The 136,026-nt window shown below is 46.0% G+C and overlaps 1 protein-coding gene across 1 annotated transcript; it reads right to left on the bottom strand.

Moving 5' to 3' along the window:
• Positions 1–17,996: 17,996 nt before the first annotated feature.
• On the bottom strand, positions 17,997–99,506 carry LOC142297308 (uncharacterized). Its single transcript, XM_075341547.1, has 21 exons — positions 98,981–99,506; positions 98,699–98,856; positions 94,114–94,145; positions 93,888–93,914; positions 79,847–79,888; positions 74,525–74,578; positions 69,111–69,149; positions 64,976–65,014; positions 62,430–62,468; positions 58,700–58,747; positions 45,190–45,228; positions 36,918–36,965; positions 36,386–36,421; positions 34,511–34,564; positions 33,100–33,147; positions 31,249–31,323; positions 29,405–29,479; positions 27,939–27,977; positions 25,911–25,949; positions 25,588–25,633; positions 17,997–18,389 (listed from the first exon to the last, which is right to left on the bottom strand). The coding sequence occupies exons 1-20, from the start codon at positions 99,504–99,506 to the stop codon at positions 25,591–25,593; spliced, it is 1,500 nt and encodes a 499-aa protein (XP_075197662.1). The 3' UTR covers positions 17,997–18,389; positions 25,588–25,590.
• Positions 99,507–136,026: the final 36,520 nt, after the last annotated feature.

Raw genomic sequence — 136,026 nt, 5'->3', positions numbered from 1 at the left:
CTGTTTTTTCGCTGGATCCGTCGCATCAGTTATTTTGCCAGATTGTGCCTGATGCAAAAAAACTGATGTGTGAAAGCAGCCTAAAGGCTACTTTACACGCTGCGATATCTGTCCCAAATCGCTGCCCGTGCCGCACAACATCGCGCAGACCCGTCACACATACTTACCTGCCCGGCGACGTCGCTGTGACTGGCAAACCGCCTCCTTTCTAAGGGGGCGGTCTGTGCGGCGTCACAGCGACGTCACTGAGTGGATGCCCAATAGAAGCGGAGGGGCGGAGATGAGTGTCCGGAACATCCCGCCCACCTCCTTTCTTCCTCATAGCGGCCGGGAGGCAGGTAAGGAGAGGTTCCTCGTTCCTGCGGCGTCACACATAGCGATGTGTGCTGCTGCAGGAGCGACGAACTACATCATTACTGCTGCAGTAACGATAATCAAGAATGGACCCCCATGTCACCGATGAGCGATTTTGCACGTTTTTGCAATGATGCAAAATCGCTCATCGGTGTCACACGCATCAACATCGCTAATTCGGCCGGATGTGCGTCACAAATTCCGTGACCCCAACGACTCCGCATTAGCGATGTCGCAGCGTGTAAAGCCCCCTTTAGTGATGATATCAGGGATTTTCTACCATCATACAAAGTAGGTTAAAGCAGCATGCAAATATTTAACATATGGTTTTCATGACTCAAATGCATCTGTCTTATTTCAGGTTCACTTTAAAATAGTTGCACTATTAATGGAATTTATCACTGCCATCTGTGTTTATAGTATATACTGCCAACAGGTGAAGTTTTTACATTGTTTTCATTTTTTTCTATCTTGCTTCATCTAAATCAACCACATTCCCAGGAAGTGTTCAAGATTTGTACTGGAATGCAAAAGTTGGTAAAATTTCACTAACGCTAACAGAGATCAGAGATGTTCAAGGGATCATTTTATAGTTAATTATGTGGTTAATTTTAATAATAGCCACATAGAATATTATAGACAGATACCAAAAGCACCACAGCTAGAATTTACATATTTTGGTCATCTAGGGGTGAAGGATATTAAAGGGAACCTGTCAGGTGCAATATACACCCAGAACCACAAGCAATTCTGGGTGTATATTGCTAATCCCTGCCTAACCGTCCCTGTATACACCAGCATAGATAAAGAGATCTTTAAAAAAAGTATTTCAAAAGATCTTTTATCTTATGCTAATGAGCGAGGGGACTAGTCCCCTGGGTATTATATCCCCCAACTAGTCACCCCAAACATGGCTGTCAAGGCAAAGTCGGCGGCAATCATCTTTCTTTTTAACGAAAAACCCAGTAGCTACAAGAGAGGAGGAAGGATGAATGTTGTGAACTTTGAGTAACATATTCTTTAATGTCTGTACATTCAGGACCCGATAAAATTATACAGTCGAGCTTTTAGCATTAGAGACAAAATTGATAGCACAGTCATAGGGATGATGGGGAGATAATATCTCTGTCTCTTTAGCCGTGAGCTTATCTTGGCTGGGTATCAAAATACGAGAGACCCCATGTGTTGGGGTTTTTTTGTCTTTTTGTTGTTTTTTTTAATTATTTAAATAAATTGTCCACAAGAAAACCACAAACATACAAGTGTCAGCTTTCCTTATTCCTCCTTAGTTCAGCTTTGTGTCCTTGCATGGATATCACTGGAATATGTGAACACTTAAGAAGGAAAGGCAAATCCAGCAAGGAGCATAGAAAACGATGACCGGAATTGACAGGATAAAATCTCCATTTAATTTCTTTATTTAAAAAAAATCCTTGACAGTTGAAGCTGTCAAACACATCTAGTAGACCCATGAATGTGTTGAAAAATAGATGTCCGTCAACACGTTTCGGCTAGATGGTAGCCTTAATCATGACATATCAGAAACGTACATAAAAGCGCTCCATATATAGTTGCACCAGTCCAAACAAATTAGTCCATTTTCTTTTCCAGTGTCAGTCTTGATTGAAATTTTCCAATCAGGTGCCAAAAGCTGATAAGGTTAATTCCTCGATCTCCAGTTCATTTTTTCTGCTCCTTGGGATTGTATTCCAGCGTGTCATCTGAAATCTTATTCCCCCTTAGTTTGGCTTCATGTCCTTGCATGAATGTGTCAAAAAATAGATAAATCCGACGACACGTTTCGGGTAGATGCTAGCCTTAATCATGACATTGCAACCCTAAATCGTGTATGGTACTTGGGATTGATGTCATCTATGGTGGCATTAAAGTGGTAAAGTAAAAAAATCAGAGGGATATGTGAAGCCTTGGACTATTCGGGTCGTCACAGGGTTCTGCACAATCTGCCCTCCCCGTGCAGTAGTCAACCCCCCCATGGTTCTGGGTCTCTAACCTGCAGTACTGCCTCAACCAGCATTCACAAATCCTAGATACATCTTGCATCACACCTGTCAGGCACACCAGTGGGCTGCTTAAGCAGGAATAGGTCTGCCCACCTAGGGGTCAGACAGGGAGGTGGGAGGTGTCAGTTGAGTCGAGTAGTAACCCTCGAGCTGTGAGGAGCTCTGAGGAAGCTGGGAGTTGTAGTTCCCAGGGGAGTCGGACCCCCGGTCGCAGGGGATTGAGGCTAGGTGCCTGGAACCCATCAAGGAGGATGGTCAGCAGCCTGGTCCTATCACCAGTCCGGGACCGAAGGCACGTCGGGGTACATAGACCCTAAGTTGGGCAGAAGCTTCAGGTGACCTGGCAATTAACCTGCGGAGGACAGGGTCTTTATGGACTGTTCCCACGAAGCTCAGAGATCGGAGGCACTAGCGCAACGAGGGGGATAGGGCTTTCCTAGCAGGTGGCCCACTGAAATCCCAAGCGTAAGCTCCTGAGAGCAGGCTCCTTTACTTAGCCACAGTGGGGAGCGGGGCCCGGAAAGCTCCAAGCTACCGGGCCACAACGGACAATCTAAATTGTGTGCCAGGAGGCAGGTCACGGACCACCAGGCAGTGCTGCAGGGGACGGGCAGTGGACGAGCTCCCCTCAGGAGACAGCGGCAGTTAGAGACTTGGTTTACCCTGTTGTCAGCGTCTGCTTCATTGCTGAGTGAGTACCCAGTTAACCCCTGCGACCAGCAAGCCTGCGCTCCCCCCTGCATCCCAGAGCACCATCCAGAGTCTCGGGGCCTTCCCCTACCTGTGGAGGGTAACGTCATCTTGCTGTCCCACTCCATCATCCCAGATACTCCCAACGGCAGCGGCGGTACTACCAATTACCGTACATCACGGGTGGCGTCACAAACTATATACCAATCCCCTGTAAATAATCCCCCATCACATTTGAGTGTGGCCCCTTGCCCCTGGGTCCGGAGACCCTCGAGCCACGAGTAATCATCACCTCCGGATCCGAGCGGTTCGACCGCTGCAGGGGCGGCATAGATACAAAATGGATTGTTGCACTGGGAACTATTGTCCAGATGGGTTACGGGAGGCATTGAGCTTTGCCTCTTTTTGTAATCTTCTTTATTTTTTTATTATATTGTGCATTTATAATTTTAATTTTTCTCATTAATCACTTTCTTTCCCACAGTTCCTGTTCTTAACTATCTACTGGTTTAGGATGAATGAAAAATAATTCCTTATCACAGCAGCTATACCGTATATTCCTAACGGAAATGAAACCACGTAAAGAAATATGCCGTGTGTTAATACATTCATCACTTATGATATATCATAATGCTAATATTTGTATTTTTTATTTTTTTTTTTATTTTCAATTTTGCTAATTAATGATGTATATATTTTCTGGATTATGTACCGTAACTTGTATTTATTTCTGTATAAGTATAGAATTTCAATGGACTGCTAATTACAATTTTCTACGCACTGGCACTTTAAATATGGCTCTGTGTTATCAATCAGTCACTACAATATGTATGTGCTGCAATATAATTGATAATGCTCTATACACATTTGCCGTATAGGTATGGTGCAAATCGTAAAGAGACCGTGATTTTCACCATATGCAACCATGCTATAGCATTGATGTATATAGCACAAGCGATCAGATTACCACAGCTTCGAGTAATTTAAAGGGACTATTAAGAACAGTAAAAAGTAAAAATAAAATTTTCAAAAATCTGAAAAAAAAAAAATAAAAAACCCAATAAAAGGTCAAACACCCCCCTTTTAAAATAAAGATAATAAAAATATATATAAAAAATGCACATATGTGGTATCACCGCATTCAGAGAACTCCAATCTATCACTATATCAAAATAAATAACTGGATCAGTAAACACTGTAAACAAAGTTAAAAAAATAAATAAAAAAATGCCAAAATTAAGGGGTTTTTGGTCGCTGCAATACCACAAAAATGCTTTAACAAGCATTCAAAATATAATATCTATCCCAAAATAGTATCAAAAACGTTGTCACGCCCCACAAAAAATAAGCCATCACACACCTTCATCCACCGAAAATTGGATACGTTACGGGTCTTTGAAAATGGCGTCACATGCCTCAAAATTATGGGAGGCAAACTTTTGATTTTTTTTTTCACCACTAAAATAATAAAAAAAAACCCTGGACATTTGATATCACCGTAATCGTACTGATGAGGAGAATCATATTGCAAGGTCATATTTATCACAAAATGTACACTGTAATGTACACTGTAAAAACGACAACGTTCACTATATTTGTGGCGCCCCTGACCTGAGACTGTCCTTCCCAAGGTTGTTCCTTCCCGGTGAAAGACCTGGTTAGTTTCCTGCCAGCGTTGAGAAACATGTGATGGTGTCTCCGCAGGCTTTCTTGTTTTGAATATTTCCCAGAGGGCATTAAAGAAATAGGCTGGTTTGCCCTAGACCTGGTACCATGCCCGAAGAGCTCCAGCTACAGCCCTGCAGCTTCCACCCAGTCCCTAAGGTCATCACCACAGCCAGCTCAGCAAGTACAGCCAGCTCAGCAAGTACAGCGACTACAGTAAATCTGAATTGCTCCAGAACCAAGTTCCAGGTTTCAGCACATTGGAGCGCCAAACCCTGGTTCAGAAAGACGCAGTTCTGTTTGATTCCAGTAAAGAAAAGTAAAGACAAGTTTACGAGTTAAAGCAACGTTGAAGTTCAAGAATATGCGAACTGGCTGTAGCCACAAACTCTCGCAGTGTGAATAGTTGACCCAGCGATACCAAACCAGAGCATACCTGTTTATGGGGCCTGGCTCTGCACCACCAGGAAGCAAGCCTGTGAGGGCGCTTTCTGTCCAGAAGCCAAGGGAGCACACCTGTTTATGGGGCCTGGCTCGCTATCATGCGGAAGCGGGTTTGCCTGTTTATGGGGCCTACCTTTAACCACCAAACTCAGAAAAGAAGATGAGAGGGTTTTGGGTGGGTTAACGGACTTGTGGGTGGAGGGTGGTGAAAAATGATACCTGGAATGTTTTACAGTGTTTTAAATGTGTTTATGTGAGCTGTTGTATTAAAAAGAAAAAAAAAAGTTATTGTCTTTGCAGCCCGAGGACGTGCTGATGATAACTAAGGGGGAATGTGGCGCCCCTGACCTGGTCAGGCACCACTGAGTATTGCACCCATGCTGGGTCAGTACAAAACAGGTAATCCTGATGGCTGAGTAAGGTGTGAACACACAGGCACCCTTTGACCAGAACCCACACACACATTAGAGGGGACTCCTGGGGAGACCCAGGGAGGGGGCGTAGCCCTCGCATCTCAGATAGTGTGGTGCTGTAGTGGAGCTGGGAGGAGAGTTGTGCAGTCGCAGTCAGAGGAGAAGGAGGTGAGCAGCTGTGTCCGAAGTGTGGGGCTGAAGAGCGAAACACTGTCGGACCCTGAACGTGCAGTGGTTGGTGACGGAGGAGAACACTGCCACACGGTTGCTTTGAAAGACATCAGAATAGAGAGAGAAGTACGGAGTCGAGTACGGGAACTCCTGGCAGTGAAAGCACATATGGGGTACAGGTCCCTAGAGCCAGACATCCATTTAATGGTCTGATGAATCCTGCCGGTGAGGTGGACAACACGTCCCACACCAACCAACACAGAACGCGCAGCATCAACAGCAATGAGGGGGCCCATAAGGACTATCGAGCCTGGAGCCATCTTATCCTTGGTCCACGCTGTCAGCAAACGGGTCAGAAAAGGGAGAACGGCAGTTGCGACTTCCCTGGACGCATCCCACAATACACTTCAAGTCAGGGGTGATCCGAAACAAGGGTGCAGGAAGGCGAGTCAGCAGTCATCCTTATCTCAGCCTGAGGGATACCTGGTTCCACCTGGTCTACCATAGCATCGCCGGGTCGACTCACAACTACCAACTGAAAGTGAGTAAAAACCCTGAAAGACATTGCTGTTTGTGTGTGAGTTCTTCTGCGACCTGAGGTACTACACAGTTACACCAGAGACCCTGGGGCCAGCCTCACTGTGGGGAGGCCATAACACCAGACTGCATTTACCATCAGCCCCGGGCGCTCTCTAAACTGCAGTGGCGGTCACCCCCTGACCGCAAAACCAAGAGTGGCATCACAAATCCCATTGAAGTTAACCTGACTTACCTGTGGCCAGAAGATTTCCAACCTGTGAAGACCCTGAGGCGACCTGCAGGTAACGAGGGCTTCACATTTTATCCAGGGTTTTCGTGTCGATTTTGCTGCTGTTTCTGTTGTCTGACCGCCTGGGGTGACCATCCGCATAACTGCCCTTATGCTCCGGTTGCTCTTCGGCGTCTGTGGTTGCATCTGCGAGTGTCTGGGAGTCATGGTGATGCATACTCGCTGACACACAGGCGCAGAACACATGGTCAAGGTTGTGTCATGGGGTGATAGACGTGTGTGCGCACGCATCATACCTCCCCGCCGGGTGAATGAAGATGGTGGGTTTTACATATTCAGCTTCAGGACTATGTGAGGCAGACGGATAGGATATGTCACCTTACTTATCTTTCTCCCTCTTGAAGTGGACCATTTAAACACTCTGTGAAAGGTACGTTGGGGATCCCCCTGCCCCTCTATGGTGGACATCAGGCCCAGACTGGCCATAGGGCAATTCTGGCAAATGCAAGATGGGCCGGTCCCTGTAGTGTGTCGGTGCCTGTAGTGGGCCGCTCTATCTGCAGTCACCGCCGCTCTGCTCAGCAGTGTGCAAGCCAGTGCACACACTAGCTACAGCAGGACCAAGAGCCAGCATGCTGCACTGTGCCGGCCCTGCTGTGTGATGGTGTGCCCAGCATGCACACACTGCCGAGGAGCACGGCGGTGCGCGATACCGGTGACCGCAGCTTCCGCCTTACTATTCAATTGTATTTCCGCCTCTCAGACGTAAATAGATTTGAACAGTGTGTAGTACCATGACTGGGCTCCGCCCCCGACGTGCAGCAACGTAATGAGATCAGCACCTTGCTGACGTCATCACAGTGCTGCGGGAGCCACAGACACATCAGGCAGTGGTAAGCGCTCCATAGAGGAGCTGAAGATGACAGGTTTAATTAATGGGGACAAGTGGGGAGAAGATGAGGGCACATAATGGGGGAACATTTGTGAAGGAACACAGCTTTGCGACAGGCAGAGGGGGAGTACCGTATTCCAAGGTAGGGCAGGCGGGCGGGTGTGTGTGGTGATGGGGGGTGCATTGTAGTGTGTGTGTGTGTGTGTGTGTGTGTGCGTGTGTGTGGTGATGGGGGGTGCATTGTATTTGTGTGTGTGTGTGTGTGTGTGTGTGGTGACGGGGGTGCATTGTATTTGTGCGTGTGGATGTGGTCATGGGGGTTGTATTGTATTTGTGTGTGTGGTGATGGGGGTGCATTGTATTTGTATTTGTGTGTGTGTGTGTGTGTGGTGATGGGGGGTGCATTGTATTTGTGTGTGTGTGGTGATGGGGGGTGCATTGCATTTGTGTGTTTGGTGATGGGGGGTGCATTGTATTTGTGTGTGTGTGGTCATGGGCAGTGCATTGTATTTGTGTGTGTGTGGTGTTGGAGGTGCATTGTATTGTGTGTGTGTGTGTGTGTGTGTGTGTGTGGTGATGGGGGTGCATTGTATTGTGTGCGTGTGTGGTGATGGGGCTGCATTGTATTGTGTGTGTGTGTGTGTGTGTGTGTGTGGTGATGTTTGTGTGTGGTGATGGGCGGTGCATTTCATTGTGTGTGTGGTGATGGGGGGTGCATTGTATTGTGTGTGTGTGCTGTGATGGGGGTGCATTGTATTGTGTGTGTGAGTGGTGATGGGGGGTGCATTGTATTGTGTGTGTGTGTGTGTGTGTGTGTGTGTGTGTGTGTGGAGGAGATGATGGGGTACATTGTATTGTGCGTGTGTGCGGGGGTTACAAAAGAGCAGTTTGGGGGAATATTTTGGAGAGGTGCAATATGGGGGGATATTATGGAGAGAGGCAGTATGGGGGTATGTTATAAAGAGAGCAGTGTGGAGGGGACATTATGGAGAGAAGCCGTGTATGGGAACATTATTGAAAGAGGCAGTGTGGAGGTATATTAAGGAGAGAAGCAGTGTGGGAGGTATTTTGGATAAGGGCAGTGTGGGGGGATATTTTGTGAAGGAAGCACAGCAATTATTTACTCAGGAGCACAGCATTGGAGATATTTATGGGGCAGTATAATGATACTTATATTTTTAAAGGTGCTGTGTGGTGAAGTGCTGCTGAAGAATAGAGGGAGGGCTTCTGAGACGAGCAGTGGGCACGAAACCTCATCAAGGCGTCTGTACTGCGTGGAGACAAAGGGATGGGAACGACTCAGAAGATGTCACCTACAGAAGTACCTGGATGTAAATGATTATTTGTGATATTGCCTGCGTCTTATCAGTATTGTGGCTCCTGTATGGTCCGAATTTTGATAACAACAACTCCCAGCATCTCCTTACCATTGTTAAGCACAAGCTGGGAGTTGTAGATTCCGGCATCTTCCGAGCCTTCCCATTGATTTGCATTGTAAAATACAGAACGTTTTCCTAAAAACACCAGAAGAATGGAGCGGTCACTTCTTTTAATCACTTGGTGGTTTTAGAAACCTGAAGTGGGTAAAAGATGCTCAAAAGCCTGAACCTGTCCACAGCAAGTAGATGCATATGGTCATTCGAGGATTTTTCATAGTAGTTTCAATAGTGGGATCTGCCCCACCAAAAATGTCATTGCATAGTCTCTAAAGCTTGCTTTACACCTTTCAATTTCGCATACAATATTGTATGCGATGTGACCAGCCCCCATCGTATGTGCGGCACGTTCAATTTTTTGACCGTGCCGCACAATCGATTAAAAGCTGTCACACGTACTTACCCGTTCATATGACCTTGCTGTGGGCGGCAAACATCCACTTCCTGGAGTGGGAGGGGCATTCGGCGTCACAGCGACGTCACGCGGCAGCCAGCCAATAGAAGCGGAGGGGCGGAGATGAGCGGGACGTAAACATCCCGCCCACCTCCTTCCTTCCGCATTGTCGGCGGGAGCCACGAACGGAGGAAAGCTGAGGTTCAATGTTCCCGGGGTGTCACACACTGCGATGTGTGTTGCCTCGGGAACATTGCACAACCGCGCGTTCAATCTTTGAGAAATGAACGACGTGCATGCGATGAACGGATTTTCGTTCAATCGCAATTGCACGGAGGTTTTACACGCTACAATCATACTTACGATGCTGGATGTGCGTCACTTATGACGTGACCCCGCCGACACATTGTAAGATTTATTGTAGCGTGTAAAGCGCCCTTAAGTGGTTATGTGTCCAAAATTATCACCAGTGAAAACAACAGCTTCCCTGATCACCTATCTGTAGAATAGGTCATCAATATTGGTTCTGGGGGATGTGATTTTGTATCCCTGTCAATCAGCTATGTGACCGCAGCATTATATGGAGAGCACCATTCTCTTCATTATCTTCGAGACCCAGCTCTGTAGGGAAAATAGCGGCTTCACCAGGTCCTGCTACTAAGAGCAATAAATAGGCCTGAGCTGTAATACTGGTGTAATAACCTGCAGGTAACAAGATACGCAAGGACTGCACGGAACCACGGGGGTTAATCAATGCAAATTTAATAACATATTGCACAACACAGGTGGAGGAATAGTGCGGGAAAGGAGGGAGAGAAAAGCGGGAATGTGCACAGCAGTAGATATAATGTAATATACATACAACCACTTTGAATAGCTTGTCAAGGGTGGGAAGCCTCAGATTGTACTCCCAAAAGCAAAACACAAAAATCCTTATTAAGCAAAAAAAAACGCAGGGTCCTTGTTACCTTACTTGTATAACACAGTGCAGAGTCTTTTCCTATCTGTCCCTAACTAAAAGTAGTGTGCACACTTAACTGCAGGTTTCAGCGTGGGGTACCTCGTCACCGTTGGGGCCCGTATTCCGCCGGCAGACACCTGTAAAGTTCAGTCTTTGTCCCGTCTCTGTAATTTGCCCGTGCTGTCTGTCTCCTCGCTCCACATCCAGCCTTTCTTGGATCTGTGTCTTGGGGAGATGTCACGCAACACTCAGGTACTTGGACCTTGTTCAGCAGGGCAGAATGCGGCCTTGCCTTCTTCAGCACATCCGAACACACACACCTCAGCATAAACAGCTACCAAACAAAACTAGCTCCTCCTCACATCCTGTTCAGGACTGTACCAAGTAAATCAAGCAGCAGGAGTTTGTGCCCGCTGTTCTTTGTTTTGACAGCAGGTGGCAGCATAACAAGGAAAAGTTCACAGTCTTCTAACCTATACAGTTAGGTCCAGAAATATTTGGACAGTGACACAATTTTCGCGAGTTGGGCTCTGCATGCCACCACATTGGATTTGAAATGAAACCTCTACAACAGAATTCAAGTGAAGATTGTAACGTTTAATTTGAAGGTTTGAACAAAAATATCTGATAGAAATTGTAGGAATTGTACACATTTCTTTACAAACACTCCACATTTTAGGAGGTCAAAAGTAATTGGACAAATAAACCAAACCCAAACAAAATATTTTTATTTTCAATATTTTGTTGCGAATCCTTTGGAGGCAATCACTGCCTTAAGTCTGGAACCCATGGACATCACCAAACGCTGGGTTTCCTCCTTCTTAATGCTTTGCCAGGCCTTTACAGCCGCAGCCTTCAGGTCTTGCTTGTTTGTGGGTCTTTCCGTCTTAAGTCTGGATTTGAGCAAGTGAAATGCATGCTCAATTGGGTTAAGATCTGGTGATTGACTTGGCCATTGCAGAATGTTCCACTTTTTTGCACTCGTGAACTCCTGGGTAGCTTTGGCTGTATGCTTGGGGTCATTGTCCATCTGTACTATGAAGCGCCGTCCGATCAACTTTGCGGCATTTGGCTGAATCTGGGCTGAAAGTATATCCCGGTACACTTCAGAATTCATCCGGCTACTCTTGTCTGCTGTTATGTCACCAATAAACACAAGTGACCCAGTGCCATTGAAAGCCATGCATGCCCATGCCATCACGTTGCCTCCACCATGTTTTACAGAGGATGTGGTGTGCCTTGGATCATGTGCCGTTCCCTTTCTTCTCCAAACTTTTTTCTTCCCATCATTCTGGTACAGGTTGATCTTTGTCTCATCTGCCCATAGAATACTTTTCCAGAACTGAGCTGGCTTCATGAGGTGTTTTTCAGCAAATTTAACTCTGGCCTGGCTATTTTTGGAATTGATGAATGGTTTGCATCTAGATGTGAACCCTTTGTATTTATTTTCATGGAGTCTTCTCTTTACTGTTGACTTAGAGACAGATACACCTACTTCACTGAGAGTGTTCTGGACTTCAGTTGATGTTGTGAACGGGTTCTTCTTCACCAAAGAAAGTATGCGGCGATCATCCACCACTGTTGTCATCCGTGGACATCCAGGCCTTTTTGAGTTCCCAAGCTCACCAGTCAATTCCTTTTTTCTCAGAATGTACCCGACTGTTGATTTTGCTACTCCAAGCATGTCTGCTATCTCTCTGATGGAGTTTTTCTTTTTTCTCAGCCTCAGGATGTTCTGCTTCACCTCAATTGAGAGTTCCTTAGACCGCATGTTGTCTGGTCACAGCAACAGCTTCCAAATGCAAAACCACACACCTGTAATCAACCCCAGACCTTTTAACTACTTCATTGATTACATGATAACGAGAAAGACGCCTTCAGAGTTAATTGCAGCCCTTAGAGTCCCTTGTCCAATTACTTTTGGTCCCTTGAAAAAGAGGAGGCTATGCATTACAGAGCTATGATTCCTAAACCCTTTCTCCGATTTGGATGTGAAAACTCTCATATTGCAGCTGGGAGTGTGCACTTTCAGCCCATATTATATATATAATTGTATTTCTGAACATGTTTTTGTAAACAGCTAAAATAACAAAACTTGTGTCACTGTCCAAATATTTCTGGACCTAACTGTATATGTAAATGTTAACAGGTCTTACACTGGACGCAGCCGTGACTGCATGTTATATGGTCGTGTTACACAATCTACAAGTGCACAAAGATACTATAGATTCATCATGCGACAAGTGGGCCTGTGTACCTTCAAATGCCAGGGCTGAATTTTAGTCCCAGTCCGGCCCTGGTGGACATTGTCAGACTCCTGTGAGTGCTGCCGAAACTGGTATGATTTCTCTCATTTTCAGGCCTGTGTCTTAAGGAATAATAAGCCGCGGACATGAATCTCCTATATTAATGCTTTTAAATTTTCCCGCCTTAATGCTGCTACTAAAACCTATCAGCTCCTAGCCTAATCAACATATTTCACCATGTATGGCTTCATCAGGAGAATAAGGCTACAATAATTCCCCTAATATGGTGAAACATATTGGGAAGGCTAGGAGCTGATTAATATAGGAGATACAGATCTACGGCCTATTATTCCTTAAGAGACATTATGAATAATGTCTCCCTATTGCTGTGGTTTTAATGTTAAGTGTTAGGCGGGCTTTGCACGTTGCGACATCGGTAACAATGTGTTACCGATGCTGCAGCGATAGTCCTGCCCTCGTCACACGTGCGATATCTAGTGAAAGCTGCCGTAGCGATTATTATAGCTACGGCAGCTTCACACGCACATACCTGCCGTGCGACATCCCTCTGGCCGGTGACCCGCCTCCTTCCTTAGGGGGGATGGTCGTGCTGCGTCACAGCGACGTCACACGGCAGGCGGCCAATTGAAGCGGAGGGGCGGAGATGAGCAGGATGTAAACATCCCGCCCACCTCCGTCCTTCTCATTGCAGCCGGGACGCAGGTAAGGTGATGTTCCTCGCTCCTGCGGCTTCACACACAGCGATGTGTGCTGCCGCAGGAGCGAGGAACAACATCGTACCTGTCGCACCATCGGCATTATGGAAATGTCGGAGGCTGCAGCGATGATACGATAACGACGCTTTTGCGCTCGTTCATCGTATCAAAAAGGTTTTACACGTTGCGATATCGACTGTGACGCCGGATGTGCGTCACTTTCGATTTGACCCCATCGACATTGCACGTGCAATGTCGCAACGTGCAAAGCCGCCCTTAGGCATTAAAAATGACAAAATTTAAGAAAGATAATAAATGTTAAGTTTTAAAGGTTTTGAGTTAGGGTACCTCTAATTGTGCAAATTTGGTGCTGAAATTTTACACCATATTCCTACACCGAATCTACATTTCTTGGCAAAAAAAAAATCGCTTCACTACTGCATCATACCACAGTATTTTGAGAAGGCTAGCGCAACTGTACAAAATGAAATAGAGCCCTTGCATATAAAGTAACTACCGTATGTGTTTTGGGGGTTAATAAAGTGGTGAAACAGGTAGTTTTTTTCTAATTTTATTTCAAATAAAGGATTTTTTCAGTGTTTTTGTTATTTCTTGTCACTTCCAGATTAGTATTGGTCTCATAGACATCTCCCATTACTAATCTAGGGTTAGTGGCAGCTGTAAACTGTGATTAATCCCTTATTACCCCGATTTCAACTGCATGAGGGTAATCGGGAAGAGCCGGGTAAAGTGCCGGGATTGTCACATCTAATGAATGTGGCAATCCTGGTTGGCTGCAGGCTGCTATTTTAAGGATGGGGAGAGGCCAATAAGCACAGGTCTCCCCAGCCTAAGAATACTATCCCCCAGCTGTCGGGCTTTAGCATGGCTGGGTATCAAAATTAGGGGGTCCGCATGCCATTTTTTAAATAATTTAAAAAAAGCCGCATGCGGTTCCTCCTATTTTGATACACAGCCCAGATAAGTATACGGTTTGAGGCTGCCACCTGTAGTTGTGGCTTTATCTGTGCTGGTATCAATAGATGGGGAACTCTACGAAAATTGTTTTATTTAGTTTATGCCACGATAGACCTACCCAGCATCTGTGATTCCAACCAACCACAGACGGCATCTGGGGGCGGGGTAAGAGTGCAGTGAATCAGAGACACCGGTGACCAGAGAGAGCAGTGACTACGCATTAGGGATAATTATAAATATAAATATATATATATTATAAATATAGTGCTGCAGCCGTGGGGAGACTCAGTAAGTATGTGCTGCTTTAAACTTTTCACTTCCTTTTTTTTTACAGTGGCCAATCACAGCCACGCCAATACTTGACATAGCTGTGATGGGCTGTGAGAGGATGGTCTTTGCCATCCAAACATTTACCGATCCTTGGTAAGATTGCCGACTTTTGCGGTAAATGACCAGATGTCCAATCTCGATCCAGCCAAAGATCATACAATTTTAACATTTTCCGATCTCTGCCAATTAGGATCGCTCATTTCTAATCAGTACTTCACTGTAGGTTAAATCAACTTCCATTAAATAATTCAAAGGCAAAGAGTGAGCTATAAATTAAAAGTTATTTTGTAATAATACTACAACCCTTAAAATGGGGAATTGCACAAATAAAAATAGACAAACAACATATATTTGACACGCCCCACCAGGGCCTGGGGGCACTCGGAACCGTGCTGTTCCTGGAGGATGTTGACACACCCCAGGGCTTTGGGGTACTCTGTTCCGGGCAGTATATTTACTGGGACAGTTCGCTGGGTGTCCGTTGCCCAGTTCCGTGACCCTGGGGGTCGCTTAAAAGGGGTTATGTACATGGGAATGATAATAAAGTTTTTTGTTGTGACGCCACTTGCGGGTTGCGGCTATTTAGATAGAGCCACTGCTGCACAGTCTCTCGCGGCTGGGGCTGATGTTGATGGCAGCCTGGATGTGGGGTCCTCCGCAAGTAGGGCCAGGCCCCAGGGGATAGATGTTGGTGTTTGTTGATAATACAGGGTGCGGAAAGAATGTAGGCCACACAAGGGATTGCAGTGTAACTGATTCTTTTACTCACAGCGTTGTTGTTGCTGGCAACCCGATGGAGGATGGTCCTCACCACTGGTCCCCTTAGTTCCAGTGCCAGTGTGGTGACTTGGTGGCTTTCTTCCCCTGCAGCTGTCTCTGGTTGGTGGGTCCCCATGGATTGGAGCGTCTTGGAGTCCCCTCCTGATTGTCTCTCAGTCTTAGTCCGTACGGCAGGTAACTTGAACCCTGTTGGGCCAGATCTCTGTCTCATTCCCAGGTTCTCCCGTCGTTACTGTGCCCTGAACATTTAGGTCAGTGAGGTCCTGGATGGTGCCCTCACCATGCATATTTTATCAGCTCTGCCTGGAGCGTTTTCCTGACCTAGCGCTCTGCACCTCGCCGGTGCTATGGTTCCGAGAGTGCTCCACCGTACTGCTTCGGCAACCACATGCCTGAGCCTGACAGGTCAATTCTACACTCTCCCATCAGTACTGTTACGTCCGTCTCCTTTCACTTCCACATACTGACTGTCTGACCCCCCCTCTCTGGTTTTCGTCTAGTGGACTGGATCGGTTCCACCCTAGGTGGCCATCCATTGGGTCCAACCCTAACCCGTCACCAGTTTTGGGGGGAGAAAACAGGGATTGTATAAATGTTTTGGTGTTACCGGCATTGGTCTTCTGGGTTCCTGGGGGTAGGCCCTGCATCTTTGACTGGATGCAGTACCTTGTAGCTCCTGATGGCTCAGGGGCGCTACAATGTCACGGCGGCGGGGCCCGATTCTGTGACCCTGGCGGTGTCTTTTGTAAAAGAAGTGGGGAATACAGGGGATGAGTCGTGACACCACCCATAGTATGCGACCAGATATGAGCCGCTTCTGCGATTCAGTTTCACCGGGGGTCGGTGGTGATGCAGCACCAAAGGTGGTTCAGCTCTCCACGGGTAGAGCTTAACCCCAGGGCAGGTAAATAGGTGATAGAGTCTATGGTGTTGAGATGAAATGGCTGGGTGCGTGGCCGGAGGCGCAGGCAATCACTGGGCAACGCAGGAATGCAGTCACAAGTTTTTTTTACTCACAGTTAATAGTTCCAGGTTACCATGACTAGTCAGATGCTGCCCTCGGAGTGCTGGGTCCTGCTGTGATGGGCCCCATCCAATACCCGAATAGTTCGGAGGCACAACCCGCTGCAACCTGGTGCTCCCTTTTGTGTTCCTTCTCTGATCGTCTTCCTGCGCTGGCCTCTTCCGCCTGCCCTGCACCTCACACACAGTGCTCTGAGCCTGTGTCTGCGGATCCTTTTGATGGGTGGCTTTCCTGCCTTGACCCTTGGTCCTTTGTGGTCACCTTTTCAGCGGGTTATGTGCTTGGTGGCTTCAGTACTTGAAGTAACCTCAGCCTCTGGTTTACTAGCTGAGCCTGGTGGTTCTCCACTAGTCTACGGACCGGTTCCCCGTTGCAGCAAAGTGCCTCCACACCAGTATACTGGCTGTGGATGCGAGCCCATGGGTGGATGGCTCACTTCCCGTAGCTCTGAGACTCTTTCTTTCCTGATCCTGGGACGAGCTTTTCCAGCACCAGACCCCAGGACCTCTCTCCTCCACTTCCTGACTCACTAACATTCTACAGTCTGCTCCCACTAACTAAACCCCACCTCCAGACTGGCTTTGGGACCATGCTTTCCCTAAGGTGCAACTCACCCTAACCACAGTCTAATGCAGTGTTGCTAAATTAAGAGTGTGTGTCTGTGTATGTGTGCAACGACCTGTGGCCTCCTCCTTACCCGAGAATGGGATACCACACGTCTGGCTGAGGTGCAGTATCCCTGTGGTGACTGGACCCTCAGGGGCGCCACATATTCAATTCCCATCTCAAAAATTAAAGGAGATACAAAGAGGACAGACAATGGTCTAGTATGACGAAATGGAAGTCACAGTAGTGAAATTTGCTTACAAGATCATTGATCTGAACATATGCCAGTAACAACAGTCAATTTAAATACTATCCATAGTGAAAAAAGGGAAGCAATCTCACTCATCACATAGGTACCAGGATGTTACTTCACTTCTCAAATTCAGATCCACCGGATAATATGGTCAAATGATTTGCACCAAGGAGTCCACGATGTCCTAAGTGGCCCTCTTTTTCACTGGCTCTGGCATCCCACAAAGATCTCCAGCCCTATCATGGGCAGTCCACAGCTTAATCCCAATTCATATCCAACTCTAGACTATCCACCTCCCAATGCATTTCTTCTCTTCACTTCAGAGAGTGATCAGGGGAAATATGCATTTTCCTTACATCATATTCAGCTGCTGACTGAAGGATCAAACAAACCCTCTTTACCAGCATCTGGCCCTGGGCTTTTGTGCGGCTGGGAGTCACATCTGTAAGTCGGCCAGAGATTGGCGGCCGTTCTGCTGTTGATAGGGGGCTGCATGTGTAGTGACCCAGACAAGATGCTACTAGAATATCCCCCGATGGGCCATGTGTTTTTCTATAATGTTGGACATAATATGTACCTTCTGAAGCCTTGCTCTGAGAGTTGTAGCATTTCTAATCCTACAGTGACCTCTGCTGGCCTTTCTCAAAACTACCTTTGCCTTTTAAGGTAAAAGGAAGTGACGCAGCAGTGGGGAAATTTCCGGGTTCTTTCTGACAGGAAAAATAAGAACGATGTCTGGAGTAGGACTGAGTTTGGTGGGAGAAGTGTATGAACGCTGGAGTCGGTGGGCCTACTTTCAGTCACTGCTATCCTCTGTTGACTGTGTCTGGTAAGGAGAATGAAACTCTCTGTGGAAAGGAAAAACCCAGGCTGCCATTTATTCTAAATCAAGGTAGGTAGGTATTCCTGCTAGACGTTGCAGGACATGCACCACAGATGGGTGCAGTTCTCAAACTAGTTGTGGATCTGGCCTGGGCCTGTGGTGGTGCCACGCCATGCAGGTCGCCGGGCTTGCGTTCATCTGGAAGAAGACGGAAGAAAATTGCTACAGATGACGACCAAGGTGCAGTGACTAAGGCGGTTGATCGTCGATGTCGGTGGTTTGTTCATCTGAAAATCCCCTCTGATGGTGCCCAGAGTTCAGAGTCCAGCGGAGAGGAAGGAGCTATGTCAGCAGGAATGTTGGCGGATGAACAGCACCTTGAAGACTCCGTTGCGGCTGGTCCGAGTAACCATCCAAGGCAGCCTGGTGAAGAGATGTTGATTGTTAATAAATTTAATTATCGGGGGGGTTGGTAATGTTTCGGGGGTTGGTAGTTTCAGGGTAGCTTCAGGGGTGGTCAGGGCCCAGGCGGTGGCGGGTCAGATTTATGGGGTCAGTTGGAGGTGATAAAGGGTTTAACAGTGGAATGATCATTGTCCGGTGAGGGTATGTCTCTTGTGGGATTTGGGGCCAAGCGTGGAACTGGGTGTAGCAGTTGCGCAGAATAGGGTAGAGGTTGAATGTCAGAGTGGCGCGGCGGAGATTGTGGAGGAAAAAAATGTGGGCGACAAGGAAAAGGAAAAAGAGGATGAGGTGGTACATTTGGATGATAGAGCTGTGGCGCCCTGGACAAGCCAGGTCGTCACAGGTACTGCAACAATACACCCCACACCCCGGTTAGGCACACCAGTCACACACAAATCCTTGTTGCCTCCCTCCAGGGGCTGATGTCCACACCAGGTGGGGTGGAGCAAGGCGGTTGTCCCCACCCACTGAGGAGTTCACAGTCCTGGAGGCGGGAAAGGAAGTCAGTTAAGCTCGGGAAGAGCTAGAGAGTAGTTCAGAGAGTGAAAGCGTGAGGAGTAAAGGAGTAGAGGAGCAGTCTGACCGTGTCCGGGTACGTGGCCCGGGCACATACAGCAAGATTGGCAGACGGTGGTGGCAGTCTGCAGGAGAGGCTGATTGATGCGGAACCGTAGGACCGGGGTTGGGCGGTGGCCCGCCAGTACCAAACCGGGGAGCGAAGAGAAGCCAGCACCATTCGACAGGGCCTACGGACCCCGACCAGGCTTGGAGTCGCCGTTAAACCGGTCAAATCCGTTAGCGACGGGAACCTCCGGGGGTTTCCCAGCAGCAAAGACCCGATTGAAGGAAACCGTCCAAACCGTGAAGGGAAATACAGTCACCGCCAAGGCTACAATTCCCAGGGCCAGAGCCTGCGGGCAAAAGGAGCTCCTCCGGCGCCTATCAAAGCTGGGGAGCGGGTTACCGGTGGGAAGTCATCGGGGCCGAAAAAACACTACAGGTACAGGGAAAGGCAGCCACCGCCAACCTACCGGGAGTGACCACTGCAGCCGGCTGCGGGACCCGTCCATCCAGCCGTTTGTTTTACCAGAGACTCCGTGTACGTTATTGGCTGAGTGAGTACCACCGTGCCGTCTGGCACCGCGCTGCCCCCGCGACCCTGCACCTCACCAAACCCTACCATCCACATTCCAATCACCTAACCGGGCCCCGGGACCACCCAAAACCCCCCTACCCACGGAGGGGAGAGAAACATCTCGGCTGCTCCCTGTCATTGCTTCCGGGATCCCCGTCCAGAGCAGCGGTGGTGTCCAAAAATCACCACAAACCGTGGGTGGCGTCACGGACCGACTTCCCAAACCCCAAAAACTATCCCCTTTCACTCACGGGCGAGGAGCGCCGCTCGAGTCCCCAGATCCGGTCCACCGCTCGAGCCACCGAGTAGCGAGCAGCAAGCAGCAGGCTGCAGCAGCGCCGGACCCGAGCGCCAGCGAGAGCGCAGCAGCGACAGCTCCCTCCCCGCCCGCGACAACTTGGCGTTACGAACAGGATCTTACCGATCTACCGCCTGGTAGAAGTGCGCCTTGTATCCCGCCGGAGGTGTCCAGCCGAAAAATCTCAGAATCCGCCATCTTGGGCGCGAAAAGTTCCCCGCTCGAGCGTCTTCCCGAGCAGTGGAGGCGCGAAAGCCGAAGCTTCGCCCCTGAAGAGGAGGTGCTGAGAAGAAACCAAGGGGGTGGATGGAGTCCGGCCGCATGTAGACCGCGGCTATAAAAGCAGGGACGCCAGGACTCTGCGGCCATCTTTGGGTTCCTGGAAAATACCGCTACCAACATGACCGCCCCGTCCAGCTGCGCGGAGACTACGGAGCCGGTGCCTGGAACAGCGGCATGGCTCCGGGCCCGAACAGCGGGGATCTGCTGGCGCTACCGAAATCAGATATGTCTTCTGATGGAGCAGTGGACCGCGGAGGTGGAGGAGGTAGCAGCGGTCGCCCGGGTGTACGGGATGGAGGCCATGATGGAGGAGCTGGTGAGTGACCCACACCCCTGTGTCCCTGAGGGACCGGCCGCTGCGGCTGAGGGACCCGGTCTGCCCCTGTCCCCCATACTGCCTCCGTCTTCCCTGCCCGCGCGCCCCGCCGCTGCTGGTCCGTCTGGCTTGCACCCCCTTGTAGCGGTAGCCGAAAGAGTGGCGAGCCCTGGGACTGCGGCAGCTGGCGGCAACCCGCCTGGCGCAGAAACGGATGATAGTGACTCTTGGCCTGACACGGAACCTGTTTCGGAGGAAGAGGGAGTTGTTGGCTTGCACGCCATGGAGGCCACCTATATTCCAAGGAGCGGAAACAACGGATATCGGGCGGCCCTTCCCCGCCGCGCCTGTCATGCGCTGGAGGGATTGATAACCGTGTTTTTCCACCCGGGACCGGAGGAGGAGCAAGAGAGCGAGCAGTGAGCCAGCGGTCCCTCCGCTGCAAGTTGTCCCCGTTGGAACCACCAGTACCGTTGTTAAGTGAGTAAATGAAGTAATCAACCGAACTGTAACCTGATTAGCAACCGTGATTGAACCGGCCGTTGCCGGCAAGTTGTCCGTGAAGGGACCCTTTGCACCGTTGGCGTAAGGAACTACTTACGGACACGCCCGAGAACTTGCAGGGCAACCACAAACTTGTGGCATGTAAATAATTTCTGGCCTTTATTCCGTGGCCGCCTCCGGAGAGGCTGTTTTGGAGGATGGGCCTGGAGGAAAGGGATGGCCCAGGCCCGCCACTACCGTAACCGGTGGCGATCCTCCGGGGGTCAGGAGTCCCCCATGGACGTGGGTCCCCTATAAGAGACCGTACCCGCTCGGGCAGACTGGTGATGGACTGGGGCAAGGGGGGTGCCCACTTCTTAGGGGCAGCATCAGGGCCAGGTTGTTTGGGCGGGGGGAGAGCGGAAGCCGTGTATTGTTGATAAGAGTGTACCGTTAGTAACGTTAAAGAAAGTGCCTCCTGTTAAGGGAAGTTTCATGATAAAAATGCTTATGTTTGATGTTTTACCTGTTTCTACCTCTTTTTACAGTTACAAAATAAAGCCGGTGATGGACGGGCAGCCCGCAAACGGTCTGCAATTAACCAAGGGGGAATGTGGCGCCCTGGACAAGCCAGGTCTTCACAGGTACTGCAACAACACACCCCACACCCCGGTTAGGCACACCAGTCACACACAAATCCTTGTTGCCTCCCTCCAGGGGCTGATGTCCACACCAGGTGGGGTGGAGCCAGGCGGTTGGCCCCACCCACTGAGGAGTTCACAGTCCTGGAGGCGGGAAAGGAAGTCAGTTAAGCTCGGGCAGAGCTAGAGAGTAGTTCAGAGAGTGAAAGCGTGAGGAGTAAAGGAGTAGAGGAGCAGTCTGACCATGTCCGGGTACGTGGCCCGGGCACATACAGCAAGGTTGGCAGATGGTGGTGGCCGTCTGCAGGAGAGGCTGATCGACGCGGAACCGCAGGACCGGGGTCGGGCGGTGGCCCGCCGGTACCGAATCGGGGAGCGAAGAGAAGCCAGCACCATTCGGCAGGGCCTACGGACCCCGACCAGGCTTGGAGTCGCCGTTAAACCGGTCAAATCCGTTAGCGACGGGAACCTCCGGGGTTTCCCAGCAATAAAGACCCGATTGAAGGCAACCGTCCAAACCGTGAAGGCAAATACAGTCACCGCCAAGGCTACAATTCCCAGGGCCAGAGCCTGCGGGCAAAAGGAGCTCCTCCAGCGCCTATCAAAGCTGGGGACCGGGTTACCGGTGGGAAGCCATCGGGGCCGAAAAAACACTACAGGTGCAGGGAAAGGCAGCCACCGCCAACCTACCGGGAGTGACCACTGCAGCCGGCTGCGGGACCCATCCATCCAGCTGTTTGTTTTACCAGAGACTCCGTGTACGTTATTGGCTGAGTGAGTACCACCAAGCCGTCTGGCACCGCGCTGCCCCCGCAACCCTGCACCTCACCAAACCCTACCATCCACATTCCAATCACCTCACCGGGCCCCGGGACCACCCAAAACCCCCCTACCCACGGAGGGGAGAGAAACATCTCGGCTGCTCCCTGTCATCGCTCCCGGGATCCCCGTCCAGAGCAGCGGTGGTTCCCAACCTCACCACAAACCGTGGGTGGCGTCACGGACCGACTTCCCAAACCCCAAAAACTATCCCCTTTCACTCACGGGCGAGGAGCGCCGCTCGAGTCCACGGATCTGGACCACCGCTCGAGCCACCGAGCAGCGAGCAGCAAGCAGCAGGCTGCAGCAGCGCCGGACCCGAGCGCCAACGAGAGCGCAGCAGCGACGGCTCCCTCCCCGCCCGTGACAGAGCCAGTAGTAAAGTTTATATGTGCTTTGAAGGCCCGTTTGGGGCGCATCTAAAAGAAAATGTAAGGGATAAAATTTGGAAAGGGGAGTATGTGTAAATTATTTCATTGCTGCCCTTGGAAAATTTTAACTTGGACAAGGTGAAATCTACCGATCCTAAGAAGGAAAAGGACAAGGATGAGAAGTGCAGGTATAAGTTAATTCTGGAGACGTTTACCAATTGGCTACAGGCTTTTGCAATTTAAGCACGTGCCATTGGGGGAAAAAGAGCCTGAGTATTGTTCAGCTCTTTTTGGCTATATGGATACTATAGGGAAGGCGCACAGGGTTTATGGCGGTTTAGCATGGTTGTGGCATGATGAGCAGTTTCGTCCGAAGAAATCTCTGTGGTCAGGGATGCGTTGGGATCACAAAGATATCTCGCTGTGGGTGCATTTTATGGTAGCTCTGGCACAGTCCTTTCAGGAAGCGGGTCATTGGCAGTTCATAAAAAAGGTTTATGTTGAGTTCAGTGAGGGACATTGTAAATTTGGGGCCTCGTGTAAATGTGTACATAAGTGATCCAACTGTGACGGGCAGTCATAGCCTTTCCAAGTGTTTTAAGAGGGCAAGGGGAAGTCAGGCGATGGGGCTGGGAAGAGGGAGGACGCCAGTGAAGGTTGTGGTAATGATGCCGTATTGAAATAGATACCCGGATGCCAAGGAGGGAGAAGTTTTGCGCCAGTGTTTTTTTGAGGGCTTCCGGATCCCCTTTGATCCAGGTGCCCCTGTTTATCATCCAGGTAATTTGAAATTGTCTGGGGAACTGCCCGGTGTGGTGTCGGAGAAGCTTCGCAAGGAAGTGGTATGGGCAGGATCATCGGTCCATTCAAGGACCCTCCGTATCCTAAATTGAGGACTTCTCCACTGGGGGTTGTTCTTAAGCATGAGCCTAAAGCCTGCTTTACACGCTGCAATATATCTTACAATGTGTCGGTGGCGTCACGTCGTAAGTGACGCACATCTGGCATCGTAAGGTACATTGCAGTGTGTGACAGGTACGTGCGATTGAACGTTAAAACGTTCATCGCATACATATCGTACTTTTCTCTAGAATTGCACGTCAGATTGTTCATCGTACCCAGGGTAGCACACATCGCAGTGTGTGACACCCCGGGAACGATGAACAGATCTTACCTGCGTCCTGGGGGTCCCGGCCCACAATGCGGAAGGAAGGAGGTGGGCGGGATGTTTATATCCCGCTCATCTCCGCCCCTCCGCTTCTATTGGCCGGCTGCCGCATGACGTCGATGTAACGCCGAACGTCCCTCCCACTCCAGGAAGTGGACGTTCGCCTCCCACATCGAGGTCAAATGGACAGGTAAGTACGTGTGACGGGGGTTAATCGTTTGTGCGGCACATTCAACAAATTGAACGTGCCACACATACGATGGGGGCGTAGCAAATCGCATACGATATCGTATGCGAAATTGCAACGTGTAAAGCAGGCTTAACAAGTTTTGATTGAAACCTCATATCGGCCATGTGTTATGTATCATTTGATAAGGCCTTGTATCAAGTAAGGGCAGCAGGCAAGGGGGCTTTGATGGTGAAATCGGACATTGAGGCAGTGTTTCGTTTGCTTCTGTTGCACCCTGACAGTTTCCATTTACTGGAGTGCATGTGGGATGGGGCCTTTTATGTTGATCATTGTTTGCCTATGGGTTGCTCCATTTTAGGCGCTTATTTTGAGACATTTGGTTCTTTCATGGAATCAGTGGTCAGGGACATGTAGGGCATCCCCTCAATAATCCATTGCTTGGATGACTTCTTTTGTGTTGGGCCCGCAGGGTTGTCGATTTGTTCAGTCTTGCTGATTCATTGAAGAGAGTGTAGATTGCCGGCAGAGAAATTGGCGACCTGCAGTCAGCAGTAGCAACGTTGCTACAAGTGAAAAGGTCCATTTGAAGGTAGTTCAATCATTGTTGGGAAAATTGGGAAAATCATGACAACGGGAAGGATGTTCTTTAGGCGTTTGGTGAGGGCTTTAGGGAAAAAATTTCCCTGCATCATTTTATTTCTATCAGTAAGGAAATCAAGGCGGATTTGAGGATTTGACGTTTTTGGGAAAATTACAATGGTCGGACTCTGTGGATGAACATAGTAGTGTCCAATAGTTATTTACAGCTTTTTACTGGCCAGATACGGGGCATTGTTCCAAGGCCATTAGTGTGCAGAGCAGTGGCCTGTCACATGGCAGGAATTGTTAAAAAATTTGGCTTTGTTGGAGATTTTTCAAATATTGGTGGCGATGGAGCTGTGGGGCTTAAAATTTGCAGGAAGGAAAGTTTGCTTTTACTGCAATAATTTGTCGATGGTTCAGTCCATTAATACAAAAATGCCTTAAAACATTCTCTCTCATTATTTTGGCATTTGGCAAATATAAATAGTTTTGGTTCCTAACTGACCTAAAACGGGAAAGGTTTATTCTGATTTCATGTCAGATAGTGAGAAAAACCTGCAGATGTGTCTTTTTAGATAGTGCATGTAAACTTCTGGTTTCAACTGTATGTATGTTTTAATGTTGTAATGGTTTAAAGTGGTCGGCATTGTTGGGGCCACCTGGTTTGTTAGCTAATTATCTATAAAAAGTTTCTGAGACCATTTGACCAGCAATTAAAAGAATTGAAAATCCCTCCTAGATTGTCATGTCATTGTGCTGCTATTTATCCAACTCACTGATAATGGTGATAATGTAACAAAATATGGCTTCAAAATTCGATGTGGATATGGGGGAGCAGAATGTTCTTTTTGGGGGAATACTTGATACTCACTTTTTAATACACTGTTTTGCAGCTGCAGCAGAAGAAGGAGAAAAATCTAATAAAAAAAGTACAAAAACATGTTCTTTGAGTCCTACGAAAAGTAGACAATTGTGTGGGTAAGACTATACAATTCCCCACATCATCTCTGAAGTTTTATTCATATATTATACCTGCTACCATATATCACACTAGGCCGTATTTCTACTATTCTGTATGATAAAGCATCCTCTTATCTATAGGACATTATGAAAAGATCCTTAATGACTCATCTAATAAGTACCAAAGGGCATGTTACACGGGGCGATTACAGTCATTACTCACACTTGTATTACCTTGACAGAAATTTCTCTTTAGTTGTTCTCTTATTTCTGCTACAAAGAAATAAAACCAAATAAATGACATAGCCCGAGTAATACCTAGAAAGAAAGAAATCTCTCAACCTAGATTGTATAATAAAGTCCTGCCTATTACAGGATCTGACTCATCGCTAGTAGAGATGAGAAGACCCGTGGAAGTTCGGTTCGGTGGGTGCAGTCCGAAGTTTCATAAGTTTGGTTTGGGACTAGGACTTGACCTGAACTCACTAATTTGGCAGTTCAGTTTTCCGTCCACATTTAGCTAGCCATAGACAGAACACTTCCAGGAGTGGATGGGTTGGGTTTTCCTTTTATTTTATACACTCTACATGTTGTTACCCCCAGTGTGAGCCATTCAAGCACTGCAACCAGCTTGCATGGGGTGAGCACCAAGTGTACCCGAGCACAGCAATGCTAGGACAAGTGGTTTGCATATGTAAAGCACCCGAACTCCAAACTTGAACTCTGTTTTTTGGGAAAAGTCTGTGTCAGTACGAACATTGAACCTCATGTATGTATTACTGAGATATAGCCACAAACTTTCAAGAAGAAAGTCATATATCATAAATAGAGAAGTATGGTGGATGCTTGGCACTATGCTCCCACCCAGAAATAACCAAAAGTTAGATACTTCTCCCAATCCAATTTCTTCCTCCACTCATACAAACCTTCCAGAGAAACCTCAGTGACTGAAGGGCAGAAAAAAGATGCTGAGATCTGACTCCTCAGTGACTGAGGGACAGAAAAGTGAGGCTGTCATCTGACACCTCAGTGACGGAATGACACCTCAGAGATTGAGAGACAGAACAGAGGGGCTGACACCTGACACCGAACTGATTGAGGGACAGAACAAAGGGGCTGACACCTGACACCTCAGTGTTACGTCACCATCACCACCGGAGTCCTCTGCAGCGACTTCTACTCCGATCGCCAGGCGACGCCGTCTTTCTTCCATGGATGATGCTGGTGATGTGAGAGGTGTCGATGCCAGCGGCGCCGGTGGGCGCAGACTCAGCTCATTCACTGGGCTGGGTTTCCTTGGGATCACTGGCTACGTGATAGCTGGCTATGGTATCACTGGTATACCACTGGCTATCACTGGTGGTATCACTGGTGGTATCACTGGGTACCACTGGCTGACTATAGGTGGTGTGTGTCTTCCAGCTGAAGTTACCATCATTCAGCTACAACCAATGGGAAGACACCACACCCTTCTTAAATCCCCTCCTGTCTGCTGACCACTGCCAGAGATAGTTCTGTTTTCCTGGTTCCTGTCCCACCCTGTTCTGTTTAGTGATTCTGGTGTTCTGACTTCTGTTTGTTTCCTGACTACCCTTCTGCATGCTGTTTATGTACCTCGCTGCCTGATCCGGATTTGACCTCTGCTACGTTTTCTGATTACGTCCTTGCCTGCCGATTCTGTCCCTGTTCTGCTATTCCTGGTCCTGCCTGACTACTACTCTCTCGGACTGCAGCCTTCCATAGGTAGTGATCTCCAGGGCCCTGTGTAATTCCAAATCCCTGTATAGGGGTGAAAGGGTTTCAGGGTTCTGGGGGTCCTGCTTGGTGAGTGGCTTCCCTCTAGCCTGTCCATTACAGCCCGTCTGAGTCTGTGGATCCAGGCAGGCGTTATACTGAGTGACTGAAGAACAGTAAGACTGATATCTGTCATCTCAGGGACTGAGGAACAGAACAGGAAAGCTGACATTTTATACTCAAGTAACTGAAGAATAGAATTAAGAAGCTGACATCTGACTGATGGACAGAACAGTGTGGCTGACATCTGACATCAGCTCCGTACTCTGTTATTCGCAGCAGGATGTGTATGTGCACCTTGTGTCAACCTATAGATGCTGAATACCATTCTGTGCGTTCTAGCAAACATTATGATGTCCATTTTTATTCTCTATATGATTTGTAAGACATCATAATGTATAGCAAAGATCAGCTGAAGGAAAAGGAGAATACTGAGCCGGAAATATGTTATGTTCTTATGTTACTTACATATTTTTCATCCATCTCCTGAACCAGCCTCTCGGTCTTCTAGTTCAGAAAGAAGAAACAAAATATTTAATAATCAAACTGCAATACAGTATTTATAACTAGTCCATTATACCCAGATGCCCTACGTACACATGAGAAGGTCTTTGCTCTTGGTCTGATGTTCTGTCACCATCATCACAGCTTTAGGTAACATTCATACAACTATATTCTCTCCTTTTTATTAATTGCAATCTGTCACCCCAAAATGCAAATTAAACTACTTAAACATTTATATAGCGAACCTAGCCCATGTAAAAATTATTACAGTAATATACCGTACATTTTAGGCCAGGCTTACATTGATATAGCATCCAATGATTTTCTCATGCGAGATAATCGGATGCAATATGCTAATGACACTCGGCTCGAACTCTGCTACAAGCGTGACCCGAGTATCATTTATTGTGCTCCGATTCTGTCGCATATGAGAAGTGAAGGACAAGTGTGGAGAAGATAGATAACAATATTTCTCCATCTTCTCCATTGTCTGTCTCTGCGCATACCGGACTACGCTCAGATGATATACGAATGCAGTCTGATGTTTTGCACACACCTATAGATGTGAATGGGTGCGCACCATCCGAGATATGCTGCCAATCACAGAGATATGCTGCCAACTACAGATCTGCACTGCGCCATAGTTATACGCTCATGTGAGTGAACCCTTACTGTTGTACTTGTATAAAATTTCCCTTTTAAGCCATATGCAAATGAAGGTGCTTTGGTGCACCCCTACTTCACTGCAATCTCCAATTTATATATTCAGCACTGTGTGTGATCTGAATTAACAGGTCTTGCATTCTTACAGAAAGCCCTCCCTTAACTCAAATCACATACTGACCATAGCAGTATCACATCCCTGCCACTTCCAATGTCGTTGTCTATGAACATCAATATGGGAATCCTGTCTTGTCGAAGTGATCAATGATTTCATCCCTTCGATCAGGAGGGATGTGGGCAGCATGGTGGCTCAGGGGTTAGCAAAGCAGTCTTTCTGTGCTGGGTCCTGGGTTCAAGTCCCTGTACATTTTCCATGGGTTTCCTACTTTTACTCCCACACACCAAACACAGGGAATTTAGATTGTGGGTCCCAATGGGGACAGTCATGATCACATCTGTAAAGCACTGTGGAATTAATAGCTCTATATAAATGAGTAAAATAAGTTATAAATATGAGACATCCTGAGATCTTGCTGTGAGCTCAGGACTATCTAACTGACTCCAGGACACATGTCTGTCTGTCTTTTTACTTGTCTGTCTCTTTCCTCGTCTGTCTATCTGTCTCTTTACTTGTCTGTCTCTTTCCCTGTCTGTCTCTTTCCCTGTCTGCCTCTTTCGCTGTCTGCCTCTTTCACTGTCTGTCTCAGGACTATCTCACTGACTCCAGGACACATGTCTGTCATGGTGTTGGGGGTCTTTACACTTACACAATCTCTTCTGCTCTCGAAGTCTGTTCTTTTTCTTCTGTTTCACTGCTTTCTTGTTGATCTTCTCTTTCTTCTCTGTTAGATATAAAACAATTATATCAAATTCATCCATAGTCAAATTTTCTGTGGTGATTTACGCTATGATTACTATGGACAAAACATTAATCATTGGAAGTAACCCATAAGGCAGTGTGATGTGTAATGAGTTTGAATGGTAGTAAAGAAAACCTATTTCGTAGGGCGGTTTCACACATTCGACATTCATGATCGGTCTGCGGACTGCAAAATTAGAACTGGCCGTGGGTCTCCTGAACTTTAGAGCACTATAGGCATATATTGTGCACTGTTTTGGGTGAGGAGACTCAAGTCAGACCTGGGATTTCTGGTCCGCATACCAATCAAGAAACGCAGATGTCTGAATTTAGACTTGTAGGGGAAAATCTGGGGCATAATATGGAAACATATTGAGCCTGCTTCTATAGGCCTCTATGTAATACAGAAGGTATATATAGGAAAAAGTCTGGCCCTATAGACTTATATAGATCATAACCATTTCACACGTCTTACATCACAAAGAGTCGGGTACATGAGGTCTCAGTCATAGAATGTTCCGTGGAATAATCTGTGGAATGTTGTGTGGATGAGACAAATCTTAGGACAATTAAAAATAAGTCTCCTGCCGGGGATAATATCTCACCACTATATAATCCTGTCACATTACACGACTGGTCTAATAACTATTAAAAAAAATAACCCCCTCAATATACATGTACCCAAATTCTTTTCATAGAAAGCCCATACAATTCATACGGCATGACCAGGTTTATGTGAGCTCATGCTGTATATCCCTCATATAGTCTGTAATATCTATATAATCCTCTCATTACATCAACACTTACACGATGTCTCCATCCTCCTCCTCATTTTTTATTTCTTCATCTTCTTCACTATTAGAAATAACATATATATATATATATATATATATATATAAAGATATATCTTTGCATATATAGAATTATATAGATATTTGTCCTGATATTGAATTCATCTATGATCAGATCTTTATTGTGATCACTACTGATTCATCTATGATCAGATCTTTATTGTGATCACTAGTGGGGACGTCTGATGTACAACTGTCATTGATAAACTCATTGTGATTAATAGGGACACAGGCAGCCTGTAATATCAGAATCATATCTATATCCTGAAAATAATTGTGTTCCTCCCAGGCATAGATTACTCATTAGGCTCCTATCTGTGGATGATGTGGTAGAAGAGGTCGCTCCTCAGGGCGCAGGACATATATTATAAACTAGCTGTAGTACCCAGCGTTGCCCAGGATAGTAATTGTCTCTCTGTCTCTATCCCACTCTCCCTCTTTCCCAGTTTTTGTCTGTCTCTCTCTCTGTCTATTTGTCTCCCTCTCTGTCTTTATGTCTCTCTCTGTCTCTCTTTATCTCTCTGTCTGTCTGTGTATCTCTCGGTCTCTGTCTGGCTCTGTCTGTCTCTTTGTCTGTCTGTGTCTATCTGTCTATCTCTGTATCTTTCCTTGTCTGTCTCTTTCCCTGTCTGTCTCTGTCTGTCTCTTTCCCTGATTGTCTCTTTCCCTTTCTCTGTCTGTCTCTTTCCCTGCCTGCCTCTGTTTGTCTGTCTATCTCTGTTTGTCTCTTCCCTGTCTATCTGCCTCTTTCCCTGTCTGTCTGCCTCTTTCGCTGTCTGTCAGTCTCTTTCCCTGTGTGTCTCTTTCTCTGTCTGTCTGTCTCTCTATCTGTCTGTCTCAGGACTATCTCACTGACTCCAGGACACATGTCTGTCATGGAGTTGGGGTTTTTTACACTTACACAATCTCTTCTACTCTTGAGGTCTGTTCTTTCTCCTCAGTTTCACTGTTTTCTTGCTGATCTTCTCTTTCTTCTCTGTTAGATATAAAACAGTTACATCAGATTCATCCATAATCAAATTTTCCACGATTTACAATATGATTACTATGGAGAAAACATTCCTCATTAGAAGTAACACATATGGCAGTGTGATGTGTAATGAGTTTGAATGGTAGTACAGAGAACATATTTTGTAGGGCGGTTTCACACATTCGACATTCATGATCGGTGTGTGTGTGTTGAAGCCAGGCTGGCAGGCAGTAGAGGCCGTGCTTTCAGGGGTTACCAGGCCGCAGAGCGGCCTGCGGTTAACCCCATGCCTTCCAGTCTGAGTTCCAATTAAAGGGGTGTTCTCGTGTCTTCTACTTGCCGTTTCATAATTCTTCTGAGACAAGAAGAAACACAGATGGGGATTTCTCTTAAACAAACTCTCTTTACTATTAACAGTCTCGGCAAACAGGGCACCGGAATTGGTCCCACAGGGGTTCTCCTTAAACTTCACATCCACAGTTAAACAGTATAATTTGGCGGCCGTCCACTTCCCTGGCACCTGTGTATCCTCAGGCACTCCCAAGCCTCTCATCCCTCTGACAGATGTCACACTAGCACGGGCCAAGTCATTGTAGCTCCTAAGCCCTTCCATCCAACCCAGAGGGATTTGCATGCTGCCTGGAAGGGACTTACAGCGTGTTTCTCTTCGGCTATGCTCCGGTCGGGACCAGACGTACCCTTCTCCGGAGGGTTTAACCGACCGTCAGTCGCCAGGGGGGTTGTTAGAGAATCTGCAGCCAGGGGAATGGTTGCCTTCCTGACCGGCCGGACTGTACCCACAGCATGGGAAGATGTTCAGACAATCATTCAGCATAAGGAGGATCCCTCGTTCCGCCGGTCCAGGATTGGCCCTTAGGGCTCAGTAATTTGACACAACAGGGACTTCTCCTCGCACCTCACACAGGTGCAGTATCTATCTCCACTCTATGTGGGGGACTCTCCAAACAATTTTCTCTTGCAGCTTTCTTTTGTCACCCGTGCTCCACCCCACTATCCCCTCCTTAACTCACAGGACCAAAAAAGTGGCCGAGCACACCATGGCCACCTTGTGGCCAAACAATACAATGACACAACATTAACAGTGGAACTACAGGTCGCAGCCAGTCTGCAGGTCTAGGTCCGAGTCATGCACCCATCCTTACATTCGGACTGCGAAATTAGAGCTCGCCGTGGGTCTCCTGAACTTTAGAGTGCTAAAGGCATATATTGTGCACTTTGTTTTGGGTGAGGAGACTCAAGTCAGGCCTGGGTATTCTGGTCCGCATACCAATCAAGAAACGCAGATGTCTGAATTCAGACTTGTAGGGGAAAATCTGGGGCATAATATAGCAACATATTGAGCGTGCTTCAATAGGACTCTATGTAATAGAGAATGTATCTAGAGGGAAAGTCTGGCCCTATAGATCATAACCATTTCACACATCTTACATCACAAAGAGTCGGGTACACGAGGTCTCAGTCATAGAATGTTCTGTGGAATAATCTGTGGAATGTTGTGTGGATGAGACGAATCTTAGGACAATAGAAGTTGAGCGCCTCCTGCCGGGGATAATATCTCACCACTATATAATCCTGTCACATTACACGACTGGTCTAATAACTAGTAAAAAACCAACCCCCTCAATATACATGTACCCAAATTCTTTTCATAGAAACCCCATACAATTTATGTGGCATGACCAGGTTTATGTGAGCTCAGGCTGTATATCCCTCATATAGTCTATAATATCTATGTAATCCTCTCATTACATCAACACTTACATGATGTCTCCATTCTCCTCCTCATTTTTTATTTCTTCATCTTCTTCACTATTAGAAATAACATACATATAAAGATATAACATGGCATATATAGAATTATATAGATATTTGTCCTGATATTGAATTCATCTATGATCAGATCTTTATTGTGATCACTAGTGGGGACGTCTGATGTACAACTGTCATTGATAAACGTATTGTGATTAATATGGACATAGGCAGTCTGTAATAGCAGAATCCTATCTATATCCTGAGAATAATTGTGTTCCTCCCAGGCATGGATAACTCATTAGGCTCCGACCTGTAGATGGTGCGGTAGAAGACGGCACTCCTCAGGGAGCAGGAAATATATTATAAACTAGCTGTAGTACCCGGCGTTACCCAGGATAGTAATTGTCTCTCTATCTCTATCCCACTTTCCCTCTTTCCCAGTTTTTGTCTGTCTCCCTCTCTGTCTGTCTCTGTGTCTCTCTCTGTCTCTGTCTGCCTCTGTCTGTCCCTTTGTCTGTCTGTTTCTGACTGCTGTCTTTGTATCTTTCCCTGTCTGTCTCTTTCCCTGTCTGTCATCTTCCCTGTCTGTTTGTCTCTGTCTGTCTTTCTCTGTCTGTCTCTTTTCCTGTCTGCCTCTGTCTGTATCTTTCCATGTCTGTTTCTTTCCCTGTCTGTCTGTATCTTTTCCTGTTTGTCTCTTTCCCTATCTGCCTCTGTCTTTGTCTGTCTCTTTCATTATCTGTCTGCCTCTTTCGCTGTCTGTTTGTCTGTCTCTTTCTCTGTGTGCGTCTTTCTCTGTCTGTCTCTCTGTCTGTCTCTGTCTGTGACTATGTTTGTGTGTGTCTGTCTGTGCCTGTCTGTCTCTCTGTGTGTGTCTGTCTGTGTGTGTCTCTGTGTGTGTCTGTCTCTATCGATATCACATATTACTTCACACAAAAGCTTCTTATACTAAGAATGTCCTTCGTTGCCTATAGCAACCAATCAAAGCTCCTATTAATGACCTGTAGCTCCCAGCTCCATGCACTTTAATATAAGAAATTTTTTTGGTTAATAACTGTAAAACGCGGGGTTATCTTTTCCCCTCAAAACATAGTTTATGACGTTCCCTGAGTCAAATGAGATATCTGTGCAAAATTTTGTGATTGTAAATGTGACAGTGTGGATTCCTTTAGCGGACATACACACTCATACATACACTCAGGTTTATATATTAGATCGCATATATTGCATTCTTTCTGCTTTACAATCATGAATTAGGTTTACCTGAGATAGTAAGAATTCTGTTGAAGACAAGAATAAAAATTTTCTCTGTGTAGTAATAAGACAAAGATTTAGCATATTGTGTGGAATATTCTGTTGATTATTTTATGGAATGTTCTGGGGTTGTGTAACACATATCTTTTTCATTCTCTGTACTTACGATACGTTGTCCAGTGTGTACCACTTAAAGATGTCAGTTTCACATCTGTCTGGTCTACATGAAAAAATAAACTCTGGTCAGAAATGTCTAGAACATATCGAGACTGATTTGTCAAAGTGTTCTTCGGTCTAAAATTCTTTAAAATGTCACAGAATGTTTGTGCAACCCAAAGTTGCCTTAAAATGTTGCGACTTTTGCCATTTTTATGCCAATCTCGGCAAGATCGCCAAAGTAGACCCATCTAATTCATGACCAGAAATCCTCCTCAAGTCCTGAACTGGCTATACCTTAGCTTTATCCTTAAACTTTAATCAAATCTAATTTTAACCCTGTCCTTAAATCTAATTAATCCTAACCCTAACCCTAGAAAATGTGTAAAAATGTAAAAACATCCTTAGTAATTACTAAAGACAGTATTGTGCAGTACATATGATTTAATACTGTTTTCATTCATGGAAGCACAAGACAAACTACTTAATAAATTAAATAAAATTAGAACTGTAATTAATGACTCATAACAATGAATGGATTGAATCAATCTTCCCACTAATAAAGATTACAACAATAAAAGTTCAAAAGATCAATATTAGAAGGTGGGGCGGGTGTCTTCTTTCTTGACACTTTCGGAGAATGCCAGCTGATACCGGACCCTGGCTTTAAAGGGAACCTGTCGTATGGAAAAATGCTATTAACCTTCAGATATAGGATTAATCTGCAGGTTATTAGAATTCTGAACCTGACTGGCGGCTACACGTTGAACCCGACCTGCGCCGCCACCGTGACTGAAACCGGAAATCTGCCAGGAGGATTAAAGTTAATTTCCTCCCGGCAGCAAATGTGTATATTAACCCCATATCTGCAGGTTAATAGCATTTTTTCACGTTACAAGTTCCCTTTTAACAGAGACTGTAGTGTTTGCTGGACAGCTCATTTGATAGGAGTACAGGGTAAATGATAGACTTCAGTGTTCAGGGCAATTGTCCTGTCCTGCAATGTTACACCACTGGTATACGACATGACTAGCACCATCAGAATCATTATGTGGCCAGGTATATGTGAGGCCAAACTATGTACAGTGGAACCTTGGTTTGAGAGCATAGACAAGTAAAGCTTTTTACAAATTTGTGACTTGGTTTAAGAGCAATGCTTTGCAATAAGAGCAAATACTCATCGCACGCACTTACGGTTCCGTCCTTTCACCGCAATCTGACCCGCTCTGAGTAAACCTACTGGAGGTACATGTGTACTGTACTCTGTATACCATTGTACAGTACAGTACTGTATATACTATGTAGCATGTCTATCAATTTGCATTTGTGGATACAGTATTGTACTTTATTTCCGCTAACCAGTGCAGCACATTACTTGTACTGTAATCTGCCTGTGCAGTATTCCTACACCACATTTGGTTTAGTTTTGCCCTTATTTTGGGGAGAATAAATTTGGGGTGTGTGTTTTTGTGTATTGTACTAGAATAAAGCTTGTCATATTTATACATCATTTTTTCTCTCTATAGTACCTCCCACACACCAACAGTTCTATTGTAAGCTAACGTGCAGTTTAATTTGTTTTATATTCTTACTGTACAGTATGTTGTATTAGTGTACTGTAATATTTATATGAATACAGTACATTATTTTGTATTACTGTAATAAGCTTATATAAATGCAGTAAATATCTTTGGGTTGTGGAACAAATTGTCTGCGTTTCAATTATTTCTTATGGGAAAATCCGCTTTGATATAAGAGTAACTTGGTTTAAGAGCACACTCCCGAAACCAATTATGCTCGTAATCCAAGATTCCACGGTATACATCATTATTTATATAATTACATTTTTATAATGTATAATGTTCAAATATCTCTACTCTCTTACATTATGTCTTCATCCTCTTCTTCTGTTTCTTCTTCACTATAAGATATAACATAGCATATATAGAGTTATACAGTGTGTCCACCCATATCCTGTCCACTGCCATTAACTTGAGAGTGTCGGCAGCTATAGGCATAGAAGGGGTGTCTAGGTATAGTAAAGTAGCCATGAGCTACGCAATGAACCCACCTATAGCGCCACCTGGTGGAAAACAACGGAGTTAGCATTTTTATCTCGACAATGGAACGAGATAGAGAAAAAAAGTGAATCATAAAGTTGTAGGGCATCATCAATTCAATACGAATTGCTGCATGAAATATATCATTTGGGACAAATTACCATTTGTTTAGTGCTATTATGACAAAAATACATAAAAAAAAAATGTATGTTTAGTTTTTGGGTTAATGTTTTATGATTCCCTTTTTACCCCAAAAACCTGTTGAAGGAATCCTCCAGGTTGTTACGGTCATGAATATTCCTAATATGTGTAGGGGTTTTCTTTTTTAGTCAGACCCTTCTCATCCTTTACACTTACAGTATGGCCCCCAGCTCCGGCCACTTGGAATCTTCAAATCTGTTTGATCTATAAAATAAAGATCCAGTTACAATGATTTAAAAATGGGAAGAATACATTCTGGGACAAAAGTTTTGAGACTGACACAAATTTCAGTAGTCACTAAGTTTTGCTGCATCACTGTTGTTAGGTCTTTAGTCAGATGTTTCTATGGTTACTGAAGCACAATTATAAGTATTTTATAAGAGTTTAGTCTGTTATTAATAAAAACATCAAGATAATGGAAAGACTCCATATATACGCTGTTGACCCTTATTTTTAAAGACTTCTGCAATTGGCACTGGCAGCTGGATATAAACCTCTGGCCAAATCCTGACTGATGACCATTCATTGTTGTCTAATCAGTGCTTGTTATTTATCACAATTTCTGTGTTTTTTAAAGGAACTTCATCAGAGAAAATAACTTTGCAGTAAGTACAGAGATTAGACGGTAGATGACTCAAGGGAGGTTATTTTCTCTGATGAAGGCCTCTTCAGAGAGTTGGAGATATACTGTATGGAAGAATGAATTTACGAAGATTAAGAGGTGAGTGCTACCATGAGTCCTGTGTCTTACCAACAGTAAAGGATCCTGAGACCATTCATGTGTGGGGTTGCTTTTTATCAAAGGGAGTGTGGACTCACTCACACTTTTGCCTAAGAACATGACTGTAGATGCTCTCGTCCGTTGGCCTGGCTTCCTTAGAAAGACCACACAGACAAGGGTTCATCCCACTGAATGCCCTTACTCCTTCCCCATGGGCAGAACACTACAAAGACAAATTAGGGTGAAGGTACCACACTTCGGTAAGACTTTATAAGGTCACCAACAGTCAAAAGCATATAGTACATTCCCAGGAAGTATACAACTTGGTTGAAGTGACTTAATCTCACCCTTCCGCCGGCCCACCAGGAATTAAAATCTTTGACTTCAGAGTATGTGTGGCACCCTGGATAAGCCAGGTCGTCACAGATCAACACCAACACACCCCACACTCCCGGTCAGGCACACCGAAGTCAGACAAAAACCCTTGTTGCCTTCCTCCAGGGGCTGATGACCACACCAGGGTGAGGGCCAGGCAGTTGGTCCCGCCCACCGAGGAGTTCACAGTCCTGGAGGCGGGAAAAAGAGTCAGTTTTCAGTTTGGAAGTGAGAGTGAGAGGAAGGAAAGTGGTAGAGGAGCAGACTGAAGTTGGTCCGGGTGTGTGGCCCGGACGGATCAGCAAGGTTGGCAGACGGTGGTGACCGTCTGCAGGAGTGGCCTATTGGAGCTAGCCGTAAGGACCGTGGACGGGCGGTGGCCCGGCGGTACCGGACCGGTACGCAAAGAGAAGCCAGCACCATCCGGCAGGGGCTTACGGACCCCGTCAAGGCTAGGAGTCGCCGTGAATTTGCCAAATCCATTAGCGAAGGGAACCTCCTGGGTTTCCCAGCAGCCAAGTCCCGACAGAAGGCAACAGTCCAACCGAGAGATGGAAACACAGTCACCGCCAAGGCTAAAGTTCCCAGGGCCAGAGCCTGCGGGCAAAAAGGGCTCCTTCAGCAACCTTCAAGCTGGGGAGCGGGTTACCGGTGGGAACCCATTGGAACCGTACACACTACACACTTGTTTTACCGGAGACTCTGTGTACATCATTGGCTGAGTGAGTACCACCGTGCCGTGCGGCACAGCGCTGCCCCCGCGACCCTGCACCTTGCCAGGCCCCGTAACCCGCCTGCAATCCATCCCTACCCCATCACCGGGCCCCGGGACAACCAACCCTCTACCCACGGAGGGGAGAACTAACACCCAGGCTGCTCCCTGTCATCGCTCCCGGGATCCTCGTCCAGAGCAGCGGTGGTGTCACAACCTCACCACAACCGTGGGTGGCGTCACGGACAATCTCAAATCCCCACAATCAATCCCCACCCTTTTCAGTCACGGGCGAGGAACGCCGCTCGTGTCCGGGATCCGGCCCACCGCTCGAGCCACCACCAAGCAGCAGCAGCCGCAGCAGCGGCTGGACCCGAGCAATGGGAGAGCGCAGCGTCCCCTCCATCGCCCGTGACAACTTGGTGTCACGAACAGGATCTTACCGCTCTGCCGTCTGGTAGAGGTGCGCCTTGTGACCGCCGGAGGTGTCCGGCCGAAAATTTGGAGAAGCCGCCATCTTGGGCGCGAAAAATTCCCGCTCGAGCGTCTCCTCGAGCAGTGGAGGCGCGAAGGCCAAAACCCCGCCCCTGTAGAGGAGGAGCCGGAAAGAGACTAAGGGGGACTGATGGCGTCCAGCCGCATGTGAACCGCGGCTGTGGAAGCGGGGACGCCAGGACTCTGCAGCGATACCGGGTTCCTGGAAAACCTCATTGCCGAGATGCACAGTCCGACTACCAACGAAGAAGCCCCTGCACCCGGCACGGCGACGTGGCTGAGAGACCAGACCGCCCCGCTGAATAACCATCTGCAGGCCCACATGCAGCTCCTCCTGGAGGAGTGGGAGACCGACATGGCGGACGTGGTGGCTGCTATGCGGAGACGCGAGGTTCGAGGAGGATTTGGAGGAGCGGGTAAGAGACCCACGCCCCTGTGTTCACGAGGGATCGGCCACTGCGGCTGAGGGGCCGGCCTGCGCCCACTCACCCTGCTGCCTCCCCCGCTACCTGTGTTAGCCCCTGCCGCCCCGCCACTAGGCCCGCTACCTGTCCAACCGGTAGTGATACCCTGCCAACCCGCCCCGGCGGACCAGCTGGCTGCAGACGCTCAGGACCCCCTTGAACCGCTTCTGTGGGAGCCGCTGGGACCGCGGCCCCTTAACGAAAATGTGCAAGAAGTCCCGGCAGTGATTGCGTCAGACGCCGAGCCCGGGACCGTGGCATGGATGAAGGCCCGAGTGATGGAGTTCCACCAACGCCAGCAAAGTCAGATATACCTCATGACGGAGCAGTGGACCAATGAAGTGGAAACGCTGGTTGCAACTACCCCAATGTATGGGAAGGGAGTCGATGTGACGGAGCCGATGGGTAGCCCATGTCCCCATGTCCTACCAGGACCGGCCACTGCGGCTGGGGGGCCCGGCCCTATCTCGGCCCTCGTATCATCCCTACCATTATTCTTGGGGCGCCTCAGCGTTAACCAACCTGACCTACTACCCCACGCTACCGCAGAAGAATCTGATGTGCTGGATACTGGGAGCCGGGAGGCTGCGGCAGCTGGTGGCAACCCGCCTGACGCAGAGACAAGTGATAGTGACTCCAGCTCCGGTGCTGAGCCCACCCCTGAAATTGAGGAGGCGAGTGAGCGTCTCCGCTACGTGGGAGAGCCGGTGGTTTATTACACCCCGCGCACTGGCGGAAACGGATACCGGGCACCCCTTTCTCAGCAGGCCTGTCACTGCATGTTCGATATGTTGGTGGCAGAGGATGAAGCCACCTCAGCGGGAAGCGAGCAGTGATGGCAGAGGAGTCCCGTTGCAAGTTATCCCCGTTGGGACCACCACCAAAGTACCATTGTAAAAGTGTTAACCAATGATAAGTGAATGATAACCGAAGATGTCACCAGATTAACAAACCCTGATTTGAACCGGTCATTGCCGGCAACTGGTCCTCGTTGGGACCCCTTACAAACCAATGCGTAGAAACTGCTACGGACAAGCCCGAGAACTGGCAGGGCAACCACGAACTTGTGGTATGTAAATAAAAATGTTGGCTTGAAACCGTTACTGCCTCCGGAGAGGCTGATTTGGAGGATGGGCCTGGAGGGAAGTGATGGCCCAGGCCCGCCACTACCGCAACCGGTGGCGATGCTCCGGGGGTTTCAGGGGTTCCCCATGGACGTGGGTCCCCTGAAAAGGACAGAACCCGCTACGGGGAACGTGTGCTGGATTGGGGTCAAGGGGTGCTGCCTGTTTGCTTAGGGGCAGCATCAGGGCCAAGTTACTTGGGTGGGAGAGAGCGGAAGCCGTTACCGTTTAGCAACATTTAAGTAAATATGCCTCCCAATGTGGGAAGAAGTTAATATGCTTGTAATCTGTTTACCGTTTATCTCTTTTCAGTTGTGAAAATAAAACCGGTGATGGACGGGCAGCCCGCGGACGGTCTGCATTTTACTAAGGGGGAATGTGGCGCCCTGGACAAGCCAGATCATCACAGAACAACACCAACACACCCCACACTCCCGGTCAGGCACACCGAAGTAAGACAAAAACCCTTGTTGCCTTCCTCCAGGGGCTGATGTCCACACCAGGGGGTGGGCCAGGCAGTTGGTCCCACCCACCGAGGAGTTCACAGTCCTGGAGGCGGGAAAAAGAGTCAGTTTTCAGTTTGGAAGTGAGAGTGAGAGGAAGGAAAGTGGTAGAGGAGCAGACTGAAGTTGGTCCGGGTGTGTGGCCCGGACGGAGCAGCAAGGTTGGCAGACGGTGGTGACCGTCTGCAGGAGTGGCCTATTGGAGCTAGCCGTAAGGACCATGGACAGGTGGTGGCCCGGCAGTACCGGACTGGTATGCGAAGAGCAGCCAGCACCATCCGGCAGGGGCTTACGGACCCCGGCAAGGCTAGGAGTCGCCGTGAATTTGCCAAATCCGTTAGCGAAGGGAACCTCCTGGGTTTCCCAGCAGCCAAGTCCCGACAGAAGGCAACAGTTCAACCGAGAGAGGGAAACACAGTCACCGCCAAGGCTAAAGTTCCCAGGGCCAGAGCCTGCGGGCAAAAAGGGCTCCTTCAGCAACCTTCAAGCTGGGGAGCGGGTTACCGATGGGGACCCATTGGAACCGTACACACTACACAGGTGCAGGGAAAGGCAGTCACCATCAACCTGCCGGGAGGAGAAACACCGCAGCCGTCTGTGGGACCTGTCCATCCAGCCGTTTGTTTTACCGGAGACTCTGTGTACATCATTGGCTGAGTGAGTACCACCGTGCCGTGCGGCACAGCGCTGCCCCCGCGACCCTGCACCTCGCCAGGCCCCGTAACCCGCCTGCAATCCATCCCTATTCCATCACCAGGCCCCGGGACAACCAACCCCCTACCCACGGAGGGGAGAACTAACACCCAGGCTGCTCCCTGTCATCGCTCCCGGGATCCCCGTCCAGAGCAGTGGTGGTGTCACAACCTCACCACAACCATGGGTGGCATCACGGACAATCTCAAATCCCCACAATCAATCCCCACCCTTTTCACTCACGGGCGAGGAATGCCGTTCGAGTCCCCGGGATCCGGCCCACTGCTCGAGCCACCACCGAGCAGCAGCAGCAGCAGCAGCGGCCGGACCCGAGCAGTGGGAGAGCGCAGCATCCCCTCCTCCGCCCGCGACATATGCAATGCCAACTATGTCAGCCAGCAGTACCCCACTTTTGATGGGCACACACTGAGAGGAGAGAGCGGCAAGCTTAGGAAGCTGAAAGAGCAAAACGAGGTATGTAGCCAGGTGACCGGATAGTTCAAACCTGTGTTCTGAGTTTTACAAGCAAATTTGTGGACTCGGTGTTGGGCAGTTCTATAATCCTCCAGCTGATAATATGGACCCTAAGCTCAAGTCCTGTAGAATAAAGGCCCCTTTACACACTGCAACATCGCAAACGACATCGCTGTAACGTCACCGGTTTTGTGACGTAATAGCGACCTCCCCAGCGACATTGCAGTGTGTGAAACAGATCAGCGACCTGGCCCCTGCTGTGAAGTTGTTGATCACTACACATCTCTCAGGACCATTGTTTGATCCTTTGTTTCCCGCTGTGCAGCATGATCGCTAGAAAGTCTCAGTGTGTAAAGGGGCCTTTACAGCGACTTCGTTAGCGACTTCCCTTTCAAAAAGCTGCTTTACAACGTCCCCAATGACTAGCTAGGTCGTTCTGCAGGTCCATATCGCTGTTGCGTCGTTTTCCAGGTTTGCCTGTTTGACAGCTCACCAGCGACTCACCAGAGACTTTCCAGCGATCCCGGCCAGGTTGGGATCGCTGGTGGGATCGCTAGAAAGTCTCAGTGTGTAAAGGGGCCTTAACACACGGTGACAGAAGCAATCCCTTTTATATCTCTCAGCTTCCATTTTAGGGCACTTTGGTCAACAGGATTGGTAAAAAAACAATCATGGCTATTCCCTTATTGTTCTCTGATTCAATTAGGCTGCATAATTGGCCTCTAAATACAGACATTCCACAAATTAACATAGAGATAGAGACACTGAAGAGTTAATGGATAATGTCTCTTGATTTAATCAACAAAGGATATACGTCTGCCATAATTAAGAATTTGTCAGCTGTTTCTCATTGACTCCGAGTCAGCCCAATGACCATGAAAAAAAAAGGAAAATAAACATCCTGCAAGACCCAACTTCTCCCAATGAGCCAGGAACAAGAATAATGTATTAATATTCATTCATTTTTGCAGCATGATGGAGCCTATATAATAATGCAAAAGTGGCTCAGTGAACAAAACATTGAAATTTTAGGTCCATGACAAGGAAGGTCCCCAAATCTCAATCCCATTGACAACCTGTGGTTAATCTTCAAAAAGCAAAACAAAAACACAGAAATTATAAGTTTTAAGCACTGAATAGAAAAGATTGTGTTGTTATCAGTCAGGATTTGTCCCAGAAGCTGATATCCAGCTGCCAGGCTGAACGGCAGAAGTCTTAAAAAATAAGAGTCAACACTTTAAATGTTAAGTCTTCACACAAACTATGATGCTGAATTACTATTCACAGAAAAATCATAAGGCAGTGGAGTCAAGACTAGAGGTCCGAAGTCGGATATTAAGAGAGCTCGTCATATACAGAGGGATAAGACAAGGGAGAAACCAGGTCACAATCCAAAGCCTTAATGTCAGGAAGATAGCGCATCAAGACAAAGAGGTTAGGCAAAATGTATAGTCATAGGGAAGGTCCAAGGTCTGGCAGTAAAATATAAAAAAATTATTTAGAATTCCTCCTGGAGTCTTCAATTGGCTATACCTTAGCCCTATCCTTAAACTTAATTAACTCTAATTCTAACCCTATCCTTAACCCCAATCAATCCCAGCCCTAACCCTAGAAAATGTGTAAAAACGTAAAAACATCCCTAGTAATGAGAAAAATAGTATTGCGCAGTACATATGATTTGATATATTTTCATTCATGGTAGCACAAGACCCACTACTTAATAAATTGAATAAAATGATAACTGTGTTAATAAATGACACATAATAAATGGATTGAATCAATTTTCCCCACTAATTAACATCATGACAATTAAAGTCCAAAAGATTGATATAGAGAGGGGAGTGGGTGTCTTCTCTCTTGACACTTAGCTGATCCCAGACCTTGGCTTTAAAGGGAAATTCTTAAGTGAAAAAATGCTATTAACCTGTAGATATGGGGGTAATCTGCAGGTTGATAGCATTATGAACCTGTCCAGCATCTGCACATTGAACCCCCCAGAGGAATTGAACATTAATATTCAAGGTTCAGTCGCGGGCACAGCACCGACACTGGATCAGCACTGCTCTGTGTATATAGATTGGCAGCTGTGACAACGCCCTCCACACTGACTGACAGCTGATTATAATGATGCGTGGCTGTCAGTCACTGCGGGGGCCTGGTTCAAGACGCTGCTTTCCATAGACAGAGCGGTGACTGAACCCGTGCCCGACGCCACCTGTTTGACTAAAACTTGAACACTGCTGGGAGGATTCAAGTTAAGTTCCTCCTGGCAGCGGGGATCAATGTGCAGGCACCGGGCAGGTTCAGAATGCTATTAACCTGCAGATTAACCCAATATCTGCAGGTTAATAGCATTTTTTCCACGTGACAGGTTCTCTTTAAATAGATCCTTTCTTCCTGAACTTTTTCAGATTGTCCAATAAAGATGCAAGAAAAAGCTTGTGGATGGATGGCTGTAACCGGTTATAATCTGTTATAATCAAAACATCTGGAAAACAAGAGTTTGACCTTTGCCATAGTACAAACTGACAGTTAAACAGCAAATATGGAAAGGAGCAGGAGAAATAAAGAAGCCGGAGGAGAAAAAGGAAGAGATTTAAAAGTACCAGACAAATTACCATGGGGTCTGTGCCACCATATGTCCCCCATACAGTTGTGCCACCATATGTCCCCCATACAGTTGTGCCACCATATGTCCCCCATACAGTTGTGCCACCATATGTCCCCCATACAGTTGTGCCACCATATGTCCCCCATACAGTTGTGCCAACATATGTCCCCCATACTGTTAGTATAGAGGGCCCCGTCATTATCTGCTGATACAATTCATACAATCATCGCTTTCATTTTTTTTTCTACTCTCTTACATTATTTCTCCATCCTCCTCTTCTGTTTCGTCCTCTTCACTACAAGATATAATAGCATGGCATATATAGAATTATATGGATATTTTTCTTTATATCGAATGCAACCATGATTCTTCATTGTGCTCACAAGAGTAGACGTCTGATCATTGGCAGATTAATAGGAGGGCAATATGGCTACTGCTCAGGGCCTGAGGCTGCGATGGGGCTCATGGCCAGATTTCCCTCATTATAATGCTTTGTGCGCCACCATTGCCATTGCACATCCCTGGACAGAGAGCTTTCCTGGAGCTGTGCTGCCAGGAATACAGAATGACAGCGCGGCTCCAATCGCCTGTTCTGTGATGTGTCAGTGTAATGATGTCATTAGCCAATGCAATGATTTTAACATGCCATCATGTGTGTTTGCGCACTTGACACAAGAAGCAGTAAAGCGCTGGGGACCGGAGCAGTGCGTTGGGGGAATGGTATCGAAGTATGTTTTCTTATATACAGTATATATGTGTATAGGATGTCTGCATGTACTGTATATAGGAGGCTATGTGAGGGCATATGTTGTATATACGACGGCTATGTTAGGGCTCATACTGTATATAGGGAGATATGTCGGTGCTCACACTGTAAATAGGAGGCTATATTGGGGTTCATGCTGTATATAGGAGGTGCTTTTGTGAAGCCCCACAGGTGTTGTGTCGGTGCATTACCTTCAGGGTCTCCACTTGGCTGGATCTGGTCACAGGTAGGAGATCTTCTTCTTGTCGTGACGCCACTCTCAGATTTGCGGTCAGTGGGGACCGCCACTGCAGGTTAAGGGATGCCTGGGGCTGATGGTGGGTGCAGCCAGTTGTAGTAGCCTCCTGAGAGTGAGGCAAGCCCCAGGGCCCTGTGTAGATGTGTAGAACTACAAGGCGCAGAATGACTCAACACAGGCAGGATGTCTTTCAGGGTTTTTACTCACTTCAGGTGGCAGGGTGAGTAACCCGGGCATAGCTGGGATGAACCAGGCGGGAACCAGGTGTCCTTCAGGCTGACTTGTGAGGGTGACTACTAACTCGCCTTCCTTAGCCCTTGGTGGTTTGGGGTAACCCCGACTTTGAGTCCCTATGGGGGTCACCCAGGGAAGATGCTGCAGCCTCTCTCCCCTTCGTTCGCCGTGTGCTTGTCGCCTGGGCCAGATCACTCCAGCTTCTTGCCTCCTGTGAGCTATGGGCCCTAACTGTGGCTACGTGGCTGCGGCTTTTTGTGGTGTTGTGGCGTGGGCTTTGAGAGCCCCACACCGGCAGGTTTAGCAAAAGAAAGCTGGATCTATCTCCGCTTCGGGATCTGCCGCCCGTTTGGGCCTGGTGCTCTCTAGCAGTCTCCTTACTTCCCACTCCGTGCTCTCTCTTTAGCTGAAGATGGATTTCGGGTAGCCCTCCTAGTTGACCGTTCTCCCCCGTCAGTAGCCACTGCGCGGGCGCTGTTAGACAGCAACAGCCCCACAGGTCTGCTCCTCACTGAGCCCTATGGAGTTCTGCCCTAACTGACTCACTGCCCCTCCTCTCCTGTTCTTGCCTACGCCACCTAGCAACCAGACTCTCTTACCACACCCCTTGAGAGGAGATGGAGGCTTTTGGCCCCCTCCACTATTCCAGTGAAGGTCAAGGCTTTTCCCCCTCCTGGGATCCCCAGGGGTCCTCTCATGGGTACATGTGAGAGAGCTGATTACTATGCGCCTGTGTTCCACACCCCGGTCAGCCTTCTGGATTACCTGTATTGTACTGTCCCCAGCATGGGTGCAGTACTCAGTGGTGCCTGACCAGGTCAGGGGCGCCACATTCCCCCTTAGTTATCACCAGCACGTCCTCGGGCTGCAAGACAACATTTTAAAATGCATAAAACATTAAAACATGTAAAACATTTTTAAAAGCACCAGGTACCATACATCACCACCCTCCACCCACAAGTCCGTTAACCCACCCAAAACCCTTTCACGTTGGCCGCGACTTCAGCCACTTCTGGCAGGATGTAGAGGCGGCTTTCATGGTCTGGTGGTCTTCAGGGTATACCTGGCCTGGTGGATCCGCGCCTTCAGCCTCTTCTGGCAGGATGCAGAGGCGGCCTCCACAGTTGGTGCTGACCAGGTACCCTCTTTGTGGTGGAGAGCCAGGCCCCATAAACAGGCATGCTCTCTGGTCGCAGGTGAGCCAAGGCCCTATATACGGACGGGCTCCTCCTGGTTGCAGACGAGCCAAGCCCCTAAACAGGCTGACTCTGGTGGTGGTGGTGCCCTCTGGTGTAACTATTTACACTGCGAGAGTTTGTGGCTATAGCCAGTTCATAGCCTTAAGGTTTATTTCTCACAATAGTTTATGTGGGCACATACTTGAACTTTAAAACGTTGCAAAACAAACTTTTCAAAACTTTAACTTTCTAACTGCTGAACTTCTTACTTTCCTTTACTCCTCCATACCAGGGCTTTGGCCTGTTGGGCTGCGGCACCTGCTGCTTTCTTGCTCTTTGTAGTCGTCTGAGGTAGTCTCATCTGTAGGTTCCTTGTCTTTTCTTTCTTGATCTTCATCTGTTTCCTTTGCTGCATCTGTTTCTTTATCTCTGTCTTTTCTTTCTTCTTTGGGACATGGTGCTACATCTAAGGCATACCATCCTCTTTCTCCTTGGTGCATGGTGAACTGCACTGTGTCTCCCATCTTTAAGTTTCTGCCAGGGTGTCCTCTGGGCAAGTGGGCTCTCACATCCCTCCTATTAACGAAAATGCCCTCTTTCATACCTGGTGCCACAATAAAGCCGTATCCGCTTTTCAAGTTAAAGTCCTCCACAACTCCTCTGCAAAGGGGTCCTCTGACCTGGGCTTTGGCTCTTCTCAGGAACCTTTTCTCCTGTAGGTCTCTGGCTGTGACTTCTCTCTGCTCTGGGGATGGCGGTGCAGGGGACAGCGTTGTTCTGTTGCGACGCCTTGTCTTGCGGGCTGGGTTCTGCTGGGCTGTTACCTCAATGCCTGCAGGGCCCCAGGTGAGGTTTCTGGGCTGGTCTTCATCAGCAGACGGTGTCAAGTCCTCCTCATCCCAACGGGAATAGGGTAACATCTCCGGCTCTGAGTATTGCTCCACTGCCGGTGGCTCCGGAGTCAGCTCCTCAGTTTCCTGGCCTCCTCTCCCCCTTAGTTCTTCTTGGCACTCCTTTGGTGGCAGTGCTGGGGATGGGCTTTCTTCAGCAGGCTCAGGCAGGGGACTCTTTGGCGTGGTTGCTGCAGGGGTTGCTGGAATCCTCTTGGGGGTGTGCGGAGGGAGCATGTATCTGTCCACCATCTCCTGTGGGAACTTGGCCTCCAGGTCAGCCTTCAGCTGCCAGTATGCGGAGTCTTCACCTATCAGGGATTTCCTAGTAGGGACTTCCTCAGACCGGGGAGCGGTATCTGCTCTGGCCTTGCAGGCCGGGGAAAATGATGAGGCAATCTTTCCTTGGCGGGCCGCGCCCGGCATGGCGGCGGCCTGGTCTTGGCGGGCCGCGCCTGGCATGGCGGCGGCCTGGATCAGCGTCGCTGTTGCAGGGGGCTCTGTGCAGGCTGGGCTGGACGTCGCTGCAGCAGTCTGGGCTTGGCGGGCCGCACCTGGCGGGGCTGCGGCCTGGTTCAGCACCTCACTTGCGGCGCGGACGAGCGTTGCTGCGGCGGTGGGGTCTTGGCGGGCCGGGCCTAGCAGGGCGGCGGCCTGGGTCAGCGTTACGCCTGCGGCGCGGATGAGGGTCGCGGTGGCAGCCGGTTCTTTGCGGGCCGAGCAGGGCATCGCTGCGGCGGGCTGGGCTTGGCGGGCCGCACCTGGCATGGCTGCGGCCTGGCTCAGCGTCGCCACACCGGGCGCCTCTTCAGGGACCGCGGGCGTGGCAGCAGGGGTCGGGGCATCCGGGCCGGCAGGGGCAACACTGGACTCACCCATCGGTAGCAGCATCGGGGTCTGAGTCGTCACCGCCCGGTCTGGCACTCGGTGCGCGGCTCTCTCCTCGTAGGCCCGAACCGCCGCGGTCATCCATAGAAACTCCTCGCGTCCCTCTCTGATCAGCCTTCCGACCCTGGCTTCCAGTTGATCGCAGAACTCGGCGAGCTCCCGACACCACCAGGCAGCGGAGCCTGGCTCTGGGTCTCTGCACTCAGACGCCATTTTCTCTAGCAAGCTGCTGGCTTCTCTCCTGCTCCGCCGTCTCTGGACGCCTCCGCTCTCTTCACAAGCGAGGTCAGAACTCTGCAGGGGATCTCTGGGTAGCCACACCTCTTCGTGGGCGGTAACTTCTTCCAGCGCGGGCTGCTGTTGTTTTTCAGCGCGCTTTTCATGGTGGCAATATGGCGGCGCTTCCAATTTTTCAAGCGGACCGCCCAGGCACATGGTCACCTGTCTGAACAGGTCTAGTCCTTATCCTGTTCGTGACGCCAGATGTGAAGCCCCACAGGTGTTGTGTCGGTGCATTACCTTCAGGGACTCCACTTGGCTGGATCTGGTCACAGGTAGGAGATCTTCTTCTTGTCGTGACGCCACTCTCAGATTTGCGGTCAGTGGGGACCGCCACTGCAGGTTAAGGGATGCCTGGGGCTGATGGTGGGTGCAGCCAGTTGTAGTAGCCTCCTGAGAGTGAGGCAAGCCCCAGGGCCCTGTGTAGATGTGTAGAACTACAAGGCGCAGAATGACTCAACACAGGCAGGATGTCTTTCAGGGTTTTTACTCACTTCAGGTGGCAGGGTGAGTAACCCGGGCATAGCTGGGATGAACCAGGCGGGAACCAGGTGTCCTTCAGGCTGACTTGTGAGGGTGACTACTAACTCGCCTTCCTTAGCCCTTGGTGGTTTGGGGTAACCCCGACTTTGAGTCCCTATGGGGGTCACCCAGGGAAGATGCTGCAGCCTCTCTCCCCTTCGTTCGCCGTGTGCTTGTCGCCTGGGCCAGATCACTCCAGCTTCTTGCCTCCTGTGAGCTATGGGCCCTAACTGTGGCTACGTGGCTGCGGCTTTTTGTGGTGTTGTGGCGTGGGCTTTGAGAGCCCCACACCGGCAGGTTTAGCAAAAGAAAGCTGGATCTATCTCCGCTTCGGGATCTGCCGCCCGTTTGGGCCTGGTGCTCTCTAGCAGTCTCCTTACTTCCCACTCCGTGCTCTCTCTTTAGCTGAAGATGGATTTCGGGTAGCCCTCCTAGTTGACCGTTCTCCCCCGTCAGTAGCCACTGCGCGGGCGCTGTTAGACAGCAACAGCCCCACAGGTCTGCTCCTCACTGAGCCCTATGGAGTTCTGCCCTAACTGACTCACTGCCCCTCCTCTCCTGTTCTTGCCTACGCCACCTAGCAACCAGACTCTCTTACCACACCCCTTGAGAGGAGATGGAGGCTTTTGGCCCCCTCCACTATTCCAGTGAAGGTCAAGGCTTTTCCCCCTCCTGGGATCCCCAGGGGTCCTCTCAAGGGTACATGTGTGAGAGCTGATTACTATGCGCCTGTGTTCCACACCCCGGTCAGCCTTCTGGATTACCTGTATTGTACTGTCCCCAGCATGGGTGCAGTACTCAGTGGTGCCTGACCAGGTCAGGGGCGCCACACTTTCGCCCGCTGGCCTGGCTTCTTTAGTAAGACCCCACAGAGCAGGGCTCATCCCACTGAATGCCCATGCTTCCGTACTCCTGGGTAGAAGACAATACAGGGTGAAGGTACCACACTCCGATAATAATAATAATAACAATATTTATTCATTTATATAGCGCTATTAATTCCATAGCGCTTTACATACATCAGCTACACTGTCCCCATTGGGGCTCATAAGCTAAGGTCCCTATCTGTATTTCTTTGTAGTAAGACTTTATTGGGTCACGAACAGTCAGCAGCATATAGTATATTCCCAGCAAAAACATACATGGTACAAGTGGCTCATACTCTATATAAGGAGCTATGTGGGGGCTCATGCTGTATATAAGCGGCTATGTGAGGGCTCACAATGAAATTTAGGAGGCTATATGGGGGCTCACACTGTATATAGGAGGCTATGTGGAGGCTCTCTCTATATATAGGAGGCTATGTGGGTGTTCACAGTATATAGGAGGCTATGTGGAGGCTCACACTGTATACAAGAGGTTATCTGAGGTCTCATGCTGTATATAGGGGGGCTATATGGCTTCTCACACTGTATATAGGAGGCTATGTGGGGGGGTCACACTGTGATATAGGAGACTATGTGATGACTCATGTTGTATATAAGAGGCTCTATGTCAGCTCACACTGTATATAGGTGGCTGTGTGAGGGCTCATTCTGTATATAGGGAGGCTATGTGGGTACTTACACTGTACAAAGGGGCTATGTGGGGGTCTCATGCTGCATAAAAAGAGTGTGGTGTGTTGGCTCATACTGTATATACTGTGGGTTTATACAGTATATAGAGTGGTGTCAGCATACTTGATTGTGCTCAATATTAAGTGATAAAATTAATATTAATATAAAATAATAATTATAATTAATATTTTAATATTATTATTGGGAAGAATTAAGTTCAGCATATTGGTTCAGTCGCAGTCTCTCATGTGGTCCTTTGGGAAAATTAATTCCTCCCCGCTCTAATATATATATATAGCACTATGTTATGTATAGCGCTATACATAAGGGAAAAAACCTGTCTCTCCCATCTAGAGATGTGCACCACAGCACCTTTGCGTTCATCACGTGACCTATCACAGGATCTATCAAAGGGGATTCTGTGACCTGTCAAGTGATACATTGGGGGCTCGGGGGTCCACACCTTCTAAAGTGCCCAGCCCCATGTCTACTTTTAATCCGCCATAAAGTAAAACTGTCATTAACCCTTTACACCAGGCCTGAATAAGCCTGAAGGCCTGGCCATTGTTTTCCCCATGTTACGGGGGGCTGTCTGATAATAACCGAAAGGAGTATCAGACAGTCAGGGTCCACCGTGCAAAGACTTTGCTGCAGACTATGGCAGAGTGCAATACCTCTGTTAACTCACAGAAGGATATAATAGGTAAGTAAAGCAATTCCTCCCTTACTTGGAGGGTGTGTGGAATGATCTCTGTTAATAATCACAGAGACAAAGGCAATGTGTGCGAAATGGCACCTACCTAGGTCCGCTCTTCTAGTGGTGCAAAAGAGACGAACAGCAGCGTAAGCCGCACAAAGCTCCTACCTGCGTTCGCTCCACTAGTGTGCGAGGACACGAACCACTAGATATGGCACCTGCCTAGGTCCGCTCTTCTAGTGGTGCAAAAGAGACGAACAGCAGCGTAAGCCGCACAAAGCTCCTACCTCTGTTCGCTCCCCTAGTGTGCGAGGATACGAACAACTGCCAGACGCAGTATAAGGAACGTTACCCTAGCGGCAACGTCCACCTACGAGTAGAATCACAAGGCCCAGCCAGACCATGTGCCTCAGGCACCTGCCTATGTCCGCTCCCCTAAGAGGTAAGGATACGGACAGCAGCCGAAGCTGTAAGGTATAAGAACGCTACCCTGCCGGTAGCGCTCACCTAGCATAGACAGAGGAATGCCTAGAGGAACGCGCACAGAGCGTCTACTCATATGCATGAACCAAGAGGACTGAGCACCATGCGGCGTGTGTCAGGGTCTTATATAGACTCTGTGCCTCATCCAAGATGGAGGACACCAGAGCCAATCCGCTGCCAGAACGACAGGAGTGACGTCATGCTGGCCTATCACCGAGCAAGACGTCACAAGCACATGACCAGCGACCAATCGGCATAGAAGGTGTCAGAGACATGTGACCTCGTGTCAGCGATGATGTCACCCGCACATGTGCAATGGCTCCAAGATTGGACTTAGTCTCCGGCACTCGCACATGTGCAGTAGCAAGAAATCTGGACTTAGTCTCCAGCGCTCGCACATGTGCAGTAGCAAGAAATCTGGACATAGTCTCCAGTGCTCGCAGCAACCGTAACAGTACCTCCCCCTCAAGGGCCCCCCTCCCGGCGATGCAGGTAATCGGCAACTAAGTCGGGAGCATGGACAGCCTCCTCAGGCTCCCAAGAGCGATGTTCCGGGCCATAGCCCTCCCAATCTATCAAGAAGAACCTGCGCCCTCTAACCATCTTAGAACCAACTATGGCTCGTACCTCATAGCTAGAGCGAGAGGAATCAGAGGCAGGAGAGTGCACTTCACGAGCGTGAGGTAAAATAGCCGGCTTTAGCAGTGAGACATGGAATTTGTCATGAATCCTAAGATGGACAGGTAACTTCAATTGATAGACTACAGGATTTACCTGTCGAAGAACCTCATAAGGACCCAGGAAGCGAGGAGCAAATTTGACAGAGCTCACTCTAAGTCTCACGTGTTTTGCAGAGAGCCACACAAAGTCCCCTGGAGAAAAGACAGGAGCCGGGCGACGAAACCGATCGGACACCGTCTTCATACGGTCCTTAGCTGCTTGGATCGACTCTTGAGTCCGATCCCAAACCTCTCTGGCATTAGTTGCCCAGTCGGCCACAAGAGGAGGAGGTGCAGCAGCGGGAAACGGTACCGGTACCCTAGGGTGTTGCCCATTATTGAGTACGAACGGTGTCTGCCCAGTGGCCTCAGCCAGCGAATTGTTAAGGGCAAATTCTGCCCAGGGTAGGAGGGAGGACCAGTTATCGTGGTTCTCAGCAACAAAGTGTCGAAGGTATATAATCATAGATTGATTGGTACGTTCAACCAAACCATTAGTCTCCGGATGGTATGCCGAAGAGAGATTCAACTCAATTTGCAGAAGGCTACAAAGATCTCGCCAGAAACGGGAAGTAAATTGCGGGCCTCTATCACAAATGATACGATCTGGCATCCCGTGAAGCCTAAAGACATGCTTGAGGAATAGTTTGGCTAGTACCCTGGAAGATGGGATTCTCGATAACGGTACGAGATGAACCATCCGGGAGAAATGGTCCGTAATGACCCACACAAATCTATGTCCCTGTGAACATGGAAGATCACCCACAAAGTCCATGCCTACCACCTCCCATGGTCTATCTGGCACTGGTAAAGGATGCAAGAGCCCAGCCGGTCTCTGTCGTAATGGACGGTTGCGAGCACACGAGTAGCAGGAACCGACATATCTCTTGACGTGGCTGGCTAAGTGTGGCCATCAATACCACCTCTCCAGTAACTCTCGTGTCCGCCTAATACCAAAATGCCCACCCACCTTTGAGGTGTGGGCCCATGACAGTATATCATTCTGTCGATCAGGCGGAACAAAGGTCTTGCCCGGTGGGATTTGGTCTAACGTCACAGGAGAGAGCGTATGAAAAACCCTGGAGGGAAGGATAAGACGAGGTTCGTCAATCTCTTCCTGGGTAGAAAGCATAGAGCGAGACAGGGCGTCTGCCTTGTTATTCTTACTCCCAGACAGATAGTTGATGGAGAAGTGAAAGCGGGAGAAAAACAAGGACCAGCGGGCTTGGCGAGGATTCAGACGCTGAGCGGTTTGTAAGTACGTCAGATTCTTATGGTCTGTATAGACCTGGAAAGGATGTTTCGCTCCTTCCAGCAAGTGACGCCACTCCTCCAAGGCTAATCTCAAGGCGAGCAGTTCCCTATCCCCAATGGTATAGTTTCTCTCTGCCGGTGAAAAGGTTTTAGCAAAGAAGAAACACGGCCTTTTTCTACCTGCACCGTTCTTTTGATACAAGACCGCACCAGCACCCACTGAAGAGGCATCAACCTCTAAGAGGAAGGGCTTATTCTCATCGGGTCTTTGAAGAACGGGAGCAGTTGAAAAGTGTCTTTTTACTGCCTCAAAAGCCTGAGATGTCTCAGTAGACCAGGCTTTGGGATTAGCACCTTTCTTAGTCAAGGCCACCAAAGGGGCCACCAAAGTAGAAAAATGGGGTATGAACTGCCTGTAATAATTTATGAATCCTAAGAAGCGTTGCACCGCCTTCAAGGAATGAGGTTCGGACCATTGCAGGACAGCAGAGAGCTTCGCAGGATCCATAGCCAGACCCTCTTGTGAGATAATGTAACCCAAAAAAGGCAATGAGGACTGCTCGAATACACATTTCTCGAGTTTAGCAAACAATGAGTGCTCCCTTAAACGAGAAAGGACACGAACGACATCCTGACGATGAGTCTCCAGATCAGGAGAAAAAATCAGGATGTCGTCCAGATACACCACTACTGAGGATAACAGTAAATCCCTGAACACATCGTTTACGAAGTCCTGAAATACTGCGGGTGCATTACATAACCCAAAAGGCATGACGAGGTATTCATAGTGACCGTCTCGGGTGTTAAAAGCGGTCTTCCATTCGTCACCCTTTCGAATTCGTACCAAGTTATACGCACCCCGCAGATCCAACTTCGTAAAAACTTGAGCTCCTCTCAGTCTGTCAAAGAGCTCCGAAATTAAAGGTAATGGGTATTTGTTCTTTATTGTGATTGCGTTGAGACCCCTGTAATCTATGCAGGGACGCAAATCACCCTCTTTCTTCCGAACAAAGAAAAACCCAGCTCCCGCGGGAGAGACAGACTTACGAATGAACCCCTTCTCTAAACTCTCTCTTATATAGGTCGACATGGCCTCCGACTCAGGTATCGACAGGGGGTAAACCCTGCCTTTAGGTGGAACCGAACCTGGGATAAGGTCTATGGCACAGTCATACGGCCTATGGGGTGGAAGAACCTCAGCACCCTGTTTGGAGAACACGTCAGCGAAATCCAAATAGGGTGTAGGTATGGGAGAGAGATCAGTTGATGCAACCGCAACGACCTTAGGTGGTAAGGGAAGACATCGGGACTGACATTTCGAACCCCAACTAATAATGCTGTCAGACTCCCAGTCAATGTGAGGAGCATGAGTCCGAAGCCATGGAAGACCCAGAAGGACGTCGTCTATACCCTCAGGCAAAACAAGAAAAGAAATCTCCTCTATGTGACCCTGAGACAGGGAAAGGCGCAAGGGAACTGTCCTCAATGTAATGGAGTCAGACAACATAGTTCCATTAACAACACGGACAGGAATAGGCGCCTCTAACATGATAGAGGGAATATTGTGTCCCTTTACAAATCCTGAGGACACAAAAATCCCGTCAGCTCCGGAATCCACAAAAGCCATAATAGGCCATGTATTCTCAGATAACGAGAGCTGACCTGGGATACAACACTTAGAGGGTGCAGAAGACGTCTCTAGTAACCCCCCTCTAATGGTTACTAGGCCAGGGAGTTTCCCTGACGACTAGGACACTTGTTGGCATAGTGCCCAGCCTGACGACATACGTAACATATAGGAGGACCAGACTTGCGTAGTCTGGAGAACGTATGACCTAACTCCATAGGAGTGGGAGATGTTTCAGATGCTGAGGAAGATGGTAGTGGACCCTCAACAACTGGAATAGCCCGATGCTTAGGGCGTGAGGAAGAGACCTCGAGTCTACGTTCCTTATGGCGTACATCGATCCTCGTTGCTACTGTGATCAAGTCCTCCAGAGAAGCAGGGACCTCACGAGTAGCAAGGGCATCCTTGACATAGCCTGCCAACCCTCTCCAGAAGACAGGAATCAACACCTTCTCTGGCCAATCTAGTTCTGCCACCAGAGTTCTAAAAGCAATGGCATAAGAACTAGTGGATAACGAACCCTGAGATAGATCTAACAGTCTCAGGGCCGCATCATGGGTAACCTGCGGACCCATGAATACCGCCTTAAGAGCATCAAGAAAGTCTTGATGTCTCAGAGTAACCACATCAGAGCGCTCCCATAGGGGAGTCGCCCATTCTAAGGCTTTGTCCTGAAGTAAAGAGATGATAAAGCCTACTCTGGACCTCTCCGTAGAGAAGCGAGAAGAGTTGACCTCTAGGTGTATCTGACACTGACTAATGAAACCACGACATGATCTGGCATCGCCAGAATATCTGTTTGGCAGAGCAAGTCGAGGATCATGTGCAGATGTCACCATGGTCTGAGGTTTATCCTCTATACTCTTGAGCCGTGACTCAAGTACTTGTATGTAACGGTGTAACTGCTGATATTCTGCCATAACTGCCAGACCCTTGGCTCAGTCCTAATGTTACGGGGGGCTGTCTGATAATAACCGAAAGGAGTATCAGACAGTCAGGGTCCACCGTGCAAAGACTTTGCTGCAGACTATGGCAGAGTGCAATACCTCTGTTAACTCACAGAAGGATATAATAAGTAAGTAAAGCAATTCCTCCCTTACTTGGAGGGTGTGTGGAATGATCTCTGTTAATAATCACAGAGACAAAGGCAATGTGTGAGAAATGGCACCTACCTAGGTCCGCTCTTCTAGTGGTGCAAAAGAGACGAACAGCAGCGTAAGCCGCACAAAGCTCCTACCTGCGTTCGCTCCACTAGTGTGCGAGGACACGAACCACTAGATATGGCACCTGCCTAGGTCCGCTCTTCTAGTGGTGCAAAAGAGACGAACAGCAGCGTAAGCCGCACAAAGCTCCTACCTCTGTTCGCTCCCCTAGTGTGCGAGGATACGAACAACTGCCAGACGCAGTATAAGGAACGTTACCCTAGCGGCAACGTCCACCTACGAGTAGAATCACAAGGCCCAGCCAGACCATGTGCCTCAGGCACCTGCCTATGTCCGCTCCCCTAAGAGGTAAGGATACGGACAGCAGCCGAAGCTGTAAGGTATAAGAACGCTACCCTGCCGGTAGCGCTCACCTAGCATAGACAGAGGAATGCCTAGAGGAACGCGCACAGAGCGTCTACTCATATGCATGAACCAAGAGGACTGAGCACCATGCGGCGTGTGTCAGGGTCTTATATAGACTCTGTGCCTCATCCAAGATGGAGGACACCAGAGCCAATCCGCTGCCAGAACGACAGGAGTGACGTCATGCTGGCCTATCACCGAGCAAGACGTCACAAGCACATGACCAGCGACCAATCGGCATAGAAGGTGTCAGAGACATGTGACCTCGTGTCAGCGATGATGTCACCCGCACATGTGCAATGGCTCCAAGATTGGACTTAGTCTCCGGCGCTCGCACATGTGCAGTAGCAAGAAATCTGGACTTAGTCTCCAGCGCTCGCACATGTGCAGTAGCAAGAAATCTGGACTTAGTCTCCAGCGCTCGCACATGTGCTGTAGCAAGAAATCTGGACTTAGTCTCCAGCGCTCGCACATGTGCAGTAGCAAGAAATCTGGACATAGTCTCCAGTGCTCGCAGCAACCATAACACCCCACTTTTTCCTCTCTTTCAAGCAGTCATATATATTCGTATTTATTTTCTTAGCCTTAATAAACTATATTATGTGGGACAAACTACCATTTGTTTAGTGCTTTTGTGACAATAATATATATATATATATATATATATATATATATATATATATATATATATATATATATATATAAAAACAATTTTCTGACTAGTTTTTGGGTTCTTTTTTTTAAAATTGAATTTTTACCCCAAATAACCTGTTGAATGAATTCTCCAGGTTATTACGGTCATGAGGATTCCTAATATGTGTAGGGGTTTTCTTTTTTAGTCAGATCCGTCTCATTCTTTACACTTACAGTATGGCCCCCAGCTCCGGCCACTTGGAATCTTCAAATCTGTTTGATCTATAAAATAAAGATCCAGTTACAATGATTCACAAATGTAAAGAATACAGTCTGGGACAAAAGTTTTGAGACTGACACAAATTTTGGTAGTCACATAGTTTTGCTGCTCTAGTCTTGTTAGGCCTTAAGTCAGATGTTTCTATGGTTACTGAAGCACAATTATAAGTATTTTATAAGTGTTTAGACTGTTATTAACAAAAACATCAAGATTATGGAAAGACTCAATTTATACGCTGTTGACCCTTATTTTTACAGACTCCTGCAGTTTTCACTGGCCGCTGGATATCAACCTCTGGCCAAATCCTGAGTGAACAATTTGCCAGGAGCAATTTTGTGATATATATTGACTTTTGCAGCATGATGGAGACCATGTCACAGGACAAAAGTGATAACTAAGTGGCTTGGTGAATAAATAATAAGGAAAGTCCCTAAATTTCAATCCCATTGAGAGCCTGTGGTTAATTTTGAAAAAGAAAGCGAAGAAACAAAAATACAGAAATTATGATAAGTTTCAACCATTGAATAGACAAGATTGTGTAGTCATCAGTCAGGATTTGTCCCAGAAGCTGATATATAGCTGCCAGGCTGAACGGCAGAAGTCTTAAAAAATAAGGGACAGCACTTTAAATATTGAGTCTTTACACCAACTGTGATCCTGAGTCACTATTCAAAGACAAACTGTGAGGCTGGGGAGTCAAGAGGTCGGAGGTCAGATACCAAGAGAGCTCGTCATATACAGAGGGAAAAGACAAAGGAGAAACCAGGTCACAATCCAAAGTCATAATGTCAGGAAGATAGCGCATCAAGACAAAGAGGTTAGGCAAAATGAATAGTCAAAGGCAAGGTCCAAGGACTGGCAGTAAAATATCAGAAAACCAAAGCACTAGTAACCAGGCACACACACCACTGAGCTAAGGCTATGACTGGCAATAGTCAACCACAGTGAAACAGCTAAATAGCCAGGTAATCGCTCAGAATGGCAGACATTTGGAAGAAACTCAGCACACCCCTGCCCTGATTGGGCAAGTGCACTGTCACTCACAATACTGATGTACCGCCCCGGGGCTCGGCCGGCTGCCGAGCCGCTCGGATCCGTGCTCGTCGGTGGGTGGCTTGAGCTCCTCACGGACCCGGGGGTCACGTCGCTCTGAAAAGAGGGGTTTGGCGCTACATGTAGGGACTTCGGTGGGGAGGTCCACGGCCAGGGCCGCGGTTGTTTGTAGGGGATTTGAGTTTGTGACGCCACCCACGGGTTGTGGTGAATGGATGGACACCACCGCTGTCATTGACTAGGCTCCCGGGGACGGTGTTGCGCAGCTTGGTGTTGACCCCTCCGTGGGTAAGGGGATGATGGTCCTGGGGGCCCGAGGGAAGTTGCATTGGCGGGGGAACTGATGATGCTGGCGTGTTGGTGCGGTGCGGCGCGGTGTGCGGCCCGAAGGCACTGTTGTACTCACTATTACAAAAACGCTGGAGTCTCTGGTAAACCAAACGGGATGGTGAACGGTGCCCGCAGCCGGCTGCAGTTTTCCCCTTATTAGGTTGGTGGTTTCCGCCTTTCTCCTGCACCTTACTTATGTAGAAAATGTTGACTCCTATGCCTAAGCAACGGTAGTCCGCTCCCCGGCTTGGTATGTGCCGGGAGAGCCCTCTTTGCCCACAGAGGCTGGCCCCTCAGGTCTCTATGCCTGGGCGGTGGCTTTACCCTAATGGTTGGGCTGTTGTCTTCAGTCAGGTCTTAGGTGGGATAGGTCCTTAAGTCCAGTCCTCAATCAGTTGATTTGACTCAGCCCAGTTGGTTCTGGGCCTCGTACTGGGTCTGAATACCTCTCCTGGTGCTCCGGTTTCCAATCGGTTCCCCGGTTCAGTACCGGCGGGCCACCGCCCGTCCTCGGTCCCTACGGTTCCACCGGCTGTAATCCCAGATCCTGCAGGCGGCCACCACCGTTTGCCTCCTTGCCAGAGGTGACTGGGCTCCAACCCAGACACCTGGTGTAGACTATGGCAGACCTTGGCACAGGTCTGCCCTTGAACTTCACTTCACTCCACTTCACTGTCAAGACCAATCTCCACTGTTTTTCCCGCCTCCGGGCCTGTGAACTCCCCGGTGGGCGGAGCCAACTGCCTGGCTCCGCCCCTTGGTGTGAACATCAAACCCAAGGGTGGTGACAAGGCTTTGTAGTTTGGCTGCTGTCACCTTTTTAAGGGGGGGGGGGGCATGTGTGCATGGGACTACCCGTGACAACCTGGCTAGTCCAGGGCGTCACACTGACAGCTCAGCATGACTCAGCCACAGATAGGACAATGGAGCTGTCACTCACAATACTGACAGTTCAGCACCACCCAGCCATAGATAGGACAACGGAGCTGTCACTCACAATACTGACAGCTCAGCATGACTCAGCCATAGATAGGACAACGGAGCTGTCACTCACAATACTGACAGCTCAGCACCACCCAGCCATAAATAGGACAACGGAGCTGTCACTCACAATACTGACAGCTCAGCATGACTCAGCCACATATAGGACAACGGAGCTGTCACTCACAATACTGACAGTTCAGCACCACCCAGCCATAGATAGGACAAAGAAGCTGACACAATACTGACAGCTCAGCACCACCCAGCCACAGATAGGACAACGAAGCTGTCACTCACAATACTGACAGCTCAGCAGCACCCAGCCATAGATAGGACAACGGAGCTGTCATTCACAATACTGACAGCTCAGCATGACCCAGCCACAGATAGGACGGCGGAGCTGTCACTCACAATACTCACAGCTCAACACCACCCAGCCACGGATAGGACGGCGGAGCTGTCACTCACAATACTCACAGCTCAACACCACCCAGCCACGGATAGGACAATGAAGATGTCACTCACAATACTGACAGCTCAGCATGAACCAGCCACAGATAGGACGGCGGAGCTGTCACTCACAATAGTGACAGCTCATTTTGCCCAAGCCACAGATAGGACGGCCGAGTTGTCACTCACAATACTGACAGCTCAGCTCGACCCAGCCACAGATAGGACGGCGGAGCTGTCACTCACAATAGTGACAGCTCATTTTGCCCCAGCCACAGATAGGATGGTCAAGCTGTCACTCAAGAATGAGAGCTCTATACGCAACCTAAATCTGAGTCCAGGATAGAGTGAGTAGTGGAATCGATACATAAACTTGATGTATTTGTCAATAAAAGTCTGAAAACTTATGAAATTATTTTAATTGTACTTCAGCAACCATAGAAACAACTAACTAAAAATCTAAAAAAAAATCGTTTAAAAGAACTGAGAGTCCTCAGTGGATGATACCTTTTAAAGGTATGGTATGGTATGGCATGCCTGATGAAGAGACCTGAGCAGTATGGAAAGCTGTCATTTATTACCATCTTTTCAGGTAGTTTTTAAAAGGTACCAGCCACTGAAGATTCTCAGTTTTTGCAAACAATTTTTTTTCTATCTACTGGCTAACACAGTACAAAGATATATTACACCTGTCTAAAGATCGAAAAACACTGAAGCAGCAAAACTATATCAAAACCAAATTTACGTCACTTGCAAAACTTTTGGCCACAACTGTATATCATTTATAATATGTCACCAGGAATATTCTCCTGATATTATAGACTTATCTATTGTAAGACCAGAGAAATATGGGATATTCTAGATAAATACCTATGTGCTGGCCTGACATTGATAACAATATGCCGGAATCTACCGAAGAAATAGAGGAGACAATTAAATTATATTATACTCTATATATTATTGATATCATATTAATAGTGATATAATGTATAGAATTTTTTTTCTGTCATATTCTTTATATATATATATATACTATATAGAGAATGGATCTATAAAGCGAGGCATATATAATACTATAGAGTGGATCTATCATGTTAGGCACACATAATACTATATATAGAGTGGATCTGTGGCGCCCCTGAGGCTTCAGTCACCACAGAGGTACTGCACCTCATCCAGAGGTGTGATGCTTCATCCTGAGTAAGGAGGAGGTCAATACCGGTTCACACAAAGCACAACACCAAGGCTCAGAAACACCTCATCAGACACGGCAAGGGCGTAATTATACCCGAAGTCGGGCGGGGGGGTGGAGTCTTAGGAGTGGGAACACAGTACAAGTGGGAAGACAGTGTAGAGTGTGGAGGAGAGAAAGAGGAGCAGTAGAGGAGATAAGACCCGCAGCCTGGAGCAGGTACCGCTCGGCCCGGGCACAGATAGAAGGGGTCCTAGAGACCATGGGAGCCAGCCTTTCGTGGCCTTGTTCCACATATAATCTACTGGTGGAAGTACTTGGCTGCAACACGGGGACTGGTCCCTAGGCTAGGGGAGTATACGGGTTTTGCTAGCAAAACCAGCAGCTGAGGTGTCTGCACGCACTGAAGCAACCACCGTACACAAATTCACTGGAAAGTGACCCTCAAGGATCAAAGGGATAGAGCTTCACGCCACCCCACAGAGTTCACGGGCACTGATACAGGGTTCAGTGAGCAAAGGTGCAACGCAGAAGGCAGATGCAAGCGCAGGAGTCGGCCAGGAAAGGGTATACTTTAGAAAGGTGCATGCACCGGATTCGACCTCCGAACTACCCGGGATCGGCTGGAGCCCATCACGGTGAATTCCGGCACTTCAAAGGTGGTCCCTGGCGTGTGTGTAACTGGCTACAGTGAGTAAAAACCTTGAGAGTGCACCCCTGTGTTGCTCCGTTATTCGCCATCATAGACTACTACTACCATCCGCCCTGGGGCCCAGCTCTACCTGTGGAGAGCTATACCATCTAAGCTGTGTCACCATCTGCGCCTGAGGCCCCCATCCCGCTGCGTCGGCACCCCACTTGCCGCATACCACAGGTGGCGTCATGAACTACCATTCCCATCATCCATTCATCCCACATCCCTTTTGATTGACACCGCCGGGGTCATGGAACCGGACCACGCCACCGTGGCACCCAAGAGCCAGAATCGCCACCCGATAACAAATCACCACATGGCCCCGGTGTGAGCCTGTCAGATTTACAGTATAATGCCGCTCAGGGGTGGACATATCATTGGTGCAACCTGTGCAGCCGCACAGGGGTCCATGAGGTAAAGGTGCCCATTTCCTACTCTAAAACAGTTGAAATTGTGCTTTATGATTAACTATTTGACTTCAAAGGGCCCCTATATTGATCATGCACATACAATAATATCTAGAGAGTGATTCTATAATGCCGGGCATATATAATCCTATATATAGAGAGGATCTATAATGAAGAGCACATATAATACTATATATTAGCGTGGATCTATAATGCTGGGCATATATAACACTAGTGAGATCATTTATTATGATGGGCATATATAATACTATGAAGTGAATATATATTGCAAGGTTTGTATATAGTAGTGTATAATTCTTCACATGCTTGAGGTTGATTAATCATACGAAGAATACCCCCTCCTCTCCTCACTGATCTCTGCAGCTGCTATGTAGAGATACAGCAGAGCTGAGTTGTGTATCATTACAAACACTTCCAGATCTCAGCTCCTGACAGTAAGTTTGGGGAAGGGAAACAGCTGACAGCAGTGTGAGATGAGATGTGGAAATGTCTTTAATATTACATCTCTCAGCCCTGCTGTATCTCTACACTGCAGAGATCAGTGAAGGGAGGTGGGATTGTTTTTTTCTCCGGTATGATGCTGCCTGCTTAGCATTGGTCAGTCTCATGCAGGAGAAGACGTACACACTATCAGAGACAAATCTCTAGTTCTAATTATAATCTAAACTTTACAAACTATTTAGTAAAGGATAGGAGGAATGAAATGACAAGGGTTTTAGACATTGAGGTTGTCATATTCATGTCAGTTTAACCATCACCATATGAAGTTATAACATTTCTATGAACACTGAAGTATTAATGTAGTATTCCAAATATCCCGCTTATTGCAGTTACTTTGACAGATGAGGATAGGTGTTTGCTCTAATGAGGGCACACCTTTGTACATAAGCTTATTAGCATTTTTAATTGTATACTTGTAGTTTTTTTTTGTTTTTTTTTTCATACCAATAAATATAGATTCATTGTTATTGATCCATTTTTTGGCATACTTCTTTCTTCTTCTGTATTTAGCCATACTGCATATCCCTCATTACCTATAAAATCACATATCTATAATGTATAATGTGCATACAATCATCTCATTATATATGTCTCTACGTACATTGATTCTTCATCATGGTCTTGTTCTTTTTCGTCTTCACTATAAGTAATAAAATGGATATATAGAGATATAACATGGCATGAATTTAATTATATAGATACTTCTGATATTGAGTTAATCCATGTCATCTAACTAATGGGGATGTCTAATGTAAAACTGTCATTAACCCCTTAAACCAGGATTATATTCTTCTCATGTATTAGTAACAAGACAAAGCTTCAGAATGTTCTGTGGATTGTTCTGTGGAACTTTCTGAGGAACATTCTGTGTAATGGTCTGTGTAATGTTCTGTGGAATGTTTCTGGTTGGCAAATAATCATTTCCGTTTCCTTCTCTATACTTATGTGATGCCCTGGCAAAACCAGGTAGTCACAAATAGGCCCCCGCATAACACCTTCCCTTACTAGGAAACACACAGCCAACCTAGAAACCCTAGTCACCCCCCCCTTAGGGAAAGATAGACACACAAGTGGGCGTGACCAGGTGGTTGGACACACCCACCCAGGGGTCCAGACAGCCCGGGGCGGGAAAAACAGTGAGTTGAGGGGAGTTTGGAGTTCAAGGTGGAGGGCAGTGTGGGCTGGAGCTAAGTGTAGCTCCAGCAAGAAAGTTCAAGTTAAACGGTACCAGGGTAGGAGCCCTGGTGCCACTGGCTAGGAGGCAGACCCTGGTCTCCATCAGCAGGAGACGGGAAGACGGCTCGGCGGAACCGAGGTGGACCGGGACAGGGTTGTAGCCCGCCGGTACCGACACGGGGAACCGACCCGGAAACCGTAGCACAAAGGGGGTACTCGGACCCTGAAGCCAGAACCGGAAACAAGCAGACTGGTTAATTCACCGATTGAGGCCAGGACTAGAGGTCCTGTCCCACCCAAAGTCCCTCATAGAAGACAACAGCCCACCGATAGGGATAGGAGGTCACCGCCAGGGCCCATAGATCCCACGGGCCAGCGTCTGCGGGCACGGCTCCTTAAGCCACATCAAGCCGGGAGCAGACTCCTGAGTTTCAGACTAGGAAGTCCACCTTACACAAACAGTGCAGGGGAAAAGGATAGAGACCACCAGCCGGGTGGGGGACCCGAATGCAACCGGCCGTGGCACTGGCCACCAGCACCTTGGTTTACCAGAGACTTGTGTGGTTTATTAACTGTGTGTAAACACTCCCTGCAGTCGCTATACCCTGCACCAGAGCCACTGGGTCCCGAGGCAACCATCCCTACCCACGGAGGGGTTAACGTCTAGCTGCACAACATCACCCCGGGTGCCCTACAACAGCACCGGTGGTGTCCCACCTCACCACACACCGTGGGTGGCGTCACGAACTTAACATGGCCTAGCCCGTACATCTACGTCCCCCCCATTTATTTGGCATGTCCGCGAGACCCCCGAGTCCGGAGACCCTTGAGCCACCACCCCAGAAGGCTCGGACCCGAGCAGTGCCAGCTGCTAGCATGGGGGCGGCACACTTACAATAAGGTGTCCTGCATTGTCCACTTTAACCCCTTCATGACATATGATGTATATTTATGTCATATGTTGTGTCCCACCCTTTGATTTGAACTTGGACGCCTAGCCCGTACGTATTCCTATCCTTGCACATGACAGGTGATTAGATCAGCGGGCACGTGCCTTTAACAGCAGAAACAGTGGGATTTAACACATGCTAGTACTCCCATCGACGCTCCCGTGACATCATCGCAGGGCGCCTATGGGTTGTCATGACAGTCAGAGGTCAGCTGATGGCTCCTGTGTCTGTGATGAGTGATCTTCCTGTGAACACTGGCTGCTAGCCGACATTCATAGGAGATCATAATTTCAGCTATACAGACCATTGCTGATGCTAATGTTGATGCCCTGCTCTGTATAGCAGAAGTGATCAGATGATCGCAGCTTCAAGTCTAGTAAATACAATAAAAAGGTTTTAAAAAATCTGAAAAAAACCCACAAAATTTCAAATCACTTCCTTTTTGCCCTATTGAAAATAAAACAATAATAATACAAAAATATACATATTAGTATCGCTGTGTTCAGAAATTTTCCAGTATATAATAATATAAAATAAATTAATCCAGTCTGTAAACAGCGGGGAAAAAAAAATCAAATGCAAGAATTACGGGTTTTTTTACTGTCATAATACTGCAATAAAATTAAATAAGAGGCGATGATCAAAACATGGAATCTACCCAAAAAATGGTATCAGTAAAAACAACAGTCCAGAGAGCAAAAGATAAGTCGTCCCACAGCCCCAGGTCCTGAAAAATGAGAATATTACGGTTCTTGGAAAATGGTGACAAAAGTGACTTTTTTTTGACAAATTTCTAAAAAAATCCACCAATTAAATAACAAAAACTATAGATATTTGGTATCTATGTACTCATATTGTCCTGGAGAGCAATACTGCTAGGTCAGTTTTGCCATTCAAAACAAAGAGAAAGGGGAGTTTTTTGAAGAAAAAAGTGCAAAATCTTTATTAAATATAATTGATTAAAAAGTGAGGTACAGCAAACCAAACCTACTGGTGTACATGTTTTTTGTACATATGAGTGTACAGCATATATTTTCTCACAACATGAGCATTGCCAGTGGTCACAAAGGATTGCAAAGCCTTATAGATTACAGACATAAAAGAACATAGAAAGACACATAAGAAAATGACAGTGGGTTTAGGCACAAAGTGCAAAAGGTATGTCTGGGCTTATGTGTAACACATCTCTAAATATCTACTATGAGAACCCACAGTAGTTTAATTAACATAGCATCAACGGGTACTCTGAAATAAAGTAGTCATACGTAATTAAGTGCAAGTCCCAGAAAGGTGGTTAATGGTTTCCAAATAAAGAACCCCAACTCGTGTTTCGCATTGTCTATTGCCGCTTATTCATGGGCAGTTTTACCATGTACTAAACATGGTAAATAAAAAAAAAAACAATTGTGGAAATGCACTTTTTTTGAAATTTCACAATTTTTCAGAAATTTGTTTTCCTGCTTTCCAGTACACTATATGGTAAACGGAATGGTTTCTTTCAAAACTCATCTCGCAAAACACAAGGCCTCATATAGCTATATTGACAGAAAAATTAAAAAGTTAATCCTAGGACTTACGCTAACTAGGGTTTTAAAAAGTTTAAAAATGTATAAGCTGCTCCTAGTGGTGAGTAAAGACAGTGTTGTGCAGTGCACGTGATTTAATACCATTGTCATTAGGGATAAGTGGAAGTTCAGTTCGGTAAGTTCAGCCGTACTTTACATAACTAGATAACTTTATCTAAACTTTCGATTTGGGACCTGGACTTGACCTGAACCCAATGGAAGTCACTAACTGGGTAGTTCGGGTCTCCGCCCACATGCGGCCGGATCACTTCCGGGGGCACGTGGGTGCGGTTTTTCTTTTTTTTTTTTTTTAGTTTGGTGCACACTATATGCAATCAGGCTGTTGTCATCCCCAGTGTGAGCTGTTCAAACACTGCAAACTGCTCGCACTGGGCAAAGTACCCAGAGTACCTGAGCACAGCAATGCTTGCACTAGTAGTTTGCATACATAAAGCACCAGATCTCCAAACCCAAACTCTGTTTTTTATATAGCTTGTGTTTGGTGCCAACATTGAACACCGCACCTCGGATTCGCTCATCTCTATTTGTCATCTTTTTTACTATATATGCAGAGCACAGCAGTCATGATGAGTTTGTTATTGGCTGCTGAGCTCTGCAGAGAGCAAGATGACAGCTCATTTCATGATTCTTTGAAGCTTGTCACTTTGGTAGCTGCCAATGCACAGCATAGCAGATGATGACAAACTCATCTTGACTGCTGCTATTTGCGTAGCCATTGCCTGGCGGGCGCTCACTACAGCACTCCAAGAGGATATGGTGCTTGCTGGGATGGCTGATTTTGATAGGAGTAAAGGGAAAATGATAGACTTTTGTGTTCAGGGGCCAGGCAACTGCCCCGCGTCCATGCCATGATACATCACTGGCATGCAACATGACTAGCACCACCAAAATTTATTATGTATGTGACCAGGAGTATGTGAGGCTATACTATATATACATCATCCTTTATATAATTACATTTCTATAATATATAATACATAATGTTCATACAATCATCTCTTTCAATTTTTTTCTACTCTCTTACATTATGTCTCCATCCTCCTCTTCTCTTTTGTCTTCTTCACTACAAGATATAATAACATGGCATATATAGAATTATATCTACATTTCTCCTTATAGCTAATACAACCATGATCAGTTCTTTATTGTGCTCACAAGAGTAGGCATCTGATCATTGGTGGATTAATAGTAGGGCAATCTGGGCTACCACTCGAGACCTGTGAGGAGGCCCATGGCCAGATTGCAATTGTTGTAAAGTTTTGTGTGTCGCCATCAGCAGCGTACATTTCTGGACATAGACCTTTCCTTAAGCCAGGCTGCTGATAATATTGAATGGCAGCGCAGCTCCAGGAGAGCTCCCGTCGCTTCTTCGGTGACATGCCGGTGTGATGATGTCATGTGCTGCCCATTTTTCCCACTGTACATGGGACAAACATGGATGCCCTGGTTTAAATGGAAAAATTGCCCCATGCTATGTGGCAGGCATGATTGGCAAATCTGGTCTTTGAAGAAAGCAGGAGTAATTTCCGCCAGCAGAGCGATCAGGTGAGAGCCAAGTTGCTGCTTCTGTGAGCGATCAGGTGAGAGCCAAGTTGCTGCTTCTGTGCACTAAGTAGCCCTTATTAAGCACTACGTAGCGCCAGTGAGAAGCAGCCCAAAATTTTTTTCTCTCGCGAGAAATTCCTGGCTACCATTGACCAATAATAACCTCTTGAGCCTTGTTCTGAAAATCTTCTTAGAACGGAGCTCCATAGGAATCGATGGGCATTGTAGGACATTACTCCATTAAATTACATCAGAACTTCCAGGATTTCTTTTTAATTATAAATTCATGAATGATGGAGTGTGGGGGCAGTCTATTCACCAATTGGATTATGTTGTAAAGTCGAGGATTTTGTTTAATTCAATAAATTGGTGAACAAGGCAGTGTTTGGGAGTGTTTATTTAAGTTTATAAACTATTTTTTCTGTGTGTTTTTTTTTAAGTCTATAGTTACTGGGCTAGAAATGGAGGTGTCTGATAGATGCATATCCATTACTAACCCCTTCTCTTGATGTCAGCTGTCAATGCACAGTTGGCATCAACCCCAAAAATATTACCCTGATTGTCACCACACCAGAGAACAGGAAGGCAAAGCGTATTATATGGATGTACCACTTCTGGGCCGGCTGTGGGCTGGTATTAATAGATTGGGAGGGGCCAAATAACTATGGACCCTCCCAGCTTGATAATACTAGCACCCAGATGTCAGGTTTACCTTGGCTGGTTATCAAAACTCGGGGGAACTCACAATTTTTTTAATTATTTCAATAATCTTAAAAAAAATTGAGTGGGACCCTCTCTAGTTCTGATAACCAGCCAAGGTAAAACTGACAGCTGAGGGTTGCAGCCCACAAGTGTCTTCTTTGCCTGCGCTGATTATCAAAAATAGGTGGGAGCCCATTTTTGTTCTTCATTATTCACAGCAGAGTACTGGCAACTTCTACATTTAAAAAAGTTTCCCTTAAGGCGCATAGTTAACATTATCAGGTAACAAGTGTTACCTTTAGGACAGCCATGACTAATTATCACTCCAAGGAAACATATAAAATACTGAAGAAATGGAGTGCTTAATGCAATATTAATTTTTTTCATTATTAAATTACTGCTATCATAGTGCAAAATCACAAGTGAAAAGGACAATAAAAACTCAAGAAAAAAAAGCAGAAAAAAGAAGCGGCAGGTAAAAATGTGGAACTGCACGTATGGGGGTTGGACAAAATAATGGAAACACTTAACGTTTTGGCATCATAATCTTCGAACATGTTATAAACATTCAAACCGTGACATGTCATTGTTTTGTAGTTGATTATTTGTGTTATGTGATATGTGTATGTAAATTAACTGTTTGTTTTGCAGAATTGTAAGAACATTGATGAGAACCTGATACCAATGGCAGACCTCTCGGATTTTTCAAAGAGGCCAAATTGTTGGTGCTCGTACGGCAGGCGCTAGTGTAAAAGAAAGTGCCCAAATGCTTGGCATACAAGAGGTACTGTCTCCAAAGTAATGACTGTGTTTGAAAGAGAAAGAAAAACATCCACAGCAAAGCACAGGTCCGGCCGAAAGTCGAAGTTGACTGAGAGAGACTGTTGGACTCTAAAGCGAATTGTGAGACAGCATCGCAAGATCACGGCTCAGAAAATCACTGCTGAGCTCAATGATCACCTACAGAACCCAGTTTCCACAAAAACGGTCGGGAGCTGCACAAATCTGGATTCCACGGAAGAGCTTCAATTAGAAAACCGCTACTCTCAATGACGAATGTATCCAAGCATTTAGAGTGGTGTTGAAACCTCCAGAATTGATCCCTCGAGTAGTGGAAACATGTGATATTCTCAGACGAATCATCGTTTACCCTTTTTCCGACCTCCGGCCAAGTGTACGTTTGGAGACAGCCGAAAGAAGCATTCCATCCAGACTGCCTTCTGCCAACCGTAAAACATGGTGGAGGTTCTGTGATGATTTGGGGTGCTATTTCGTGGAGATCCGCCAGGCCAATAATATCCCTTCATGGAAGAATTAACATCCGAGATTATTTAGGCATTTTGGGTGACCAAGTGCATCCCATGGTTCAAGCACTGTTCCCAGAGGGGAATGCCGTCTTTCAAGATGATAGTGCACCAATTCATACAGCTAGAATCGTTAAAGCATGGCACGAGGAACATTCTTATGAAGTTGAACATCTCATCTGGCCCCCACAATCCCCAAACCTCAACATTATTGAGCATTTATGGTCAATTTTACAGATTCAAGTTAGACGTCGATTTCCGCTACCATCGTCGCTCAAAGAACTGGAGGGTGTTTTAACTGCAGAATGGGTTAAAATTCCTTTGGAAAAAATTCACACCTTGTATGAATCCATACCTTGGAGAATTGAGACTGTAATCGCCGCAAAAGGTGGACCTACACCGTATTAAACTAACTTTTGTTGATGTTTCCAGGTGTTTCTATTATTTTGTCCAACCCCTGGTATACGTATGTGTGCACACCTCAATATAAACAATCCAAAATCCTCAAAAGGGAGAGGAAAGAATCCTGTTCCCAGATGCTGTAAAGCTGATACTGAGAGGTTAGTAAACCCAAGTGGTACAGAGATTCATAGAGGAAGACTCATATAATTAGTACAAACTTATCAAGGTTCCGTGTGCAGTCACACAAAGTTGGAAATTCTAAGAAATTCCAATTTTCAACCATATACGTGCAGTTCCACATTTTTACCTGACACATCCTTTTTCTGTTTTTTTTTGTCTTGCTTTTTTATTGTCCTTTTTACTTGTAATTTTGCACTATGATGACAGTAATTTAATAATGACAAATAAAATGTAATATTTCATTAAACACTCCGTTTCTTCAGCATTTCATACATAAAAGTTTGTTGATTCGCTGCTCTGCAGCCTTTAAGGGGGCTTTACACGCTACAATATCGTTAATGTTTTATCATCGGGGTCACGTCGTTAGTGACGCACATCCGGCATCATTAACAATATCGCAGCGTGTAACACTTACCAGCGACCTTAAACGTTCTCCAAAGTGGTGAAAATCGTTCACCATGGAGAGGTCGTCCTAAAACCAAAAATTGTTAATGGTTGTTTATAAAACCAAGAGAATAGAGTCTTTCAGTTTGCCAGATAACAGATACACCCACACAAGCCATATTACACGGAGCGAAACACGTGTTGGGACGTTGGTCCCCACGTGTTACCCTGGCCCTCGGCGTCATATTCTACCGGTAGGTTGCTCGGCTTTAACTACTAACTAATCTGGCCTTTTTTGGCCACCTCTATTATTTTTTCTGAGCTGTGTCTGCCTTGTGTTATTCAATATGGGTATGTCTGCCGTTACTCAGTAGAGACGTGTTCTCCTGAATGAATGCTTGGGACACGTGGGGTTTTCCCCTCCAGCACCATTCCCTTGGTCCTATGTATTTATGTATGCCTATTTATTGATTCCCCTACAGTCTTTACAATAAAAATAATTATATATTTTCATAATATGGCTTGTGTGGGTGTATCTGTTATCTGGCAAACTGAAAGACTCTATTCTCTTGGTTTTATTCTATTGTAGAGTTGTTGCCAATTTATTCATCAAGTGGCCCTCTCTTTGATTTATTTCAATGGTTGTTTATAGTAGTTGTTCCTCGTTCCTGCGGCAGCAGACATCGCTATGTGTGACACCGCAGGAGCGAGGAACATCTCCTTACCTGCGTCCCGCCCGCAATGAGGAAGGAAGGAGGTGGGCGGGATGTTCGTCCCGTTCATCTCCGCCCCTCTACTTTGATTGGCCGGATGCTTAGTGACGTCGCGGTGACGTCGCTGTGACGCCTAACGCACCTCCCCCTTGAGGGAGGGATTGCACGGCAGTCACAGCGCCGACGCCGACCAGGTAAGTGCGTGTGACGCTGCCGTAGCGATAATGTTTGCTGCGGCAGCGATCACACGATATCGCATGCACGACGAGGGCGGGTGCTTTTGCGTACGATATTGCTAGCAATTGCTAGAAATATCATAGCGTGTAAAGCCCGCTTTAGGCCTGTTTCACACGTGAGTGAAAAACACAGACATTTTTCACTGATGTGTAAAAAACGCATATGTCCCTCCATGTCCCATGATTCACGGCACACGTGGGTTGTCCATGTGCAATCTGTGATCTGTGCTCTGTAAGCCGTGATTGCACAAGGAGATAAACTCACCTGTCCACGCTCCTGCTGTCCGTGGTGCTGAAGCCTCCGACTCTGCTGTGTCTCCTGCCACCACTGTGTCACCTCTGCAGCTACTTCCAGGTCAGCTGTGCCATGCATAAATGTATATGCATGACTATAAATAGCCGGGCAGGAAGCAGCAGCCAGTAGAGGCCGGAGACAGCGTCACCGGAGAAGGTAAGTGTAAAAATCATTTTTTTTTAAATGTATGTGTTTTTTTGGTACGCGTTTCATGGATCACACCATAGTGTGGTCCGTGGAACAACAGTGATGCCAGAAAAAACGGACATGTCTCCGTGCGGAGCACATGGACACGCGTGTACGCCGCACAGAGACACCATCAGTGAAAAATCACTGATGTGTGCACAGACTCAATGATTTTAAGGGGTCTACATATGTCAGTGATTCTAGTACGTATAAAAACTAGCACATACTTATATGTATATATATGTATATAATCACTGACATATGAAAAAGGCCTTAAACAAACTTTCTTAACATATGAACAGTACCCAAACTCGGACACAGATATATATTTTTTAAAGTTTGTGTTCGATTATGAGACCGGGACACCCGGTTACTGGTATGAACCCCCGACCTTTACAGCTCAGGTTCGCTTATCCCTAGTTCTGTAGAAGGTTTTGTAGGATGTTCTGTGTTGGTGGAAAAATCGGATCCTATTGATTCTTTACACTTACAGTATGGTGTCTAGCTTTGGCCACTTGGAAATCTCTGTTGGAAATCTGTTTGGCCTATAAAATAAAGATCCAGTTACAATGATTCACAAATGGGAAGAATACAGTCTGCGAAGTTTTGAGACTCACAAAAAATTTGGTAGTCACATAGTTTGCTGCTTCAATGTTTTTAAGTCTTTTAGTCAGATGTTTTTATGGTTACTGAAGTACAGTTATAACTATTTTTAAGTGCTTCAACTTTTATTGAAAAATAAATTACATTTATTGAAAGACTCAATATATACACTGTTGACCCTTATTTTTCAAGACTTCTGCAATTGGAACTGGCATCTGGATATCAGCTTTTGGGCCAAATCCTGACTGATGACCATTCATTCTTGTCTAATCAGTGCTTGTTGTTCACTCACAATTTCTGTCTTTCTTAAGCTGGTGTCACACTAAACGACAGCGACAACGACGTCGCTGTTACGTCACCATTTTCGGTGACGTAACAGCGACCTTGTAAGTCGCTGTTATGATCGCTGCTTAGCTGTCAAACACAGCAGAAGCAGCGATCATAAGGTCGCTGTGCTACATGTTCAGAGAGCAGGGAGCCGCGCTTAGCGCTGGCTCCTTGCTCTCCTGCAGCACACATCGGGTTAATTAACCCGATGTGTGCTGCAGCTACATGTCACAGTTCAGAGAGCAGGGAGCCGCGCTTAGCGCTGGCTCCTTGCTCTCCTGCAGCACACATCGGGTTAATTAACCCGATGTGTGCTGCAGCTACATGTCACAGTTCAGAGAGCAGGGAGCCGCGCTTAGCGCTGGCTCCTTGCTCTCCTGCAGCACACATCGGGTTAATTAACCCAATGTGTGCTGCAGCTACATGTCACAGTGCAGAGAGCAGGGAGCCGCGCGCACTGCTTAGCGCTGGCTCCTTGCTCTCCTTGCTACAGTATGCATCGGGTTAATTACCCGATGCGTACTGCAGCCACATGTCACAGTGCAGGAGCCGGCGCTGGCAGCAAGAGCGGAGGCTGGTAACCAGCGTAAACATCGGGTAACCAGGGAAAGGGCTTCCCTTGGTTACCCGATGTTTACGCTGGTTACAGCTTACCGCAGCTGCCAGTGCCGGCTCCTGATCGCTTCATTTCGTCGCTCTCTCGCTGTCACACACAGCGATGTGTGTGTCACAGCGGGAGAGTGACGACCAAAAAATGAAGCTGGACATTCAGCAACGACCGGCGACCTCACAGCAGGGGCCAGGTCGTTGCTGGATGTCACACACAGCGACAGCGACGGGACGTCGCTGCAACGTCACAGAAAATGGTGACGTAGCAGCGACGTCGTTGTCGTCGTCGTTATGTGTGACACCAGCTTTAGGCCCGTTTCACACATCAGTGAAAAACACAGACGTTTTTCACTGGCGTGTAAAACACGCACATGTCCCTCCGTGTGTCGTGAATCAGGGTACACGTGGGTTGTCTAAGTGCAATCTGGGCTCCGTTCTCCGTGGCCCGTGATTGCACTTAGAGATTAACTCACCTGTGTGCGCTCCCGCTCTCCATGGTGCTGATCGCTCCCGCGGTGCAGCATCCGGCCGGCGCTGACCCCCGCAGCAGCTGCTTCCGGGTCGGCTGTGTCGTGCATCATGAATATGCGCGACAGTAATGAGCCGGCTCAGAAGCAGCAGGCTGCACGGGCTGCAGAGGACATCGCTGGAGCCGGGTGAGTAAAAATGATTTTTATTTTAAAAGCACGTTTTTTTCTGGCACGTGTTTCACGGACCACACCACTGCGTGGTCCGCGGGACATCAGTGATGCCAGAAAAAAATGGACATGTCTCCGTGCAGCAATCACGGACACACGGTTACGGCACACGGAGACACGTGCAGTGAAAAATCACTGATGTGTGAGCAGACCCATTCATTATAATGGGTCTCCGTATGTCAGTGATTCTGGTACGTTTAAAAAAAAGCACAAACGTACCAGAATCACTGACGTGTGAAAGGGGCATTAGGCTGGAATCACACTTGCGAGTGTAAAATCGGTCCGATTCTCATGCTAGAAAGTTGGACGATTTCTTTTTACATTTCATCAGTGTGCTGTCAGTGTGCTGTCAGTGTGCAATCAGTTTTTACCCTCAGCAGCTGCCAGTCATGTACTGTTATGTACAGGAGCATTTACAGTGTTCTCTGCTACATGCGTGAAATGTATTGAGAAAAATGGATGTCACTAGGATGGTGTATGTGCCGTCCGTGTGACATCCTTTTTTTTTTCACGCACCTATAGACTTTCATTGAAGAGACTCATGCGAGAAACTCACCAAAACGCAGCATGCTGCGATTTTTTTCTCAGTCCGATTTGGAGTGAGAAAAAAATAGCAGATCGGAGCTGCCTCATTGATTAACAGTGGCAGAGTGCAATGCAAGAATTTCTCGCATTGCACTCGTGCAAGTTAATCGCAAGTGTGAAGCCGGCCTTAAAGAAGCTTCATCAGAGAAAATAACTTTGCAGGGAGTACAGAGATTAGACTGTAGATGACTCTGGAAATATATTTTCTCTGATAACGCCCTCTTCAGAGCGTTGGCGACATACTGTATGGAAGAATGAATGTAAAAAGAAGAAAAGGCGAATGCTTCCATGAGTTCTATGTCATACCAACAGTAAAGCATCCTGAGACCCATTCATGTGTGGGGGCTTTTTATCAAAGGGATCTAAACATCTTGCAAGACCAACTTCTCCCAACAAGCCATGAACAATTTGGTGATATATAATGATTTTCCCAGCATGATGGAGACCATGTCACAAGGCAAAACTGATAACTAAGTGGCACGGTGAGCTAAATATTGAAAATGTAGGTCCATGACAAAGAAAGAAAGACCCCAAATCTCAATCCCGTTGAGCAACTGTGGTCAATCTTCAGAAGCTAAGTGCAGAAACAAAATCACAGAAATTATGCAATGAATAGACAAGAATGTGTTGTCATCAGTCAGGATTTGTCCCAGAAGCTGATATCCAGCTGTCAGAGCAATTGGCAGAAGTCTTGAAAAATAAGGGACAGCACTTTCAATTTTGAGTCTTTGCATAAACGGTTACATTGCGTCACTACTTGCGGACAAAGTGGAGTCACGAGCTCAGGGGTCAGATACCAAGAGAGTTCATCATATACAGAGAGATAAGACAAAGGAGTAATCAGGTCACACTCCAAGGTCAGAATTCCATTAAGGCAGCGGAACAAGACAAAGTGGCTATGCAAAATGGATACACAAGGTCCAAGGTTGAGCAGCCAAAGTTCAGAAAACCGGAGCACTAGAAGCAAGACACACACCACTGAGCTAAGGCTGTGACTGGACATACAGCTGTGTTCAAAATAATAGCAGTGTGTTCAAAAACATGAGTTAAGCCCAAAATCTTTATAATGGTTTTTATTTCCATGTATTCGGAATGTTGCACACTGTTTTCTAAATCAAAACATGCAGAGACATGTATATAATGTTTAAGTACTTTACAGAAAATATAAAAAAAATGAACATTGGACTGTTCAAAAAATAAGCAGTGTCTGCATTTGTCTTTACATACTTAAAATCTGTCCTCTTTTTATTCAGGATTTAGCATTCCTGTGAATCACTAACCTAATATTTGGTTGTATAACCACAGTTTTTTTTAATTGCTTCACATCTATGTTGCATAGAGTCATCCATTTGGGACCTGTTATTCCAGCCCAGGATGCTTTTACTACATCCCACAATTTATTTGCATTTGTTGGCTTTTCCTCAGAAACGTTCTATTGGATTAAGGTCCGGGGTTTGGGCTGGCCACTACATACCTCAATTTTGTTGGACTGAACCAAGATTTTGCTTGTTTACAGGTGTGTTTAGGGTCATGTCTTGTTGAAACGCCCATTTCAAGAGCATTTCCTCTTCAGCATAACACAACATGACCTCAAGTATTTGGATATATGCAAATTGGTCCACGATCCCTGGTATGCGGTAGATAGGCCCGGCACCCGGCACCATAATAAGTAATATTAATAGTAAGAGAAACATTCCCATATCATGATGCTTGCACGAACATGCTTCACAGTTTTCAAAGTGGACTGTAACTTGAATTTAGAGTTTGGTGGTCGTCTGAAGAACTATCTTGGACCCAAAAAGAACAATTTTGCTTTCATTGGTCCACAAAATGTTTCTCCATTTCTCTTTAGACCAGTTGATGTGTTCTTTGGCAAAATGTATCCTCTTTGGTACGTGTTTTTTTCTTTTTTTTTTTAACAATGGGTCTTTACAGGGACTTCTTGCTAATAGATTAGCTTCACACAAGCATCTTCGAACTGTCACAGTCCTTACAAGTAACTTGAGACGTCTTTGATCATGCTGGAGCTGATCATTGGCTGAGCCTTTGCCATTTGGGCTATTCTTCCATCCATTCGAATGGTCGTCTTCCGTTTTCTTCCACGTCTCTCTGGTTTTGCTTTCCATTTGAAAACATTGGAGATCATTTTAGCTGAACAGCCGATCATTGTCTGCACTTCTTCATAAGTTTTACCCTCTCAAATCAACTTGTTAATCAAAGTTCGCTGTTCTTCTGAACAATGTCTCAAATAACTCATATTTCTCAGGCTTTCAAAGAGAAATGCATGTACAACTGTGCTGGATTCACCCTTAAATAAAGGCCACCTGATTCACACTTATTTCTTCACAGAATGATTGACCTCACTAATTTACCTCCACACTGCTATTATTTTGAACACCCCCCACCTTTCAATTATGTGGAGTCTGGTGGTTATCCAAGAATCTACTGCACCAACTGGTAAATTGTTTGACATGTGGTAATAATCTGGTTAGTCATATTGACTGCTATTATTTTGAACACTACTGTAGTCAGACCACATTCAGCCTGCTAAATAGTAGGGAACTGCTCATAATGAGAGACACCTGGAAGAAACTCAGCACACCCCTGCCCTGATTGGGCAACTGGACTGTCACTCACAATATGCACAGGTTAACACGCCCCAGCCACAGACAGAATAGCGGAGCTGTCACTCACACTATCGGCAACTGAACACACCCCTAAATCTGTAGGGTGGCTGAGCTGCCACTTACTGAGTCCAGGATACAGTGAATGGCGAAATCCTGACACAAACTTGATAGAAACACCTGACTAAAAGATTTAAAAACACCGAAGCAGCAAAACTATCTGAAAACCAAAATTTGTGTCAGTTCCCAAACGTTTGGCCCTAACGTTATGTCATGTATAACATGTCACTAGGAATATTCCCGCTGCTCTTTGTATAGAAGACTTTTCATTGTAAGACCAGAGAAATGGGAGATTCTAGATAAATACCTGAATGCTGGCTTGGCATTGATGACATTATGCCGGAATATGCTGAAGAAACAGAGGAGACATTTATATGATATTATATTCTATATATTACTGAAATCATATTAATAGTGGTGTAATATTAGGATTAATTATTTAACTTTATAATTAAAATTAAGATTTTATTTTCTGTCATATTAGGAGTACATATATATATATATATATATATATATATATATATATATATATATATATATAGATATATATATATGTATATATATATCTATATATATATATATATATATATATATATACTATATACAGTTGGGTCCAGAAATATTTGGACAGTGACACAAGTTTTGTTATTTTAGCTGTTTACAAAAACATGTTCAGAAATACAATTATATATATAATATGGGCTGAAAGTGCACACTCCCAGCTGCAATATAAGAGTTTTCACATCCAAATCGGAGAAAGGGTTTAGGAATCATAGCTCTGTAATGCATAGCCTCCTCTTTTTCAAGGGACCAAAAGTAATTGGACAAGGGACTCTAAGGGCTGCAATTAACTCTGAAGGTGTCTCCCTCGTTAACCTGTAATCAATAAAGTAGTTAAAAGGTCTGGGGTTGATTACAGGTGTGTGGTTTTGCATTTTGAAGCTGTTGCTGTGACCAGACAACATGCGGTCTAAGGAACTCTCAATTGAGGTGAAGCAGAACATCCTGATGCTGAAAAAAAAGAAAAAATCCATCAGAGAGATAGCAGACATGCTTGGAGTAGCAAAATCAACAGTCGGGTACATTCTGAGAAAAAAGGAATTGACTGGTGAGCTTGGGAACTCAAAAAGGCCTGGGCGTCCATGGATGACAACAGTGGTGGATGATCGCCGCATACTTTCTTTGGTGAAGAAGAACCCGTTCACAACATCAACTGAAGTCCAGAACACTCTCAGTGAAGTAGGTGTATCTGTCTCTAAGTCAACAGTAAAGAGAAGACTCCATGAAAGTAAATACAAAGGGTTCACATCTAGATGCAAACCATTCATCAATTCCAAAAATAGACAGGCCAGAGTTAAATTTGCTGAAAAACACCTCATGAAGCCAGCTCAGTTCTGGAAAAGTATTCTATGGACAGATGAGACAAAGATCAACCTGTACCAGAATGATGGGAAGAAAAAAGTTTGGAACAGAAAGGGAACAGCACATGATCCAAGGCACACCACATCCTCTGTAAAACATGGTGGAGGCAACGTGATGGCATGGGCATGCATGGCTTTCAATGGCACTGGGTCACTTGTGTTTATTGATGACATAACAGCAGACAAGAGTAGCCGGATGAATTCTGAAGTATACCGGGATATACTTTCAGCCCAGATTCAGCCAAATGCCGCAAAGTTGATCGGACGGCGCTTCATAGTACAGATGGACAATGACCCCAAGCATACAGCCAAAGCTACCCAGGAGTTCATGAGTGCAAAAAAGTGGAACATTCTGCAATGGCCAAGTCAATCACCAGATCTTAACCCAATTGAGCATGCATTTCACTTGCTCAAATCCAGACTTAAGACGGAAAGACCCACAAACAAGCAAGACCTGAAGGCTGCGGCTGTAAAGGCCTGGCAAAGCATTAAGGAGGAAACCCAGCGTTTGGTGATGTCCATGGGTTCCAGACTTAAGGCAGTGATTGCCTCCAAAGGATTTGCAACAAAATATTGAAAATAAAAATATTTTGTTTGGGTTTGGTTTATTTGTCCAATTACTTTTGACCTCCTAAAATGTGGAGTGTTTGTAAAGAAATGTGTACAATTCCTACAATCAGATATTTTTGTTCAAACCTTCAAATTAAACGTTACAATCTGCACTTGAATTCTGTTGTAGAGGTTTCATTTCAAATCCAAAGTGGTGGCATGCAGAGCCCAACTCGCGAAAATTGTGTCACTGTCCAAATATTTCTGGACCTAACTGTATATATATATATTTTCCAAGATGTTTTTGGCACATATCATACTATATATAGAATTAATTTATAATGCTGGACACATATAATACTACTGACTGGATATATAATGCTGGGCATGTATAATACTATATAAAGACTGGATCTATAATGCCGGACATATATAATGCTATACAGTATATAATGAGGATCTATAACACTGAGCACAATAATACTATATATAAGGTGCCTGGCATATATGATACTATTAATACAATAACTTGTGAAAAATAGGGGGTATTTGTCATGTTAAAAGTAAAGGCCGCTTTACATGCTGCGATCTCGCTAGCGTGCGTACCCGCCACCATCGTTTGTGCGTCATGGGCAAATCGCTGCCCGTGGTGCACAAAATTGCGCGGACCCGTCACACATACTTACCTGCCTAGCGACGTCGCTGTGACTGGTGACCTGCCATCTTTCTAAGGGGGCGGTTCATTCGACGTCACAGCGACGTCACTAAGCGGCCGCCCAATAGAAGTGGAGGGGCGGAGATGAGCGGGACGTAACATCCCGCCACCTCCTTCCTAGCTCCTTGCCGGCTGCCGCAAGTAAGGAGAGGTTCCTCGTTCCTGCGGTGTCACATAGCGATGTATGCTGCCGCAGGAACGACGAACAACATCGTATCTGCAGCAGCAACAATAATTGGGAATAGGGGGGCATGTCACCGATTACTGATTTTGAACGTTTTTGCGACGATGCAAAATTGCTCATAGGTGTCACACGCAACGACATCGCTAACGCTGCCGGATGTGCGTCACAACGTGACCCCAACGACATCGCTTTAGCGATGTCCTAGCGTGTAAACCGGCCTTTAAGCTACTGTACCACAATTGTGAAAAAAGTATACAAATTTTTATTATTGCAAAAATATAAGTATTAGGATCACATGTAATAAGTAGTTGATAATTTAACATACATAATTAAAAACCAAGTCTAAATGAGACAGAAGGAGGAAAAAGAGGTCCCACGGAGGGAGACAGACTGCCCTCTAACCTAAGTAAGGGGAAGAGAAAAAGATCTCTAAATCCAGGGGGGACACATAGAAGTAAACCATGAGAGTTAAATGGTGTGTATAGTGCATATCCCTTGGACTAATGAAAACATGGAGTGCCTATACATTAAACAAGTACCCACCTGGGTGAGGTCTAGATCAGGGCCAGTATAACCAACATAAGAAACCACCAATAGTACGTAGGTATAATCTCTAACAACATATAAGATAATACAGTGGTGGTGAAGTGGCACCTGAAGGACCTACCCGTGGTATGTATAGCAACCCAGGGGGGAATCTGTCAGCCTCACATGTGGACAAAGAGGGCGATACGCGTGGGGCAACACCCCATGTATGCATTGATCCTTGGCTTTTACACCTTCTAGCCCTCTTTGTCTCCCAGCAGGTTGTATTATACGATCTTAGGTAGCATGTTTATAAACCTTTTTTGGATAGCTCTGATTTGGATGTGGTCCATATGTATTTAGTGTTGTACTGGTTTTGCTATATTTTCCCTTATCATAGGGTCTTTTTTGCTATCATTTAGCTGGGCTTAGGAATTGGGGTCTAGATGGTGGTGCCAGATATGGCAATGTTATTTTATTAGCACCATATAGCTTCTATTTGAAGGATCAATTGTGCACAGCTTTTACAGCAATAGCTGTGTGTTACAACATATTACTTTTGGTGCATTTCTTTGTATTGTGAACAAGGATCTCTGTACTAGTACCCACTAGTACACATCATGGGTTCAGACATGGGGTGTTTTGTGATAGTCCATTTGACTTTTTAATTGTTTTAAATTAATCACTTTCTTGTGTGTTAATTTTGTGTATACATAAACTTTTTGTACCAATAACATTTATTTATATTTTATTCTGTCCACTGGTTGATCCCGTTTGTACAGCCATTCTTTCTCCTCAATTTTGACAAGTGTGCAGTATTTCTCGTGAAAGTGTCGCGGGCGGGGAGGGCGCTGCGCTCACCACGCTCGGGTCTGGCTCTGGGCTGCTGCTTGCTCGCCGCTGCTCAGTGGCTCGAGCGGTGGGCCAAATCCGGGGACTCGAGCGGCGCTCCTCGCCCGTGAGTGAAAGGGGTGGTTTGAGTTGGGGATGTGGTCTGTGACGCCACCCACGGTTTGTGGTGAGGTTGGACACCACCGCTGCTAGTGACGGGGATCCCGGGAGCGATGTCGGGGAGCAGCTTGGATGTTGTTTTCCCCCTCCGTGGGTAGGGGTTGGTTGTCCCGGGGCCCTGTGATGACGACGGGGAGGTGGATGACGGGGTTTGGTGAGGTGCAGGGTCGCAGGGGCAGCGCAGTGTCAGACGGCACGGTGGTACTCACTCAGCCAGTAACGTAGACGGAGTCTCTGGTAAAACAAACGGCTGGATGGACGGGTCCCACAGGCGGCTGCGGTGGTCACTCCCGGTAGGTTGGCGGTGACTGTCTCTCCCTGCACCTGTGTTGTGTTTTCGGCCCCGATGGCTTCCCACCGGTAACCCGCTCCCCAGCGGTGTATTTGCCAGAGGAGCCCCTTTTTGCCCCCAGGCGCTGGCCCTGGGAACTCTAGCCGTGGCGGTAGCTGTATTTCACTTTATGGTTGAGCGGTTGCCTTCAGTCGGGTCTTTGCTGCTGGGAAACCCCGGAGGTTCCCGTCGCTGACGGATTTGACCAGTTTAACGGCGACTCAAAGCCTGGTCGGGGTCCGTAGGCCCTCCCGAATGGTGCTGGCTTCCTTGCTCTCAGGTGCCCGGGCCACGTACCCGGACACGGTCAGTCTGCTCTTTCTCCTCCACTACTACTTCACTCCTTCACTTTTACTGTCCCTCACAGTTCTCTCTTCCTTTTCCCGCCTCCAGGACTGTGAACTCCTCGGTGGGTGGGGCCAACCGCCTGGCTCCACCCCACCTGGTGTGGAAATCAGCCCCTGGAGGGAGGCAACAAGGATTTGTATGTGTGACTGATGTGCCTAACCGGGGTGTAGGGTGTGTTGTTGCAGTACCTGTGATGCCCTGGCTTGTCTAGGGCGCCACAAAGGCGAGCAGTCACATGACTTGATGTATGCAATCATCATATTTCTATATATCTGGTGTATGGTACAGTGTTGGCATGCATGAATACTAATATTTATATATACCAATAATATGCACAGTATGCATACTACTAATATTATATATATATATATATATATATATATATATATATATATATATATACCAACAATATCTATGTTTTCTAATATGTACATAACCAAATAATGTCTGTATACTAATTTGTATGTATAATTAATCATTTGTGTGCATAGTAATTATGCAGTCATGCTTGATTCTCAAAAGCGTTTGCACACTTGAAACTTTTCCATAAAATGAAGCATTTCTTCCAGAAAATTATGGCAATGTTTTGCTATACACATATTTATTTCCTTTGTGTTTTTTAGAACAAGACAAAAAAAAAATACAGAAGAAAAAGAAAATTACATCAAAAATGGGCAGGGAAAAATTGCTGACACCTTTCCAAAATTGCTAGAAAACAACTTTGTTTCAAACATGTGATGCTTGTTAAAACTCACCTGTGGCAAGTAACAGTTGTGGGCGGCAATATGTAAATCTCACATAAAACCAAATAAAAAGGGAAAGGTTGACTCAATCTGTGTATTGTGTGTCTGCTTTTGTCATACAAAGCAAGGAGAACATAAAGAGGAGAAAAGAACTGTTTGAGGCATTGAGAACCAAAAATGTTGAAAAATATCAGCAATACCAAGGGTATAAGTCTATCTCCTCAGATCTTGATGTTCATTTGTCCACGGTGTGCCCCATAATCAAGGAGTTTACAACCCATGGCACTGTAGTTAATCTCCTTGGACTTGGACAGCAGAGAAAAAATGATGAAATTTTGGAACACAGGATAGTCCCATGGTAAATTAGCAGCCACAATCAAGTTTGTAAGAAAATCCAGAAAGAGACAGACCTGGGAAAGAGACAGACCTAGAAAGAGACAGATGGGGAAAGAAACAGCGAGATAGAGACAGACAAAAAAGAGACAGACAGAGACAGGCAGACGGGGAAAGAGACAGACGGAGAAAGAGACAGACGGGGAAAGAGACAGACCTGGAAAGAGACAGACCTGGAAAGAGACAGACGGAGCACATTACTTGGCCAGTTTAGTTAAATCTGTGTGGAATATCTGTGGTGTTGAAATATATGTTGTGAAATGCTTCTATTAGCTTAGTTTTTGCCTTTTAATAATTACATTTCTATTTGTTTTGTGGTTTTTGTGTGCAGAATAAATTTTTGTTAATACATTCTATTTTGTTAACAACAGTTATTAACCCGGGCGAAGCGGGGTACTGCAGCTAGTTAAAAATAAAAAACAAGAAAATGCTACATAATCCATGTAGTAGCGGTCTTGCGGCTTTCCCCGAATTCGTACCCCAACCTATAGAGCCTTGTTCAGAGAATAAGGCTTTATAGGTCACCCCTGGTTAGCATCTGACCAAGAGTTTCTCATACACAGTGATGTCACTGAGTAGCTGACATCACCAAGATCAAAAACTCAGGGTCTGGCACTGACCAGGAGTGACTCCAGGGGTGAATCCCAGTCAGCTCCAGGCTCGGAATTTCTCATGCATGGTGATACTGGGGATACCGCTCGTGAAAAATTTTGGTCCTGTTGAAGCTCCTCTGCTGTATTCCACATTGCATGGCTGCAGCTTCAGTTACTGAATAGCAGTAAAGTACAGCTATTCACAGGCATCGGGTAATAGCAACACTTATCAGAGCTGCCGGGTCTCGCTGAGCGCAGCGTTAATCCGGCAGCTCTGAACGGAGTTGCAGTCCGCACCCGTCACCTTAGAATACCTGTATTTTATTGCTATTTACAGTCACCGGAGCTGTATTTGTGTAACTTGAACTACAATGGAGGTTGAACCAGAATAAACACACTTTATCCTGGTTTAACCTAATAAATAAATAATTAAAAAAAAAAAAAAACAGCTTGCGGGCTCCAGCGTGCAGCTGTCTGCTTTACCTTGGCTGATGAAAAAAAATAGGGGACCTCCACGCTGTTGTTTTTTTTTTTACTTCTATTGTTTATTACATTAAGCTAGGCTAGACACTTTTTAGCCTGGTTTAGCCTGATAAATAAATAAATAAATAATTTAAAAGAACTACATTAGGTCACCTTTATTTTTGATAACCAACAAGCCCAGGCCTGCAGCGGTCTTCTTTACCTTAGCTGGTGATAAAAAATAGAGGAGACCCCAGGCCTTTTTATTATTATTATTATTATTATTATTATTATTATTATTTATTTATCCTTGTTTAACCTAATAGATAAATAATTAAATAAAAACGGCATTGGGTCTCCCTTATTTTTAATCACCAGCCAAGGTAAACCGGACAGCTGCAGGCTGCAGCTTGCAGCTATCAGCTTTCCCCTGGATGGCTTGCTATCAAAAATAGAGGGGACCCCACACCATATTCTTAACATATTTATTTAAAAGGTTCAGCCAGGCTAAAGGTGGTGTCACACACAGCGACGACGACAACGACGTCGCTGCTATGTCACCATTTTCTGTGACGTTGCAGCGACGTCCCGTCGCTGTCGCTGTGTGTAACATCCAGCAACGAGCTGGCCCCTGCTGTGAGGTCATTGCTCGTTGCTGAATGTCCTGCTTCATTTTTTCGTCGTCGCTCTCCCGCTGTGACGCACACATCGCTGTGTGTGACAGCGAGAGAGCGACGAAATGAAGCGAGCAGGAGCTGGCGTCTGGCAGCTGCGGAAAGCTGTAACCAAGGTAAACATCGGGTAACCAAGGGAAGACCTTTCCCTGGTTACCCGATATTTACCTTCGTTACCAGCCTCCGCCGCTCTTGCTGCTAGTGCCAGCTCATGCTCTGTGCACATGTAGCTGCAGTACACATCGGGTTAATTAACCCGATGTGTACTGTAGCTAGGAGAGCAAGGAGCCAGCGCTAAGCAGTGTGCGCGGCTCCCTGCTCTCTGCACTGTGACATGTAGCTGCAGTACACATCGGGTAAATTAACCCGATGTGTACTGTAGCTAGGAGAGCAAGGAGCCAGCGCTAAGCAGTGTGCTCGGCTCCCTGCTCTCTGCACTGTGACATGTAGCTGCAGTACACATCGGGTTAATTAACCCGATGTGTACTGTAGCTAGGAGAGCAAGGAGCCAGCGCTAAGCAGTGTACGCGGCTCCCTGCTCTCTGCACTGTGACATGTAGCTGCAGTACACATCGGGTTAATTAACCCGATGTGTACTGTAGCTAGGAGAGCAAGGAGCCAGCGCTAAGCAGTGTGCGCGGCTCCCTGCTCTCTGCACATGTAGTGACGTTATGATCGCTGCTGCGTCGCTGTGTTTGACAGCTAAGCTGCGATCATAACAGCGACTTACAAGGTCGCTGTTACGTCACAGAAAATGGTGACGTAACAGCGACGTCGTTGTCGCTGTCGTTTAGTGTGACCCCAGCTTAACAACTGTTTTGTCTTGTTTATCCTAATAAATAAATAAATAAAATGTGTGAGTCCCCTCCCCTTTTTTGATCACTAGCCAAGGTAAAGCAGATAGCTTGGGTATAATATTATCAGGATGGAAAGGCTCATGGTTATTTGGCCCTCTCCAGCCTATATATACCAGGCCCGCAGCTGCACCAGAATTGGTGCATCACATTAGATGTGCCAATTCTGGCTCTTTGCTCAGCTCTTCCCGATTGCCTCTGTGTGGTGGTAATCAGGGTAATATTTTTGTGGTTGATGTCAGTTGCTTAATGTGAATTGGCATCAAGTCCATGGGTTAGTAATGGAGAGGGGACTATCAGATACCCTCGTTACTAAACGAGTGTAAGGGGTGCTTCACGAACAGTGAGATCGCTGCTGAGATCGCTGCTCAGTCACGTTTTTTGTGACGCAGCAGTGACCTCATTAGCGATCTCGCTGTGTGTGACACTGAGCAGGGATCTGGCCCCTGCTGTGAGATCGCTGCTCGTTACACACAGCCCTGGTTCGTTTTTTTATTGTTGCTCTCCCGCTGATAAGCACACATCGCTGTGTGTGACAGCAAGAGAGCAACAATCCTGAATGTGCAGGGAGCAGGAGCCGGCGTCTGACAGCCTGCGGTAAGCTGTAACCAAGGTAAACATCGGGTAACCAAGGTGGTTACTCGATATTTACCTTCGTTACCAGCCTCCGCCGCTCTCACGTTGCCAGCGCTGGCTCCCAGCCCGTAACGTACACGGAGTCTCTGGTAAAACAGACGGCTGGATGGACGGGTCCCACAGGCGGCTGCGGTGATCACTCCCGGTAGGTTGGCGGTGACTGTCTCTCCCTGCACCTTTGTTGTGTTTTCGGCCCCGATGGCTTCCCACCGGTAGCCCGCTCCCCAGCGGTGTGTTTGCCAGAGGAGCCCCTTTTGCCCACAGGCGCTGGCCCTGGGAACCCTAGCTGTGGCGGTAGCTGTATTTCCCTTCACGGTTGAGCGCTTGCCTTCAGTCGGGTCTTTGCTGCTGGGAAACCCCGGAGGTTCCCTCGCTGACGGATTTGACCGGTTTAACGGCGACTCCAAGCCTCGTCGGGGTCCGTAGGCCCTGCCGGATGGTGCTGGCTTCTCTTCGCTCCCCGATCAGGTACCGGTGGGCCACCGCCCGTCCCCGGTCCTTACGGTTGTGCGTCAATCGGCCTCTCCTGCAGACGGTCACCACTATCTGCCAACCTTGCTCTCAGGTGCCCGGGCCACGTACCCAGACACGGTCAGTCTGCTCCAGCTCCTCAACTACTACTTCCCTCCTTCACTTTCCCTCACGGAACTCCAACTAACTCGCTTTTCCCGCCTCCAGGGCTGTGAACTCCTCAGTGGGAGGAGCCAACTGCCTGGCTGCACCCCACCTGGTGAGGACATCAGCCCCTGGAGGGAGGCAACAAGGATTTGTGTCTGACCTTGATGTTCCTAACCGGGGTGTGGGGTGTGTTGTTGCAGTACCTGTGACGTCCTGGCTTGTCCAGGGCGCCACATTTGCATTACCCTTGCTGGTGATCAAAAATATTGGGACTCCAAGCTGTTTTCTTCCAATTAATTTATTTATTTGTTAGGATAAACCAGGCTAAACACTTTTTAGTCTGGTTTAACCTAATAAATAAATATATATATTTTTAAAAGGGCATTGGGTTCCCTCTATTATTGATAACCAACCAGCCAAGGGAAAGCAGACAGCTGCAAGCTGGTATATTTAGACTTGGAAGGACCAAATAACCACGGGCCTTCACAGCCTAATAATTTCAGCCCCCAGCCGTCTGCTTTACCTTGGCTGGTGATCAAAAATAAAGTGGACTTCACTCTGTTTTTTAAATTATTTATCCATATATAATTAAAAAAAAGATGGTCTAGTGTCCCTTCTAGTTTTTATTTAGCAGCCAACATAAATCATTTTCTGGTAGAAATACTTGCCTGGACTCATCTCTGACTCCAAGGTCGCTGCTGGAAAGTGATCAAGGAGGGTTTAGTGGGCCCTATATTTGCTGAAATGGACACAATCATTGCTGAAATGGAATTGGAGAAGCATGGGGAAGATGCCTGGATGCATCTCTGACTCCAAGGTCGCTACTGGGATGTAAAAAATGACATCTTTCTTTTAAAAAAGTGTGGGTCCTCTCTATTTTTTGATAACCAGTCAAGGTGAAGTAAACAGGTTTTGTTTCTCTTGATTGGTTGTCAAAACTGTGGGGATACAACGCTTATTTTGCTTAATTAATAAATTTTTTATTTCCCAGTAAGCAATCTTGAGAGTCAGAGATGCATTCAGGCATCTTCCCTATGCTATTCCCATTCCATTTTAGTGCTGATTCCATCCATTTCAGCGCTTTTATGGCCCATCATGTCCTCCCCATAGACTTCCATTATAATTGTTACTCGAACAGAGCCCGTCTGAGCGTCAGATCTACTTGATTTGAGTAGTGAGCACTTCAGAACTTTAGTGCTTGCTCATCACTAGTTGACACTGTCGCGGGCGGAGGAGGGGACGCTGCGCTCTCCCACTGCTCGGGTCCGGCCGCTGCTGCGGCTGCCGCTGCTGCTCGGTGGTGGCTCGAGCGGTGGGCCAGATCCCGGGGACTCGAGCGGCGCTCCTCGCCCGTGAGTGAAAAGGGGTTGGGATTGATTGGATGGTGGGGATTTGGTTATTGTCCGTGACGCCACCCACGGTTGTGGTGATATTGGTGACACCACCGCTGTTCTGGACGGGGATCCCGGGAGCGGTGACAGGGAGCAGCTTTGTTGTTAGTTCTCCCCTCCGTGGGTAGGGGGTTGGTTGTCCCGGGGCCCGGTGATGGGGTAGGAATGGATGACAGGCGGGTTACAGGGCCTGGTGGGGTGCAGGGTCGCGGGGGCAGCGCTGTGCCGCACGGCACGGTGGTACTCACTCAGCCAATGATGAGGACACAGTTCTCGGTAAAACAAACGGCTGGATGGACGGGCCCCACAGGCGGCTGCAGTGTTGTTTCTCCCGGCAGGTTGGTGGTGACTGCCTTTCCCTGCACCTATGTACGGTAGATGGTTCCAATGGGTTCCCACCGGTAACCCGCCCCCCAGCTTGGATATGGGCTGGAGGAGCCCCTTTTGCCCGCAGGCTCTGGCCCTGAGAAACGGTTGCCTTGGCGATGGCGGTGTCTCCCTCTCTTGGTTGGACTGTTGCCATCTGTCGGGACTTGGCTGTTGGGAAACCCAGGAGGTTCCCTTCACTAACGAATTCGGCAAATTCACGGCGACTCCTAGCCTTGCCGGGGTCCGTAAGCTCCTGCCAGATGGTGCTGGCTTCTCCTTGCGTACTGGTTTGGTACCGCCGGGCCACCGCCCATCCATGGTCCTCACGGTAGACTCCGATAGGCCACTCCTGCAGACGGTCACCACCGTCTGCCAACCTTGCTGTACCGCCAGGGCCACACACCCGGACGCTGTCAGTTAGTTGCTCCACTACCACTTTCCTTCCTTCCACTTTCACCTCCAAAACTAATCTGTCTGCTTTTCCCGCCTCCAGGACTGTGAACTCCTTGGTGGGTGGGGCCAACCGCCTGGCCCACCCCCTGGTGTGGACATCAGCCCCTGGAGGAAGGCAACAAGGGTTTTGTGTCTGACTTCGGTGTGCCTGACCGGGAGTTGGGGTGTGTGGGTGTTGTGCTCTGTGGCCCCTGGCTTGTCCAGGGCGCCACTACACCTTTGAAATTGTTCCAAAAACTGAAGTATTTCCCCCAAAATATTATTACACATGTTGTGGTACACATTTTAATTTCCTTTGTGTGTATTCAAACAATGCAAAAAACAAAGGAAAAAAGTCAAATTGGACAAAGTGTCACATAAAATCCAAAAATGAGTTGTGCAAAATTGTTGTGGGCTGCTATTTTTTAGGCTGGGAAGGGCCAAATAACCATGGACCTTCCCACCCTGATAATACTAGCCCATAGCTGTCTGCTTTACTTTGTCTAGTTATGAAAAATAGGGGGGCCCACAACTTTTTTATTATTATTTATTAGGTTAAACTGGCTAAATACCCTATAGGGCAACATGAAATGCACTAAAGGGTGCAAGTATATAATATGTAGTGGGGTGAGACATTACTTTGCTTTTGCACGGGCTTAGGTTGCAATTAAACTTCGTGCCAGACCAGAAATGTGTTGCTAGAGTTGAATGAGTACCTAACTATTCGTACTCGCTATACTCATAACAAGTACTATGTAATACTCGAGTATTTGTTCCGAATAGCGTGTGCAATGCAAGTCAGTGGGGAAAAGCTCGCAATGTAATGAGTAACCCGAATGCCGTACTATTCATGCGAGTAGCAAATAGTACGGCATTTGGGTTACACATTACTTTGCGAGTTTCCCCATTGACTTGCATTGCACACGCTATTCGGAATGAATACGCGAGTATTACACCTTACTCGTTACGAGTATAGCGGGTACGAATAGTTAGGTATTCGCTCAACTCTATGTGTTACCTGTTTCTGTTCATTCCATACGTTTTTATCATTTAATTACCGTCCTTCTGTTTTAAATGGATTGAATACATTTTTTTATATTATTGGAAACATATAGTGCTGGTTCCTTTGGAATTTATTTTCTTCGAGCTGCTGCTATATCGTGCACTTATCAGGTGAGTTGAATATTTCTCCCTTTTCTAAATTCTTATGGCTTTCCTTCAAGTCCACAGAATGCCAGCAAGCACTGAAGCTTACTTGCTGGACACCACCACACCACACAAGCACCAAAATCTTCTCTGCCCAATCTCAGAACAGCATCCATTATGTTCTAATCAATCTAATTACACCAAAATCATCCACCAAAGGTCACCCAAAGGGTGAAAGTATGGTGCAAGAGAAAGCCTATGGAGTCAGTGTTTGTGAAAAAAGTATGTGATTTCAATTTTTTTGCTATTTTTACAGAAATGAAAAATCACTTCTTACTTTTCAAACAATTTTACCTTGCAGACTTGTGTAACAATAAGAATAATTATAATAAATTATTATTCTCATTTAATTATTGTAGAAGTTTTATCCTATTTGATTAACAAGTGGATCATGTACTTCTCTTCTGTGTGAATTTTTTTCTTCACAATTTTGGGAGGCACATTCATTTATTTGGAACCACTGGAATGTTTTTTCCGCAGTGACCTTTTTACCTGTTTTTATTCTGTATTTGCATTTAATAAAGATTGATATGTTTTCTATATATTTTGGAGGAGTTATTTTTTATATTGGCTTGTTTTCTGAGATTATGGCTCCCATTCATATGCTTGACCACGTAATTTTATATACAGCATGTGTATGGACAGTATGATGTGACACATTAGGACATGATGTTTATACTGTATATCATCTACTATTTCTCCAGACGGGATGACGAGCTTCTGTGGGAGTTGTATGTCCTGATATTGTATATATGTATATAATGTATATATATATATATATATATATATATATATATATATATGTATATATATACTGTATGGCCTCTGTAACAGGCCCAGAGGCCACACAATGTCTGGACCTTTCATATACCACATTACAATGATATACTTACATCATATCATCATCATCCTCATAAATCCTGTAAGAATAAGAACACAAGTCTAAGAACCCATAGCACCATAACACATGGGGGATTAATCATTCTTTCTTTATTTAATTATTTATTTAATGAAAATTAGTTTTATAGGAACCTATAAAAACATTAAAAAAAACCTAAAGCCAATGATAAAATATTTATGACTGTAGAGATCACACACTTATAATGAGGATTTACTTACGGGAATACTTTGGCATCACTGGAAGATGAAATCTGTAAATGTACAAATATTAATAATGATAATAATGATGCTAATACTAATATTCGGTGTGATGAGGGTAATGCTACCATTGTCCTTCCTGTTTGCTATCAGCCCTGACTTCTCCATAAAGCCATACTTTTATATATGCATTTGTTAATAAGGTAAGGGGAGATCAGTGGCCACCATAAATTCCTGATGCTGCTTATCTCATAGTACCTATAAGGAGGAAACATTTATCATGGAATCACTATGTACCAAAGTCATATCCTCTCTCTGTATGAGTCCCTGTATATATATACTGTATTTATGTATCCTATATCACACTGGTATCTGATGATATAATGGGAATTCTACTGTATATCGTGTCTCTACCATTCACTTCTCCCCTTTCTATACAATCAGTCTGGATGGTAATTCATGACTTACATCCATGAGCCAACGTGAATTGTTCTCCATCGTTAAAAATAAATCGCTCGTCAATCGTCAAGAAAAAAAAATATCACTGCAATCGCACTGTAAATGGATTAAAATAACAGGAGAAAGTTTGAATTAAGTAATAACAGGAAAATGATTTGTCAGAGGTAAATGATGGTGCCCTAATCTCAGTGACAGAAGTAAAGATGGAGGGAGACGAAAAAGAACTGTGCAGGACACGGTTGTTTTAGAGAGGAAACATAGGAAAGGTATGGAGAATTAAAGAAACTACTAATAAGAGAACAGGAGCTCAGACACATGATACTCACACTCCAACTCTACAAAACCCTCAAAGAACATTCTGAAGCGCAGCAGCTTATATGGGCGTGTGATGTCACACTGTACAGTCTCAGGACATTCTACTCTATGACATCACCATTCATAGCAATAGCTGCATGTGTCCTGGAAACCCTCTATAATGGGCACAATGTACTTTATATAAAGTGTTCTATATATTATAGTATTGACAGACGTACCATCACCCTGTGGGAATATGGAAGAACGGAATTGAAGCATTCTATTATGTTATTTAGTGTGTGTAACATGCAGTGTGTTTGTATTATGTAGAGTGTATGTGTATGTCTGTAACAGTAACATACAGTGTGTGTGCGTAATATACAGCATGTGTATATGATGTGTCTGTAACAGTAACATATAGTGTGTGTGTGCGTAATATACAGTGTGTGTGTAAGTTATAGTGTGTGTATGTGATGTGTCTGTAACTGTAACATATAGTGTGTGTGTGCGTAGTATACAGTCTGTGTGTAAGTTATAGTGTGTGTATGTGATGTGTCTGTAACTGTAACATATAGTGTGTGTGTGCGTAGTATACAGTCTGTGTGTAAGTTATAGTGTGTGTATGTGATGTGTCTGTAACTGTAATATATAGTGTGTGTGTGTGTATGACTATATGCACATGCTGCGTTTTGATCACGTTTTTGCATGCTTTTTTTCTTGCAGATTTTAATCAATACTTAGCAAAGTCTATGAGAATCCTGACTTGCTGTACACACACATCTTCTTTGTTCCGTGTAGATTAAAGTGCTGAAAATTCAAGCAGCATGTCAATTCTTTCTGTGTTTTTTCCTGCAGATATAATCCACTACAGTGCTTGAGCTCAGTCACTGCAATGGATTATATCTGTTTTCATATGTTTTTATTAAAATAAGGTTAACAGAATAACATATCAAATCCACACAATCAAGATATTATTATGCGTAGCAAACCATTATTTGAATACATGTGGGGATCTATTGTATGAATAAAACATTTTTATCTGGGGGGGAATAGGTATAAGAAAAGAGAAAGGAGAGGGGGGTGGAGGCAAAGAAAAACAAGGTGAAGAGGGAGTGGGTAAAAGGAAGAACAATGAACATATTCAAATCTTAACCATGTTAACAGGCTTCCATTCTAGGAATATAAGCATATTGTCAAGAAAGCATGACTGAAGGTTTGAACAAAAGGATTCATGTTATAAAAAAGGTTTTTACTGTATTTTTCGGACTATAAGACGCACCGGACCATAAGACGCACCCTGGTTTTAAAGGAGGAAAATAGGAAAATAAAATTTTAAGCAAAAAATGTGGTCATGACACACTGTTATGGGGCGAGGATCTGCTGCCTACACTGTTATGGGGGTAATGTCCCCAAATTCTCTGCTAAGGTACCCCATCCTGGTAATGATCCTCCTGCCTTGTATATGTACCCCATCCTGGTATATACCCTTATCCTGCTATATACTGGCATCCTGCTATATACCCCCATCCTGCTATATACCCCCATCCTGCTATATACTGCCATCCTGGTATATGCCCTTATCCTGCTATATACCCCCATCCTGCTATATACTGCCATCCATCCTGCTATATGGCCCCATCCTGCTATATGGCCCCATCCTGCTATATGGCACCATTCTGCTATATGGCCCCGTCCTGTTATATGGCATGTATTCTGTATCACACAAAAAAATAAACGTTTATACTCACCTTTCCTTGCTCCATGCAGCATCGCTCCTCCCTCTGCCTGTGGCGGTAGCAGCACTGCTGACCTGTGTGGCGCCGTCACTGTTCCCTACAGCATCACTTGTCCTCCTGTCTGCCGGTCAGCTGACCTGCATGACTAGCGGCGCGCACAGCGATGACGTCATTGTTGCGCTCACCGCTTGCTACACAGATCAGCTGGCCGGAAGACAGGAGGAAATTGCGGTGCTGCAGGGGAACGGTGACGGGTGAGTGTACTGATTCACTGCCCCCGGCGCTGACCTGTGTGGAGCCGTTCCCCTGCAGCATCGCGATGTCCTCCTGTCTGCCGGCTGATGTGTGTGGAGAGCGCGCACCGGAATGACGTAATCTCTGTGCTCACCGCTCGCTACACAGATCAGCTAGCCGGCACACAGGAGGAGATTGTGGTGCTGCAGAGGAACGGTGACGGGTGAGTGTACCGTACTTATTCACTGCCCCCCGCGCTGATGATGATGCGCGGGGGGCAGTGAATACAGCCGCACATGATCAATCCAGGCTGTAGTTGCCAGGGGTGATCACGGCCGGCTGTTTACTATGCACGCACCCCCCGCCCATCATTCCGCCCACCTGTCAGCGCTGGCTTCAGCGCTGAGAGATGATGGGCGGGATGATAGGCGTGCATATGTAATGAGTGGGCCCACGTGGTCACGGCAGGTGCTGCCATAGCCTGCTCGTGCCACCGATGACCCGCTCCACCGCAGCACTGGCCGCAGCCCTATATTCAGACCATAAGATGCACCCCCTACTTTCCCCCAACAGTTGGGGGAAAAAAAGTGCGTCTTATGGTCCGAAAAATACGGTAAGTAGTTATAAATATTTATTTATGAGGCAGTATATCAAATTTTAACTAGCAATCCTACCTTCATTACATTTTTAAAACATCAATTTTAATTAGATACTTTTTAAAAAATACAAAATAATTCCACACCGTGAGTGAATACACACAACCAACATAAACAAAAGAATAAAAATTTCAGACACAATGAGGCCACAGTTGGGGACCTCCTTATATGTGGAGTTATTGTGGAATTCTCGGTACTATATATCTAGATTAGTTGAAAAAATCTGAATACACCCTGCACTAATCTGTCCGCTACCTGTCAATGGAGATATAACTTACGTTACACGCACCCTAAAGTTAAAGAGGTGCCCCCATTCCACGGCGGCTAGCCCTTGGAAGCTGCCCCTGAACTCCCTTACTACTACAGATATAGGCAGTTTAGGTATATAAGTAATTATTCAAAATATGGTCACTTATCATAAACATTCTTACGGCTGCTAACACCAATACAATCCGCAAATGAGTCCACAGAAAAACTCATGAGGCCACAGTTGGAGACCTCTTCATATGCGGGGTTATTGTGGGAAACCTCAGTACTGTCTATCAAGATCAGGGCAAAAAGGATCTAAATACACCCTATAACAGTCTGTCCGCTACCTATCAATGGAGATATAACTTTCGTTACACGCACCCTAAAGTTAAATAGGTGCCCCCATTCCGCGGCGGCTAACCCTTGAAAGCTGCCCCTAAACTTCCTCACTAGCTCAGATAAAGGCAGTTCAGATATTTAAATAATTATTCAAGATGGTCACTTATCTTAAAAGTTCTCACAGCAGCTTTTCCACATAAATATAGTCCGCAATGAGTCCAAAATGAAAACTCGACGCGTTTCCCCCCATTAGTGTATATTGGGGTTCATCAGGAGTTTAGAGGCACAATCGCCGTTCTGATGTTCAGCTACACATGTGGCAGCAAGAGTCCCTCAAAGACGGTGCTTATGGCAGACCAATATTTATTTATGCAATACCTTGTATAAAACTATTCCAGTGATCCCATCTTCAGTAATAGGACGCAAAGGCATTGTTAATGGTAGCAAAGTACTTCTCGAAGTTGTTGTGAAGAGAAGAAGTCTCTACAACCTCAGAGATAGTGGGCACTGTAGGTTTCTTCCAATTAGAAGCTATAAGATTTCTAGTACAGTAACTAGAAATACATGAGTTAGGATAGGTTTATATATAGGGTCACATTTTTCCAAATTAAGTGAAAGCAGGGCTATTTGGGGAGTTACCTGAATTGCGGAGTTAGTAATCTGAGTAATCAGACTAGAATTATTTTCCCAGAGACTCTTCAATCTGGGGACAACTCCAGAAAATGTGGAGTAGAGTACCTCACTCGTCGCAATCCCTCCAACATAAAGGGGACATCTCTCTATTAAATTTAGTAAGTCTGCGTGGAGTGAGATACCAACGCGAGAGATTTTTTAAGTGAAATTGATGGAGAGAAGCACATGCATTTGAAGAATAGGTTAGTGAAATGGCTTTCTGCCATTCCTCATCCGTAAAGCTCTTACCCAAATCTTTTTCCCAATCTAGCATATATTTGCTTTTGTGGAATGTTAGATCGTTATTGAAGTAGTTATAGATATTTTTGCACCATAGGGACATTTTGGTTGGGTTACAGAATAACATGCAGGTTATTTCAGAAAGGGGGTTTGTAAATAATAATTTTGTCTTTAAAATTTCCCTAAATTTGATGAGGGCCTTAAAGTCAGAGTCTGGGAGCTTGTGTTTGATCTTGATATCCAGGAAGTTTATAAAGTCTTTTCCATTAAAGATGTCTCCAACCGTTTTTAGATTTGACTCCTGCCATGTTGAGGGAATTTCTGAGTTATCCAGAATTGCCAACATTTTTAGCGGAGTATTTCTAAGAAGATGATTTTTATTAAGATTAGTCAGAGTTTTGGCCAAAGTTTTCCATGCTCTTATTGTAGCGTATAAAGTAGGGGAGTTTGGAGGTGGGATAAAAGGGTTGATTAGGTGAGTTAAAATTAAAGATTTTATGGGTTGGTAATTAACAGAGGACATCTCTAAATCCATCCTAGGAAATAAATTGCTTCCCTCTATTAGCCTCTGACTCTGTTTAACCTTTGTCAGGCTGCATAATTTTGCCAAAATTTCTCGACCCCTTATCTCGGAAGGGGGTGGAGATATTTTATTGAAATTTGGCCAATATATTCTGGACCAAAACTGCTGAGATGTCACGAAATTTCAGCCCTCTTCAGCTTTTCTAAAAAAAAAAATTATTGCAATTTAAAAAGGGAATAGTTACAATTGTACCTATTCAGCCGGACGAAGGTTAATTAAGTTAGAAAGATGATAGTTTTTAATATTGGGGAGCCCTAAACCTCCCTGGATTATATCTGTTAGTTCTGCACTTGCAGCACTGACAGTTTGCCTCACACATCATGCATCCGGCATGGTGTGTGAGGCTCTCCATAGTTCAGTAACCAAAGGTCGTCATGGTGATGACCAAGGGTTGCCATGGCAGTGATTGGGTCCCTGTGATCAGATTACAGGGACCCCATCGTCTGGGGGAGGTAAGTGATTCTTCTCCCTGCCTCCTGAATGCTGCGATCACATTGATAGCATCATTCAGAGGGTAAAACTGCCGGGCACCGCTCCAGGCAGTGAGAGCCGGGTCTCAGGTGTAACATCAGCCAGAGACCAGCAGCGATCGCGGGAATAAAGCGCAGGAGCCCCCACGATCACCATGACTAAAAAAACAAATAGAAAAACGCATGGACAAAGAAGATAAAAAAAATGTGTTTTTCCTGCCAAAACATGCAGTTTTGTGAGCAAACTATCTGCACACAAATCTGCTAAGTGGGCACATACCCTAACTGTTACATATAGTGTATGTGTGTGTGTGTGTGTGTGTGTCTAACTTACAGTGTGTTTATATAATGTAGAGTGTGTATGTGTGTGTAATAGACAGTGTGTGTGTGACTTACAGTGCATTTGTATGTGTAACATACAGTGTTGCATGTGTGTGTGTGTGCATATATAGTGTGTGTAGTGTATGTTACATACATAAGAGTGTATAATCAAAAACAAAGAGGAATCCAAGTATATAGTATAAATTATTTGTTTATTTTAATTTTTTTTTATAAATAATTGATACAATATACTCGGATTCCTCTTTGTTTTTGATTATACACTTTTTTGAGTTAAGGTATCACAAATATTATGGTGGAAAATATAGGAATTTTTTCGATATGTATACATAAGAGTGTGTAGCATTCAGATTTAGAAATGCCAGCAACAGATGATCCATTCTAGATAATCACCCAACGAACAAGCAAAATCCTCATTCATCATGCGATTGGCTTCTTATGTCAGAACAAATATCATCACTCTCAACAGCAAAATGCCCGGCGTAAGCATGAATGCGCTGCCTATAACATGATACATATGGGGACAGATTATTATCAGTGATACTTCTAGCACCATTATTCCTCATCAGCCTGTGGAATCAGTCCAGTGAACAAGCACCAAACAGCCTGAATATCGTCATTTTGCTCTCGTAACTGTCTGAAATCAGCTCTTATAATTGCACACTAAATGTTCCGTGTGATGGGACAATATGTTGCCATTTGGAAATAAATTGAATATTTTTCTTAGGGCCTCTCTGTCTGACAAAAAATTATGTCTATGTGTCTTTAAGGAGCACATAGATCTTTCTACAGCGGCCAATCAGTGTGGACTCCTGTCTATTGTTATTATAAAAAAATATATAAATATAAAAAAAACTGTACAATGAGCAGTCTAATTTAGCAAATATGACTTCAGGTTCAGAGCACACAGAAGTGTTTTTTGTGTTTTTTCTATGCAGCAGAGGAGTAAAAAGATGAAGATGGATCCTTGGATTTTTTATGGAACAAACTGCTGTCAAAGTGTCAAAGTTCAATCATTTGTATCAGGATACAATCAATAAAAGTGGCAGATCTGCTACATTACTAGGACAATCTTTTTAAAGGGCTAATGCAAAATTAAAGGTGGAATGTGATTGTCTGCCATGACAAAACAACTCTTCTTGCAGAGATTTAGTGAATAATCTACGCTATGAAGTATTTACATCACACAAATATGTTGCTTCTGATGCCTACATCATGTATATCACAAAAGTGAGTACACCTCTCACATTTTTGAAAATATTTTATTATCGTTTTACATGGGACAACACTGAAGATATGACACTTTGATACAATGTACAGTAGTCAGTGTACAGGTTGTATAACAGTGTAATTTTGGTGTGACCTGTAAATAACTCAACACAGCCATTAATGTCTAAACCGCTGGCAACAAAAGTGAGTACACCCATAAATGAAAATAGCCAAATTGTGCCCAATTAGCCATTTTCCTTCCCCAGTGTTATGTGACTCATTAGTGTTATAAGGTCTCAGGTGTGCCTGCTTTACATGCTGCAATGTATCTTACAATGTGTCGGCGGGGTCACGTCGTAAGTGACGCACATCCGGCATCGTAAGGTACATTGCAGGGTGTGACAGGTACGTGCGATTGCGATTGAACGTTAAAAAGTTCATCACATACACATCGTACCTTTCTCTGGAATTGAAAGTCAGATTGTTCATCGTACCCGGGGTAGCACACATCGCAGTGTGTGACACCCCAGGAACGATGAACAGATCTTACCTGCCTCCTGCGGCTCCCGGCCCACAATGCGGAAGGAAGGAGGTGGGCGGGATGTTTACATCCCGCTCAGCTCCGGCCCTCCGCTTCTATTGGTCGGATGCCGGGGGACGTCGATGTGACGCCGAACGTTCCTCCCACTCCAGGAAGTGGACGTTCGCCGCCCACATCGAGGTCGTATGGACAGGTAAGTACGTGTGACGGGGGTTAATCGTTTGTGCGGCATGTTCAACAAATTGAACGTGCCACACATACGATGGGGGCGTTGCAAATCGCATACGATATAGTATGCGAAATTTCAATGTGTAAAGCAGGCTTAAGTGTGTTACATTTGGTGTTATCGCTCACACTCTCTCATACTGGTCACTAGAAGTTCAACATGGCTCCTCATGGCAAAGAATTCTGTGAGGGTCTGAAAAAAAAACAATTGCTGCTCTACATAAAAATGTTCCAGGCTAAAAGAAGATTTTCAATACGGCAAAATTGAGCTGCAAAATCACGGCCAAGACCATACAGTGGTTCAACAAGACAGGTCCACTCAGAACAGGCCTTTCCACGGTCAACCAAAGAAGTTGAGTGCATGTGCTCACGTCATATCCAGATGTTGTCTTTTCAAAATAGATGTCTGAGTGCTGCCAACCTTGCTGCAGAGGGTACAGGGTGGAGGGTCAGTTCTCAGACCATATGTCACACACTGCATCAAATTGGTCAGCATGGCTGTTGTTTCAGAAGGAATCCTTTTCTAAAGAAGATGTCCAAGAATACCAGCAAATAGTTTGCTGAAGACAAGCAGACAAAGGACATGGATTACTGGAACCGTGTCCTGTGGTCAGAGGAGACCAAGATAAACTTATTTGGTTCAAATGGTGCCCAGAGTGTGTGGCGGCAACCAGAAGATGAGTACAAAGACAAGTATGTCAAGCATGGTGGTGGGAATGTCATGATTGAGGCTGCATAAGTGCTGCATGAGCGCTGCCAACTTTGGGGAGCTACAGTTCTTGGATGGAACCATGACTGTACAACATATACTGTGACATACTAAAGCAGAGCATGATACTCCCCTTTGGAAACTGGGCCACAGGGCAGTATTCCAACATGATAGCGACCCCAAACACACCTACGAGACAACAACTGCCTTGCCTACAGAAACTGTGATTAAAGTTGCTGGACCTAAACCCTATTGAGCATCTGTGAGGAAGCCTCAAATGGAAAGTGGAGAAGCGCAAGGTCTCTAACATCCACCAGCTCCATGATATGGCTCCTGGGAAGCTCTCATGAACTCCATGCCCAAGAGTGTTAAGGCAGTGCTTGAAATGATGGTAACTAGAAAAATTGCCAGAACCTTCTAATGTCATAGTCTGTACTGGTGCATAGTGAACATGGCATACAATATTCAAAAATAGCAGTTGCACTGAAGTAAAGGGAAGGAGAAAAACAAAAATGTAGATGGTGAACATTGGACTATGAATACGCAGTACTGACGAGAAAACATGAACAAAAATTTAAAAATATAATATGAGTTACTTAGCAAATAAAGGTGGCCAAATTTATCTGTGCTTAGATACCAACGTCAAGGTGTAACTCTCATCTGGGTCCTACTCTAAATGCTATGCCTTCAAAAATGTTTCCTGTTTTCTTGGCAGTAATGCGTATTCATATCCAATGTTTACGATCTACATTCTTGTTTTTCTCCTTCCCTTTACTTGACGGCAACTGCTATTATTTAATATTGTACGTCATGTTCAGTTTGCACCAGTTCAGAATCTGTGATTAGGAAGTGCCGGCAATTTTTCTAGTTTGTATTATGGCATCATGTCCTTTGTCTGTGCACTCCTCCCAGTTATTTCAGGTGTTTTAATTTTCCATTTTCAGGTTCTATTCTAGCCCATATAAGAGGTCAGTTTGGATAAGAGAGGCATAGCATTTAGAGTAGGACCCAGATGAGAGTTACACCTTGACGTTGGTATCTGCGAAAAGATAAATTTGGCCACCTTTACTTGCTAAGTAAGATATTTTTAAAAAAAATATTTTCAAAAAATGTTTCATTTTTTTTGGAAGTAATGCATATTCATATTCCAATGTTCAGCAACAACATTCTTGTTTTTCTCCTTCCCTTTATTTGAGTGCAACACACAAAATATTGACACTATGAGCACAATTTGGACATTTTCACTTATGGGTGTACTAACGTTTATTGTCAGTGGTTTAAACATTAATGGCTGTGTGTTGAGTTACTTAGAGGGCACTAAATTTACATTGTTATACAAGCAGTACACTGACTATTTTGCATTGTATCAAAGTGTCATATCTTCAGTGTTGTCCAAATAAAATATATAATTCTTTACACAAATGTGAAGGGTGTACTCACTATTGTGATATACTGTATATTACTGTAAAGCTGGATTTAGTCATTTCTAACCATGTAGAACGTGTAGGAAATGTTCACAAAAAATGTCCAGACCTTCACAACACCCTGAGGGAACTGCATTGTATGAACAAGGATATCTCCAATTCTCTGTCTCAATATTCAACAACAGAAAAGAACGCCAAATATTTTTTCTTTTTTTATCCAAATTTTTTATTGTTTTACAACATGAATACATTAAAACCTTCATAAAGCATTTCTCTATCACTATACATTGTCACGGATTTATATTTTTCCTGTCCTATTATACAATAAATTGATCTTTAAATCCCTTCTATCCCTGCCCCCAACATGTCTTTGGCCCCTTTCACACATCAGTTTTTTGCAATCAGTCACAATCCGCCAAATTTTGAAAAAAGATGGATCCGGCAACTGATACCGCCGGATCCGTTTTTTTTCTCATTGACTTGTATCAGGATTGCGACGGATGGTCTCAAGTTTCATCCGTCGTTCAATGGATCCGTCGAAAAATGTTTGTCGGAGACGATGTCCACAATTACGTTTTTGGTGTACGTCGAAATAACGGACAGATACAAATCTGTCGCCGTCTGTCGTTTGGTAGAATGGAAGGCTATTGGCGCAGGATCCATTGTAATCTATCAAATGACGGAATTTGGCGACAAATTCCGTTTTTTTTAACTGAGCATGCTCCAATTTATTATTTAGCCCCCAGCTAGTTGGAAACGTCGAAAAACGGATCCGTCGCATCAGTTTAGCCACAATCAGCGACGGATCTGTCAATCCGTCGAGAAAACAGATTTTGACTGATGACAAAAAACTGATGTGTGAAAGGGGCCTTAGATCCTCTCTTACAAACCTAGATGACATTCTCTTAGCGTTGCACAACTCTTAGCTCCCTGTTTTGTGGGCATTGTATTCCAAAACCTATAGTCTGTCAATACCTGCCGACACCTCTTTAACGTTTAGTCTTCCCAACCCGGCCCCAATATCTTCAATTAAATACCATTCTGTCATCACGAAAGGTTTCACAATTTCTTCTATCTCGTTGTCAGAATAGTATTTTAGTATAATATAACATTTAGATGCGGTTTTGTTTTGCCATAAGATGCAGATTTGGTTCAGGAATTGTTGTATAAATTCTAGCACCAAATTTGCATCTCTTGACAAAAAAACCTACGTTTTTTTGTGATAAGATACAATTTATCAGGTTTGTGCTCCATCACAACTATTTTTCCTGCGGCAACGATTTTCCCAACAGTGTATGGGCAGCACTATAGGAAGCAAAATGTAACCACAATATGCTAACCTGTTTATGACTAAACTAGAGAAGGAGTTTTTGTCATCTTGTGTTATTAACCTACTAGCATACTCTGGCTACATTGATGATCTGCTAATAATCTGAACAGGCTCAAAAGATGATCTGATTACCTTTCAGAAAACCTTCAACAAGTTCTACCCAATCATCAAGCTCACCCTCAACTTCTCAAAGTTACAAATACATTTTCTGGACACAACCATATTCATCAAAGACAATACCATACAAACATCAATTTACCATTATCCCACAGAAAGAGAGGCCATACTGGGCCTACTTTGAAAGGGAGGCAGGCATGACTCGGTTAGGATGGGAATTAAACTGGGAACAAGTGATTGGTGTTAGGCAGGGGTTAAAAGATATTTAGAGGATGGAAAAAAGAGATTCAAAATAGCATTGTGGGTGTAGTCAGAAAAAAGATGGGGCCATTAGGGGTTTATAATTGGACCATTAAAGAGGGCATCCATTTTGGGCACAGAAAGCAAACAATCTCCCATTTACCCACCCAAATTTATTTTATCATGATTACGTTTATTAAAAAAAACAACAATTCCCTTAGATTGGTAATTGCTTATCGGTTATTACAGAGGTAATGGGCATTCAATAACTCAGTATTTTGTCATAGCAGCATAGCAAGGGGAAGAGTTGGAATTTGGGGTTTGTGGCGGAATGGTGTTGGGAACCCAAAAGGTTCTGGACCCCTCAAGTGGACCTTTTATATGCCGGTGGGTAGATGAATCCCATGGTAGGCCTGGATGGGCCACAGGTTGGGGCTTGCGTTTGTACGAGACCAGGTTGTTTTTTAACTGGTGCCTCCGAGCACTTGATTTTAAGCACTTGTTTTTTAACTGGTGCCTCCGAGCGCTTGAACGGCTGGAGCTAAAAAGATCAGTCTGGCTACAGTTTGAGTAAATACACGTCGGTAGGTTTGGGGCTTCGAGGACCACCCTATGGTTTTTTGTAGGTTATATATTTGTGGTGTTTATGTTGTTTTTGTTACAATAAAAGGCTGCTGTGGCCAAAAAAATCCATATTGATGTGCAGTCTGTTTATTTTGGGCAGGGTATGAGAAGGATTCATTTGAGGTAACATAGTAACATAGTAACATAGTTTGTAAGGTGGAAGGAAGACATTATGTCCATCTAGTTCAGCCTATTTTTAGTGCAGCTGTTCTGCAGTATTGAACCAGGGGAAGGTAAAACCCACAGAGTAAGAGCCAATTTTCTTCATAGGGAAAAATATTCTTTCCCAACTCCTAATCTGGGTCAACTATCTACCTGTAATATTATGTTATTCCTAACCTTCTATACTGTTGCTTTCAAGAAAAGCATCCATTCCTCTCTTAAATTCATTCAGTGAGTTGGCCATCACCACTTCCCCAGGAAGAGAGTTCCAGAGCCTCACTGCTCTTACCGTGAAGAACCCTCTTCTATGCTGATGTAGAAATTTTCTTTCCTCCAATCGAAGAGAATGCCCCCTTGTTCTTGTCACAGTCCTTGGTACAAACAGATCATGGGAGAGATCTCTATATTGCCCTCTGATATACTTGTACGTATTTATTAGGTCCCCCCTAAATCTTCTCTTTTCTAGAATAAATAGACCTAATTTTGATAACCTTTCTGGGTATTGTAATGCACACACTCCACTTATTATTTTAGTTGCCCGCCTCTGAACCCTTTCAAGTTCAGTAATGTCTTTCTTGAGCACTGGCGCCCAAAATTGCACACAATACTCCAAGTGTGGTCTGACCAGTGATTTGTACAGAGGGTGAATGATGTTTTCATCTCGTGCCTCCAGACCTCTTCTAATGCATCCCATCACCCTATATGCTTTGGTGGCAGCTGCCTGACACTGGGCACTCCAATTTAGCTTCTTATTGACTAAGATGCCTAAGTCTTTTTCCATGTCTGATTTCTCCAGCAGTTTCCCATTTAGTAAGTAATCATAGCATCTGTTTCTCCTTCCCATGTGTATAACCTTACATTTATCAGTGGTAAACCTCATTTGCCATTTTTCAGCCCAACTCTCCAATTTACTCAAATCCATCTGTAGTTGCAAACTGTCCTCCTTTGTGTTAACTACCTTACATAGTTTTGTATCATCTGCAAATACTGATATTTTACTCTGTAAGCCATCCACCAGATCATTAATAAATATATTAAAAAGTAGAGGTCCCAGTACAGACCCCTGTGGTACCCCACTAGTAACCCTGGCCCAATCTGAGAATGCACCATTAATAACCACTCTTTGTTTTCTATCACTAAGCCAGCTACCTACCCATCTACACACATTTTCCCCGAGCCCAAGCTTTTTCATTTTACTTATCAATCTTTTATGTGAGACAGTGTCAAATGCTTTACTAAAGTCATGATAAATGACATCCAATGATTCTCATCGGTCCATGTGAGAGCTTACATCCTCATAAAAGCTGATCAGATTAGTTTGACTGGAGCGATCCTTCAGATATCCATGCTGATATGGAGTTAAACATTTATTAACATTGAGATATTGCATAATAGCATCCCTTAAAAACCCTTCAAACATTTTACCCACAACAGATGTTAAGCTTACCGGCCTATAGTTTCCAGGTTCCCTTTTAGATCCCTTTTTGAATATTGGTACCACATTTGCTTGCCGCCAATCCAGTGGAACAGACCCAGTTTCTATAGAGTCTTTAAATATAAGGAATAGAGGCCTGTCTATCACATTACTTAACTCCCTTAATTCCCAAGGGTGAATGCCATCAGGGCCTGGTGATTTGTCAATTTTAATGTTACTAAGTCGGTTCTGCACTTCTTCCTGGGTTAGGCAGGTCATACTTAATGGGGCATTTACATGATCACTCTGCATTTCCCCTGGTATATCCTTTTGCTGTGTGAACACAGTTGAGAAAAAAGTATTTAAAACATTTGCTTTTCCCACATCGCTCTCTATGATTTTACCCTCATTGTTCTTTAAAGGGCCGACACCATCAATTTTAATCATTTTGCTGTTTATATAATTAAAGAATAGTTTGGGATTTGCTTTGCTTTCCTTAGCAATGAGTCTCTCAGTTTCTACTTTTGCTAAATGTATTTCTTTTTTACACATTTTATTTTTTTCTCTATATATTTTTAATGCTTCCTCGCTGCCTTCTTGTTTTAGCTTTTTAAATGCCTTTTTCTTATTATTCATTGCCCCTTTTACATCCTTATTTAGCCACATTGGTTTTCTCCTGTTCCTAGCCCTTTTATTTCCGTATGGTATGGCTCGCTCGTAGTGGGTGTTTAATACCGATTTAAAAATGTCCCACTTATTTTCTGTGCTCCTATTATTGAGGACATTGTCCTAATCAATTCGGCGAAGGTCTTCTCTAAGCTGATCAAACTTTGCTTTCCTGAAATTCAGCGTTTTTGTAACCCCCCTCCAAGGCACCTTACTGAAGGACAAGTGGAATTGTATTCTATTGTGGTCACTATTCCCTAGGTGCCCATCCACTCGTACGTCTGTTATTCTATCTGGCCTGTTGCTTAAAATTAAGTCCAGAAGGGCTGCCCCTCTAGTTGGGCCCGGCACAAGTTGGGACAGATAATTATCCTTAGTTACTGACAGAAACCGGTTTCCTTTCTGAGATACGCAGGTTTCAGTTTCCCAGTCTATATCGGGGTAGTTGAAGTCCCCCTCATCTCATTGTGATTTGCTGCTTTGTCTATTTGTTTCAATAATACATTTTCAGTGGTTTCTGTTATATTTGGTGGCTTATAACAAACCCCTATGAGGATTTTATTATTAGTTTTCCCTCCTTGTATCTCCACCCATAGAGACTCCACCTCTTCATTTCCCTCTTGAATATCTTCTCTTAGTCTGGGCTTTAAACTGGACTTTATATATAGACAGACTCCACCCCCTTTCCTGTTTTTACGATCCCTCCTAAACAATTCATATCCTTGCAGGTTAGCCGCCCAGTCATAACTATCATCTAACCATGTCTCAGTTATTCCTACTATGTCGTATTTTTCCTCATACATTACCAGCTCCAGTTCCTCCATCTTATTGGTCAGGCTTCTTGCATTGGTCAGCATGCAGGAAAGAAGTTTTGCTCCCCTTTTCTTAGCTTCCTTCTTAGTACTCTGTCTTGGGTCCTCTTTACGGCATCTAGTATCCTTGATTAGTTTGTCCTTCTGCTGCATGTTCTTGTCTGCTGTTTTTTCTCCCATCCCCTCTTCTTCTAGTTTAAAGCCCTCCTGATGAGTGTGGCAAGCCTTCTGGCGAACATGTGTTTCCCAGGTTTTGTGAGGTGTATCCCGTCTCTTGCGAGAAGTCCATCGTTGAGGTAATTCACTCCATGGTCCAAGAATCCAAATCCTTGCTGCTTGCACCATCGTCGTAGCCAGTTGTTCACATATAGTATCCTATTCCATCTTCTTACGCCATGACCATCGACTGGGAGGATTGATGAGAAAACAACCTGTACGTTCAGTTCCTTTATTTTCTACCCCAGAATTTCAAAGCCTTCGCAAATAGTTGGTAGGTCATTCCTTGCCGTGTCGTTTGTGCCTACATGTATCAATAGAGGCAAATAGAAAAAAATTTCCAGCGTCTTCCAGAAGATAAAATGACAATTCTTTATTCATATAAAAATCTTCTTACCATCAAATAAAATAGTACATGGAGACATGAGGACAGAGGAGCTCTTTCCTACGCGTTTCACCCTGTAGAGGGCTTAATCATGGAATGCGTAAAAAGGTCTCTAAGCAAATATTTAAATGCAATGCACATCGAAAAACAGATCGTTCAATTACATAGAACACACCCATCACATTTGGTATGAGCAGCATTGTATTTAAAACAATACAAGAAAACAAGGAAAAAAGGAAAAGATTTTTTTGAAAATACAGAGACCAATACACAAGAAGAGAAATAGTTCTCTCCCCCTGTGTGTAAGTACAAACAGATCAAAACAAATAATAAGAATAAGAAAAAACATGCAATACAGTTAAAAACAAACTCTTGGTGCTAAAGAAGGCAATAATATATTAGCGCAAGACATGAAAAGGTATTTTATGTTGTTATATTAATATATACAAACAGTGAAAATCGCATCTGCGATATAAAATTAACGCAGAAAAAAAAAAAAAACCTTTCAAACACCTGGAGTCAGGGGGAGCTCTTAAGATTAGCATGGTAATGGGGAGAGAGATCGCTATGAATGCTGCATGTTCAAATCTCTCCTCTTGTTCATACCATGCAGTATTCTAGTGCCCAATTTATATATATATATATATATATATATATATATATATATATATATATATATATATAAAAATTATGCAGACTTTCTCTGTGCATAGTAATGGAGGGTTCCCACTAAAGAGTTGATAGCTTCAGAAACCCTCCATTGATAGGAAACAGGAAAAACTCAAGATTGGTAATGTTGTATATTTAGCTGAATGTACCCTGTGTTTAATTCAATATGTGGGTTGCACGAGTTGTCCTTTAAAGCAACGGATACGCAGACATATGTCTGACACATTAAATCCTTCTGCAGTGAATGTTTCAGCAGTCTCCAGGCACTTTATTACGGCCCACAATAGGTGCCTGGATTCTCTCACATTCGCTGGCATTGAAAAGGTCTATAAGGCTTTGTGCACACTAGAAATGTGAAGTTTCTCAAGAAAATTTCTTGAGAAACTTCTGGGAGTGAAAGATTTCCGGACCTCCGGAAAAAATTCGCACCAAATCCGCATGCGGATTTGCCGCGGATTAGCCGCGAATTTGCAGCGATTTTCCCGCGGGTGGTTCCCTGCGGATTTTGCAGGCTGTACTGCCGAAATCCGCAGGGTACCTGCGGAGAAGAATTGACATGCTCATTTTCTCAAGAAATTTTCTCGAGAAATTCTTCTCAAGGAAATTTCTTGAGAAAAATCCGCAGCGTGCGCACAGCTTTTTTTTTCTCATAGAATTTGCTGGGAAATGTCTGCACAAAGATTGCAGACATTTCTCAAGAAATTTCCGCGGCAAATCCGCGGGTAAAACGCACTAGTGCGCACAGAGCCTAAACCTGTCAGAGGAGGGGACCACCGCAGAAAGATTCTCAACAGAGTCTTTTTGGATATATAAATTAGGTACTAGAATACCGCATGGTATGAACAAGAGGAGAGATTTGATCATGCAGTATTCATAGCGATCTCTCTCCCCATTACCAATCTTGAGTTTTTCCTGTTTCCTATCAATGGAGGGTTTTTGAAGCTATCAACTCTTTAGTGGGAACCCTCCATTACTATGCACAGAGAAAGTCTGCATATTTTTTATATATATATATATATATATATATATATATATATATATATATATATATATATATATAAATTAGGCACTAGAATATTGCTTGGTATGAACAAGAGGGGAGATTTGAACATGCAGTATTCATAGTGATCTCTCTCCCCATTAACATGCTAATCTTAAGAGCTCCCCCTGACTCCAAGTGTTTGAAAGGATTTTTTTTTATATATATATATATATATATATAAATTGGGCACTAGAATACTGCATGGTATGAACAAGAGGAGAGATTTGAACATGCAGCATTCATAGCGATCTCTCTCCCCATTACCATGCTAATCTCAAGAGCTCCCCCTGACTCCAGGTGTTTGAAAGGATTTTTTTTTTTTTATCTGCGTTAATTTTATATCGCAGATGCGATTTTCACTGTTTGTATATATTAATATAACAACATAAAATACTTTTTCATGTCTTGCGCTAATATATTATTGCCTTCTTTAGCACCATGAGTTTGTTTTTAACTGTATTGCATGTTTTTTCTTATTCTTATTATTTGTTTTGATCTGTTTGTACTTACACACAGGGGGAGAGAACTATTTCTCTTCTTGTGTATTGGTCTCTGTATTTTCAAAAAATTTTTTTCCTTTTTTCCTTGTTTTCTTGTATTGTTTTAAATCCAATGCTGCTCATACCAAATGTGATGGGTGTGTTCTATGTAATTGAACCATCTGTTGTTCGATGTGCATTGCATTTAAATATTTGCTTAGAGACTTTTTTACGCATTCCATGATTAAGCCCTCTACAGGGTGAAACGCGTAGGAAAGAGCTCCTCTGTCCTCATGTCTCAATGTACTATTTTATTTGATGGTCAGAAGATTTTTATATGAATAAAGAATTGTCATTTTATCGTCTGGAAGACGCTGGAATTTTTTTCTATTTGCCTCTGTGATCACACACCCGGGCCAGGGTGTTTCCGTGCGTCGGGGGTGAGATCTGGGAGTGAAGAGGGGTGAGCTGAAAATCCTTATTTTCTACATGTATCAATAGGAATGGGTAGTCGTCCTTGGATTTGATGATATTTGGTATCCTATTGACCACATCCTTTATTTTTGCACCTGGGAGGCAGCATACTTCTCGTGCGGTTATGTCCGGCATGCAGATAGTTGCCTCCGTGCCTCTTAGTAGTGAGTCGCCCATAACTACCACTCTTCTTTTTTTCTGGACGCACTGCTTGTTGCTCCTGAGTGTTTTTGAGTGTCTTTTCTTTCTGCTTTTGTTGACAAATTAACTTCTTTTGTTGATAGTGTGTCTTCTCTTGTAGAGACGGTATCATCCTGAGCTGTGCCTTTTTCATTCTCCAGCATGAGGGCTTCATATTGGTTGCTAAGCTGTGTGGGTGGTGTCGACCACTTGATCCGCTGGCTTCTTTTGGTCACATGTGTCCACTTTTCAGCCTCTGTATGTGTTCTGAAGCTTTTTTCACTTTCCATATCCTGAATTGTTGCTTCTGCTTCATCCAAGAAGTCTTCATGTTCTTTAATTGGCTTCAGCGTTGCTATTCTTTCTTCCAGTCCCTTCACCTTTTCCTCTAACAGGGCAACAAGTTTGCATTTTTGACAGTTGAAGTTGGATTCTTGGTGCGGCAGATCAGTAAACATGTGGCATGTGTTGCAGGTGACCATGTAGATTTTCTTCTCTTCCATATTGCTTGATGCAGTGTATGATGGGTGGAAAGTCGGTTTTGTAATGTCCTGAAACAGTGAGACCCGGCAAGTCCCAGCAATCGATTAGCTTAAGGCGACTCTTCTCCTCTTCCCAGAATGCACTGGAAATATGCAGATGAGCTAGCTGCTTCTCCAATCCCTGGTTTTGCGATGTCCTGAAACAGCGAGACCCAGCAAGTCCCAGCAATTGATTAGATTAAGGCGACTCTTCTCCTCTTACCAGAATGCACTGGAAATATGCAGATGAGCTTCCTGCTTCTCCAATCCCTGGTTTTGCGATGTCCTGACACAGCGGGACCCAGCAAGTCCCAGCAATCGATTAGCTTAAGGCGACTCTTCTCCTCTTCCCAGAATGCACTGGAAATATGCAGATGAGCTTCCTGCTTCTCCAATCTCTGGTTTTGCGATGTCCTGAAACAGCGACACCCGGCAAGTCCCAGTAATCGATTAGCTTAAGGCGACTCTTCTCCTCTTCCCAGAATGCACTGGAAATATGCAGATGAGCTTCCTGCTTCTCCAATCCCTGGTTTGGTATTCTTTAGGTATTCTTTAGGAGCGCTGGATAAAGGAGAATCTGCACAGATAGCAGTAGTAACCGGAGCAAATGTGTATGAAGCCCTGCGCCTTGATCTCCTGACACCAGAAATCTGAGGGACCACTCTCCGGCGTGGTACCCTCATGACACCCACATCTCCATTTGTAATAAAAACCTTAATTTGGCTTCTGCAGCTTATCTTTAAGAGGCATCACTCCATCTTCCCATGCACAAATGTCCTTTTGTAACATCTATTAAATGTTCTGAGTTTATCTCAGTAATTCATTTGTACACCTGTCTTCCAAACAAGTGATCCCATTATGGAAACCAGACCCCTCATGAAATTTATCTAAATGTTTGTTGAGCATTTTGAGCCCCGAAGTGCTTCACAGAATTTTATAACATTGAGACCATGAAAATTAAAAAATACATTTTTACCACAAAAATTTTGCTTCAACCTCACAGTACAAAGAGAAGTGAAGGAGAGCTTTAGTTGACTTCAGATTTATTTTGAAAGGTTTGCAGGTGCTATGTAATATTGGCAAAGCCTCTGATATTCCTAAGCAGTGGAAATCCCCCACAAGTGACCCCATATTGTAAACTAGACCCCTCAAGAAATTTATCTAGATGTTTAGTGAGCACTAGAGATGAGCGATGTTCGATTTGAACCGTTCGCCAATTTCAAATTCGAGTGATTTTGGGCGCGGTTCGAGTCGTTCGACGAACTCGAATGATTTGCTTCAAGTTCGACCGTTCGAGTTACCGTTCAATAACGGTTCGATCACCAAAAGCGCGGCTTTTCACAGTAAGGCTATGTGCGCATGTTGTGTATTTGCATGCGTCCTGCATCCCTAGCACAATCCCTCTCTCTTTCCTACTCACCGATCACTGGCGCAGCGCTGCACGGCTGTCTCAAAGCTCCGGCGGCTTTTTCTCTTTTGAAAATGTCTGCCGCTCATTATTCAATCTGGTATTCCCTGCTTTCCCCACCCACCGGCGACCATGATTGGTTGCAGTCAGACACGCCCCCACGCTGAGTGACAGCTGTCTCACTGCAACCAATTATAGCCGCCGGCGGGCGGGTCTATATCGTGCAGTAAAATAAATAATTAAATAATTTAAAAAAAAAACACATCCGACTTCACCCGCATACATCAGATCTCACCCGCACACATCAGCTCTCACCCGCACACATCAGCTCTCACCCGCACACATCAGATCTCACTCGCACACATCAGATCTCACCCACAAACATCAGATCTCACCCGCGCACATCAGCTCTCACCCGCACACATCAGCTCTCACCCGCACACATCAGATCTCACTCGCACACATCAGCTCTCACCCGCACACATCAGCTCTCACCCGCACACATCAGCTCTCACCCGCACACATCAGCTCTCACCCGCACACATCAGATCTCACTCGCACACATCAGATCTCACCCGCACACATCAGATCTCACCTGCACACATCAGATCTCACACGCACACATCCGATCTCACCCGCACAAATCAGCTCTCACCCGCACACATTAGCTCTAACCCGCACACATCCGATCTCACCCTCACACACATCCGATCTCACCCGCACACACATCTGATCTCACCCGCACACATCAGATCTCACCCGCACACATCAGCTCTCACCCGCACACATCCGATCTCACACACAAATATCTGATCTCACACACATTGCATAACACACATACTCACCACATCCAGCGACACCGATTTCTTCTGGCCGGAGATCACGGGAAGGACCTGGGAGCCACGTAGACGTCCGGGTCTTGTAAGTATGAGTCTCCTGGGAAGGGGGGGGAGGGGTTGGGGGGGCAAACTTACCCCCAACCATGTTTCTCCAAAAATAAGACCTCCTCCAAAAATAAGCCCTAGGGCTTTTTTTGCACATAAAAAAAGTATAAGACAGTGTCTTATTTTTGGAAAAACACGATAAATATATATATATATATATATATATATATATATAGTAGAACCTTGGATTACGAGTTTAATTGGATCCAGGAGTGTGCTCTTAAACCAGGTTACTCTTATATCAAAGCAAATTTTCCCATAGGAAATAATTGAAATGCAGACAATTCATACCATAACCCAAATATATTTACTGTATTTATACAAACTTATTACAGTAATACAAAATAATATACCGTGTTAATATAAAATTATTACAGTACACTAATACAAAATAATGTACAGTACAGTAAAAAGCACATAAAACTAATTAAACTGCACTTTAGCTTACAATAGAATTGTTGGTGTGTGCGGTAGGATATCTCTTTGTGCAGGTAACTATTACTGTGCAGAATTATTAGGTAACTTAATAAAAACCAAATATATTCCCATCTCACTTGTTTATTTTGACCAGGTAAACCAATATAACTGCACAAAATTTAGAAATAAACATTTCTGACATGCAAAAACAAAACCCCCAAAAATTAGTGACCAATATAGCCACCTTTCTTTCTGATGACATTCAACAGCCTACCATCCATAAATTCTGTCAGTTGCTTGATCTGTTTACGATCAACATTGCATGCAGCAGCCACAACAGCCTCCCCGACACTGTTCCGAGAGGTGTACTGTTTTCCCTCCCTTTAGAGCTTACATTTTATGAGGGCCCACAGGTTCTCTATGGAGTTCAGATCAGGTGAACAAGGGGGCCATGTCATTATTTTTTCATCTTTTAGACCTTTACTGGCCAGCCACGCTGTGGAGTAGTTAGATGCATGTGATGGAGCATTGTTCTGCATGAAAATCATGTTTTTCTTGAACGATACCAACTTTTTCCTGTACCACTGCTTGAAGAAGTTGTCTTCCAGAAACTGGCAGTAGGTCTGGGAGTTGAGCTTCACTCCATCCTCAACCCGAAAAGGTCCCACAAGTTCCTCTTTGATGATACTAGCCCATACCAGTACCCCACCTCCACCTTGCTGGCGTCCTGAGTCGGAGTGGAGCTCTCTGCCCTTTACTGATCCAGCCTCTGGCCCATCCATCTGGCTCAAGAGTCACTCTCATTTCATCAGTCCATAAACCTTTGAAAAATCAGTCTTAAGATATTTCTTGGCCCAGTCTTGATGTTTTATATTTATGTTTCTTGTTCAAAGGTGGTCGTTTTTCAGCCTTCCTTACCTTGGCCATGCCCCTGAGTATGGCACACCTTGTGTTTTTTGATACTCCAGTAACGTTGCAGCTCTGAAATATGGCCAAACTGGTGGCAAATGGTATCTTGGCAGCTTCACGCTTGATTTTCCTCAATTCATGGGCAGGTATTTTGCACCTTTTTTGCCCAACACGCTTCTTGCGACCCTGTTGGCTATTTGCCATGAAATGCTTGATTGTTCGGTGATCACGCTTCAAATGTTTGGCAATTTCAAGACTGCTGCATCCCTCTGCAAGACATCTCACAATTTTGGACTTTTCAGAGCCCGTCAAATCTCTCTTCTGACCCATTTTGCCAAAGGAAAGGAAGCTGCCTAATAATTAAGCACACCTTCTATAGGATGTTGATGTCATTACACCACATCCCTCCTCATTAGAGATGCACATCACCTGATTTACTTAATTGGTAGTTGATGTGTGGGGCCCCGAGGTTCGGTGTCGGTGCAGCGGTGCATTACCTTCAGGGACTCCACGCGGCTGGATCTGGTCACAGGTAGGAAATCTTCTATTTTGATTGTCGTGACGCCACTCTCAGAATTGCGGTCAGTGGAGACCGCCACTGCAGGTTAGGGGTGCCTGGGGCTGATGGTGGGTGCAGTCAGTTGTAATAGCCTCCTGAGAGTGAGGCAAGCCCCAGGACCCTGTGTAAGTGTGTGGAACCACAAGGCGCAGAATAACTCAACACAAGCAGAATGTCTTTCAGGGGTTTTACTCACTGTTGATGGCAGGGTGAGTAACCCGGGCGTAGCTGGGATGAACCAGGCTGGAACCAGGTATCCTTCAGGCTGACTGATGAGGGTGGCTACCAACTCGCCTTCCTTAGCCCTTTGTGTTTTGGGGTAACCCCTGCTTGAAGCCCTGCTGGGGTCGCCCAGGGAAGTTGCTGGTGCCTCTCTCCCCTTCTTTTTGGCCGTTTGCTTGTAGCCTGGACCAGGTCACTCCGGCTGCTTGCCTCCTGTGAGCTATGGGCCCTAACTTTGGCTACGTGGCTGCGGACTCTGTGGTGTTGTCTTGGGGGTGTAAAGTGCCCCCTCATGCAGGTTTGGCAAAGGAAAGGTGAATCTATCCCTGCACTGGGACCTGCTACCCGTTTGGGCCTGGTTCTCCCTGACAGTCTCCTTACTTTCCACTCCGTTGCTCTCTCTTTAGCTGTGTGTGGATTTCGGGCAGCACTCCCAGGTGACCGTTCTCCCCCGTTGGTAGTCACTGCGCGGACGCTGTTAGACTGCCACAGCCCCAGGGTCTGCTCCTCACGTCTGCTTTCCCTGAGCTGCACACTAAACTGGCTCACTGCTCCTCCTCTCCTATTCTTGCCTACGTCACCTAGCAACCAGGCTCTCTACCACACCCCTCGAGTGGAGATGGAGGCTTCGCCCCCTCCACCCCTCGAGTGGAGATGGAGGCTTCGCCCCCTCCTGGGATCCCCAGGGGTCCTCTCAAAGGTAAATGTGTGAGACCTGATCACTATGCGCCTGTGTAGTCACACACCTCGGTCAGCCTTCTGGATTACCTGTTTTGTACTGTCTCCAGCATGGGTGCAGTACTCAGTGGTGCCTGACCAGGTCAGGGGCGCCACAGGTTCTCAAGCCTATACAGCTTGGAATAGGACAACTTGTATAAAAAGTATCAAGTGATCAGTACTCATACTAATAATTCTGCACACAGTGTAAGCAATGTGCTGTACTGATTAGCCAAAAGAGTACAATACTGTATCCACAAATGCAAATTAATAGACATGCTATATAGTATATACTGTACTGTACAATGGTATATTGTATACAGTATATAGCACATATGTACAGAAAGATAGATCCAGAGCGGGTCAGAACGTGGTGAAAGGACAGAACCGGAAGTGTGCGCGGTGAATATTTGCTCTTCTTGCAAAGCATTGCTCTTAAACCAAGCTACAAATCTGTAAAAAGTTTTGCTTGTCTTGCAAAACCCTCTCAAACCAAGTTACTCTTAGGGCGGCGTCACACGCTACGATACATCGGACGATATGTCGTCGGGGTCACGGATTCCGTGACGCACATCCGGCATCGTTAGAGATATCGTAGCGTGTGACAGCTATGAACGACTGTGAACGAGCAAAAATACTCACCTTATCGTTGCTCGTTAACACGTCGTTCATTTTCATAAAGTCGTTCCTCCTTCTGCCCACCGGTTGTTCATCTTTCCCGAGGCAGCACACATCGCTCCGTGTGACACCCCGGGAATGATGAACACAGCCGGCAATGTGGAAGGAAGGAGGTGGGCGGGATGTTACGGCCCACTCATATCCGCCCCTCCACTTCTTTTTGGCGGCCGCTGTGTGACGTCGCTGTGACGCCGAACGTCCCTCCTCCTTCAGGAAGAGGATGTTCGCCGCCCACAGCGAGGTCGTTCGGGAGGTAAGTACGTGTGATGGGGGTAAGCGGCTTTATGTGCCACGGGCAACTAATTGCCCGTGATGCACAAACAACGGGGGTGGGTGCGATCGCTCATGTGATCGCACAATATATCGTCCCGTGTAACGCCGCCATTAATCCAAGGTTCCACTGTATATATATATATATATATATATACATACATACAAATATTGGACATAGTGAGATAGAGTGAATGATTAATTTATTGATACAGAAAAGATACCGTGAAATGAAAATAACATGGACACAGCCATAATCTACAATTTTATTGTTTACCCTGATTAAAGGTTCAGTAGTGTGCACTATACTATCCAGAATGTGCTGTTTGGGTTGAGAATCAGACATCAGACCGGAGGGAGGAACTCAGCACACACAAGGTGACAGTGTCATCATGGGTAATGTAGTCTTCACTTGTGGTAATGTAATAACATCAGGTGCTCCTTGCTGCAAGAACTTCCAAATTTAATTTTTAAAAGGACAGTGTTACTAAAAAAAAACATGTTAGCAGAACTAGTAGCATAGGAGACTTAAAGGAAACCTGTCAGGTAATTTATGTGTTCTAACCTAGAAGCAGGGTGATGTGTGGCCTAGTAACCCCTTCCTACCCATCCCTGTGTTGTAATATTGTGTAATGTGCATGTATAAAAATATGTTTTATTACTTATGTATGTTGGTATATGCAACAGATGAGGACTTCTTTGTATATGTGAAGGAGGACTTTATGCTGATCTAACAGTAAATGGCGATGTTGTGTTAAACGTTTCCTTACTCACTGTGTTTGTAAAAAGTCTTTTGTTTTCTTCCTGGTTTCACTTTTCTCTTCCTGATGCAATGCTGTATGACTGTGCATTTTATTACCTCATGCTCCAAGAAGTAAAGGGCTTGTTATCCCATGTAATCTGCTCTGTGAATTTTCTTCTACACCTGGGAAGCTATAAGCTGTGCAACAAGTTATGGGGCCAGGCACACAAATATTCCCAGACACCCCAAAGAATCCCAGGCACCCCAGGATCCCAGACACCAAAGATCCCAGACACCCAGGACACCAGAAAGCTCAGCAAGACCCTGGTGAATGCAGAAGAATTCTTCAGAACAATTCTCTCCAAACAAGTAAGACAATTTAAAGATAATGAATAGCACAGAGCTAAAACTCACAGTAGCTAAGCTGAATAATGAGAGCTACCAGTTATGGAAGTTCAAAGTGGAGATGTTATTGTCTAAAGATGATTTATGGGAAGTAATCACTACAGATAGACCCAATGATAATAATCATACATGGGATAAGAAAAATAGACAAGCAAGAGCTGCTATCAGCCTATTAGTGGAAGATTCTCAATTAATCCACATAAGAAATGAGGATACAGCTTAGGGAATGTGGGAAGCATTACGAAAGCTACATGAAAGACCCAGCTTAAATCACAAGTTATTTCTGCTAAGAAAGCTTTACAGCGTGAGACTGAGTACAGACAATGACATGCAGAAGCATATTATCTCCATGATGGAAGTGATATCACAGCTGAGATCAATTGGTGAAGATATTAAGGATAGCCATATAACAGCAATATTATTGCGTAGTTTACCGGATTCATACACTGGTTTAATAAATGCACTAGAGACAAGACCTGAAAAAGACATCACATTAGAGTTTGTGAAGACCAGACTCATAGATGAATATCAAAGAGGGAAAGAGCAAACAAATGATTCTACTGAAAAAGATGATAGAAATGCTCTTAAAGCTACAGAATCAAAGAAACCCTATAATAAAGAGATAAGAGAATGTTTCAGATGTAAGAAAAAGGGACATTTAAAGAAAGACTGTACTGTATGGAAAGCAGAACAACAGAAATTACACCATACAGAGAATATACAGGAGGTTAAGAAATCATCATCAGGTTGGTTTATTGACTCAGGAGCAACACGTCATATGACAAGTAATAAAAGTTTCTTTACTGAACTTGATTTACATAAGAAGGAAGCCATTTATCTTGTAGATGGGAGCAGAATAACTGCGGAAGTGTCACGCTGGCCTCACTCCAGCGAGACACGTCCATGTTAAACAGACGTTTTTTCCTTTTAACACCTGAGGGGTTAATACTTCTCTAGCAAGTTTGCTTGGCTGCATTCCCTCAGGTGCTGTAATTTACTAATTTGTCTGGGCCTTTAAGAAGTCCCAGAATCCTCCACATAGTGCTGGTTATTCATTTTCACTGGAGACAGCCTGTGTGGAAGGACGTGGTGGTTTTCATCCTAGTCTGCTATTCCCCTGTAAATAAGCAGTCATGTCTGCAGGGGTGTTGTTGTCAATTGCAACTCCTTTTTTGTTATTTTTCCTTTGTTGTCCTTTTTTTAGTGCTGCCCCTGGGAGGCGTCCTGTATACCAGGTAGGGGGTCTTTAGACCAGGGTCCTGGTAGGAGACAGGATTAGGTTGGAGGGTCACGCCTCGCTACCATTAAGTGTACCCGTGACTTGAGGGCAATGCAGGGATAATTGTCTTTAGGGCGAGTCGAGACCCTTATCCCTGGGTAGCGTCCCTCACGCGGTGACATAATAACCAGCCCACCATTTTTTCGGTTCCATTATGGATCCTGCTGCACCTGCCTTTGCTGACCTTGTGCGGGTGGTGAGCTCCCTGCGCACAGCATTCGTGCAGCAAATGCAAAACATCTCGGGGCTCTTAATAGTCGAGCCCCAGATGGCTCTCCCTGACATGTTTTCGGGGGTTGGGACAAATTGTTTGTGTTCCGGGAGTCCTGTAAGTTGTATTTTAGACTCCGTCCCCGATCATCAGGGAGCAAAGCCCAGCAGATTGGGGTGATAATCTCCCTACTGCAAGGGGATCCCTGGGCTTTCTCTCTGCCGGCCGATTCCCTGGCTTTGCAGTCGGTAGAGGAGTGTTTCACGGCTCTGGGGTTGCTGTATGGCAATTTGGATGGCGTCTCTTTGGCGGTGTCCAAGCTCTGCCAGCTCCACCAGGGAACGCGACCAGCGGAGGAGTACTGATCAGCGTTCCGGAGATGGGCCACAGACAACCACTGGAATGATCCTGCATTGAGGAGTAATTTCTGCCGTGGGTTGTCTGGTAGGCTTCAAGACTCCATGGCGCAGTACTCCATCCCAGAGTCATTGGAGGCCGCCATGTCGCTTGCCATCCGGATCAACAGGCGCTTTAGAGAGCGTCGGACCCATTCCCTGTTTCCCATACTTTCTATGGAGGAGACCCCACAGATGGAGGAGGACGAACCCATGCAGTTGGGGGTATGTCTTCTCGTCGTACTCCACCTGCAGTCTAGCGTGGGTCTGGAGTTTGTTTCTTCTTTGGGAGCAGTGGGCATTACATCGGGTCCTGTCCTGCCATCACTGCCCTGTTACCATCTAGAGAGCCGTGTCCCCCTGGTCATGTGGGAGGTAGCGACCAGGGCGTCCAATTGTCCTCCGTGCTCCCCTCTCTCCCGGTTCGTTCCCCAACGGGGCAGATTAGGGTTAGTCATCCCACTTCTCGGGGTAAGGTCCGCCTCCCCGACAGTGTGGTTCCAAGGCTGGTTTAGCCCAGCATTCCCCTTGCTGGCAGACCGGGGGACTGCGTCCAAGGAGTGTGTGTGTCCCCCATCTTTCCCTCTCTCCCGGCCGCTTCCCCTCCAGGACGCAGAGGGGGAAAGCTTCCCACTCTTCAGGCTTCTGTCCCCTGTCTTAGTGTAAGGTCCCTATGGCCAGTTTCCCTGGTGCGCCTTGCTCCTTGGCAACTCCGGTGGAATCGTCTCCCTCAGGTCCCAGGGAGGACGGTGTCCTGAGTGTTTCTGTCTACTCTGGTACTCCTGCACTTCCAGGTAGTTTGTGGGGATGCCTGTGAGTACCGTGTCTGAGGGACGCATGTGCCGTCGCAAACAGCAGGGCACATAAACGGATAGGTCCAGGCCTGGTTGTGGGTGATTGCGTTTGGCTGCCCGCTAGTGCCATCCAGTGGCGAGGTCAGGCAGGGGTGGTTGGCTTGGGGTTTCTGGGTCTGTATTATGTGGCTAAGGTGTTGTGCCCCTCCACAGTCCGGTTGGAGTTGCCCCCCATGCTTGGTGCCCATGCGGTTTTTCCGGTCTCCCGACTCCGGAGATTTGTTGCCTCTTCAAAGCCTCCATCTTGTTTTCCCAGTCTGAGCTTGTCCTCCCCTTCTTGGCCGGGTGGTGACGGCCTGGTCTTGAGCGTTCGGTGACCGCTCGTTAACGGGGGGTACTGTCACGCTGGTCTCATTTCAGCAAGGCTCGTCTTTTTCCTTTCAGCACCTGAGGGGTTAATGCTTCAGCAAGACTCGTCTTTTTCCTTTCAGCACCTGAGGGGTTAATGCTTCTCTAGCAAGTTTGCTTGGCTGCATTCCCTCAGGTGCTGTAATTTACTAATTTGGCTGGGCCTTTAAGAAGTCCCAGAATCCTCCACACAGTGCTGGTTATTCATTTTCACTGGACACAGCCTGTGTGGAAGGACGTGGTGGTTTTCATCCTCTCTGCTATTCCCCTGCAGATAAGGTGTCGTGTCTGCAGAGGTGTTGTTGCCAATTGCAACTCCTTTTCTTGTTATTTTTCCTTTGTTGTCCTTTTTTTGGTGCTGTCCCCGGGAGGCGTCCTGTGTACCAGGTAGGAGATCTTTAGACCAGGGTCCTGGTAGGAGACAGGATAAGGTTAGAGGGTCACGCCTCACTACCATTAAGTGTACCCGTGACTTGAGGGCAACGCAGGGATAATAGTCTGTAGGGCGAGTCGAGACCCTTATCCCTGGGTAGCGCCCCTCACGTGATGACAGGAAGGTATTGGACAAGGAATGCTAATCTGTTCTAATAAGTTTGGGCATGATTCAAAAATTCTTGTACAGGATGTGTTATATGTTCCAGGATTAGAAAGATTGTTATCTGTAAAACGTCTAACAGCTTAAGGACTTAGGGGCACTTTGCACACTGCGACATCGCAGGCCGATGCTGCGATGCCGAGTGCGATAGTGCCCGCCCCCGTCGCAGCAGCGATATGTGGTGATAGCTGGCGTAGCGAAAGTTATCGCTACACCAGCTTCACACACACACTCACCTGCCGTGCGACGTCCCTATGGCCGGCGACCCGCCTCCTTGTTAAGGGGGCGGGTCGTGCGGCGTCACTGCAACGTCACACGGCAGGCGGCCAATCAGAGCGGAGGGGCGGAGATGAGCAGGATGTAAACATCCTGCCCACCTCCTTCCTTCCGCATATCCTACGGAAGCCGCAGTGAGGCCGGTAGGAGACGTTCCTCGCTCCTGCGACTTCACACACAGCGATGTGTGCAGCCGCAGGAGCGAGGAACAACATCGGACCATTGCGTCAGCGTAATCATGGATTACGCCGACGCTGCACCGATGATACGATTACGACGCTTTTGCGCTCGTTAATCGTATCATCCAGCCTTTACACACTGCGATGTCGCATGCGATGCCGGAAGTGCGTCATTTTCAATTTGACCCCACCGACATCGCACCTGCGATGTCGCAGTGTGCAAAGTGCCCCTTACTGTAAAATTCAAAGATGATGAATGTACAATCCTAGCAGTAAATAAGATAATAACCAATGTCAAGAAAGATGAACAATTATATCATCTAGACACATTAAAGGAACAGATGAAGTTGTGTACACATGATCTCAAGAATTGTATTCACATGTGGCATAGACATCTAGGACACAAACATCCTGAAAGTATAATGGAGCTACAAAAGAAAGTATTGACAAAGGATCTATTGATATCTGATTGCTCAATTACCGTAAGGGCGGCTTTGCACATTGCAACATCGCACGTGCGATGTCGGTGGGGTCAAATCGAAAGTGACGCACTTCCGGCGTCACTTTCAACATCGTAGTGTGTAAATGCTAGATGATACGATTAACGAGCGCAAAAGCGTCGTTATCGTATCATCGTTGCAGGCTCCGACTTTTTCATAATTATGCTGCCGCGACAGGTACGATGTTGTTCCTCGTTCCTGCGGCAGCACACATCGCTGTGTATAACGCCGCAGGAGTGAGGAACATCAGCTTACCTGCCGCCGGCGTCTATGCGGAAGGAAGGAGGTGGGCGGGATGTTTACACCCTGCTCATCTCCGCCCCTCCGCCGCTATTGGCCGCCTGCCGTGTGACGTCGCTATGACGCCGCACGACCCGCCCCCTTAGGAAGAAGGCGGGTCGCCGGCCAGAGCGACGGTCGCATGGCAGGTAAGTGCATGTGAAGCTGGCGTAGCGATAATTTTCGCTACGCCAGCTATCACAAGATATCGTACCTGCGATGGGGGCGGGGACTATCGCGTGCAACATCGCAGCATCGGCTTGCAATGTCGCAACGTGCAAAGCCCACCTAAGATGTAAATGTTGTATAAAATCTAAAGCTACAAGAATATCTATACCTAAAGAAAGTGAGACGAAAAGCACAAGACCACTTGAATTGGTGCATACTGACGTATGTGGACCCATGAAAGTGACTGCATGAGGAGGCAAGAGATATATAGTGACTTTTATAGATGACTACTCAAGATACATAATTAATCATATACTTGATCAAGAACAAAAGTGAAGTTTTCAATAAATTAGTAGACTACGTGACAAAGTCGAATAACAAGTTTCAGAGGAAGCCAATTGTCATTAGAAGTGAGGTGAATTCACAGGACACAAAATAGAAAACTACTTAAGACAAAATGGTATAGAGCATCAAAAGACTGTTTCAGGGGGGCGTGGCCAGCAGCACATGGACAAGGAAGCCCAGTAGCGCTTCTCCGGTGCATACTGACCCCATACAGCGGCACACAGCTACTCACAGCATCGGCTACAGACCCGACGGACAGTGGAAGGCAGCAGGAGTGCGGGGACATGAAGGAGCTATGCAGTGGCAGAGGCAGGGGGAGGAAAATCCCCCTTAAACTTACCCAGTTCTACCCGGCAGCGGAGGGCGCACAAAATGGCGCTGGGAAGCACAGACGCGGCATGGAGGTGCAGCATCCAGCCACCCCACGCATGCTGGGAGAGGTAGGAGAGACCCCACGGTGGACTGCGGAGGGGAAACACAGGGGGAGCAGCCCATCTGACCACTGTAGGGAGGACCACGAAAGAGCTGACCCCAGGGACCCCACGGTTCAGGAAGATAGGGACCAGGGGGATGACCCAGAAATCCAGTCCCAGGCTTCCCCACAAGCAGCCCCATAGATTACAGGCATGGCACTGCACCAGCTACAGCTGGAGAACCATTAAACAAACACACTATGAGACAACTTATGTCTGAAATAATGTCTACATTTAAAAAACACATGCAGAACATGCTTAGATCTATGCAAAAGGACATTAATGTCATAGAAGAACGCACGTCTCACATAGAAGATAAGATGGTGGAGCTGACCACTGCGCATAATGAGGTGGTGGACTCGGTGGTGTCCATAGATGAAGAGATAGATGCACTTAAACTCAAGGTAGCGGATATGGAAGAGAGATCTCGCCGCAATAACGTCCGTCTGAGAAGCATTGCAGAATCAGTCAAAACTGATGACCTCAAGGAATTTCTTACTGATTATTTCTCATGCCTGCTGTCGGACACCACACAGTTTGATCTGATTATGGATAGAGCCTACAGGCTTCCCAAGCCAAAAAATCTCCCAGCTGTGATACCGAGAGACGTTATAGTTAGAATCCACGTTTTTCACATAAAAGAGAAAGTAATGGAGGCTGCTCGAAACTCGCCGTCTCTGCCCGACCGCTTTAAAGATATATCTATATAAGCGGATTTATCAGCCTTCACCCTAGCACGCAGGAGAGCATTTTCATCATGCACAGGGGTCCTGAGGGAACAAAATATCCCGTACAAATGGGGGTTCCCAGTGAAGCTGGTAATAACAAAAGATGGGCGCAAACATGTGGTGAACAACCCGGAGCAAGCTTTACGCCTCTGCAAGGAGTGGAATCTCCCTTCCAATGCTAGGGAAGGCAGAGAAAGAAACCCACTACCACGACCAATTTTGGAGGAATGGTCCCAAGCGTGATCATCGCACAACAAGGAACTGTTTTTGCCTCACGAAATAGAATACGGAAAGCTGGAGAGGAACTTTGCTAATTGACCCTTTTCAGCGGAGCCCTTTGGGATTCATCTTTTGGATTTACAGGTTGAGAGCAGCAAGCCCCTTTATGGAAAGACAGTCCGGGTCTGAGAAGCCAGGGGTCACTTATGGCAGGATCCCATTTGATACTGCTATCGGGACTTGGACATGGACCCTCTACTAGGACTTTCTAACTTTCTGTTTTTGTTTGGTTTTTTTTCTCCACACTGAGATCCTACATGCAACCTTTATGATTCCTTTTTTTTTTCTTACTTTTTATGGTTTTATTTTCTGCTTTTTCCGGATCCGGTACTTTTCTTGCTTCCGGTCCATTTTTGAGACATATGTCAGAGCCCAGGCCACATCCGGTCCGTTTGGCCTTTGCTGGGCTCCTGATACCCGTGATAGGCAGCCTGCACGGGCTCCCTATATTTGTGCTCTTGAAAGCAAAGTTAAGCCTGCTTTACACCTTACAATTAGGTGTGCGATCTCGTATGCGATATGACACGCCCAGGTCGCATATGCGATTGAATGAGATTGCACGTAGGTCATTCATTTGCTGTCACACGAGCGTTAGTAGTCTATGTTAAATTGATCAATTTTGTGTGCGATCCTTTAGATCATGTGTTCTGTGACGTATGCATTGGGCACCCTTTTTTTTTTTATTATTTATTGACTTGACAAGCGTGTGTAATGTGTAGGGATGCGCTTTTACTATGTCATCTGCCATTCAGCTCTGCTACATGGCCGCTGACAGCAGACATAGACAGCCATGTAGCAGCGGTGAATGGTAGTTGACAGCAGACACAGAAAGAGCCGCACGATCAGAATGAACTCGGGTGAACCTCACCCGACTTCATTGTCATGCTGCGGCTCTGTCTGTGTCGCGTCCTGATTAGCGGTCACCTGTGAAGGGCTCACCGGTGACCGCTAAACTCCTGAGTAACTGAATTGAGCAGCCCTCTCTCATATACTCACCGATCCTCGATCTCCAGCGCTGCACGGCATTCACACTGCTCCGGCGGCTTTTACTGTTTTGAAAAAGCCGGCCGCCCATTAAACAATCTCGTATTCCCTGCTTACCCCGCCCACCGGCGCCTATGATTGGTTACAGTGAGACACGTCCCCCACGCTGAGTGACAGGTGTCACACTGCACCCAATCACAGCAGCCGGTGGGCGTGTCTATACTGTGTAGTGAAATAAATAATTAAATAATTAAAAAAAACGGCGTGCGGTCCCCCCTAATTTTAAAACCAGCCAGATAAAGCCATACGGCTGAAGGCTGGTATTCTCAGGATGGGGAGCTCCACGTTATGGGGAGCCCCCCAACCTAACAATATCAGCCAACAGCCGCCCAGAATTGCCGCATGCATTAGATGCGACAGTTCTGGTACTGTACCCGGCTCTTCCCGATTTGCCCTGGTGTGTTGGCAAATCGGGGTAATAAGGAGTTAATGGCAGCCCATAGCTGCCACTAAATCCTAGATTAATCATGTCAGGCGCCTCCCCGAGATACCTTCCATGATTAATCTGTAAATTACAGTAAATAAACACACACACCCGAAAAAATCATTTATTAGGAATAAAAAACACAAACATATACCCTGGTTAACCACTTTAATCAGCCCCAAAAAGCCCTCCATGTCCGGCGGAAGCCAGGATGCTCCAGCGTCGCAACCAGCGCTGCTGCATGGAGGTGACCGGAGCTGCAGCAGACACCGCCGCTCCGGTCACCTCCACACAGCAACTGAAGACAGCCGCGCGATCAGCTGATCTGTCACTGAGGTTACCCACTGTCACTGGATCCAGCGGTGGATGCAGTGGTGGCCGCGGGTAACCTCAGTGACAGTTCAGCTGATCGCGCTACTCACCGCCGCTCCGGTCACCTCCACGCAGCAACTGAGGTGAGTAGCGCGATCAGCTGAGCTGTCACTGAGGTTACCCGCAGCCACCGCTGCATCCAGTGACAGTGGGTAACCTCAGTGACAGCTCAGCTGATCGCGCAGCTGTCTTCAGTTGCTGTGTGGAGATGACAGGAGCGGCGGTGTATTCTGCAGCTCCGGTCACCTCCATGCAGCAGCGCTGGAAGCGACGCTGGAGCATCCTGGATTACGCCGGACATGGAGGGCTTTTTGGGGCTGATTAAAGTGGTTAACCAGGGTATATGTTTGTGTTTTTTATTTCAAATAAATGATTTTTTTCGGGTGTGTGTTTATTTACTGTAATTTACAGATTAATCATGGAAGGTGTCTCATAGACGCTTAACATGATTAATCTAGGACTTATTGGCAGCTATGGGCTGCCATTAACTCCTTATTACCCCGATTTGCCAACGCACCAGGGCAAATCGGGAAGAGCCGGGTACAGTCCCAGAACTGTCGCATATAATGTATGCGGCAATTCTGGGCGGCTGTTGGCTGATATTGTTAGGCTGGGGGGCTCCCCATAACGTGGAGCTCCCCATCCTGAGAATACCAGCCTTCAGTCGTATGGCTTTATCTGGCTGGTTTTAAAATTAGGGGGGGACCGCACGCCGTTTTTTTTAATTATTTAATTATTTATTTCACTACACAGTATAGACACGCCCACCGGCTGCTGTGATTGGGTGCAGTGTGACACCTGTAACTCAGCGTGGGGGGCGTGTCTCACTGTAACTAATCATAGGCGCCGGTGGGCGGGGTAAGCAGGGAATACGAGATTGTTTAATGGGCGGCCGGCTTTTTCAAAACAGTAAAAGCCGTCGGAGCAGTGTGAACGCCGTGCAGAGCCGCGCCGGTGATCGGTGAGTATGAGAGAGGGGGTAAGAGGGATAGACTGACATGGACAGAGAGAGAGGGACAGAGATAGTGACCGACTGACAGAGATTAGTGCATGACAGACATTGTGAGGCGCTTCAGAATGCAGCTTTTCAGCTGCGCTCTGAAGCGGACCTTTTTAAGCTGCGGTGCAGAGCGCACACCTGCGCACATAGCCTCAGACATCAAAATCGTATGAGGGATGTCACACGTTTCAATTGACTAGGTTCATACAACAAAACGTCCAATGTGTGAGGAATAAACGACGTGTATGCGATCACCGTATTTGCGTTCAATCTTGATCGCACGTAGGTGTCACATGCAAATACGCCACGAACGATGCCGGATGTGCGTCACTTACAACTTGACCCCGACGACGGATTGAAAGATTTATTGAAGTGTGTAAAGCAGGCATTACTTGTTTAACTGTTATTTGTATTTGTGTTTATTTTTTTCTTTATCCACAGTGGCAGTATTTTACAGTCGGAACTATAGGGAAGGAAAGGGGGGGCGAGAAGAGCACCAGCGACCTAGATGAGTATGAGATTGTATGTTTAACACCATGTTTTGTAGGCCCACATATGGGAATAGGGACAAAATACGCACAGCAGGTTCCAAAACACAAACATATAGGAAGTAATGCGGTAAATAAGTATGACATTAAAATGGTCTACCCCACCAGTTCAAGAAAAAGGGATAAAATATACGCAGCAGAGACATGCAGCAATCCTGACCAAATTTATAGATGGTGATTAAATTTATATCTATAAACGCCAAAGGCCTAAATTCCCCATACAAGAGGTCAACATTATGGAAACAGGCACTGAGGAACAATGCAGACATACTGTGTGTACAGGAGACCCATTTAAACAGTGAAGACACGAGAAGATTAAAACATAAAAGATTTCCACATGTGATCCTGGCGCCAGCGGTTAGAAAAAATGGTGGAGTGGCGATCGCAATAAGGGACTTCGTGGCCTTCTCTCAAGCAAATCAAATTATAGATCCTCATGGAAGATACATTATATTGCAATGTTTAATTAATAATATCCCATACATGATGGTAACCGTATATGCCCCTAACAAAGGATAATATGCTCACATCAAGAAGACGATAGCAAAAGCCATCAAAGTCCAAAAAGGCTCTCTAATACTAGTAGGGGATTTCAATGTAGCATTGTGGCCCAACATGGATTCCACATCTAGATCAAAAAAACTCAACCCTAGCCCACTTAGCCTGCTTTCACACCTCCGGTTTCTGCAATGCGGCACAATCCGGCACTTTGCAGGAAAATTGCAACCGTTTTTTTTTGCTGCCGGTTGCGTTTTTTCTGCATAGACTTTAATTAGTGCCGCATTGTGTCGCAAAGCCTTGCGTTCCATCTGGATTTTGCCGCATGAGGCAGATTTAGCCGATGCGGCGGCCGGATGGAACGTTGCCTGGCACGTTTTTTCGTGCGGCAAAAAAAAAACGCATCGCGCCGCATTCGGCCGATGCGGCGCATTTTTCAATGCATGCCTATGGCGGCCGGATGCGGCGCGATGCGGCAAAAAACACATCCGGCCGCCACATGCGGTTTTTGCCACTGCGCATGCTCAGTAGCATGCCGCAAGCGGCAAAAACCGAACGAGCTGCATGGGAAAAACTTATGCAAAGGATGCGGTGTTTTCACCGCATCCGTTGCAAAGCTTGCACAGCCGGATTGAGCCGCAGAGCTGAAGCCGGATGTGTGAAAGCAGCCTTTCAAAACTGTTTCTCATACAAGAATTATACAACATTTGGAGACTAAAGAACCCATCCACAAGAGATTACACGTGTCTCTCACACCCGCACAATACTTACACGAGAATTGATTTTTTTTCTAGTCGATAAAACAGTAATCCTACGAGTATTAACTGCCAATATAGGAAATATTACTTGGAGCGACCACGCTCCCATCACACTAGAAATAGAGGAGAAGCATGAAACAGATAGATCTCCAATTTGGAGGCTTAACACTTACCGCATTTTTCACTTTATAAGACGCATTTTTGTTCCCCCAAATTTTGGGGGAAAGTAGGGGGTGCATCTTATAAGCCGAATATACGGGGGGGAGGGGGGTGTATAAATATATACACTGCAGGGTCCACTCTGGAGCGCTGCTGGGGGCAGGTGAACGCTGCGGGCGGCATCGTTAGATCTCCTGCTCCCGCTCATATAATATGCACAGCCGCTGTCCATCACCGTGGTGCTGAAATCGCACCGCAGTGACAGGCTGGGGGAGCAGTGCATATTATATGAGCCTGCGCCCCCCTGTGATGGCACATGCCCCCCCTGTGTTGGATATGGCCCCCATGCTGCTGCTCATCTTAAAATAAAAAAGCTTTACTTACCTCCTCCAGTGTTTCTCCCCGGTGTCCCTGCTTCCACTGTGATCAGGCACGCAGAGATGAAGTCACTCTGCTGTGCCGATCACATGACCGGCACCAAGAACCAGGAAGTGGAGGAACAGAAGCACGGAGGGAGACAGGAGGGAGATCAGCGGTGGAAGAGGTAAGGAAAGAGTGTTTTATTTTACTATGGGCAGCAGCATGGGGGCGATATCTAACACAGGGGAATGTGTGCAATCCATAGGGGGCCATAGGCAGCACAGGGGAACATATGCAATCCATAGGGGGCCATAGGCAGCACAGGGGACTGTGTACAATGCATAGGGGGCCATAGGCAGCACAGGGGAATGTGTGCAATCTATAGGGGGCCATAGGCAGTACAGGGGAACATGTGCAATCCATAGGGGGCCATAGGCAGCACAGAGGAATGTGTGCAATCCATAGGGGGCCATAGGCAGCACAGGGGAATGTGTGCAATCCATAGGGGGCCATAGGCAGCACACTGGAATGTGTACAATCCATAGGGGGCCATAGGCAGCACAGGGGAATGTGTGCAATCCATAGGGGCCATAGGCAGTACAGGGGAACATGTGCAATCCATAGGGGGCCATAGGCAGCACAGAGGAATGTGTGCAATCCATAGGGGGCCATAGGCAGCACAGAGGAATGTGTGCAATCCATAGGGGGCCATAGGCAGCACAGGGGAATGTGTGCAATCCATAGGGGGCCATAGGCAGCACACTGGAATGTGTGCAATGCATAGGGGGCCATAGGCAGCACAGGAGAACGTGTGCAATCCATAGGGGGCCATAGGCAGCACAGGGGAATGTGTGCAATCCATAGGGGGCCATAGGCAGCACAGGGGAACGTGTGCCAGCACAAGGGGGCTATATTTAATATAAGGGGGCCATATCCAGATTAAGGGGGCTAATTTTAGGATGGGGGGCTATGAGGGACATATACCCTATATGATTTGTTAGACAGACACTGGCATTATAAGATGGACCCCATTTAACATTAAAAAAAAAATTCCCTTTTCCTTCACCAAATTTGGGGGTGCGTCTTATAATCAGGTGCATCTTATAAAGCAAAAAATACGGTATATCCTGAACCACCCTACTTATGCACCACAAACGCAGAAAACCATCCACGATTATTTTACACAAAATGACAATAGTGAAGTATCGGACACAACCCTATGGTGTGCACACAAGGCGGTCATGAGGGGACATTTTATAAAACAGGCCTCTCATTATAAAAAAAACTACATTTTAGTTAGCTATTAAAAGGTATCACAAGATTATAATTTTGTTCCTCTCACTGAGAACATTCAATAAAAAAAAAACTACACAAACGGCAGTAAATGATATCCAAACCAAGCTGGGGAATTTACATAGACTGAATAAACAATCCTACTCACCCACTACAGCGGCGGAGATCTCAGATCTACACAAACAGCTACATGAACTTAATTTACACACATACGAGAAGGCCCTCAAAAAACTCAAATGAAATATCATTGGCAAGGAAATAAATCCGGGGAACTGTTGGGTAAACAGGTGAAATTACGTGCAGCAAAATCCCGTATCCCATACTTAACTGACCCCAACAAGGAAAAAAATAATGGCCCCTCAGCGAATTGCAAATTAATTTGCTAAATATTATGAAACCCTATACAACTTGAAAGGAGACAATCAAACCCACCAACCAAGCGACGCAGAAATAGGGACATTCTTAGATTCAGTAAGGTTACCAACATTATCACCCATACAGAAGGAAACGCTATCCCAGACACTCACAACATTGGAAATCCATAGAGCTATAGATATCCTGAAATTACATAAGGTTCCAGGACCAGACGGCATTCCAAACGACTACTATAAAAACTCAGTAATTTCCCCTTACTTGGTGAGAGTGTTCAACGAGGCCACCAAGAACAGTTCCTTCCCAGTAGAAATGTTGAACGCTCATATTATTATCTTGCCCAAGCCAGGAAAGGACCCGAACACCCCAGCAAACTTTCTGCCAATTTCGCTATTGAATCCACGGACGTCAAATTATATGCTAAAACATTGTCTCTGAGGCTCTTGCACATCATTCCTGAGCTAATCCACTGGGACCAAGTCGGATTTGTCAAAAATAGACAAACCAGTGATGGAACCAGACGCCTTATCGACTTCATCGCTGAGGTGGAGGGGAGTCGAACGCCTTCTCTGCTCCTATCATTGGACGAGGAGAAGGCGTTTGACAGAATCCAATGGGGATTCATGGAAAGGACGCTTAGAGGCTTTGGGGGACCCATCCTATCTTCCATTATGGCACTATACTCTAGGCCCTCAGCCCAGGTATATACAAACGGGTACCTGTCCCCGGGTTTTAAAATCACAAATGGAACGAGGCAGGGTGCCCTCTCTCCCCACTGATATTCGTTCTATTGATGGAACCGTTTGCCCAGGCGATAAGAATGGAGAAAGAAATTTCTGGGATCAGCATGGGTGCCTTGGAGAGCAAGATAGGCCTATTCGCTGATGACATCATACTGTGCATCACGAACCCTGAGGTCTCCCTGCCCCATATATTTAGAATAATTACCCAATTCAGGCAAGCTAGCTATTATAAAATTAATTTAAGTAAATGCTTAATCCTTGATATGGGCATCCCACAGGCCACAAAACAGAAACTAATGGAACAGTACCTACTGACTTGGAAGGCTGACAAAATTCCATACCTAGGGATTCAATTAACTTATCTGATCAAAAACCTGGGGAAAATAAATTATGCACATCTATGGCAAAATATCCATAAGGAAATACAATCATTCCCCAAAGCAATGATATCCTGGTTAGGCCGGATATCAGTG

Source organism: Anomaloglossus baeobatrachus, chromosome 3 (assembly GCF_048569485.1).
Source record: "Anomaloglossus baeobatrachus isolate aAnoBae1 chromosome 3, aAnoBae1.hap1, whole genome shotgun sequence".
In the NCBI taxonomy this organism is placed as follows: Eukaryota; Metazoa; Chordata; class Amphibia; order Anura; family Aromobatidae; genus Anomaloglossus; species Anomaloglossus baeobatrachus.
The sequence above is the reverse complement of the archived record's forward strand: the minus strand, read 5'-3'. Positions and strand labels throughout refer to the sequence as shown.

Bases quoted from the DNA above. Each gene is read 5' to 3' on its own strand.
- LOC142297308 (XM_075341547.1), bottom strand. From the start codon at position 99,506: ATGGATTTAGAGATGTCCTCTGTTAATTACCAACCCATAAAATCTTTA. The intron at 74,579-79,846 runs GTATTTATCTAG...TTTATTTTATAG, and splicing joins AATGCCAAGCCAGCATTCAG to GCCAAACAGATTTCCAACAG. The intron at 25,634-25,910 runs GTAATACAAGTG...TTTTTTTATTAG, and splicing joins AAAGAGAAATTTCTGTCAAG to ATTTTTCTCCTTCTTCTGCT.